At 41.4% G+C, this 116,720-nt stretch overlaps 1 protein-coding gene across 2 annotated transcripts; it reads left to right on the top strand.

Moving 5' to 3' along the window:
- The first annotated feature begins 3,796 nt into the window (after positions 1-3,796).
- On the top strand, positions 3,797-98,428 carry TRPC1 (transient receptor potential cation channel subfamily C member 1). Of its 2 annotated transcripts, XM_075861470.1 has the most exons (14): positions 3,797-4,125; positions 13,738-13,892; positions 17,197-17,271; positions 17,514-17,615; positions 18,375-18,577; positions 18,834-18,965; positions 23,581-23,776; positions 25,330-25,666; positions 45,877-46,016; positions 46,991-47,134; positions 59,806-59,981; positions 77,877-78,078; positions 88,678-88,872; positions 97,613-98,428. In XM_075861470.1, the coding sequence occupies exons 1-14, from the start codon at positions 3,999-4,001 to the stop codon at positions 97,838-97,840; spliced, it is 2,412 nt and encodes an 803-aa protein (XP_075717585.1). In that variant the 5' UTR covers positions 3,797-3,998; the 3' UTR covers positions 97,841-98,428. The 2 variants fall into 2 exon arrangements, with proteins under 2 accessions (XP_075717585.1, XP_075717586.1); XM_075861471.1 differs by lacking the exon at positions 17,197-17,271 and having other exon boundaries at positions 3,799-4,125.
- The last annotated feature ends 18,292 nt before the right edge of the window (positions 98,429-116,720 follow it).

Genomic DNA, 116,720 nt, shown 5'->3' with positions numbered 1-116,720 from the left:
TATTGCCATTTCACTGGGCTTTCCATGGTTGCTTATGCCGTGGCAGTTCCTCGCAATATGTCCCATCTGACCACATTTAAAGCATTTAACAGGACCACATTTCTTAGTACTCAAAGACTCGCAGTACTTCGCAATGTGGCCTGATCTGGCACATGCAAAACATTTAACAGTACATGCTCTGCTGGACTTAGGGCAGTCAGCAGTGCATGATCTCTTAAAGTTCTGCATGGCTAGGGACGCACTTCTGATTATTGTACGCTTACATCTGCGTAACACTTTCGTAACAATGTTACCTTCAGGTTTCTGGATGGGATCATGATTTGTGACATCTGATCCATCACTCTTACTACTCCCCCCTTTTTGCCCTGTAGAGGGCAAACTTACAGCGGAATCAGGCCTTGAAAAAGACAAGGCCGGTAACATTTTTGAGAAATCTTTTATGATGTTTTGCATACTGGCAACCAATTGTGACCTAGCAGCAAGCTCATCATTCAACTTGGCAATGATGGCATCCGTAGAGGCCGCCTTATCCTTAAACGCATTGATCACAGCATAAAACCCAGTCAGCTGTGCATCAATATCATCACCATGATTTCTCAAATCTATCACCTGCGATTCCAGCATGCAAATTTGCTGATCTCTACATTGGACATTCTCTGCCAGTTGTGTCTGCAAATCACAAACCTGCTTCACATTGTTGGCACAACACTGGCAGTGAAGATTTGGGGAATCACTCTTCATTTCTGAGTGATCAGGCTTCCACGTCTCCTCATACACACAGATTAATTTAGCGAGCATGTGGAGACGTTTGGAGGTTTTGTTAAGAACACTCCTCTTGCTAATACACAACTTATCATGTGTATAAGCCTCGTCCAGCAGAGTGGACCACAGCATTCCTGCTGACTTGTATGTCGTGGGTGTTACTGGATTAAATTTACTGTTTTTGGCGAGGTGTTTAAGTGTGGAGAAGTCCATACTCACTGTTCCAGAAGTCATCTCCGTCTGCGTTGTCCTCCTTGTCACCCGCTGTTTTGAAAAAGGTCCTTTTCTTCCGGAACGCCTTTTCCCGATCAGCTGGACTTCACCGGAAGAACACCGACGTTAAAACTTCTGCAAACACCTTTGTATAAGTTGCTCGCTCGCCCGACGATTCGTCACCGTAGAGCAGCACGCCGCAAAGCAAAATAAAAGACGTTAATACCTCAGAAAATAAACAAAAAAAACAATAGGTTCGCTGATCAATTATATCCTGTATCAAGCCTTAAATAAAATTGTGTTACTCGTCTGAACTTCAAAAAGGTCTAGGCGCACAGTATAACCCAACACTACACCGTGTACGTACGTTACCTGTCCACGCCTCGCCGCCTATCTACAGTTTACGTTTTAACACAATTTTATTGTACAAAAGACAGAAATAAATTGAAAGCAGTATGGGCTGGCTCGCCAATGTTAAAGGGGGAGGGGTAATAGCGGGATTCACTGGTTAGTGGCACCCACTATTACTACCGCCTTTATAATTAGGGTCACTAGGGTTATGCCTAGTTCCCCTACCTTTTCCTTATACTAACGTCGATCTAATTGCTTTAGCGGCTACTCAAGGGAATAAGACCGTATAGTGAATAAAGGTAATATTTATTAACATACAGTAATCACTCTCATATGTATAATACAGTAACTAATCACCGTACAGTATAAACACGGTATCAAGATATTATACCGCCACCCACTTACATAAACATACACAGAATACAGTTACGTTACAACACAATACACATAAGTTACTTGTGATTCTCACACGCTCTCTATCTCTATCCCACTCCCTCCTAATATAACTTTCCCTATACACTAAGGGTTAATACGGGATAAGGAGGAACAAGGGGAATGGGTTAAACAGACAGCAAGGGTTAACTCAGGGACTCTGGGACAGCAAGGGTTAACTCAGGGACTCTGGGACAGCAAGGGTTAACTCTGGGACTCTGGGACAGCAAGGGGTTAACTCTGGGACAGTAGTGACTCAGGAAGAGCAAGGGGTTAACTCAGGGAAGTAATCAGGGAGATCAAGGGTTAACTCAGGGAAGCAAGGGTTAACTCTGGGACAGTAGGGACTCAGGGAGCGCAAGGGGTTAACTCTGGGACAGTAGAGACTCAGGAAGAGCAAGGGGTTAACTCAGGGAAGCAAGGGTTAACTCAGGGACAGTACTCAGGGAGATCAAGGGGTTAACTCAGGGAAGCAAGGGTTACAGCAGGAGGAGACAGGGAGAGACAGGGTTAAGTGTAGCTGCTGCTACACTTGATACTTAGCGTGACTTTGTGGAGCAGCAGAGGCAGCAGCAGGAACCCAGGTCTTTGGAGGAGAGAGAGAGGTGAGCCGTCGGTGGTTTGTGAAGGAAGCTCACAGCTGATCTTCTTCAGCTTCGGCTCCTGAGCTCGGCTCCTGAGCGTACCGAAGCAGGGCTATTTAACCCTGTCGGTACGCTCGCAGCGGGGAGTGTGGCGCTTGTCCCAGGCTAGCATGGGTCGGCATGGTAATAATGTATCACCAGCCGACTCATGAGAGCCCGCACGAGACAGTCCGTGCGCGCGGGGGACTTGAAATGGAGACAGGGGATAACTATCCCTTGTCTCCATGGTTTCCTAACAAAGCAGGGACATGCTAATTGTCCTGCTTTGCTTCCAACCGTATTCATGACTAGGGCTGTTGTAGTTACAGCCCTGGCTCATGATACAGTATATGTACTATACATACACATATATATTATATATATGTGTATATATATATATACACACACACACTGTATACATACATACTATATATACATATATATATATATATATATATATATATATATATATATATATATATATATATACACATATATACAGATATATGGACACTTCCCTTTACAGTTCCCTCCGGATGGGGTGCATGTGATGGACGTTGTCCTGGACATATTCAACGTCGGGCTGCAGGACGGCTTGGAAAAGGCCTTGGCGTTGGTTAGGGGAGCGCAGCCGGCATGAGGTGTCATTCGGCTGGTTCTTGGCAGGGGGTTAGTCAGCATGGGGGGTGTGGTAGGCTGAAAAAAGGGGGAGTCTGAGTGCATGCTCACTCAGTTGTAAACTGGGTGGGGCATAAAGACCATCCCCTTTCTAGTGAAATTTTAATTTTATGTTAATTTATGTTAAATTTTGATTGATTTGGATAACAGTTATGTGATATGGCTGGCTAACGTTTTTGAGGGTATCTGTACGGATGTACAGAGAAAGGTTGTATTTAATAAATTGCCTTGACCAAAGTTTACCCAACATATGTCTCGGAGTGTTTCTTTAAGGTTTATTAATAAAGGAGCAAGTTATCCCATCCACCGGTCAATAGTATCCATATTATTCTGCCATGGGTTTTGGATAGATTTTTAAATGATTGTCCTACAGTTAATCAATAGTGGATGTGTATGCGGGTATTGGCCCTTATCAATAGGCACAATTCCCAGATGAGCCCAGTAGACTGATCAGGGGATTCTTGCTATTATTTGTCAGGTTACACATTATACAGTAAAAGAAGCATCACAGCCTTCAGTTACTAAGTGTCCCTGCAGCATGCGTGAGTGGAGCTGAAGTGGTTAATTCACGACTGTATGAGCAGATGCCCCATTAATAATATCCGGCAGCAGTGAGCATTGTCCTTTGTCAGATGATGTAAAGCAAGTCCCTGAGGGAAAGCAGTCACATCAGCGACCATTCTGCAGGAGAGACCAATGAGCGTATAAGTAAAAGCCATACAGGAGCCAATGATAAAACACTGTGCACTGGCTGATAGAGATAGAGAGCAACCAATGAGGCCCCACATTACATCTGAGCATCACAGAACCCTGTACAGCTGGAGACAGTCATAGGATCACAAATCAGAACAACACTATAACAACAAGGGATATATCCACATTGTTCGAAGCTAAAGAGAAGTACAGAGGGAAAAGGTATCCGATGGGAGTTCAGTCACAATGGCTGCTCTATATCAGAGCACTGACTCTTCCTCCCCAAATAAATTTTTGGCTCTTAAAGATGTCAGAGAAGTGAAGGAAGAGACCACTTTAGATGAAAAGCTCTTCTTGCTGGCCTGCGAAAAAGGTACGTTACCGTGTCATAGTGTTCAAGGAACTAGTCTATCTATCTATCTATCTATCTATCTATCTATCTATCTATCTATCTATCTATCTATCTATCTATCTATCTATCTATCTATCTATCTATCTATCTATCTATCTATCTATCTATCTATCTATCTATCTCTCTTTCTATCTATCCATCTCATATCTATCTATCTATCTATCTATCTATCTATCTATCTATCTATCTATCTATCTATCTATCTATCTATCTATCTATCTATCTATCTATCTATCTATCTATCTATCTATCTATCTATCTATCTATCTATCATCTATCTCTCTCTATCTATCTATCTATCTATCTATCTATCTATCTATCTATCTATCTATCTATCTATCTATCTATCTATCTATCTATCTATCTATCTATCTATCTATCTATCTATCTATCTATCTATCTATCTCCATTTACATAGCACCAACATATCTGAAACTATTGCAAAGTGAATGCTTTTATTTCTGTGTTCGCAGTATTCGCGTTGCTTACAATCTGATTTTCTTATTACACATGTACATCTACACTACCGATCAAAAGTTTGGGGTCACCCAGACAATTTTGTGTTTTCCATGAAAACTCACACTTATATTTATCAAATGAGTTGCAAAATGACTAGAAAATATAGTCAAGACATTGACAAGGTTAGAAATAATGATTTTCATTTGAAATAATAATTTTCTCCTTCAAACTTTGCTTTTGTCAAAGAATGCTCCATTTGCAGCAATTACAGCATTGCAGACCTTTGGCATTCTAGCTGTTAATTTGCTGAGGTAATCGGGAGAAATTTCACCCCATGCTTCCAGAAGCCTCTCCCACAAGTTGGATTGGCTTGATGGGCACTTCTTGCGTACCATACGGTCAAGCTGCTCCCACAACAGCTCTATGGGGTTGAGATCTGGTGACTGCGCTGGCCACTCCATTACAGATAGAATACCAGCTGCCTGCTTCTTCCCTAAATAGTTCTTGCATAATTTGGAGGTGTGCTTTGGGTCATTGTCCTGTTGTAGGATGAAATTGGCTCCAATCAAGCGCTGCCCACAGGGTATGGCATGGCGTTGCAAAATGGAGTGATAGCCTTCCTTATTCAAAATCCCTTTTACCTTGTACAAATCTCCCAATTTACCAGCACCAAAGTAACCCCAGACCATCACATTACCTCCACCATGCTTGACAGATGGTGTCAGGCACTCTTCCAGCATCTTTTCAGTTGTTCTGCGTCTCACAAATGTTCTTCTGTGTGATCCAAACACCAAAAACGTCGATTCGTCTGTCCATAACACTTTTTTCCAATCTTCCTCTGTCCAATGTCTGTGTGCTTTTGCCCATATTAATCTTTTCCTTTTATTAGCCAGTCTCAGATATGGCTTTTTCTTTGCCTCTCTGCCCTGAAGGCCAGCATCCCGGAGTCGCCTCTTCACTGTAGACATTGACACTGGCGTTTTGCGGGTACTATTTAATGAAGCTGCCAGTTGAGGACCTGTGAGGCGTCTATTTCTCAAACTATAGACTCTAATGTACTTGTCTTGTTGCTCAGTTGTGCAGCGGGGCCTCCCACTTTTCTTTCTACTGTGGTTAGAGCCTGTTTGTGCTGTCCTCTGAAGGGAGTAGTACACACCGTTGTAGGAAATCTTCAGTTTCTTGGCAATTTCTCGCATGGAATAGCCTTCATTTCCAAGAACAAGAATAGACTGTCGAGTTTCACATGAAAGCTCTCTTTTTCTAGCCATTTTGAGAGTTTAATCGAACCCACAAATGTAATGCTCCAGATTCTCAACTAGCTCAAAGGAAGGTCAGTTTTATAGCTCCTCTAAACAGCAAAACTGTTTACAGCGGTGCTAACATAATTGCACAAGGGTTTTCAAGTGTTTTCTAATCATCCATTAGCCTTCTAACACAGTTAGCAAACACAATGTACCATTAGAACACTGGAGTGATGGTTGCTGGAAATGTGCCTCTATAAACCTATGTAGATATTGCATTAAAAACCAGACGTTTGCAGCTAGAATAGTCATTTACCACATTAACAATGTATAGTGTATTTCTGATTAATTTAATGTTATCTTCATTGAAAAAAACTGTGCTTTTCTTGCAAAAATAAGGAAATTACTAAGTGACCCTAAACTTTTGAACGGTAGTGTATATATACCCTTGGGCCATTTTTATTGGAGGTCAATAAGCCTTGTAGGTTTTGAGTCCATGAAATGAAACCAGAGTGTTTAGAGGTAAGCCAGAGGAGCTCAGGGAAAACGATAATGTCTCTCTACGTGAGTCCAAATATCAAGGCATAGCATATTGCGTGGTTTACATATAGCCTATATTCCTATAGAGCTTGACATGTTTACTGGTGTTTGACAAACCCCCGGACATAAGTAGTCACATAGCTATTACACATATAGAAAACTGCTATGCAGAGAACAACAATACTCAGCAAGACAAGTGGCAAAGATTTAATACAGTGCATCAAAGGAGAAGCAGAATGTACTTCACAGGTTATACTGGGCCAATGACATAAAGGCAAAGATTGTGTGATTTGTAGGTTATACAGAACTGACTTCAAGGGCAAAGTCTAGTTCTTAATATTATCATCACAATGATGTCTTTGAATACAGATTTTGCATTGGGCCCGAGGAACTTCAGGTTACACCTCTGGTTCTGTAGCATTGTATATTAATAGCTCACCATTGTCATACACATATCTGGAAAGGCTGATGTTGTATGTACTGTAGGTCAGTCTGAGGATCCATAAGTTTCTACAAAGCAAAAGGGATAATAAATTTAGGCTACAATGACAATGTTTTCAGTTTTTATTACTATCTATCTTTTACTGTTACAAACAGAATCAATACAAATCTTAACTGATTTGTGATAGAACATTAATTAATTTGTAAGTCAGTCGTCTTTTTTATACTGGGAATTACATATCATTACACATTATACTTAATTACTTTTCTCCAGTCGATTACTCTACAAGTCATTCTTTAATTTCAAACTTCCGTACAGATGAAATACGTTGTGTGTCTTCTTTCATGATGTTGCTACATGTGTCAGTCTCATATTTAGCATTAATCAAGATAATAGTGATGAAAAAAAACAGTTAAAGACATTGGTGTAACAAGTTATCAGCCGGCAGTAGCGTATGGGTGACTGGAACTTCAATTCTCATGAATCTACTTCACCAACATGCAAAAAAGTTTATTTTAATAACTATATTCCCCATAAAATGACAATTCTCAAGCATCTTTTCTTAGAACTTTGCATTGTGCGATTTCAATGTATGAATAAATTGACAACTGGGTGTTACCATTAGGCTGGATTCACACGAGCATGTTCGGGCCGTAAAGGACAGAACGTGTTTCGGCCGCAAGTCCCGGACCGAACACACTGCAGGGAGCCGGGCTGCGGGACAACTGTCCCGTACTGTAATCATGTTTTCAGTACTGGACAGTAGTTCCACGGAGAGGCAGGGACTCCTAACATCGTACATAACTATGATGCTAGGAGCCCGGCTCCAGCCTTACTCTCAATATTTGGTCTCTTTCTTATTGTGTGCTAGCATTGACCTTAGATGAGGCAAGAGAATTCTGCAGTTTTTCTGGTGTTCTTCTCAAACTGAAATGCTTATGCTTTCTTATATGGGATCTATTTTTGTGAAACCTGGATTAGGTCTTCCAGGGTACAGACATGTCCCATTTTCAGATGCCTCCTTGCCCCCATTGATATCACTGAGGCATCTGCATTTGCTCCACAGCCTTGCTGCCTCCTCTCCTTTGGCCTCCAGTGTGCTACAGTGTATATTAGCCCCTAGGGTGTATGTAAGGCCCATGCAGCAGTAGTTGAGACTAATAAGTCCTTATGTGATTAAACAATTAGTATTTCACTAGAAAAGGCTAATGACCGGCACACTTAAACACCATAGTTGCCAACAGTCCTGAGTTTTCCGGGACTTTTCCGAATTTATATAGACAGTCCCGGCAAATTACTGTCCCAGATGTGTCCCAGCAACTGTCTTATTGAATTGTATCTGCATGAGCACACAGATACAATTGAATATTATGTCAGAGTCTAAAACTATCCGCTCCCTGCCCTGCCATTCACTCCTCCTGGAGCGGAACTGCAGACCAGAGAGTTGCCGACGCTCTGGCTGGGGATTCCACTCCTAGAGGTAGCCCCTGATATCACTGTCCTTATATTGACAGTGACATCAGGGGCTACTCCAGAAGAGGAACCCTGGCCAGAGCATCGGCAATGCTCTGGCTGGGGATTCCACTCCTTGAGAACCCCTGTCTAGGAGCAAAATCCCTGGTCAGAGCATTGCAGATGCACTGGCCGGGGATTCCTCTATTGGAGGAGTCCCTGACATCACTCTCCATATATGGACCGTGAGGTCAGGGGCTCCTCATTGACCGAAGTCCCTTGTAGATAGTGCCACACACACACCCCCTGTAGATAGTGCCACACACACCTTTGTAGAAAGGGCTGCACACACCCCTATAGATAGTGCCACCCCCCTGCAGATTGCGGCTCACACACCCCACCCTGTCGACAGCGCTACACCCCCTCCCTGTAGATAGCTCCTTTGGGGCTCCTACTAGTAGTGGAATCCCCAGCCAGAGCATTGTTGACACACTGGCAGAGGATTCCTTCCTGGAGGAGCCCTTGACGTCAATGTCCATATATGAACAGTGACGTCAGGGGTTCCTCCTGGACCGGAATCTATGACCAGAGCGTTGCATATGCTCTGGCTGGGAATTCCACTCCTAGAGGTAGCCCCTGACGTCACTATGCATATATGTACAGTGACGTCAGGGGCTCCTCTAGGACCGGAATCCTCAGCCAGAGCGGTGCCAACGTTCTGGCCTGGGAATGCTCCCCTGGAAGAGCCCCTGATGTCACTGTGACATATATGGACAGTGACATCAGGAGCTCCTACTGGACTGGAATCCCCCGGCCAGAGCATCGGCAACGCTCTGGCTTGGGATTCCGATCCTAGAGGTGGCATCTAATGTCACTGTCCATATATGGTTGTGTGTGACACTATCTACAGGGGGGTGTGGTACTATCTTCAGGGGGGTGTGTGGCACCATCTACAGGGGTGTGTGTGGCACAATCTACAAGGGGGTGTGTGTGGCACTATCTACAGGGGGTGTGTGTAGCACTATCTACACGGTGTGTGTGTGTGGTACTATCCACAGAAGGCACTATGGCATTATCTACAAAGGGCACTGTGGCATTATCTACAGAGGGCACTGTGACCTTATCTACAGAGGGCACTGTGGCATTATATACTGGGGGTGTTGCATTATCTACCAAGGACACTGTGGCATTATCTACACAGGGCACTGTGGCACTGTCTAAAAAGGGGCTGTGTGGCACCATCTATAGGGGGGCTGTGTGGCTCTATCTACAGGAGGGCTGTGTGGTATTATCTACAGGGGGGGGGGGTGCGGCACAATCTACAGAAGGCACTGTGGCATTAACTGCAGGGGGCCATGTGGCACTATCTACAGTGGACACTTCTGGGAAAGCAGCCTATAAGTAAATGGTAGACTTTTTTTTACTTCTCTCTAAAAGATGACTCATGCTCAAGCAATATCAATCCAGATGAACAATTTTAAGTAGCATTGGGTTTCAGCTGTCATACTTTATTTGATGAAAGTTGTATTAAACTAAGCAGGGCAACACCAATGATAAATGTCCCTTCTAACCGTAATAATTTATTTTAATGACAATGAGTTATAGCCACAGTATACCCTATATATAATAGTATTGTGGCACTAATGCAATGTATATGGTTTTCGGGCTGAACAGCATATTTATAAAGACGTTGTCCCACTTTTTTCAACACGAATGAATGTGTTGTAAAAAGTGGCCGGGGTTACAAATTCGTATAAAATTATCCCACGCTGCACCAGGGAAGAGACTGGCGCTGTAGACTACCAATGGACTTGGTAGACTGCCTAGCCGGTTAAAAAGCAGAAAAGAGGAATATGAAAGCCAAAAAACTAATATCTTTGCAAACGCAAACCAATGCAGATATTCTAATACAAAGATAAGTGCTCTACTGTCTAAAACGAGACATCCTACAATATGGTGGAGCAAACCATTCAAGTTCAAAGAATATGTATTTATTTTAATAGGTATCATTTAAAAAAAACACAAATGTGAAACACATTAAAAGGGAAGCCAGTCAATGACACAAATATTAAAGAAAAAGTCTGTCAACCATCACCAGGTAACAAAACAATGGCAATAATACATACTAAGGTATTGTATGAATGCAAAAAGTTATAACCATGGAGTACGTCACGTCCTATATTGGACACAAACAAATGGCATTAAGGTGCAAATGAAACCAAGATACCACCAATTCTGTAAACCATTCAATTTCCAATAATAAATAAAAAGTGCTAGTGCAAAGAAATCAAGTCAATTCAGCCAAGTTACCTGGGACTGGACTAACCACAGAACACCCCATCGCATGCTTCGTATGTAGCTTTTTCACGGTCGCCATGTACAGAGGTGCGACCGTGCTTTAAATACCTCAAAGTTCAAGGTAGGAACGGGGTTCAGAGGGTTCCGTTCTAGACATTGGTGCAGGGTCCCAGGATGGGACCTGCATCTATCGTATATTTATGCCATATCCTGTGGATATGCCATAAATGTCCAAGATGGGAAAAGTCCTTTAATTCATATAGTGACATATCAATATAATACGATTAGGCCAAAGAAAAAAATGAAGAATTACTATATTCAAATAATATTACATTTTGAATTATATATATTAAAAAATAAGTGCATGCAAAATAAATAAATAATAAACCTGTGTAAATACAAAAATTCACTAAAAGATAAAAAATACAAAATTTAAATAAAACATAAAGTGAATGGAGCAAACGTCCGCACCTCATTTAGGCCTTTTGGGGCAAAAGAAGCAATCTTCATTATCCATCTGTTTTTTTAATTGGGCAAGGGTCTTTTCAAATCCCCTCCTCGAATACTAATGCAACTCTATCAATCCCTTTAACTTTCAGTCTTCTTGCATCACTGTCATGTACCATTTTCACTCTTAGGGATGGGATTCACTCCAGACCAATCCTCAATCTCTCGTTCATTATGTCCCTCACACGTTCTCTTGTTCTATATTTTTGTTCTACACGTGATGTGTCCTTTTAAATGACGTTTTCACGTCAGCAGATATAAATGTAGTTGCTCTCTCTCTGTTGGGGAAGGCTATGCATTGTTCATGTGGGAAAAATCCCATTTGGGTCCTTATGAGCCAAAGGCGTTCTTTATAGTTTTTAGATCTGCGGTACACAAAGGATGGGTGTTAACTTAAATATTTTTTCAGCATTGGAACCATCAGTAATAATGGCCTGTATTTTTCCAAAGACCCTTTCATTTCTTCCCATCCAGAGTAAAATGTGGACATAAATCTCACTTTTGAACATTCTGCTCCTCTTTGGGTCTTTTCTGTAATAAGTCATGTCTTTTCATTGATGTTGCCTTCGTCAGTCCTTATTTGATGTACCTTCTGCTGTAACCTTTTTGTAGGAACCTTGTTTCCACTTCTTTAGCCTGTTGGTGAAATACATTTTTACTAGAGAAGATTTTTTTGATCCTCATAATTTGGCCAGTTGGTATACCCTTTAGGGTATGTTCACACGCAGAGTCAAAAACGTCTCAAAATACGGAGCTGTTTTCAAGAGAAAACGGCTCCTGATTTTGCAGATGTTTTTTTGTGCCACTCGCGATTTACGCGCGTTTTTCATGGCGTTTTTTACGCCCGTTTTTGGAGCTTTTTTCACTAGAGTATGGAAAACGGCTCCAAAAACGTCCCAAGACGTGTCCCGCACTTCTTTTTTGCGTCCATTTTTTTACGTGTAAAAAAACGCTGCGAAAAACGCTATGTCGGAACAGAACGCCGTTTTCTCATTGAAATCAATGGGCAGATGTTTGGAGGCGTTCTGCTTCCGATTTTTCAGCCGTTTTTCGGGCGTTTACGGCCCGAAAAACGGCCAAAAATAGGCCGTTTGAACATACCCTTATTCTTGCAGGGTAATGTGATGAGGATCTATGCAAGAGGGAGTCGACCAACGCTTCCTTCCTATAGACATTGGTCTCAATTACGCCATTCTGTCCCTTGTGAATCAGAGCATGTAATAACTCAATACATCTCTGACTACATTTTATGGTCAGTTTAACATTTATCTAGTTCTTGTTAAGTTCTCCCATCAATAAATCGTCCTCTGAAGCTGTAGCTACAGGGACTCCTTAAAAAAAATAAGTTGTGTGTTAAGACAAAGTCCAACAATGTTAGTAGGAGTGTACTCAAATTACTCTCTAAGATCTTCATGTTCAAGAAATACTACACAGCTTGTAGGCAATCCACATGTTTAATGCAAGTGTATAGGACCTCCACATCACATGTGACAAGCCACATGTCCTCTTCCAAGTGCATACTATCCAATTTACTAAGGATGTAAACTGTCCTTTAAATACGATGATAAGGACTCTACAATTGGTTTTAAATATTGGTCTAGAAGTTGATATACCAGTTCCCAGATGTTTCCAATTCCCAATACTATCGGTCGTCCAGGTGGCATTTTCACATTTTTGTGCACTTTTGGCAGCATATAAAAAGTTGCGACTCTGGGGTTCGATTGTAGCAGGTCATCATAAATTAGCTTTCTTTCAAAGAGGTAGAAAAAAAATCAAGGCACTCACCGACTGTAGCATTTCCTTTGTAATCATCCCCTTTTCCCGTGCTGTATTCAGAATGCACTGGAGTTGTGTCTGAAATAATGTTGAGGGGTTAAAAGTCTCGTGTCACCTACAGTAGTTGTCTGTCTGCTTTTTTTCCTGTACATTTTGATTGGCGATTCTGCTTTTTGCAGGATGTGTAATATTTTTCCTAATTAAATTCATGGAAATAGTCACTGTTACAATCCACAGGTTTTGAATGGGTTTTTCCAAACCATAAATGATCACCTATCCACAGGATAGTACTAACGTAGAAGACCACAGCACTTAGACACAGACTGTTGAATGTAAAAAAAATAAAACGTAATTGGATTCGTTTTTTCCACGTATATGTGTTACAACAATAATTTGTACTCATTTGCCATATACCACAGTGCGTAGGGTGTGCTAACGTTTCGGTCCTGCCAGGACATTTTTCAAGGCAGTGACCTGTGATATTGCATGAACGAATGTACAGAGGATGGGATGGATGGGTGGGAGATCTGGTTTGTGATCTGTACCACTCGCCCTCACTATTGGGTACAATGATAGTTAATATATTCATGCCATCGCCCACCAGTATGGTGATTGATACACAGTAGGTATTTTGCTTGTTCTTTCTTGGACTGCTGATTATTATCCATTCAATAAAGGTTCTGTATTATCTATTAGGTATAGCGATTTCACTGAGTGCTAGTAGAAGTGCTTACGTCTGACTAGATTGCCCAGTACTTCCATCTCTTTATCCAGTAATAGTAGATTTCACTTGAGTACTTCTCTAAGTGCTAATAATCAACTCATGTTATTTATCATTCTTCATTTCTTCTCTTATAGGAGACTATTATATGGTTAAAAAGCTCTTGGAGGAGAACAGTTCAGATCAATTAAATATTAATTCAGTAGATGTCTTAGGAAGAAATGCTATTACAATAGCCATTGAAAATGAGAACTTGGACATTCTACAAGTCCTTCTGGACCACGGCTGTCAGGTAGATGGAGTCTAATTGTGTATTTTGCTCCATATTTTGGATGATGTACATGTCATGTGGTCGATGCAATTTGTCTTCTTAACTTCATGCATACATCTGCTCAGCCCAACTTGCAGTCACTCCCTTTGTACCCGTGCATTAAAGTTTGTTGTCAAGACAAAATAATTCATTTTGTCATGATTGTCACCTTCCTGTTTCAAATAAGCCTGTGCATGTTTCAGCTGCTTATCATTAGACAATATTTGGAAAATTATTTGTGCCAGTTTGGTGTCGTAAAAACTTTGCAAATTATGGCGCATGTCATATTTGTGCAATAGCAAGCGTAGATTTCATTTTCCGTCTTTAGGACTGCCCGAGATCCACCAAATTTATTAAGAAGCATTCGTCTCTTAAAAATGTGGTGCATTTCACTAAAATCAACGTCACTTTAATTAAGAAATGTCCCCATTGTGTCTCTCTAATTCTATTTTAGCACTTTGTTGCTATTTTCATTGGTTCTGTTTCCTCTATGCCCCATATTTAGTGTATATACTTTAACCATTCTTCAATACGCATTCTTCTCCGTTTGCTAGGTTTCCATTTTTTTTTGCTTCCGTGCAAAAAACCGGAAACCTAGTGAACGGAGGCAAACTGAAAGTACCTGAAACACAAGAATTGCCATTGAAATCAATGGTAATTCTAACGGAAGCGATACTTTCCGTTTGGACTCTCGTTCATTTCTTCCTCCGACGGAAGACAGCTAAACGTACTATAACAGTAGTGTGAATGGAGCGATAGTTAATAAGTCATAATGTATGACTAGGTCCTATTCCCAATTGAGCAACTGGATAACTATTCAATTCATCCATTTATCCTGTTTGCCTAAAGGTGAGATAATCACTTTAATAGATCGATATAAACTACTCAAGACCAGAGGTCTAACCATTAAAAAACTATTTAATTTTGAACACCTGACAAGGTAGTGATTTGAAGAAACATTGATATCTTAGGGTGCGTTCACAGAAGCTGCCTCAATACGCCTGCTAGATGGGTACAACCGATCCATGTGTGGTGTCCGTTGTTCCCATCATCCGGGACATTAAAACGAATGACCATACAGGCCACATCAAAGGAACATACCATGTAACGCTCTTAGCAGGCAAGCCAGACAGTGTAAAAAACCTCCAGTATTATTCCTGAATATTTTGTACTTTTGTGGTAACAAAAAAGGCACAACTGATTCCCATTGAAAGCAATGGCGGAGATTTATCAATACTTTCCAAAATTTGGACAGGATAAAACTACATCAGACAGGCAGAAACGGTGCCAAATTTATCACAATTATGCACGCTGTTTGATAAATTTGGCACATTTTGCTGGATATGTTAGACACTTTTCTCTTTCTTACACCACCTTTTGGGTGGCATAATTTACATCAATATTTTCCGTCTAAAGAATGACGCACGCAATTAAAAAAAATCTGGCACATTTAGTTTAGAAAAAAGACAGCTTAGGGGCAATCTAATTACAATGTACAAATATATAAATGGACTGTATCTATGACTAGGGGACATCCTCTAAGGGCACGGCCAAACGTGGCAGAATTTCTGTGGAATTCCGCTGTGGACAGTCCGCAGTGGAATTCTCCAGCAGACGTTTTTTACATTTGTTTCAATACATTTTTAGGCAAGTTAGTTCAGACATTGCGGAAAACTCCGCTGCGGACCATAGGCTGCGGTGCGGAATTTTCCCTCCGCAGCATGCATTGTCTGTTGCGGAGAAGAAGCGGAATTTCACTGCGGATTTCAGCCTTTGCAATGCTAAAACTGAAATCTGTGGCAAGTCCGCTGTGATATCTGCAACGTCTGAATTACCTGTCAAATATGCAAATGTTGGTGCAGATTCGTTGCGTAATTGCCCCAAATCTGTACCAACATTTGCAGTGGAAAAACTCTGCCACGTCTGCCGTGCCCTAAGTCTACAAGATAGAAGGTTTCCCCATCATCACAGACGGGGATTCTTTACTGTGAGAGATATTGTGATGGTTGATTCTTTAAATAAGTTCAAGTAGGGCCTTGATGCCTTTATTGAAAAATATAATATTACAGCTTATGAGTATTAGCTTCTGGAGATGGGATGTTGATCCAGGGATTTATTCCGATTGCCGTGTTTGGAGTCGGGGAGGAATTTTTTCCCTAATAAGGCAATTGTTATTGGGTTTTTTTGTCATCCTCTGACTCAACACGGTAGGACTTGATGGACCTATTTTTTTTTCAACCTTATCAACTATGTAACATGTTATGTATGACTCCGTTACTATTTCTAGACACTTTTTCAAAATTGTCAAGGAAGGTGCAAAAAGTGTCTAAAACACATGTTAAATTTGATGCATGCCATGTTCACCACGTTTTTTTGGGCGCAATTTGGGCCAGAATTCTGGCTCATTGTGCTTACTAAATCTCCCCCAATGTATTCAGTTGTTCCTTCAGCTTTCCTCTTTTATATAAAATAAAGATGGAGGGAACTGAGCGTACTTATGGTATACAATATGGTCCAGAAGTATTTGGACAGTGACTCAATTTTCATAATTTAGCCTCTGTACACAACCGCAATAGATTTGAAACAATTAGGGTATGTTTACACGGCTTAGCACAATACGTCTGAAAATACGGAGCTGTTTTCAGGCGAAAACAGCTCCTGATTTTCAGACGTTTTTGTAGCAACTCGCGTTTTTGGCGGCGTATTTTATGGACGTTATTGGAGCTGTTTTTCAATGGAGTCAATGAAAAACGGCTCCAAGTGTTCTGCACTTCTTTTTCGTGGGCGTCTTTTTACGTGCCGTCTTTCGACAGCTACGCGTAAAATATCACCTCGTGGGAACAGAACATCGTAAAACCCATTGAAAGCAATGGGCAGATGTTTGAAGGCGTAATGGAGCCGTTTTTTCAGGCGTAATTCGAGGCGTAAAATGCCCGAATTACGTCTGAAAACAGTGCGTGTGAACATACCCTTAACTTGTGATTGAAGTGGAGACTATCAGCTTTATTTCAAGCAAAATATTTTATTTAACCAAAATATTGTATTAACCATTTAGGAAGTACTGCCATTTTTCACATGCGCAAATGCAATTGGACAAATGACAGATAAGCAGTTTCTTGGCCGGGTGTACTTATTTGAAATTTGTGAAATCCAGTTATAAACTTACATTGTGTACTGCACTTTACTGATCATTTTGACATTATGATCCCATGTTTATCCCTCTCATTTCTCATTATGTCTTCCTCTCTTTGTTCATCTTTCACCCATCTTCTCATGCCTCCTCAAGTGTCGCCATATATGGGGTAGCAGGTGGTCTCCTATTCTGAGCCCTGATGATGTCAGGGAAGTGGAGGGCTCTTTGGTAAGTTTTGGGTGGGTAGTTTTTCTACATTTTAGTGCGCCAGATGGTATTTTTCTGCTTACCTAATCGTCCTTTTTGCTTCCTATTGCCTAATATGTAATTTGGTTTAAAACTCAGTTTCAGGTTTTCTCAGTCTTAAGGCAAGTATTGCGAAAGTACAAGTACTGGTGCTAGATTAAAAAAATTATATTTTAATATCATAGTTAACTTTTATGTAAACTGCTAAATCTATTATTTTATAGTCAACAGATGCATTGCTGGTGGCAATAGACTCTGAAGTGGTAGGAGCTGTAGATATCCTACTGAATCATCGTCCAAAATGGACTACAAGGCCAACTATTGTGGTAAGTGCTGACCAATGCAATCCAGTGGGTGTATGTGATTCATATTAAATGTTTAGTCAGTAATGCTATAGTCCTCCATTGAAAACTGCCAAGTATAGAATTACCTTCTTAGGGTAAGTTCACACGTGGCAGATCTGTTGCGTAAATTTCTGCCACTGAAAATAAATTCCATACATGTTGATGTTTTTTTTCTGCAGCATGCACATGGATTTCTGCAAGCCCCATTCAGGAGAAATATCTGCAACAAATTTGCGTTGTGTGAATATACCCTAAAATGGAAAGTATTTTCCAATAATTCCCATCACAAAACCCCAAAACCAGGTGTTCTTCAGGCCTTACTCCGTGGAACAATGCTTTATATAAACTGTATGACACTGATGATGGCTAACAAGCCTGAAAGAGGAGTGGAGAGGCATGAATTATTTACATGGCCCATACTAGTAAACCGAGTAATAGTTCCCTTGTTTTCATCATTTGCAATAACAGTAATGACATTGGGATATCTTTACTGTTAAGACGATGATGCAGTACACATCACATATATACAATTACAGGTGGATTTTGTGGGGGGTCAAATCAACACTGGGTGGAAGTAGTAACTTTATTTGATGCCATTATTACATGTTTTATTGTTACAACTCACTTAAGGTGAGACATGTGAGCATGCTGTATTATTCATGATAGATAATCCCCCCCCCCCCCACAGAATATATAGATTCTTTATTTTTTTGCTTTTTTAACATCTGCTTTGCATTTTAGAAACTCATGGAGCGTATACAGAACCCAGAGTATTCCACAACCATGGACGTGGCTCCTGTTATTTTAGCTGCTCACAGAAACAACTACGAGATCCTGACAATGCTCTTGAAACAAGACGTCTCTCTTCCAAAGCCTCATGCTGTAGGCTGTGAGTGTACCCTATGTACAGCCAAGAATAAGAAGGACAGTCTGAGACACTCCAGGTTAGGACTGCCAAAGATGAATAGGAGATAGATACTATCTTATGGCACCTGCGTCTTCCAGCTTGGTGCATATGCTTCTTTGTATGTAGTTTGCTCAAGTGTGTTCAGTAGAATAATTAACATTCGGATAATTAATAATGGTTTAACGGTGACTGGTCCAATTTAAGGGATCAATCATTTGCATCATCAATTACATATTGTTGCAGAACAATCTTTTAAAATCTATAAACATGTAGTATAACATTTTTTATTGCAGATTTCGACTTGATATTTACAGATGTTTGGCAAGTCCAGCCCTTATCATGTTAACCGAAGAAGATCCTATTTTACGAGCATTCGAGCTCAGTGCAGATTTAAAGGAACTGAGTCTAGTGGAGGTAGAATTTAGGTAAGCAAGAGGAGGTTTCTCTATTTCATTTAGAATCAGTAAATGACTACTATGAAGTGTCTCTGGTAGACATAAACAGCACTGGAAGTTCTGGCAGTCCTTTACATGGTTAATAACAAATGTTATATGTACAAGAATATTTGCAGTAAGGGTATGTTCACACGGTTAACAAAATACGGCTGAAAATACGGAACTGTTTTCAAGGGAAAACAGCTCCTGATTTTCAGCTGTTTTTTTAATCAAACAAGGGTTTTTCGCTGCGTTTTTTACGGCCGTTTTTGGAGCTGTTTTTCTATTGAGTCAATGAAAAACGGCTCAAGAAGTGACATGCACTTCTTTTTACGGAGCGTCTTTTTATGCGCCGTTATTTGAAAATTAGACGTAAAAAAGCGCCCCGTCGGAACAGAACGCCATATTTCCCATTGAAATCAATCGGCAAATGTTTGTAGGCGTTCTACTTCCGATTTTTCAACCGTTTTTCGGGACGTTTACGGCCCAAAAAACGGCTGAAAATAGCCCGTGTGAAAATACCCTAACAAACCAACTGAGGGCTATAAACACATACTTCTATATAGTAATAAAAATAAACCACAGAAAATGTACTTGACCATATAATAGGTTGCACTTCTGAAGAACTTTTTAGGCATAATTTAGTTCATGCTATATCTATATGTAGTTTATACTATATAAATAACCATCAGTTTCTTGTTTGAGTTAGCCCTCATATACATATTTAAAGTGTAACTAAACGTTCGACAAACTTCTGACATGTCAAAGTCATGTCAGAAAAATGGTGGGAGTCCGAGCACTGAGACCCCCACCAATTGCGATTCTGTTCGGCCTTTTCCGGAAATCAATGTATCGGAGTACAGGCACAATAGAAAGTGTATCAGCTCGTACTCCGATGCATCTGCTTTCCCGGAAAAAGGCCGAACAGAAACGAAGCGGCCGTCCGCTCACACGAGAGCTTCTGTCGCTTCATTTTGGCGATTGGGGGGGGTGTCTCAGTGCTCGGACTCCCATCAATCAAAACTTCTGACATGTCACTATTACATGTCAGAAGTTTGTCATTTAAATTACAAATTTTCCAGTAAATTAAACTTATTTGGGCAAATTTATTAATATTGTCTTATATTTAGACAGCTTAAAACTAGACCAGGAAGTCAGAAGATGCACCAAATTTATCTCAGTGGTGCACGCTGTGTGATATATTTGGCGCATCTTGCTAGATATGCTTTTCTTTACATCACCTCTTGCCTGGCTTACTTTATACTATTATTTGTTGCAAAATGGTGGCACATTTGGCACATTTTAGGAATCCACTTAGCTGTGCTACCTTTTCTAGACACTTATCAAAACTGTCTAGTGAGGCGCAAGGGTGTGTAAAACACATAATAAATCTGGCAAACAACATGTGAGCAATATTTTTGTCACAATTCGAGCAAGAATTCTAGTTAATTTGGCTTTGTAAATCTGCCCCAATGTCTGTATAATAAAAAGTTCTGCAACTTCCTAATATACTTTGGCCCAGTGAACCCCTTTTCACATTAAGTTTTGTCCTTAGTTTAACCTGCTCCCGACCGCTGGCTGTGTATATGCGGCCGGCGGTCATGGTCCTTAAAACCGGCGCCATAGGATATTTACTGCGTGGATTTTAGCTTGCTGCCCGATCGATCGGGCAGCTGAATTTCGGGTCTCCGACAGTCAGTGACTCCCGGGGACCTTGAGGAGAAGAACAAAGCAGCTTTCGCTGCTTCTATGTTCTCTGATCTCTACTACACAGCACTCAATGAACGCTGTGTATATGAATAGAGGCTGCGCCGCTGCCTCTATTGGTCCCGGTGATCATGTCAATTGTCACATGATCGCCGGGTCCTTTTAGTGTCAGGTTGCTGCTGTGTCTAACTAGACCCAACACATCCCTATTAGTGACAATAGTCACTATAAGAGGGCTGATTTCCCCTGTAACTGGGGCTTCTGTGCAACTGGGGCTGCTGTGAAAACACATGGTGTAAAATAAGAAAGAAAAAATATAAAGTCCCCCAAAGGTCGTTTCTGACCTTTGAGGGAGGGACCATAGTAATAAAAAAATAAAAGTAAAATAAAGTGCAAACATTTTTTATAATAAATACACATAGAATACGCTCCCCAAAAAAACTTTCACCCCGCCAATCATTGTCATAACGCTAGCCTTGACCCATTTACACTAAAATAGACATGTACTTTATCAAAATTTGTGGTAGACGAGGACGATCACAATAAAATGTCTATTTTAGGGTAAAACTATGTTATTAGCAGAAAAAAATAGCTAAAACGTAAAAAAGCTTAATTTTTTACTATTATTTTCAAACTTTGAGCCTACAAATGCTAAAATAGCATAAAAAGACGTATATAAAAATGATTAAAAAAAAAGAAACCTGCATTGTCTATGGAAAAAAACATTGCAAAAATCACGTCGCTAGCCCAACAAATAAAAAAGTTATAGCTGTTTAACTAACGCGTGCTAAATATGGCTAAACGATGTCTGGTTCTGAAGGCTCAAAATAGCCCGGTCCTGAACTGGTTAATGCATATGTCATGAAAATCTCCCGGCGAATATGTTAACCGAAGGCTTGTATTGGGTGCCTAACAGTGGCATCCGTCACCTATAGGCTATAATGGTATCCAAATAACGGATATGTCATAAAGTCTTATGACCCTGTTCATCACGTATCCGTTAAACGAATACCATTATAGCCTGTGGGTGACGAATGCCACTGTTAGGCATCCATCACTGGTCTCCGTTTATTGGGTATTTTGGGAATTTCAAGTGACATAACTGTCCAAATATGGACAGTTATTACTGGAGCTTCCTGACGCAGCAGAGGCTGCCCTGCCCTCACACTTGAGGGATTCTCTCCTCCTGATTCCATAATAGCCTAGGTGTGACGGATGCCCCCACCAATCTGATATCCTACCTTTAATTTTCAAATGTTTTATGGTATAGGTTACCTTAATTTGCTTTGGAAATATATCAAATTGTTTGACCTTGGAATCAATATAATGTAAGCAGCAATACCACTTATTAAAAAGATGTTCTACAGGATTCTCCATTTGCCATAGCAATAAAACAAGCAGCACCAGAATACCCTTCCAAAGTATAAATATGTAGAAAAAACTAACACAAGTGGATTATTCTGGGATGGCAGGGTTATTTCTGTTTTGGGTTTACTGCACTTTATATATATATATATATATATATATATATATATATATATATATATATATATATATATATATATATATATATATATATATATATATATATATTTATAGCTCACACATGCTCCGATCTGGCATTCAACCTAATATGACTCTCCTACAGTGTCTATCTGTATTCCCTATGTCATTGTGATTTACCTAAAATGCTTCTCCATATAAAGTCCCTGTTAATTCTTGTCAATGTTGAAGATAACGGATTATTACTTGGATTCTACTATATTTTGCAAGATGTTTTATAAATAAATAAATTTTAGAAAAAAGAACTCAACTACCGTATTTTTTTGGACTATAAGACGCACCCAGGTTTTAGACAATAGAAAATAGGAAAAAAAACAAAACATATTTTACTACTTTTACAAAGAAAAAACTATTGGTTAAAAAAAATAATTTGTTCGGTTTTCTGAGAGCCATAACTTTTATATTTTTTAATCGTTTGAGCGGTGTAAGGGCTTATTTTTTGAAGGACGTATAGTAGTTTTTATTAGCACCATTTTTTGGTTCAAACGATTTTTTTATCACTTTTTATTTCATTCTTTTTAGCGCTATTGTGACCAAAAAACTACGATTCCGGGGTTTTCAAATTTTTGTTTTTACGCCGTTCACGTCAAATAATGCTATATTGTAATAGTTCGGACTTTTACGAACTCAGTGATATGAAATTATTATAATTTTCTTTATTTTTTACATTGTGCTTGGGGAAAAAAAATTTTTTTAATCGTAATATTTTTTACACTCCTGAAAATGTATCTAATGTTTCTTTTTTACACATTTTATTAGTTCCCCTAGGGGACTAGAACCAGCGATCATTAGATCACTGGTACAATACATGGATAAGCTATGGAAACAGCGTAACTCGCTGAGCTACGCTGTTTCCGTAACACCGATAGTAGTGAATGGCAGTTATAGAAACAGTGTAGCATACGAGCTACGCTGTTTCTGTAACTACTATTCAGTTGTTTCTATCTATCTTCGAGTCCTGATGATAACACAAGTTCAGAAAAGGAAGTGTTGTCACAGTGACACAGACACAAAAAAATCTTTTCTGGCTGAAATTTGCACAACAATAAATAATTGAAATAATCTTTTTATTTGTTTAATGCTAACGGGTCTTCAATATGAATCTTCTGGGAGTTTTTAATTTAGGTTTTAATAACTTATTCTGCACTGTTTTGAATTTTTGTGAAAATGACAGGAAAATATTTCCCAGTAATTTTTACACAAAAACGCCAAAATCACAAGTGTCTATGGTGGAAGCAACACTTAAGACACTACGTGTGAACTAAGATATGGGCGCTTGATTTAACTAATTCTAGATTTCCCACATTCATTTAATTCACATTTCTGAATCCTTCAGGAATGATTATGAAGAGCTTGCTCAGAAGTGTAAGACCTTTGCAAAAGACTTGTTGGCTCAAGCCAGGAATTCTAGGGAGCTGGAAGTGATCTTAAACCATCAGTCCAGTGATGAACCATTGGACAAGAGAGGACTTCTAGAAGAGCGGATGAACTTAAGCCGTTTAAAGCTGGCAATCAAGTACAACCAAAAAGAGGTCAGTGTATCTGAGAATAAACTACAATCAGAAAGAGATGTAAACATTCACAGCAATCTGTTTTGGGTCTATTTACACTGCGGTGTACAAATGTGTGCATAGAGTCCTGCGGGTCTGGCGAATGCCAAAATAGTGTCCTTTTGGCATCTCTTGCTGTGCCTTTTGTTTCGCTGGATAGAACAGTACTGCCTGCTGTGCTTTCCTATGCAGCCAAGTACTGCAAAGGAAACATATATATATATTTTTTACAATGGGTGACAATCTTAATGGGCATCATACTGTATGTGTTCAGAGTTGTGGACTCTTATTTAGAAATAAATAATAAATATGTAAAAAATTATAATTTCGGTAACCATAAGATTTATGTAGTGTCGGACCGGTGTTTCTTGACCCTCACACTGGACCACACCAAAGAATTGCACAGTAATGAAGGCAGACATAGTACAATTCAAAGAAACAAGACCTTTACTCCAGTTTGTGCACAAAGCGTAATGGCCACAACAGTCGCACTTAGTGTAGTGGCTACAGGCTTGTCACACAGCTTGGCGGTTAAAATCTATGAAGAGCACTTTGCCTGGTGGTTACGGTCTCTGAAGAGCACTTAGCTTGATGGTTACAGTCTCTGGTCCTTGGTCACACTTGTGGCAGGGGTGACTTGGACTTCAGACACCCTCGGTACAGGATTAATGCTGAAAGTGGTCTGCAACCACTTATTGGATACACACATAGGGACCTCGTCCTGTCACTGATCACTCTCCCCGACAGACCCAAGGTACACAGCAGCCCGGTTATGGTCAAGACGCTGCAAGCTGTTGTAATCCACTCAACAGAACACACAGGATTTGACTTTTTAGTGACGAACACTGGCACGAATTTATCCAGTTCCCTGTCACTCCATCAGTCCTGTGCATTACTTCACTTGCATCTGACATTCTCTCATTCTACGCTCTCCAATGACACTCAGGATGTTCTGACTGTGATCATGCAGTGCACCAAAACATCTCTCTTACAGTCTGGCTCCACTCTTACATGGACTCTGTGTGATGCCACATTAATGCGTCCGCATGCCAGACCAGAAATCAAGCCAGCCCGTGTCTTTATTTAATGGGCAAAGCACCCGTGAAACCCACACTTTTAATCTCATCTCCTTAATTGAAACACCTTTTGCCAATTAGCTTTAAGTCATTAACATAGAGGTTGGCTTACTTTTTTTCTCTCCACTGTGGATGTTTACTCAATGTGCTCAATAAAAGACATGAACAGTACAATTGTTTGTGTTATTAGTTTAGTTAGATTGTGTTTGTCGATAATTCGGACCACATTTTATTAGTAATTAATGCAGAAATTAAGGTAATTCCAAAGGGTTCACTTGCAACTGTAGGTTTGGCCAGCTATCTCATGTGTATGGCCAAATTCATAAAAGTATATCAAAAACTCTTTGGAAAGTGGAGGTTGCCTAATTTATTTTTTTGCATTATAAGCATACATATAAGCATATGTCACTTACACAACATGAATCACTTTCATGCTGATTTTTTTTCCTTTTATTTTAGTTTGTATCACAATCCAACTGTCAACAGTTTCTCAATACAGTGTGGTTTGGACAAATGGCAGGCTACAGAAGAAAGCACACTTGCAAGAAGATATTGATTGTCTTAACTGTGGGAATTTGCTGGCCAATCCTTTCTCTGTGCTATCTGCTAGCCCCAAAATCACAAGTTGGACGCATGATCCACACGCCTTTCATGAAATTCATCATACATGGGGCATCTTACTTTACATTCCTACTGCTTCTGAACCTATATTCCATAGTCTACAATGAAGAGAAAAAGAACACAATGGGACCAGCCTTGGAGGGAATAGACTATTTGCTCATTATATGGCTCATAGGTAAGCTACGAGATGTGCATGAATTATATTGAGGTTAATCTAGGTTTTATGCAAAGGCATTTCTATTTAATTTCTTGATAATGCATACCTCACCTGACAAGATAATTATCTGATTTACTCATTGAATAAAAAGGGTGTACACTTTGGACAACCCCTACTTGTAAGATGGGTCCCTTGACAATAAGATCACTAGGTGTCCCCCAGCTGGGACCCCAAGTGATCAGGTTTTATCTGTGGGGAAACCTGGGTGTAAGGGTTACATTTCCCTGCAGCACCACCACAGTGCCCATTCATATCAATAAGTTGTCTGTTTAATACAGGACAGGACAGATCCTCCAGAGTGACACACGTTCTTTATAACCGCTCTCTACCTTGGCCAAGAGATGGGGATGATGAACAGGGGATCCTCCTCTATTAACTCATAATTCCCTAATAGGTTATATGAAAATGGGTTTTCTAAACTATAAAACCCTTTTAATCCCTTCCCGCAGCAGCCACTTTTTGACCAAATGACAGAGCCTCATTTTTAAAATCTGACATATGTTACTATATGTTTGTTATCAGTGCATATAGGACATCTTAATGAGGCTTGGTGATTTTGTATCGCTATGGCAAATGGACTAGTAGTGTGAATCACTACACCTCTCTAGTGTTGTATTGATATAAAAGTCTACCAAACGTTACTTTTTTATCTTAGACACTTTATCAGGGATCTTTGATCTGTTTTGCCAACGCCTATACTCAGATTTTTGGGCATTAGTGCCCTATCCTTTAATATTATACCAATAAAATATTTTTAAACAATTATTTAGGCAGGACTTCATAAGACGTAGCTTTAGCTCAAAATGTTTCATTTTCTCATCAAATAAAGGAGAAAAAGCACCACAACCTTTGTAAAGCAACTTCTCCAGAGTACGGAAATACCTCATATGTGGTAATAAACTACTGTATGAATACACATCAGGGCTCAGGAGGGAAGGCGCGCCATTTGGCTTTTGAAGCACAGATTTTCTGGATTGGTTTCTTGACACCATGTCGCTTTTGCAAAGCCCCTTAGGTACCAGTACAGTGGAAACGACCAAAAAGTGACTCCATTTGGCAAACTACACCCATTGAGGAATTCATCTAGGGGTGTAGTGAGCATTTTGACCCCACAGGTGTCTCATAGATTTTATTAGAAATGGGCAGTGAAAATCAAAAATGACATTATTTTCCAAAAAGACGTAGCATTAGTTCAACATTTTTCATTTTCTCAACAAATAAAGGAGAAAAAGCACCCTAAGATTTGTAAAGCAACTTCTTCAGAATAGGAAAATACCCCATATGTGGTTACAAACGGCTGTTTGGATACACGGCAGGGAAGGAGCACCATTTGGAATTTGGAGCGCAGATTTTGCAGGATTGATTCCTGGGCGCCATGTTGCATTTACAAAGCCCCTGAGGTACCAGTACAGTAAGAACCCCTGAAATGTGACTCCATTTGGTAAACTACACCCCTAGAGGAATTCATCTAGGGGTGTAGTGAGCATTTTGACCACACAGGTTTTTGCTGAATTTATTACAATTGGGATGTGAAAATAAAACAAATGTAAAAAAAATTTGCGAAAAGATGTCGTTCTAGCCCAAAATTTAGCATTTTCACAAGGCCTATAGGAGAAAAGCACCTAAACATTTGTAAAGCATTCTCTCCGAGTAAGGCAATACCCCAGATGTGGTCATACACTGCTATTTGGACACACAGCAAGGCTCCAAATAGAAGGAGCGTCATTTAGTATTTGGAGTGGAGATTTTACAAGATTCGTTTTTTGACACCATGTTGCATTGAGCTATAGTACCACCACAGTGGAACCCAAAAAAATGACCCCATTTTGGAAGCTAGATCCCTCAAGGAATTCATCTAGTAGTGTAGTCAGCATTTTGACCACACAAGTGTTTTGCAAAAATTAGTGCACAATAGATGTTGCAGATTGAAAATTGCCATTTTCCACAGATATTCCATTTCAGTGCCCAATTTGTTGTGCCCAGCTTGTACCACCGGAGACACACACCCCATAAATTGTTAAGCGAGTTCTCCAGAGTGCAGTAATACCCCATATGTGGTCATAAATTGCTGTTTGGGCACACTGCCAGGCTCAGTTGGACCACCATTTGACTTAGCACAGATTTTTATTGGTGTTTTACTGGTATTTCAGCTTATAATGTGGGGGCATATGTAAGCTGGGCGGAGTACATCAGGGAATATGTAAATTGGGCGGAGTACATCAGGGTATATGTAAGCTGGGCGGAGTACATCAGGGTATATGTAAGCTGGGCGGAGTGCATCAGGGCATAATAGGATGATCTAATAATGGGGTGAATGAATAATCCATGGATTGCTGTGGTACGCTTTGAACCAATCCTTTATGCACAGGCCAAGTTTTTGGGTATTATACAAAATATCTGCGCTCCAGGATTGCCTAATCTTTAACTTCTTCACTAGCCCTATAAGCAGCACAAGGCCCTAAAGTTTCCTCATCTCCTCTGCATCTACGGGGTTCACGTGTGGGGTCCAGCAAATGATGATGTGGGGTTTTTAGTGAAAAACTACTGGACCTAAAAAATTTGTCTGGTCCTTCATTTTGCATCATTGCGTTTGAGTAACGTGTTATTTTTCCGTTGACAGAGCTGTGTGAGGGCTTGTTTTTTGTGTAAAAAGCTGTAATTTTTATTGGTTCAATTTTGGGGTACATGCGCTTTCTTTTTATCACCATTTATTCAATTTTTTGGGAGATGAGGAAACCAAAAAACAGCAATTCTAGCAGGGTTTTGTTTTTTATTTTTTACAGTGTTCATTGTGCAGTTTAAATAACATGTTAACTTCATTCTGTGGGTGGATACGATTACAGCGACACCAAATTTATATGTTTTTTTTACGTTTCACTACGTTCTCACAATAAAAATACTCTTTTCTAAAAAAAAATCATGTTTTAGTGTCGCCATAACTTTTTTATTTTTCAGTTGATATCGCTGTGGTAGGGCTTGTTTTATGCTTGACGAACTGTAGTTTCTATTGGAACTATACTTGCAACTTTTTGATCACTTTTTGATCACTTTTTATAAAAAATTTTTTTAGACAAGATGACCAAAAATTAAAATGCTGTCATAGTTTTTTATTTCATTTTTTACGGTGCTCACCGTGCGGTAAAAATAATGTGATATTTTTATAGTTCAGGCCGTTCCGAACGCGGCGATACCTATTATGTATAGTTTTTTTTAATGTTTACATTTGTTTTCTAATTATAAAGGACTTGATCAGGGAAGCAGGGCGATTATTGTTTTTTTTTAGTTAAAACTTTTTATTTATTTATTTTTCTTTAACATTTTTATTACTTTTTCCAAATTTTTTTTACACTTACTTGGGGACTTGAAGATCTGATCTTCGATCCCCTGTGCAATACACTGCACTACTTATGTAGTGCAGTGTATTGTAACCAGGGCCGCCATCAGTGGGGTATTAGGGGTACTGATGTGAGGGGCCCGGCCAAACCTAATGGAAAGGGGGGCCCGGCAACTGCCGCGACTTGCCTTTGGTAGAAAAAAACAGGCCCCTGCAATGGGGCCCGTTTTTTTCACCAAAAGAATGTGGTGTGCTGCGGGCCCCTCCTCTCGTCATGGGGGCCGTCAAACACTGCCCACCCGCACGCGTGACCGATCGCGTGCACCTGCAAACTCCCGCGCGTGCGCACTCGCGAGCGCCCGTGAGCGCGCACCCGCGACCGCCCGCTCACGCACCCGCGAATGCCCGGAAGCGCGCACCCGCGAACGAAGCGCGCGCAGCTGCGGACACACATGGACACAACTTACCTGGAGCCTGGCTGGAGGTGAAGGACTGGACGTCTGTACCGAAGACATCGCCTGGAAGACATAGCCTGAAGAGGACTGGAGTGGCTCAGCAGCTCTTCTGACACAGTGAGTAAAGTGTCTCAAAGTGCTGTTTAAGTATGGCCGTGTTCACACAGAGTATTTTGCAGGCAGAAAAAAATCGGCCTCAAAATTCCTTAAAGAATTTTGAGGCAGATTTTGACCTGCCCACACTATCTTGCCGCGTTTTTTTGCTGCGTTTTTTGCCCGCGGCGATTGAGGACAGCAGACAAAAAACGCAGCGAAAAATGCATTTTCTGCCTCCCATTGATTTCGATGGGAGGTCAGAGGCGGAACAGCGGCAAGAAAGGACGTGCTGCTTTTTCTTTTTTCCGCGACTGGCTCCCATTGATTTCAGATTAAATCAATGGGAGGCGGTTTTGGAAGTTGTTTGGTGCTGATTCTGACACAGTGTCCAAGTCGATATCAAGGCCCAAAAACTCTGTGAACTGGGCCTTATTGTTAGGGCTTATTCAGACGAACGTGTAATACATCCGTGCAACGCGCGTGATTTTCACGCGCCTCGCATGGACCTATGTTACTCTATGGGGCCTTTCAGACTGTCAGTGAGCCCCCTCCCTTTGTCAACCACTTCAGTGTGGCGGACGCATTGAAGGGCTTAAACAGCGGCGATCGGCGGTAACCGTCATCGCCGCCGTTGCAGTGGGATGTCAGCTGTATATTACAGCTGACTCACACTGAAGATGAAGCGCGTACAGGTGCTGTGCCCGCTTCATCTAGAGGGCGTGACTGTACGCCCTATTGCGGGAATGCACTGTAAATCAGGACGTACAGTCGCGCCCAATAACGGGAAGGGGTCAAGCTAAAGGACATCAAAATAATTACTGTTTTGAACCAATAGCATAGAAGTTGCCTGGCTCCATTACTTTTTTAAGTGGCAGATATTATAGGATAGAGATTTAGTGGTAATTTCCCATCAAGCTGAATGTGCTGTATGTAACGTTTTGACTCTTAACAACCATATTAGTTTACCCAAATTGTCCTATATTTTGCTTTTGTCTTTAGGTTTTATAAATGCATGTTTAGATTTTTCATGACAGTATGCATCCATCTTGTTGCTGGTCATCCACCCCATCCCTTTCCTTTAATTTTTCTGAGCATCATTCAGTTTTCCAATGAGCTGAGCCTTTTCATAATCATAGTTGCATAGTTACATAGTTAAAAGGTTGAAAAAAGACACAGGTCCATTTGCAGTTTAACCTATAATCCTACTATGTTGATCTAGATGAAGACAAAAAGTCCCATGAGGTTTATACCAATTGCCTCATTAGAGGAAAAATTCCTCCCTGACTCCAAATATGGCAATCAGAATAAATCTCTGGATCAACTTCCGGTCTCCAAACTTGAGCACTCATAACCTGTAATATTATATTTTTCAAGAAAGGCGTCCAGGCCCTCCTTGAACTTGCTCAATGAACCAACCATCACAACATTCTGTGGCAGAGAATTCCAAAGTGTTACTGCCCTTTCAGTAAATAATCCCCATCTATGATTATGTTAAAACCTTCTTTCCTCTAGATATAGAGGATGTCCCCTTGTCCTTGTTACAGGCCTAGGTGTAAAAACATCCATCTATGTTCTTGTAATGTGCATCTAGGCCTCTTTTGATGCATCCCATGCTCTTATTTGCTTTGGCAGCAGCTGCCTGGCACTGGTTGCTAAAGTTAAGTTTATTGTCCACTAATATCCCCAAATCTTTTTCAGTGTCAGTTTTACCCAGTGTTTTACTATTTAATGGTAATGCATACTTGGGCGCAAGTGCATAACCTTACATTTAACCACATTAAACTTAATTTGCCATTTCTCTGCCCACGCCTCCAGCTTCTCCAAATCCCTCTGTAATATTATATTATCTATCTGGTCAATTTGTAATTTAAGTGGAACAATAGGTTTGATCAGGTCAAATGGTATTCTCCCAAAAATGTTTCCTTACACAACAATTCAAAGGTGTTGACTTAAAAGTTCTTGTAGGCTTCTTTTGTGCAGATTTTTTTTAGGGTTCTCAAAAGTATATGCTGCCATGCTTTTCATAACCACAAAAAATATACATTTACACATACTTTTTTTTTTATAATGGAAGTCAATGATAGACATAACTATATACGTGAGGATGCGTTTGAAGGAAAAAGAAGGTAGGCTGTTTCCATAACTTCGATAGATTTTAATAGAGAGAGAGAAAGAGAGAGACTTCTCAGTTTAGTCTACCCTGTATGCAGCTAACATTGCCCACATTGGCATGGCCTCAGGGGACCCTCAATCTCCTGATAGGTGAGGGTCTCCTGAGGCCAAGTCAATGTGCCATCAGACATTTATAGCATTTCCTGTAAATATGCAACAAATGTCTAAAGTGGAAAAACCTCTGTTAATGTCATGTTTTTCTCCCCACCGTAATTCATACACTGAGTTGTTGATCAGTGGAGACGTTCTTCATAAGAAACTCCAGATTTTGAAAGTGTTGTTCAGGCTATCCCTTGTATAAGTAGCCAGCTTTGTTAGTTATATGGTATTCTTGACTATTCAAATCCAAGAACTGATTACATTTGGTCAGCCACCTACACAGTCTGCACTATCCACTGCCAAGTACCACATCATTTTTCTCCATCATCCCAACTTTTATAAATAATTTCTACTGTTTGCTGTACTGCAGCCAGCCTTGGAACAAGACCAACATGTTTACAAGGATCTGTGTACTAACAGTTATGTAGCTTACAAACATGACAGAAAAGAATCTTTCTAATCTCTGTTCTTCTAGTCTTCGTAAAGCGAAGCCTCATCTGTTGAAAATGTATTAAAATGAAGACATCTGATTATGGTAATGACAACCAGATAAAAGGAGGTTGTTCTGTGGCTATGTTTAGAGTAAACATAAACTAGGTATATATGTATAAGAAAATATATATTTATACGTTTCCATATGTCTTGGACTATTTACTTTTTACAATTACTATATACAATTGGTTATTGGATGAGAGTCAAATGTCTTATGTTTTCTCAACATAATCGGTATCAATCTCCTCCTCAGTCAGTCTCTGCTCAGTTAGCCACAGTATCAGAATGCTGAGCTTTTTATATGGGGTTGTACAGGATTAGAAAAACATGGCTGCTTTCTTTAACCCCTTGAGGACCAAGCTCATTTTGGCCTTCAGGACCAGACCCATTTTTTCAAATCTGACGTATGTCACTTTATGTGGTAATGACTTTGGAATGCTTTTACCTATCAAAGCGATTTTGAGATTGTTTTCTCGTGACTTATTGTACTTTATGATAGTGGAAAGATTTGGTCGATAAATTCAATATTTCTTAGTGAAAAACATCCAAATTTAGTGAAAAATTGCAAAAATTAGCATTTTTCAAAATTTAAATGTATCTGCTTGTAAGACAGGCAGTTATACCACACACACACACACACACACACACACACACACACACACACACACACACACACACACACACACACACACAATATTTTGCTAATTAACATCCCCCATATGTCTACCTTAGATTAGCATCGTTTTTGAACAACCTTTTATTTTTCTAGGATATTACAAGGCTTAGAACTTTAGCAGCGATTTCTCACATTTTCAAGAAAATTTCAAAAGGCTATTTTTACAGGGGCCAGTTCAGTTGTGAAGCGGCTTTTAGGGCCTTATATATTAGTAACCACCAATAATTCACCCCATTTTAAAAACTTCACCCCTCAAAGTATTCAAAACAGCATTTAGAACGTTTCATAACCCTTTAGACGTTTCACAGGAATTAAACCAACGTAGAGGTGACATTTTCAAATTTCACTTTTTTGTGCAACATCTAAATGTTGTGCTTTTCTCTAAGTCATTCATTTGTTAACTCGCCTGAATAAGGAGCCTGTGTGCTCTGCAAGCTTGCATATAGAACTTTTATGGTTAGCCAATAAAGGTATCATACCTACTATACTTTTGTTTTTTTTGACACAAAAGTATTTAACATTTCATTTTTTTTGGTAGAAATTCATTCTTAATCTATTATTTTTTTTAACACAGAAGGTTTTACCAGAGAAATGCAACTCAATATTTATTGCCCAGATTCTGCAGTTTTTAGAAATATCCCACATGTGGACCTAGTGTGCTAATACACTGAAGCACTGGCCTCAGAAGCAAAGGAGCACATAGTGGATTTTGGGCCTCCTTTTTATTAGAAAATATTTTAGGCACCATGTCAGGTTTGAAGGGCTCTTGCGGTGCCAAAACAGTGGAAATCCACCAAAAGTGACCCCATTTTGGAAACTGCACCCCTTGAGGAAATTATCTAGGGGTATAGTGAGCATTTTGACCCCTCAGGTTTTTTGCAGAAATTATTGAAAGTGGCCCGTGAAAAAGAAAATCTACATTCTTTCAAACAAAATGTAGGTTTAGCTAATTTTTTTCTAATTTCTACAAGGACTAAAGGAGAAAAAGCAACATTTGTAAAGCAATTTCGACACACGGCGGAGCTTAGAAGGGAAAGGCTTTTGGAGCTCAAATTTAGCAGGAATGGTTTGCGGAGGCCAGATCACATTTGCAAAGCAACTAAGAGACCAAAAACTGTGAAAACGCCAAAAAAGTGACTCCATTGAGAAAACGACACCTCTTGAGGAATCCATCTAGGGGTGAAGTGAGCATTTTGACCCTACAGGTGTTTCATAGATTTTATTAGAATTGGGCAGTGAAAATAAAAAAAATCCTTTTTCTTCAGTAAGACGTAGCTTTAGCTCGATTTTTCATTTTCTCAACAAATAAAGGAAAAAATGAACCCGAACATTTGTAAAGCAACTTCTCTGGAGTACGGCAATACCTCACACGTGGTCATAAACTGCTGTTTGGGCACACGGCAGGGCTCAGAAGGGAAGGAGCGCCATTTGCTTTTGGAGTACAGATTTTGCTGCATTTGGTTTCTGGTCGCTATGTTGCATTTGCAAAGTCCCTGTGGGACCAAAACAGTGGAAGTAAACAGCTGTTTGGGCACACTGTATGGCTCAGAAGGGGGGGGGGGGAGCGCCATTTGGCTTTTGGAGCGTGGAATTTGCTTGGTAATAGTTTTGTTTGGAGTTTTACTGGTGTCTCTGTTTATAATGTGGGGGCACATGTGAGCTAGGCAGAGTACATCAGGGGCATAGTCAGGTGGTATAATAATAAGGTAAAAATAATATAAAATAATCCATAGATGTGTGTTACGCTGTGACACAATCCTTTCTGTACAGGCCGGTGTCGCACTGATAAATGTCCTTCCTTATCCCCCTTTTGGTCCACACTCCGCACCTTTGCAGTTTGGGGAATTTTGCCAGGAAAGTGTTGTCCTGGTATAATACGGGCACCCTCGCTTCCAGCAGATATGTTTGGGCCCTCACCTTCCTAGTTCCCTAATTTTAGTGCCTTGATACATCGCCTTTGGAAACAGAAGAAATGTTCCTCTCGGGCTGCACAACTGGATATTTTTCTTTCCTGACTTATTGGAGCCTTAACTTATTTTATTTTTTCATCGACGTAGTGGTATGAGGGCTGTTTTTTTGCGGGACGAGCTGTAGTTTTTATTGGTACCATATTGGGGTACATGCGTCTTTTTGATCACTTGTTATCCTTTTTTTGGGAGGCAAGGTGACAAAAAAACAGCAATTCTGGCATAGTTTTTTAGTTTTTTTATACAGCGTTCACGATGCGTTATAAACTACATGTTACCTTTATTCTGCGGGCCAATACGATTCCGATGATACCTAATTTATAGCACTTTTTTATAACTTTTTGCACAATAAAATTACTTTTGGAAAGAGAATGTATTTTTTCTGTCGCCATGTTGTGAGAGCCATAACTTTTGAATTTTTTCGTCGATGGAGCTATATGAGAGCTTGTTTTTTGCGAGACGAGTTATAGATTTTATAGGCACCATTTTTGGATACATGCGACTTTTTGATCACTTTATATTTCAATTTTTGGAAGACAAAGTGACCAAAAAAACAGCAATTATGGCAGTGTTTTTTAGTTTTTTTTTTTACGCCATTCACTGCGCGGGATAAATAACATAATATTTTTATAGTTTAGGTCATTACTGTCGCAGCGATACCAAATATGTATGGTTTATTATTTTTTTCAATAATAAATGACTTGATAAGCGAAAAAGGGGGAGATTGTGTTTTATTTTATTACTGGAAACTTTTATTGTATTTGTTACAACTTTTATTTTAACTTTTTTTACACTTTTTTTTTTACACTTTTCTTTAGTCCCACTAGGAGACTTGAAGGTCCAACTGTTTGTTTGATGTTCTAATACATTGCACTACCTATGTAGTGCAATGTATTGGAACTGTCAGTTTTTCACTGACAGCAAGCCGATCAGGCTCCGCCTCTGGACGGACGGGGCCTAATTAGCTTCCACAATGGCAGACAGGAGGCCATTGTTAGGGCTTCTGTTGCCATAGTAGCAGTTGCCAGCCTTGCCATCGCATGGCAGGCTGCCGATTTGCTACAAACCTCTAAGATGCAGCGATCGCAATAGATCGGGGTGTCCGCTGTAACATACAGCAGACACACACTGCTGATCCGGAAGCTGAGCCGGCGCCATCTTGCCGATGGTACCGGAAGCCTTTTAGGCCCCGCCGCCGAGCGGGGCATAGGAGGCTTCCGTTGCTGGCAAGGTAAGTATTAGGCCTCCGATGGCCTTTGCAGCCACCGGCAACCCAGCGATCACGTTCCTCGGGTGCCGGTGGCTAAAAACTCCTCACATGCTGCGATCTCTATTGAACGCAGCATGTGAGGGTTTAATCGGCTGGATCGGATGCTAGCTCCGGTCCTGGCCGATACCTCAGTGTGCCAGCTGTAACATACAGCTGTCTCCCGGCAGTGATGGTGCGGGCTCAGCTCCTGAGCTAGCTTCATCTCCTTCACATACAGTAATGTGAAAAAGCGTTAAGACACCAGTTTCCATCACTGACAGCAAGCCGATCAGGCTCCGCCTCTGGACGGGGACTAATTAGCTTCCACAATTGCAGACAGGAGGCCATTGTTAGGGCTTCTGTTGCCATAGTAGCAGTCGCCAGCCTTGCCATCGCATGGCAGGCTGCCGATTTTGCTACAAACCTCTAAGATGCAGCGATCGCAATGGATTGCTGCATCGAAGGGGTTAATGCCAGGAATCGGAGCTAGCTCCGGTTCCTGCTGATAGATCGGGGTGTCCGCTGTAACATACAGCAGACACACACTGCTGATGACGCCGGCTCAGCTTCTGAGCCGGAAGCTGAGCCAGTGCCATCTTGCCGATGGTACCGGAAGCCTTTTAGGCCCCGCCGCCGAGCGGGGCATAGGAGGCTTCCGTTGCTGGCAAGGTAAGTATTAGGCCTCCGATGGCCTTTGCAGCCACCGGCAACCCAGCGATCACGTTGCTGGGGTGCCGGTGGCTAAAAACTCCTCACATGCTGCGATCTCTATTGAACGCAGCATGTGAGGGTTTAATCGGCCGGATCGGATACTAGCTCCGGTCCTGGCTGATACCTCAGTGTGCCAGCTGTAACATACAGCTGTCACCCGGCGGTGATGGTGTGGGCTCAGCTCCTGAGCTAGCTTCATCTCCTTCACATACAGTAATGTGAAAAAGCGTTAAGACACCAGTTTCCATCACGTTACTGTACGTGATTGGGCGGGAAGGGGTTAACCTGAGGCAATGTGGACAGTAGCAGTGGATTCAGGCTAAGATGAGGCTCCGATAGTAGACAGACACCCGGCGGAGTGCGACACAATAAATGCAGCGGAGGGCACAACGCGACACCAATTCTTGAAGGCACGGTAGCACGGGATACAGGGTTCAGCCAGCAGGAACGGGAAACACTGGGAACTGGAAAACACTAGGAGACCATTTGCAAGGACAAACTTAAGGTAACACAACAACACTCAGGCAAAGATCGAGAGGGCAGAGCCCCTTTTATAGTCCAGAAACATTCTGGGCTAATTGCAGTTATTCTGCAAATGTGCGGGTACTGGCCCTAAGGCCGTGCACGCGCCCTGCGGGAGACAGTGTCCGGACCAGGAAGAGAGTGCCGTGGGTCTTCCAGGTGGGAGATGCCGCTGGGAACTCGCTAGTCCATGGCCATCAGAGGGTAAGTCAGGACGACGGTCCACGGCCATAGACGTTACAATGACATGTGTCACTTTATGTGGTAATAACTTTGGAATGCTTTTACTTATCCAAGTGATTCTGAGAATGTTTTTTCATGACACATTGGACTTTATGTTAGTGATAAATTTCGTTCCATATGTTTTACGATTATTTATTAAAAAATCTAAAATTTACAGAAAATTTGACAAAATTAGAAATTTACAACATCTGAAGTTCTCTGCTTTTGAGACATATAGTCCAACCACACAAAATAGTTAATTAATTTTAACCATACATATGACTACTTTATGTTGGCATACATTTTTTGTAACATCCTCTTATTTTTTTATGACGTTAGAAGGCTTATAACTTTAGCAGCAATTTTTCTAATTTTCAAGAAAATGTCCAAAACCTTTTTTTAGGGACCAATTTAGTTCTGAAGTGACATTGACAGACCTATATAGTAGAAACCTCCATAGATGACGACATTTTAGAAACCGTACCCCTCACATTATTCAAAACTGCAGTTACAAACTTTGTTAACCCTTTAGGTGTTCTACAGAAGATAAAGCAAAATGGAGGTGAAATTTCAAAGTTTAATTTTATTTACAGATATTCCAATTTATTATATTTTTTTACTGCAACACAGCAAGACTTAACAGCAAAACAAACCTCAATATTTATTACCCTGATTCTGCAGTTTGTAGAAATATCTCATATGTGGCCCAAGTTTGCCTTTCAACTCAAACACAGTTTCTCTGAAATGAAGTAGCATATATGGATTTTAGGGCCTTGATTTTATGAGGATGTTTTTCAGGCAACATGTCGCATTTGTAGAGCCCCTAAAGTACCAGTACAATGAAACCCCCCAAAAAGTGACACTATTTTGGAATTTACACACCTCAAGTAATATATCTAGGGGTGTAGTGAGCATTTTGACTCCACTGGAGTTTTCCAGAATTTGATGTAAAACATGAAAAATTGCAAACTTTTCACAATTATGCCAATTCAGCACCAAATATGTTGTGCCCAGCTTGTATTATCGGAGCTACTTACCCCATGAATTGTTATGCAGGTTCTCCCGGGAACGGCAATACTTCACATGTGGCTACTATCTCCTGCTAGGGCACTCGGCAAAGCTCAGAAGGGAAATAACACCATGCCTACTTTGGTGATATTTACTACATTGTAACATGATTACAGAGGCTCAGAGGTTTTAAAATAATAGAAAACCCCAAGAAGTGAACCCATTTTGAAAACGACACCCCTCTGTAACTTAAATGGTTATTTTTTGTTTTCTACCAATTTTTTTTAATTCCTACAAAAATCTGAAAAGTCAAATTTCTCACGATACCCCATTGATGAATACCTTCATCTATGGGGTATCGTGAGAAATTTGACTTTTCAGATTTTTGTAGTAATTAAAAAAAATTGGTATAAAACAAGAAATAATCATTTACGTTACAGACTTGTGAGTTTGATGAAACAGTAAAAGTACCTCACAATTAAGTCAACTTTTTTTTCTGTGTTCATTTTTTCTGACCCCATATGTGACCTTTTTTTTATTGTACAGGCACACGGTGGGGCCCAGATGTGAAGGTGTACCATGAGGCTCTTCAAAGCATAGTTTTTGCTTGGGTGATTATTGGCCATCATGGTGGTAGTCATCTAAGGGTATAATGTGTTTTTTTTTGTTTTGTTTTTTTATATAGAATTAGTGCACAAGTGGGCAATTTTAAATGAAGGTGACAACTAGTAATCCAATGAAGAATCGTAAATTCTGAAACATTCTTTCATGCAAAGCCCTGTTTTGGAGGGGCAAGTGCTGCATTGATATATCATATCCTTTCGGATACCCCTCTTCGACCACACACGACATCGTTTTTGTGGATGGCTCTTTTTTACGTTGGGGGTACTTCATTTGCTGGCCAGGGGCAAGTCTATTCGCCTCACTTCCTAAAGCCCTGCTTCTGGCTCCTTCCTTTTGGTCTCTAAAAATTTATATTTGAACAACTTTTTCAAGGTCCTCCAGGTACTTAGAACGATTGCCAGCACTTCAGTACAGAATAAAATAATTGAGGAGGGCCATTTCAATTAAGTACACTGACAGTTTTTTGTACCATACTTTTGTGGTGTGTAGGAGGTAAGCGGTAGCCATATGAGGTCACTCGTGCTGGGGTCACTTGTGCTAGGCTCATTCGGATCACTAGCCCTGCTTCATTTCTGAGGGGGTTCCTCGTCATCAGTGGAGGAGGATAACAAAAACTCTTATTCATCCTCACTGGTGCTTTCAGTATCTGAACACAAAATGGCATATGCCTCCTCTACACTAAATAGACGAGACATTCTGAGTATATAACAACGCTGCACTAAGCCTCTTGTGCAGAACTAAATTCCTGAATTAGTATTATTTATTTTTTTATTTTTATGAAGTCAGAACCCTGACACGATAACTGTGACGTGCAAAAGTAGCACACAATATTACCACTAAACGAACCTAAATTCCGAAAACTTTTTTTTTTTTTTTTTTTTTTAATGAAGATAAAACAAAAAAAAACAACAACTCCCACAAAACTACTTCTCAAAAATATGAGAGTAGTGGGTGAGGTTGGACTAGTGCTGTTGGGCATTAAAGGGTGCTGGTGGAAACTATAGCGTCACTAAAAGGTGAGCAGTAAACGGTGTTGGTGGGCACTAAAGGGTGCTGGTGGACTCTATAGCATCACTAAAGGGTGGGCAGTAAAGGGTGCTAGTGGACACTATAGCGTCCCTAAAAAGTGGGTAGCAAAGGGTACAGGTGGGCACTAAAGGGTGCTGGTGGGCAATAAAGGGGGCTGGTGGGCGCTAAAAAGGGCTGGTGGGCCCTAAAGGGGGCTGATATACATACACTAATGGGCACTAAAGAAGGCAGATATATATATTGATGGGCACTATAGAGGGCTTATGGGCACTATAGAGGGCTGATGGGCACTATAGAGGGCTGATGGGCACCAAGATAGGCTATATATATGCTTTTTCTTTACTTTGTCGATATCTCTCTAAACTCCTCACAGATCTCACACAAATGAGGAGATCAGAGACAGTGACAGGAGCTTTCTCCTGTTTAAAATGTCATAGAGGGCTGTGATTAGTCAGTCTCTAAAGACTGACCAATCACAGCGATTGCCGGTATGGGGGCATGCTGATTGGTCCCCAGCTCGGCAACAGAGTCGGTCAGCTGTGACAGCTGCCATCTCTGTGTTTTCCTTATGTGATTTTACATAGTGACCGTTTATTCCTGCTCCACAATAGTACAGCGCAGGTCTGCTTCAATAAGTGGTGTTTTGTAGTATTGCGGAGCAGGTCTGCAACAGGTTAATGTATCCAGATGCTGATTATCTATAGACTATAAACATCCTGTCTGTCTGCACCTATGTCTGCAAGGACGTTTTAATATAAGAGTCCCCCCCCCCACTCCATCAGACCTCCGTGATCCCGCTGTCTCTAGACAAAAGTAAATAAGTAAATAATAAACTTTTATAGTGTTTGTATAATCTCCCTCTCCTCACAACCTTTTATAACGGGAGATTGTCCCAACACAATGCAACATATTACACTTTCCCTTTCTTTTTGCCCTCAATAATTGTTTTATCTCTATCTATCTATCTATCTATCTATCTATCTATCTATCTATCTATCTATCTATCTATCTATCTATCTATCTATCTATCTATCTATCTATCTATCTATCTATCTATCTATCTATCTATCATCTATCTATTATTTTTTTTGCACTATATAAACAAAGATTATAATCATTATCTATCTGTCGATATATGTATACAGTTTTAGGGTAAGGTCACACAAAGCAGCTAATGAACTGCGGTAATGGGGCGAAAAACTTTTTTTTTGCATATCACAGCAGTAGTTTTACCTGCAAAAGCCACGCATTTATAAACAAACATTCCAAAATTGTGCCAATTTCCAGAAGTTTTTTACATGCATTGTAAAAAACAACTAAAGAAAAATAGTAATTTTTCCTTCTATATTGTAAAAAAGGTTAAATATATCACTTATTTTATTACACAATATCAAAGATCTGAATGTTCGGAGAAAAACAAGTCCAAATACATGTCAGTTGAGAGGATTAAAACAACAATTTGCTATTAAAATGGCACATGGCTAAAACTTGAAAATGGGCCTGGTCAGGTGGAGGGGGGGGGGGGGGGGCGTCTGGTCAGAAAGCGGTATCCAGCGGTATCCAGTTGCTGACTGCCCATTGCTGACTGTTTCATTGTTGAAAACCAACTACATATTATAATTTATTCATACTTAGCATTGGAGACACACTCCATGGCCTAAAGTATGTGAACACCTTTTGTTATTAGTGGGTTTGGCTATCTCTGCCACTTTCATTGAGGTGTTATACATTCTTTATGGATAACATGGCTCATACTGAAGAGCTCTGTGGCTTTGCATGGTCACATTCTGCTAAGTCCATTTGTGAAAGGTTTGACCTGCTAGAGCTGCTGCGGTCAATTAAAAGTGTTGTGCTGTGAACTCCGACATGAAGCTGTAGACAACAAGGACCCTCACACAATACAGAGGGTTAATTTATGTAGTGTATCAAACACATTTTCCTCAGTAGCAGCATTTTCTAGAAAGTTCCGAATCATTGTCAGCATAAGAAATAGTCACAGACAAGCCGGTAATCCCTATGTGCATTGCCATATGTAAGTGGTGGTTGAAGGGGTGTTAAGCATAGCGCAATGGACTCAGTGTAGTCCTGTCTCTCCATTCTGCAGTCTGAAGGACACTTCTGTATTTCCCTTATGACTTGATATAGCCTTTAGTATACAGGGTGGGCCATTTATATGGATACACCTAAATAAAATGTGTTAACCTCTGCGACATGTCAATGGCTGTAAACAAAGAGAAGCTTGTAAATAACTCATGAAAGAATAAAGTAACGTTAAAACCAAGCACACCATTGTTTTTCTTGTGAAATTCTTGATAAGTTTGATGTGTCACATGACCCTCTTCCCATTGAAAAAACTAAAGTTGGATACAAAATGGCCGACTTCAAAATGGCCGCCATGGTCAACACCCAGCTTGAAAAGTTTCCCCCCTCCCATATACTAATTTGCTACAAACAAGAAGTTAATATCACCAACCATTCCCATTTTATTTAGGTGTATCCATATAAATGGCCCACCCTGTAGAAGCGGAAATGTTGTATGAATGAATAAACCCCCCGTTTCTTTATTTGAATTGAATACTTGCAGATTGAATACTAACATAAATTGTCTTCTTCCCTGGTACATTTTTGGTACTTTCTTGACTATCTTTTGCTTTGTCTTGTGATTCCTATATCTGTGTATCTCTTTGATGTAAATTTTTCTTCTGTTTTCTTTAAACATAATATTTGTCTAAATTGGTTGAATTTTAAGGCCAACCTGTGAATGAAAGATATTACAGAGGGTCACAGGATAATGATATTTGTAAGACAGATGTATGTTATCCATACTATATAAATGTAATTAATATTGTACTCTAAATATTCTAAAAAAAATGTTCTGACAAGTGCCAATGGAAATAAAAAATGATTGCGGCCAGTGATGGACAATATATGCTTGTATTAGTTTTCATAATTTCTGTATAGGTACGGCACGCCATCAATGCAGCAATGCAAGCAGAGACCGGTGGGGGACCACACATTTATTTCTCGCCATTAGCAGCTGTCAGAAGATTTTGTTTTTAAAGATGTAAAACCCCTTTAATACGCTTTGCTAACTAAATCCGAGTATATATATTCTGTAGGTTTGCTTCATCTATGGCCTGTAACAGATAGAGCCATGATAAAGAAGAGCTTAGTGGCACATCTGTACAACATTTCTGAACTACATCTCATTCCAGTAACATTACTATGTCATTAATGGGTTTTGCTTCTTGGTGGCCTGGCCACACATAACATTGGCACCTAAAACCGTTAGTCACACAAGCTCCACTGTATTCCAAAATGTGCAAACCTGTTTCGTCTGCCTCTAAGAGTAACTCTGAGAAGATTTTAAACTGCCGGAAAACAGCATGTGGCAAACGTAGTGTACCCTTGCCATGAAAACTCTGCGTAAACTGCATGAAATTTTGTTTGTTTACTTGCTTGTTCTTATACTTCTTTTTTATCATAAGGCTTCATGCCCACTTCAGTCTTTTCCTTCAGGTTGCTAGCCATTTTTCTGACGGCTAGCACCCTGACCCATTCCTTTCAATGGGGCCATGCACACTTCAGTTTTTTTGACGGTCCAGTTGCTCCATTCCTACAAAAGTAGAGAATGTCCTACTTTGGTCCGAGATTCCGTGTCCGTGTGGCCCATGCAACTCAATGGGGCCATCAAAAAAACTGAAGGCACACGGAAGGCATCCGTGTGCAGTCCGTGTGTGACGTATCCATTGCCTAGCAACGGCCGGGCGGGCAGAAGTACATTAAAGATATTACACTAATCGGCAACCACTTCTCTCTATCCAGCACTGATAGAGAGAAGAGGCTTCTGACAAATATAAAATAAAAAGCAGTTTATACATACCCCGGTCGTTGTCTTGGTGACGAGTCCCTCTTCTTCCTCCAGTCCGACCTTCCTGTATGATGCGGCAGTCCATGTGGCCGCTGCAGCCTGTGATTGGCTGCAGAGGCAGTCACATGGGATGAAGCGTCATCCCAGGCGGCCGGCCTTCTGACGTCATCCAGTCCGGCTTCTGTTATGACTTTTATCCCATGTGACCGCCACTACAGCCTGTGATTGGCTGTAGCAGTGACATGGGATGAAACGTCATCCCAGGAGGCCGGACAGGAGGAAAAAGCAGGGAGTTCTAAGTATGAACGGATTTTTTAACTTTTTTATTTCATTAGAATTGTATTTTGCGAGCGCCGAGCATGGTCATTCTTCAGCGCTAGTCACTGTCCAGGGTGCTGAAAGAGTTACCGCCGATCAGTGCAGCCCATTAACTCTTTCAGCACCCTGTACAGTGACTAGCGCTGAACAGCTATGCTCTTTCAGCACCCTGGACAGTACAATGCTCGGTGCTCGGAAACGGAAAAATGGAGTGCACACGGAAACCACATGGATAACAAAACGGGCACACGGATCCGTCAAAAACGGCCGATAAAACAGTGAAGGAAGTGTGCATGAGGCCTAACCTTGTGACTAGTTTGTTATCCTAATGAAAAATGAGACATAAAATGACAATAAGTTGTCTATTTACTCAGGTCCCTGAAAATTGTGCACATAGCATATTTGATATTGTAAATGGAATGTATTCCACTTTGGCTCTGTTCACACTTGGATCGTGGCTTGACGGAGCCATGACACCTATGACTGGTCTGTTTTCAAACAGATCCTAATGAATCCTGATGGAACCCATTGACATTGAATGGGGTCTGTCATGTTTTTCTTGGGGTTCTGGTCTTTTTGACGGCAAGAACAGCACTTTAGACCACAGTTGACTCATTCCATGTTAAGCCTTAATTGTGTATTTGTGGTTCTGTAGTCCACCTCAACTTTCAAGCTACAATAAATATTGAAAAGAGATTAGGATCTTCCATCCATATAATGAGTTAAAATACCTGTTTGTTAGATTTGTGGATTAGATTTGCTTTTTGTCTCAAACTTTGCTGCAATTATTTTTTGAGACAGATGGTCCAGCTTTTGAAATTGGTTACTTTGAATAGTAATGTATTCCATTTGTCCCAGAATAACAATACTTGTATTGAGCACTGATTCTCAAAGCATCCAATACTCTATAATGTGTCCTAGAAGCAGAGACAGGCATCACAATGAAACAGCCAGTGAATCAGTCTTGTATTTGTGTGGGTATATGTCTACAATGTTGTATTTAGGAACATGTCCATCACAAACAAGAACACAAGTGCGGAGACAACGTAGTAGCAAGTGATGAATAAATAACCATATTGTTATTCACGAATATCAGGCATGGGAAGGTACAGTATATCCGAAAGCATTTCTTGACATGGATGTATAAAAATATATTTATTTTTTCATTTTGGTGGTTGCTGTGTGTTCACAGGCTGATGTGTTATTAGGATGTACGTAATTGACCTTTGGAAGGACTACATCTCATATATGACAATGACAGACAACCGACAATATATTTTAATATATCAATGCCCCCCTGAAACCTTATATTTCTTTTTTCAGGGATGGTTTGGTCAGATGTAAAGCGTCTTTGGTATGATGGTCTAGAAGATTTTTTGGAAGAATCTCGGAATCAGCTCAGCTTTGTGATGAATTCATTGTATTTAGCAACCTTCGCTCTTAAAATAGTGGCTCACAGCAAGGTAAATATACATTGTACAGCATGAAACAGCAACCATTATGGGATAAAATTATGGTAACATTTGTAGCATAGTGGTCCTGAACATTTTCTTACTTCTATATATGAAGTTCTAGATGTCATATTACCATTTTTAGTATTGTTGGATGGTAATATATGGATACCTGTTGTCTTTAGCTCAAGTACTTAATTATAAGACCAAGAAACGCAATAGCTATCATTGAGAGTGCTCAGATGCAAGAGCACCTTTATTTTTTTTTTAGCGCTAGCCAAGGCCGTGACTGGCCAACCTCTTTAACATAAGATCAGGGTTGTCAACCTTCTTTTTTGTTTTTGTTTTTTTAGTCATCTTAGCCAAAAATAATTTTAGCATTTTGATACTGTTTCTCTTTAAGATTACAACATTATATGGATTGTTGGGTTAGGGTATGTTCACACGATGAGAGGCATTTACGTGTGAAAAGACAGACTGTTAACAGCTGCCTCGTTTCACACGTAAATGCTCCTCCTCGTAATTTACGAGGCGTCTGAGACGCTCTGAGACGCTCGTAAATCTTGAGCTGTGCTTCATTGAGTTCAATGAAGAACAGCTCAAATTACGTGGCAAAGAAGTGCCCTGCACTTCTTTGCCGAGGCAGTCAATTTACGCGTCGTCGTTTGACAGCTGTCAAACGACGACGCTTAAATTACAGGTCGTCTGCACAGTACGTCGGCAAACCCATTCAAATGAATGGGCAGATGTTTGCCGACGTATTGCAGCCCTATTTTCAGGCGTAAAACGAGGCATAATACGCCTCGTTTACGTCTGAAAATAGGTCGTGTGAACCCAGCCTTATAATATTATATCATCTAGTAATACAACAATTGGATTGTTATAATTTCTATTATATTGATTTTTTCATGAGTTTATCTAAACTGCTTGAAGAAATGAAGATGAGATTTGATTTCACAGATGTGTTCTTCATCCCTCTCTGACAGTTCCACAGTATTGCAGAAAGAAAGGACTGGGAAGCATTCCACCCCACACTGGTGGAAGAAGGTCTTTTCGCTTTTGGCAATGTGCTAAGCTATCTACGTCTTTTCTTCATGTACACAACCAGTTCAATTCTGGGACCATTACAGGTAAATACTCTGCTGTAATATTATACTGAACTTTTCTCTACCGATAAAATACTCAACCTTTTTGACTGGGGCCACACACATAGACATTTGTAGTGTAAAAGCTTCAGTAGCAAGTGTCAGACAAATTGCTTGTGGCTTTTCCTTTATCCAAAGTTTTGAAAGGTATATACAAATTGTATAAAAGCAGAGGCAGAGAGGTGTAGGACCCCGGGAATAACACTCATGGGCCCCTTAACCATTATAGTAATAATACAGAGCTGGATTAACACAATGGGGCTCATTGATCAAAACTGTCTAGCAGAAAAAGTTGTCTTGTTGCCCATTTCAACTATTTTTTCAAAGCAGGTTAAAAAAAATAAAGCTGAGCTCTGATTGGTCCGTATTTCTATTACTGTAGATAGTTTTGATATCGACATTGATAAATAAGGCACAATGTCTTTGGGTAACATTTACCTAATCTACTTAGTGTTTTAACAGTTTTTTAAGACTTTTTTTAAACTTTAGTGCATCTGACTTTAACCATGGGCCCCCGGGCACTGTGCATAGATGGATAGTTCCCAGCCTAAACATTCTAAAAGACTGTTACCAATATCTGGATATGATAATGAGACACATAAGTTGCTTATTTCTTATCTGCCATGGTGTTGATTATTCTGTTGCAAATTTGATTTACAAACACATGGTGTAAGTAAAGTTGTAAACATGGTCTATTCTATAAAAAGATTATAAGAGGCTTATTTTATACCATGTTCGATTTTCATTAGGTAATACTTTTCAGATTTATTTTAGGGACAAAATAAAAAAAATTGTCTTAAGGGGAAAGCTGACAAATGTATACTATTACCAAAGTTTTACCTAATTTTTTTTAAGCAAAGAAAAATTTACATAACTCATGCAGTGTTCTCATTTCCTAAAATATAATAAAACTTTAAACAATTTGCTCTTCTGGGGGCCTAAGACTGAGGGAATTGTGTGTGTGTGTGTGTGTGTGTGTCGCTTTTCTGATGCAGAACTCGAAATCACGTACATTCTCAAAGGCTTAAATGTTAAAATGATGTCCGCTTGCAGCCACCACTAAGAGGAGCTTACTAAAACGGTTTATATATTGAAATTATATACAAGAAGTTTGTGCCCTAAAAGTTCATGACCAGTTTTCACATTTAGAATATAACTTCTGGAGTATACTCTCTGATCCATACAGCACTCCTTCCTCTTAGTGTATTTCTGTCACTATATATTGCTCGGATTCTCACATTCACAGTCCACTGTTAGATCATTTACTTAGAAATTCTGCGTATTGAGCAGTTCATGGCAGTTGTCTGTGTTTTTACAAGTTTCCACACACACTATTTATACATCAGTGTAGATGTGATGGTTCATGTAGTTAAAATTGTGACATTATATCCATGGCTATTAATATCATGGGAAACTCCAGTTCTGACAACATTTAACATAACTTAAACTTAATTTGCTTTACTTGTCTGATACTAATTGAGCTACGTTATGTTTTCTCCTCTCTTTAATGACAAAGTTCATTTTCAGAAATTTGTCGTAAATGCCTGAGTAACTTTGGGACCCTCAACTATCATGAAAACACTGATCCCATAACCTTCATTTGCTGATTCAAAGCGGCCATCAGTGGATTAAAATCAATGGAGAGTTGGCTGCATTTGCATATGGTTCACTTTATTAAGTCTATAGGAGTTACGGAAAGAGAAGAGTTAGAGGTGTAATCTAGAGCTCCTGAGCCCCAATGCAAAATCTGTATTGGGCCCCCATCAACCATATGCCAATTTTAATATTATTTTTTTCTAATGTGGCCTGCTCAGGAAGCAGGGCCAGGGTGTGACTATTTTCCTATAGGTCAAGTGAAACCCAGCACTCAAGGTTGTGATATTCAAACGTATAATTATTTTATTCTTTTTTACAATCCACAGATACACGTGACGTTTTGGTCAATTCACAATCTTTTTTAAACAATCGGATTGCAGATTTTTTATCAAGCCGATAATCCTGCACTGTTTCCTGCAACGTCCGTCGCTAGATTGGGAGACGTTGCAGAAAACAGCACATAATTACTAGCCTGATTGATAAATAATATGCAATATTTATTGTTTGAGAAAGGTCGTGAATTGACCAAAACGTTTCGTGTATCTGTGGTTTGTAAAAAAAGAATAAAATAATTATAAGTTTAAATATCGCAACCTTGAGTGCCGGGTTTTACTTGATTTATGAATATGGAGTTGAATCCTACCCGAGAACCTCTAATCCGAGTGCCGTGTTTCCTTTTTAAATATGTTATCCTATAGGCACACCCCTGAGCCAAGCGCTGCTTGCTCACGTAAAACCTGTTCTCCCAATAGTTAAGGGCTTCAGAGTGGGACCCACACCTATCAGGCATTTATGTCATATACTGTGAATATTCCATGATTACCTAGACTGTTATGCCACATGTCTGTCAGTAAACTTTTGTCTTCTTCCAAGGACAACCAATAGAAATTGCAAAGAATTTTTGAATGAATCGAAAAAAAGATCAGTACTAAATATATACAGCATACTATTAGCAAAGTTATGCATTTTTGTTATGCAGACTTAAACCGTTAAAGTGCTTCCTATCCAGGTTATTAAAATGTATGGACTATCCTGAGAATATGTCATCAATATTAGATCGGTGGGAGTCCGACAGTCAGCACCCCATCAATCAGCTGTTTGAAGGGGCCGTGACGCCAAGTGAATGGGACAAATGTAACAGTGCGTGCATGTACGAATGGAGAGGAGAACCATGTAAACAATGAAGAGTCTAAGGCACTCGTACGAGTGATGCAGCCCATTCAAACAGCTGATCAGCGGGGGTGCCGACAGTCGGACCCCACTGTTTTAATATTGATGGCCTAAGGATAGGTCATCAATTTTAATAACTCGGATAACCCCTTTAAATAATTTTCTTTTCATTCAGGGTAAATTTTTATGGTAATTAAGTAGATAGAATCATGAAATCTCACAGATATCGTTGTCTGAATTTTTCCAGGGGAAGAATTATATTAAAACGGAAAAAGGGAACAATAAGCTTAATGTCATTTCTCTTGAATAAAACTATAATAGCTGTAGAACCATAAGTAGAGAGAGCTTTTTTTTGGTGAATTTTATTGTCAATATTATTGTTGTGTATTACTCTTTCAAAGTACACCTTACAATATGATGCAGACTATACAGTGTCATACCATGGAGTGTACAGATGATGTAATTGCACCTGGTCCCATATGCATAAGGGCCCACACAGTTCCCTGCAACAGAATAGAAGACCCATAGTACATGAGGATATAATTACTGTACATATTATGCCAATTTTACAATGATAAAATCATACTAGACAGAGCTGATGATATATGACAGTATGAGACTTCATTAGCACTGCCCCTGAGGAGCTTCAATCTGCATTTCTTAGCCTACAGCTGTCATAGAGGTAACACCTATGGCCGCGGCCCGTCGTTCTGACTTACCCTCCGACGGCCGCGGCCATGAACACGTGAGTTCCCTGCAGCGTCTTCCTCCTATGAGACGCCGGCACTCACTTCCTGGATCTGAGACTGTCTCCCTTAAAGGGCCGGTGCGCGCACAATTGCAAGAAGTCTGCAATCAGTCCAGAATGCTGTTGGACTATAAAAAGGGCTCTGCCCTCTTGATTTTTGCCTGAGCGTTGTTGTATACCTAAAGTTTGTCTTGCAAATGGCCTCCTAGTGTTTTCCAGTTCCCATTGTTACCTGTTCCTGCTGCCTGTACCCTGTATTCTGTGCTACCGTGTCTCTGTGCCGTCTAGAGTCGAAGTCAAGTTGTGTCTTCCGCTGCATCGACTGCGTCACACCCCCCCCGGGTGTCCGTCTACTGCTGGAGCCTTATCTTCAGCCTGAATCACAGCTACTGTCTGCATTGCCTCGGGTACCCTTTCTGGACTATAGACTTTGTACTATAGCTGTTTGGCCAGTTGCTATCCCGCTACGCGGTACGGCCCAGTGGGTCCACACCCTGCACCGTGACAGTACACTCAGGCCATAGACCCCGCTGGTCAATTCAAGGGTATGTTACCCTCCCAAGCCATGCAGGCGGACCTGCAGGATCTGCGAGCACGACGGGATCAACTTCTTGTGGCAGTAGACTCCATGGTACAGCAGCTAGGGGCGCTAGCTACTTCCTTCGCTACTCCTATTCAAGCTCCTCCGATCGACCCTCTTGCTTCACCTCCTTGCAGCTCCGGTTCGGATCCTCGGTTCTCGCTGCCATCGCCACCTCGGTTCCATGGATACGTAAGTACTGCAGGGGGTTTCAGAACCAATGCCATATTCACTCTGCACGTCTGAGCATTTCCTTCGGACGGAGCCAGGATCAACTTCATTATGTCTCTACTTGCCGGCTAGGCACTGGTGTGGGCGAACCCATTCTGGGAACGACAGGGACCCGAGACCCGAGACTTCCAAGGGTTCGTGCGGTTAGTCCGTACTGTATTCGAGGAGCCTGGACAAGTCTCGTCGGCAGCCACTGCTATCTTTAACCTTCGCCAGGAGGACGCCTCCGTGGGCAAATACACCATCCAGTTCCGGACCCTGGCAGGAGAACTGTCCTGGAACAATGAGGCCTTGGTAGCATCCTTCTGGCATGGCCTATCACCCGAGATCAAGGACGAACTTGCTGCTCGAGATCTACCACCTGCCTTGGACGACCTGATTCTACTTGCTACTCGAGTGGACATAAGGATAAGAGAGAGATCTCAAGAAGTTCAACAGGAGAGATGGCTTCCTAGACTGGCGCGCAACTTCCAGCAACCCCTCTTGCCTTCTCCTACTGCTCCACCCGATGTTCCGATGCAGGTAGATCGGCTTAAACTGTCCGTTCAAGAGAAACAGCGCAGGCACACCTCTGGACTCCGTTTATATTGTGGCCTCGCTGGCAATGTCGTGCGTCTGTGTCCTCAGAAGCCAAAAAACCCCAACGCCTGGGATTGGTTGGAGAGACAACCCTGGGCGATACTGCATTTAATAGAGAACTGTCCTCCAAACTGTTCATTCCTGTGACCATCGTCGCTAGCGAGAGGCCCCACCCGGTCTCTGCCTATCTGGACTCTGGCTCTGCAGCCAATTTCATCTGCCAAGACCTTGTGGATCTTCTTCAGTTGCCCACTGTTCTGCTGGAAAGGCCGTTGATTGTTGCCTCGGTAGATGGACTGCCATTGCCTGACCCAGTTTTGTCTGTGACCAAGCCGTTAATACTCCAAGTGGGAGTTTTTCATCTCCCTGTTTGTCCTGCCCAAGGCCGTCAAACCCGTGCTGCTGGGTTTGCCTTGGCTCCGTTTACATGCCCAAGTCCTGGATTGAAACTCTGGAGAGGTTCTCCAGTGGGGTCCCAAGTGTCTCGACTGCTGTCTGGTGCATATCCATCCGCCTTAGTCTCCTCCGCATCAGTCATTGGCAGGGTTGCCTCCTAGTTACTCTATGTTCTCAGATGTCTTCAACAAGAATGAAGCAGAGACATTGCCACCACATCGAGCATATGATTGCCCTATCGACTTGGTTTTTGATTCGTCCCCTCTTCGCGGTAGAGTATACCCTCTCTCCTTGACTGAGACCCAGTCTATGTCAGCCTACATTAAGGAGAATCTGGAGGGGGCTTCATATGTAAAAGAATTCACTGAATTATTTAATGAGTAAAAATGTTAATTTTATTTAGAAAACTCTCTAAAATAACAGGGGTACAATCACCACTGTGAGAAAAAAGCCCCACCATGTTTGTTTAAAGACGTATTAAATAATGCCTGCAATTATCAATTCATTTGCGAACTCTCCTTGAATTGCATTCAACAGATATGTCATGGATCAGCGTTTAACATTGGTGTATCAGTTACCGCTCCTAGTTAGCCCAGTGCAGAGATTGCCTCACGATACCACTATAACCTACACTATAATCCCTTAACTTCGGACCCTACGCGTTTCTGTATGTCAATTCATCAGGGGTCAATGTTTATCATAATCTAGCTAAAGTGCCAGTGATAGATAATTGTTACAGATATTCTGCTACACACACACACGGAAGCGTGCTCGCATGGATGACAGCGGCACACTTCACTAAGGACTCGGAGTTCTTATAATTAATGCTCCTCCCCCTGGGCTGGGGCAAAGCCTCGAAACCGACCAACCACCGTCACCCACGTAGACAGTGACGTGTGGCCATGTGACTCCCGGCGCGTCAACTGACGCTCCCGGAAGATCAACACTACCACACGCCTGCCGCGCAGGCGCACAGCGGGGCCGTGGAGTGCATCTCATTATCGCCTCAAGCCCTCCCATTTCAGGGACGGAGCTATACGTATTTGCCTGAGATTCAGACTGTCGTCCAACTCAAACACAACAGTCTGACAACCTTACATCCAATAGACACTCTGTGCACAAAATGATATGAATGAAACACAATAAAATGCTTTTGCCTGTGAGCAGCATTTCGTGTTTTTACCAATAGATTATTTACTATATCAGCATCTGACACTATATCGACATTGTATTACAATAAGCTAGACATAGAGATCATGTCCACCTATAATGTTACTAAATAAAGCAAGCAAAATTAGTTTGCTCATTCAAACCCTCTGGCTGTGTACATGCCAGTCTGTAGATCCACTGGGCCTCTTTCCTAAGGATTAGATTATCCCAGTCTCCTCCACATCTTGGAGGTCGTACCAATTCAATCGCCTGGAATCTCAGACATTCTGCTCTTCCCTGGTGTTTGTCATGTACATGCTTAGATATAGGAGTGTCTCTCATATTTGTCACATCCCCCACATGTTCCCTTATCCGCCGACGAAATTGCCGAATGGTTTTGCCCACATAATTTAGTGGGCATGGGCATGTGATAAGATATACCACTCCTGCTGTTTTGCAATTCACAAAATCACGTATATCAAACTCCAAACCTGTCGTTACACATTTGAATTTTCTCCCATTCTGAATAAAACTACAAGCTCTACAACTGCCACATTTGTATGTACCTGGGATCTTCCTATCCAGCCATGTCCCTTTGTGTAATATGGGATCAAAGCAACTTTGCATCACCCTGTCCCTGATGTTCTTACCCCTCCGGAACGTAACTGATGGCTGGCGAGTAATATGATCTACCAGATCTATGTCTGCGCTGAGGATACGCCAGTACTTTTTCAATATTCGCATAATTTCTGGTTGTTTGGAATCAAAGGTGCCTATAAGCCTAGTGATTTTTTCTTCTTTCTTACCCTTAGGAACTAAGAGACTAGTCCTATCCGAGTCCCTTGCCGCCTAATAGGCCTTCCGAATTACTCCCCTTGGAAAACCCCTATCCTTTAATCTCAAGGCCAAATCTTTGGACTGCAGCTCAAAATCATCCAGAGTGCTACAATTCCTACGAACTCTCATAAATTGGCCCCTAGGGATACCTCGTTTGAGGGGATAAGGGTGGCAACTATTCCACTGTAGGAAGCTATTTGAAGATGTCTCTTTTCGGTGTACCTTGGTAAAGATTGTATCATCCTTTGTCTTAGTGATCTGAAGATCTAGAAATGATAATGCCAGATCACTAATCTTGCTCGTAAATCTTAGGCCCAGATCATTTTTATTAAGGGCTGACACAAAGGCATGAAAATCCTCCACAGTAGAATTCCATAGTATGAGCACGTCATCAATATATCTTAACCAAAGACCTACTGATGAGGTCCATTCCGAAAATTTCTCACCAAAAACCACTGTCTCTTCCCACCAACCAAGATATAAATTAGCGTACGTGGGGGCTGTAGGGCTCTCCATTGCTGTACCACGTTGTTGGTGAAAAATACGATCCTCAAAAACAAAGATGTTTTTCTCTAATATAAAATGTAGCATTTGTAATATGAGCTGATTGTGAGCCATATACTGGGTACCTCGTGTTCTAAGGAAGTATTCAACTGCTTGGCAGCCAAGTTCATGTGGAATAGAGGAATATAATGCCTCTATATCCAAGCTTGCCAGCAAAGTACCTCGTTCCAGTGTAACACCATCAATCTGTTTCAAAACATCCATTGTGTCCCGCACATATGATGACAGACTCAGGACACATCTATATATGTGCTCACATTCTGGGTTAAATTATTGATGCCTGATACAATTGGCCTACCACGCAGAGGCGGATACCCTTTGTGGATTTTGGGTAGACTATAGAAGCAAGCCAGAGTAGGAAATTGGGGATATAAAAAGTTAAACTCACTGGCACTAATAAGTGCTCTACTCTTCGCATCGCGAAGCATATCTAGAAGTTCCTTTTTGAATTTGTCTGTGGGGTTATCTTTTAGAATGGTATAGCATTCAGGATTAAGCAGAATATCCTCACACATCTTTTTATAATCTTCCCTGCTCATGACTACAATATTCCCACCCTTATCGGATGCTTTCAGAACTATATTTTGTCTTTTTGTCATATGTAAATCCTCATCCCTGGCCGGAGCCGGGTTTTTCTTCGTCAAGAAGAAAGATGGATGCCTCCGACCCTGCATTAACTACCGAGGCCTCAACCAGATCACAGTGAAGAACAGGTACCCATTGCCTTTGATTTCGGAACTGTTTGATCGCATACGGGGGGCAATTTTTTTTTCTAAACTAGACCCGCGGGGGGCATACAATCTAATCCGGATTCGTCAGGGTGACAAGTGGAAGACTGCATTTAATACGCGTGATGGACACTACGAATACCTGGTCATGCCCTTCGGCCTGTGTAACGCTCCCGCGGTGTTTCAAGAATTTGTCAATGAAATTTTTCGTGATCTCCTCTATTTCTATGTTGTGGTGTATCTCGATGACATTTTGATTTTTTCCCCAGATCTTGTAACTCATCAGAGTCATGTCCGCCAGGTGTTACTTCGATTAAGGGAAAATCATCTTTATGCCAAGCTGGAGAAGTGTGTGTTTGAAAAGAAGTCTCTACCCTTCCTGGGCTATATCATCTCCGATCAGGGTCTCAAAATGGACCCTGAGAAGGTAAAGGCTGTCCTGGAATGGCCACGCCTCCAAGGCTTAAGGGCCATGCAACGCTTCCTAGGACTCGCCAACTTCTACCGGCTGTTCATTCCCAACTTCTCTTCATTGACAGCCCCCATGTCTACCCTCACTAAAAAAGGCCTTCATGTCAGCATCTATGCTTCATCACCCTGATGTAACCCTACAGTTTTCATTAGAGGTGGATGCTTCCTTTGTTGGTGCCGGTGCACTTTTGTTCCAGAGAGGTTCGAAAGGCAAGACTGTGGTATGTGGCTACTATTCTAAGCTGTTTTCTCACGCAGAGTGCAACTACTTGATTGGGGATCGGGAGTTACTGGCAATCAAGCTGGCCCTGCAGAAGTGGAGTCACCTACTGGAAGGCGCAGCTCATCCTATCCTGGTCTTCACGGATCAAAAGAACCTGACCTATCTACAGACGGCTCAATGGCTGAATCCTCGTCAAGCCAGTTGTTCATTGTTCTTTGCTCGGTTCTGGTTCGAACTCCACTACCGACCTGCCGACAAGAATGTGAAGGCCACTGCCTTGTCTAGGTCGTTTGAAACAGAGGACACTGTGGAGTCCCCACAGAATATTATTGATCCTTCCTGCATCTTCTCTGTTAACCCTCTCCAAGTTAGAGACATTCCTCTGGGAAGGACTTTTGTATGTCTGGCAGAGGAAGAATCCTTCGCTGGGGTTACAGTTCCAAGCTGGCAGGTCACGCGGGTGCCCGTAAGACCCGAGACCTAATTGCCCATCAGTTCTGGTGGCCCACGCTCACCAAAGACGTAATGGACTTTGTCTCCTGTACGGTATGCGCAGCAAACAAAGTTGCCCACTCCAGACCAGCTGGTCTGCTCCAACCACTGCCTGTGCCCGATGCCCCTTTGCAGCATGTTGCAATGGACTTTGTCACTGATCTGCCTCTCTCTGCGGTATGCAGTGTGATCTGGGTGGTGGTGGATCGATTTTCTAAAATGGCTCATTTTGTTCCCCTGACTGGCCTGCCTTCTGCTGCTCGACTGGCCTACCTCTTTGTTCAACAAATCTTTCGTCTGCTCGGCTTGCATCTGCATATTGTCTCGGATCGAGGGGTCCAGTTCACTTCAAAGTTCTGGAGAGCACTCTGCGGTCTCACCGGTGTAAAGTTGAACTTCTCCTCGGCCTATCATCCCCAGTCCAATGGTCAAGTCGAAAGGGTTAACCAGATTATGGAGAACTATCTGCGGCACTTTGTCTCCAGGCGGCATGATGACTGGGTGCAGCTGCTCCCGTGGGCTGAGTTATCCTATAATAGCCATACTAGTGAGTCCACCACCTCCAGTCCATTCTTCATCGTCTACGGCCAACATCCTCAAATACCTCTTCCTGTCTCTACTATATCCCAGGTGCCTGCAGCTGACTCTACCTTCAGGGACTTTCTGCAGATATGGCAACAGACCCAATCTTCTATTCTGCTGGCGGTGGACCGCATGAAGAGAAAGCCAGACACTAGAAGACGAGAGCCGCCTCAGTTTCTTCCAGGTAGGAAGGTCTGGCTGTCTTCTAGGAATATGCGGCTGAGGGTACCATCCTGCAAGTTTGCTCCCAGGTTCCTCGGACCCTTCGAGATCCTGCTACAGATTAACCCTGTGTTTTACAAGCTTCAGGTGCCTCCTACCCTCAAGATTCCTAACTCCTTCCATGTCTCCCTGCTGAAGCCCGTGGTCCTGAACCGCTACTCCAGGACTCCTAATTCCGCAGTGGCTCCTGGCGGCTCGTCAGGGACTTTCGAAGTAAGGGAGATCCTGGCCACCAAGAAAGTGGGAGGAAGGACATTTTATTTGGTGTATTAGAGGGGATTCGGTCCAGAAGAGAGGTCTTGGGAGCCAGAGGAGAACATCGATGCCCCTGTCCTCGTGAAGAAGTTTCTCTCCCCATCTGGCCCCAAGAAGAGGGGGCATAAGAGGGGGGATACTGTAACGTCTATGGCCGTCTATGGTCGTTCTGACTTACCCTCCAAAGGGCCGCAGCCATGGACACGTGAGTTCCCTGCAGCGTCTTCCTCCTGTGAGACGCCGGCACTCACTTCCTGGATCTGAGACTGCCTCCCGCAGGGCGCGCGCGCACAATTGCAGGAAGTCTGTAATCAGTCCAGAATGCTGCTGGACTATAAAAAGGGCTCTGCCCTCTTGATCTTTGTCTGAGCGTTGTTGTATACCTAAAGTTTGTCTTGCAAATGGTCTCCTAGTGTTTTCCAGTTCCCAGTGATACCCGTTCCTGCTGCCTGTACCCTGTATCCTGTGCTACTGTGCCTCTGTGCCGTCTAGAGTCTAAGTCAAGTTGTGTCTTTCACTGCATCGACTGAGTCACACCCCGCCGGGTGTCCGTCAACTGCCGGAGCCTTATCTTCAGCCAGAATCACCGCTACTGTCTGCATTGCGTCAGGTACCCTTTCTGGACTATAGACTTTGTACTATACCTGTTTGACCAGCTGCTATCCCGCTATGCGGTACGGCCCAGTGGGTCCACACCCCGCGCCGTGACAATAGATAAGATTAAAATGCAAAATTGTAAACCTCTGTGATACAGCCAGGGACTGCACATTAATTAAAAATCTCTGGCCAACCAAGCTGTCCCAGTAAAGGATGTTTTTGTGATACCACAATTAATAAACAGCTTACAAAGCTCACAATTTTGGCTTGTATTTGTTACATTTTATATTCATATAAATGCAAACTATAAAATACTAAAATACATATACTTGTAATTTGGGACAGTTCACTTTAGAAGACATGCTTTGGTGGATGTCATCTTTAGGTCTGTGCTTATTCTGTATGTTACTATTCTACCACATAATAGTTATATTATTAGTGTAGTTGCAGCAGCATATAGCATGGCAGTAACCTATATCACCATATATTAATACGTATTTGTACACATCAATATTGAACTAACAACTGGGAACAACAAGATATGATTTTTATGTTATTTTTTTCTATTGCTTGTAAGTCATCATAAACCTGCAATCCTCTGCATGAATTTTGTTTCTGTAACCCAGAGTTACAGTGGGCAGCAGAGCAATCTCCGCTGTATCTGGTAACCAACAGAGCAAAAAATGTCAATACAGCACATGAACTGTTATCCTCCAGCTGTAATCTGAGCTGGATATAATCATTCCTGGATTTATACTCTTTCACAACGATTTCCCTGACTGCATTTGCCAGAGAATAGACAACAACATGACTTTGCTAAACTTGGGAAGTCATGCATGTTTTCTTTTTGCTACAGGCTAATATCCCTTGGGCTTCAGATGTTAAAACATTTAATCCTATTAAAGAAGGAAATCGAAATCTAAAATCTAGTTTTTACTTTGAAGTTCTGTTTAAGTAGAAATTTCATGAGAGCAGAAAAAGTATTTATGAGATTAAAGTAAAGGTTGAAGGACCTGGCAAATTTTTTTGAAGGACATTATGTACTATGTCCAGCATTCCTCTATAGTTGATGGTCATGTTCGGTAAGAGTTTTCAATAGGAGTTCTACTTGTAATAGTAAATAAAAAATGACTTATAATTTTCTGCTTCATGAATGTGCACAGAGATGATATGAAATATTATTTAATGATTATTGATGATACATTAAACTTGTGTTATGGCAAATTGTTTTTTCAGATATCCATGGGTCAGATGTTACAAGATTTTGGAAAATTCCTTGGCATGTTCCTTCTTGTCCTATTCTCATTTACAATTGGACTGACACAATTGTATGATAAAGGATATACAGACAGTGAAGCCAAGGACTGCGTTGGAATCTTCTGTGAACGCCAGAGCAATGACACATTCCACTCGTAAGTCCATTATTCCTTTCAGTTCACTTTGATTTAAAAATTAATGAAAGTGATAAATTCTTAACAATACTGTGATTAGGTTACATTAGTCATGGCTAGTCATATAGTTTTATCTCCCGCCACCACTAAATGCCTATAGCATATACTATGGTTAGTCTAATGTTTGCATATGTTACTTTAGACCGAATTGACAACTTTGTTGAGTAGACAGTGGCTATAACAAAATAAATAAAGCAGTATTTCTTCTTCTCAATCTCAAGCTACCTGTTATCATAGCAATAGATCGGTAGGTGATAGCTCCTGTCAGAAAGCAATAAGTGTATGGCGTCGCACGCACGCTACGGTAGCTGGCAACACTCCAAGTAGCAGTGGGCAATAAGGTCGTACTCTAAGAACCTATTCAGACGAGCGATGTTCACATCTGGGTGCTGTCCAAGTGTATAACAGACAACACACGGACAGAATACTGACCCATTAAAGTCAATGGTCTCATATACATGTCTGAATTTCCGCACGGACCAGCTGTCTGTGCAGAGAAAATCATGGCATGTACTACTTTGGTCCGAAGTCAATGGGTCAAGGAAAAAATTGGACAGCACATTAACGCAATCCGAGTGCGGTCCATTTTTTTCTTGCTAGGAGAAGCTGAAAAAAAAGTAGTCAGGTTTATTTTGACGCACGTGAAAAACCGATGATTACTGAATGCTACACGGATGTGAAAAATTGACACATGGAACGCACTCTATGATCATACTGATTTAAAATCAGCGATTTTTCCCTCAAGAAACACTGAGGCGTTTTACAACACTCGTCTGAATATAGGCTTAGTGTCGTTGCAATGTGGCTGTAGAACAGGTCTTGCCGCACACTAAGGCCCCATTTACACGACAGGGTTTCCCGACCGTGTGACGGCCGTTCAAAAAACGTCCGTCGCACGGCCGCAGTAGGAATAATAGACCCCAAATGGGGCTATTCACACAACCAATTTTTTGACAGCCCAGGAAACCCGGCCGTCAAAAAATGGTACTTGACCTATTTTCTGACGTTTTCCCGGCCGCCCGGCCCCCATAGAATTCTATGGGCCCGGGTAATACACGGTCATCACTGGGATCTGTTCCGAGTGACGGCCGTGTCTTCCGTCGCTCGCTCTCTCCTCCTCCTCCTCACAGTGAAGTGCATGTGAGGAGGAGGAGGAGGGTATTTTTTTGCTTCCTGTAGGAGCGGAATCCCCAATCCCCAGCCACAGCTTCGGCAAAGCTGTGGTCGGGGACTGGGGATTCCGCTCCAGGAGAAGTCCCTGACTTCACTGTCCATATATGGACACAGTGACATCAGGGACTTCTGAAACGAAATCCCAGGCGCTGTGGCCGGTGTTTCCGCTCCAGAAGAAGTCCCTGACTTCACTGTGTCCATATATGGACACCGTGAAGTCAGGAACTTCTGAAGTGGAATCCCCGACGCTGTGGCTGATGTTTCCGCTCCAGGAGAAGTCCCTAACTTCACTGTCCATATATGTGGCCGGGGATTCCGCTCCAGGAGAAGTCCCTGACTTCACTGTGTCCATATATGGACACAGTGATGTCAGGCACTTTTGAAGGACATTGAAGTCAGGGACTTCTCCTGGAACGGTGGCTCTATCTATAGACAGGTAGGGGGGTGCCATCTAAAGGGGGGGGGGTGCTGTGTAGAACTACCTGCAGGGAGCTTTGTGGCATTACCTATGGGGGGGCTGTGTGGCATTATCTACAGGGGGCTGTGTGGCATTACCTACAGAGTGCTGTGGCATTACCTACAGGGGGCTGTGTGCCACTACCTATAGGGGGCTGTGTGCCACTACCTAGAGGGGGCTGTGTGCCACTATCTACAGAGGGCTGTGTGGCATTACCTACAGGGTGATGTGTGGCACTACCTACATGGGGGATGTGTGGCACTGCCTACAGGGGGGCTGTGGCAGTATCTACAGAAGGCAGTGTGTGGCATTATCTGCAGAGGGAAGTTTGTGGCAAAAATGTACAAATTAAATTCATCCGATTTTAAAACGGACAGGGAAAAAAACTGATGCAAAACAGGTCAAAATCGGCCGTTAAAAACGGCAACACGGCCCGGAACGGATGTAAAACGGATGCAAACCGGCCGGGAAAAGCAACCCAAAACGGCCGATTTTATCGGCCGACACTCGGACCCTGTCGTGTGATTAAGGCCTAAGCCGTGCCTCCAAGCCTGTTGCAGAACTATTTGTAAAGGGTTTGCCAGACACAGGTTCTGTGTCGACGCCCGGGGATAATCAGCCCTCATCAGCTCCAAGGTCTGCTAGAGTGACGCGATCTGTTACCACTCAGGCTTGCAGGCTGAGGAGAGGGAGAACCTATCACAGCCTGGCCTGACGGTTCTAGCTCCTGCCCTTGGTCTATTTATACCCTCACTTGCAGCATGCTCCTTGCCTGTCATTGTCTGGTTTCCTGGCTCTGCGATTCCTGCTATTCACCCGATTGACCACTGTTACTTATTGACCCTGACTTGCCTGACTATTCTCCTGCTCTGATTTTGCTCCTACGTACTCCCCTGGTTTGTTTCGGCTCGTTCACCAATGCCTGTTGCTCACGGTGTCTCCGTGGGCAACTGCCCCTACCCCCCCTTGCTTCTGTGTGCCCTTGTCTTGTGTTGTCTGTCTTGCACTTACTGAGCGTAGGGACCATCGCCCACTTGTACGCCGTCACTTAGGATGGGCCGTGCAAGTAGGCAGGGACTGAGTTGCGTGTAGATTAGGGCTCACCTGTCCGTCTCCCTACCCCGATTTATTACATAATCACAGGCCCCATACCTTTTCTTACCATGGTCCCTGACTCTACTATGGACCCCCTTGAGGCCCTGGCTCAGCAAATGCAGGGTCTCTCCCTACAGGTCCAAGACCTCGCTCAGAGGTTCAACCAGCGGGATGCTACCCAGGTAGTGCCCTTCACCTCACCTCTTGAACCCCACCTCAAGTTGCCTGACCGGTTCTCAGGGGACCGAAGGACCTTTTTCTCTCTTCGGGAGAGTTGTAGACTCTATTTTCGATTAAGACCCCACTCCTCAGGTTCTAAGATATATGGGTATAATTAGGTCCCAGCTCCAGGACGGCCCCCAGGAATGGGCCTTCTCCTTGGCTCCTGACGCCCATGAACTTTCTTCTGTTGACCTTTTTTTTCTGCTCTCGGGCTCATCTATGACGAGACTGACAAGACTGCCTTGGCCGAGAGTCAGCAGGTGACTTTACGTCAGGGTAAGAGACCCGTTGAGGAGTACTGTTCTGACTTTAGGAAGTGGTGTGTAGCTTCTCGGTGGAATGACCCTGCCTTGAGGTGCCAGTTTAGATTGGTTCTGTCGAACGCCCTGAAAGACCTGTTAGTTAGCTATCCCTCCTCAGACTCTCTGGATCAGGCTATGGCTTTAGCGGTACGTCTTGACCGACGTCTCAGGGAACGACGACTTGAACATTCTGGTGCCTTCACTTTTGGCTCCCCTATGATGGCTCCAGAGGTTCCGTTGCTTCGTTCTTCCACGGAGAACTCGGATGAACAGATGCAACTCGGGGCCTCCGTGTCTCCCCAACAACATAGAGATTTCCGCAAGAGGAATGGTCTCTGCTTCTACTGTGGGGATGACAAGCATCAATTGAACTCCTGTCCCAGGCACAAGAATAAGCAGCCGGAAAACTTCCGCTCCTAAGTGACCATCGGGGAGGTCGCTTGGGCGCACAGGTATTTCCCGTAAATATGAAGCCTAATAAAATCTTGCTTCCCTATCAGGTTTCTTTTGATGGTAGGTCTGCCACCGGGAGTGCCTTCGTGGATTCAGGGTCTGCTGCTAATATTATGTCTGTGGAATTTGCTATGTTTCTAGCTATGCCACTAATTGATTTGCCTAAACCTGTCCCGGTAGTGGGTATAGACTCCACACCGCTTGCCAATTTTTATTTTATGCAGCATTCCCCTGTTTTTGAACTCATTGTTGGCTCCATTCATTTGGAGCAGTGTTCTGTATTAGTGATGCAGGAGTTATCGTCCGATTTGATTTTAGGCCTCCCTTGGTTGCAGACGCATAATCCCACTTTTAACTGGAATACTGATGATCTTACTAAATGGGGTAATGAATGCATGACGTCATATTTTTCTATTAATTTGGTTTCTCTCGTTGAGGAGGTGATCACTCTACCTGAGTTTATTCAGGACTTCGCTGATGTCTTTTCTAAAAAGGCCTCCGAAGAGTTACATCCTCATAGAGAGTACGATTGCGCAATCGATTTGGCACCAGGAGCAAGGCTCCCTAAAGGTAGGATATTTAATCTCTCTTGTTCACTGTAAGGAACCAATATCCCCTTCCTTTGATTCCTGATCTCTTCAATCAGGTTCAGGGGGCCCAATGGTTCTCTAAGTTCGATCTTCGGCGGGCTTATAACCTCATCCGTATCAGAGAGGGGGATGAGTGGAAGACCGCGTTTAATACACCCGAAGGTCATTTCGAATATCTCGTCATGCCCTTTGGGTTGTGTAATGCTCCCGCGGTCTTCCAGAATTTCATAAATGAGATTTTAAGAGACTATCTGGGGATATTTCTTGTAGTGTACCTTGATGATATACTTGTGTTTTCCAAGGACTGGTCCTCCCACATTGAGCATGCCAGAAAGGTGCTCCAGGGACTCCAGAAAAACAAACTCTTTGCAAAAATGTGTGTTTGGGGTACAGGAGATACCATTTTTGGGTCAAATCCTCACTCCTCATGAATTCCGCATGGACCCTGCCAAGGTTCAGGCTGGGGCAGAATGGGTCCGCCCTGCCTCCCTGAAGGCCTTACAGTGTTTCCTGGGGTTTGCTAATTATTACAGGAGATTTATTGCTAACTTCTCGGTCATCGCTAAGCCTCTTACGGACCTCACTCGTAAAGGTACTGATCTCCTCCACTGGCCTCCCGAGGCGGTCCAGGCTTTTGAGATCTTTAAGAGGTGCTTTGTCTCTGCCCCAGTGCTGATTCAGCCTAACCAAATGGAGCCATTCATCGTGGAGGTTGACGCCTCCGAGGTGGGAGTGGGTGCTGTTTTGTCCCAGGGTACTAGGTCTCTCACCCATCTCCGTCCCTGTGCCTACTTCTCCTGGAGGTTCTCCTCCACCGAGAGTAATTATGACGTTGGCAACCGCAAACTCCTAGCCATTACACCACATTCCAAATTATTATGCAAATGTTATTTTTCGCTGTTTTTCCTAAATAGTCAATGCAAATGACAGTCCGTATAATCTTCGAGCCATCAACCGTTGGAGTGTAATGCAAATTTTATTGAACAAATCTCCTAATGATAACAGATTTTTTTTTAGAAGTAAAAAACTTAAAATGCACTGTTTCAAATTATTATGCACAACAGAGATCAAAACATTTTAAAGGTTGCAAAGAGAACTAAAATGGTAATTTGTTGAATTTGCAGCATTAGGAGGTCCTATTTACAGAAATCAAAATCTCTTTCAATCAAAAAAAAACTTAACAGGCCAAGTTACATGTTAACATAGGACCCCTTCTTTGATATCACCTTCACAATTCTTGCATCCACTGAATTTGTGAGTATTTGGACAGTTTCTGCTTGAATATCTTTGCAGGATGTCAGAATAGCCTCCCAGAGCTTCTGTTTTGATGTGAAGTGCCTCCCACCCTCATAGATATTTTGCTTGAGGATGCTCCAAAGGTTTTCGATAGGGTTGAGGTCAGGGGAACATGGGGGCCACACCATAAGTTTCTCTCCTTTTATTCCCATAGCAGCCAATGACACAGAGGTATTCTTTGCAGCATGAGATGGTGCATTGTCATGCATGAAGATAATTTTGCTTCAGAAGGCACGGTTCTTCTTTTTGCACCACGGAAGAAAGTGGTCAGTCATAAACTCTACGTACTTTGCAGAGGTAATTTTCACACTGTCAGGGACCCTAAAGGGGCCTACCAGCTCTCTCCCCATGATTCCCTCCCAAAACATGACTCCGCCACCTCCTTGCTGACGTCGCAGCCTTGTTGGGACATGGTGGCCATTCACCAACCATCCACTACTCCATCCATCTGGACCATCCAGGGTTGCACGGCACTCATCAGTAAACAACACGGTTTGAAAATTAGTCTTCATGTATTTCTGAGCCCACTGCAACCGTTTCTGCTTGTGAGCATTGTTTAGGGGTGGCCGAATAATAGCTTTATGCACACTTGAAAACCTCTGGAGGATCCCACACCTTGAGGTTCGCGGGACTCCAGAGGCACCAGCGGCTTCAAATACCTGTTTGCTGCTTTGCAATGGCATTTTAGCAGCTGCTCTCCTAATCCTATTAATTTGTCTGGCAGAAATCTTCCTCATTATGCCTTTATCTGAACGAACCCGTCTGTGCTCTGAATCAGCCACAAATCTTTTCACAGTACGATGATCACGCTTAAGTTTTCTTGAAATATCCAATGTTTTCATACCTTGTCCAAGGTATTGCACTATTTCACGCTTTTCGGCAGTAGAGAGATTCTTTTTCTTTGCCATATTGCTTGAAACCTGTGGCCTGCTTAATAATGTGGAACGTCCTTCTTAAGTAGTTTTCCTTTGATTGGGAACACCTGGCAAACTAATTATCACAGGTGTCTGAGATTGATTACAATGATCCAAAGAGCCCTAAGACACAATACCATCCATGAGTTTAATTGAAAAACTAATAATTAAATGTTTATGACACTTAAATCCAATGTGCATAATAATTTGGAACACGGTGTAAATTGGCATTTGAAGAGTGGCGCCACTTCCTGGAGGGGGCTAGGCACCAGGTAACGGTCCTTACTGACCACAAGACTCTGGTTTTCCTAGAATCTGCCCGGAGGTTAAACCCGAGACAAGATTCAACTTTGTGGTTACCTATAGGGCTGGGTCAAAAAATAGTAAAGCTGATGCTAGCTTCATGGCTAGCCCTCCTCCTGAGGAGGACCCCGCTTGTATTTTGCCCCCAGGTATAATCAATTTAGACTTAGTCTCCGAAATTGCGGCTGATCAAGGTTCTGCTCCCGAGAACTTTCCTGAGAACAAGCTGTTTGTTCCCCTGCAATTCCGGCTAAGGTTGCTCATGGAGAATCATGACTCCGCACTATCTGGCCATCCAGGCATCCTGGGTGCCAAGCACGTAATTTCTAGAACCTATTGGTGGCCTGGGTTGCTTAAAGACGTTAAGGCCTACGTCGCCGCCTGTGAAATTTGTGCTAGGTCTAAGACTCCCAGGTCCCGACCTGCGGGCTTACTATGTTCTTTGCCCATTCCCCAGAGACCTTGGACCCATATCTCTATGGATTTTATCACTGATCTACCTCCATCCCAAGGCAAGTCGGTGGTGTGGGTTGTAGTAGACCGCTTCAGTAAGATGTGCCACTTTGTACCCCTCAAGAAACTACCCAATGCCAAGACGTTAGCTACCTTGTTTGTCAAACACATCCTGCGTCTCCATGGGGTCCCGGTCAATGTTGTTTCTGACTGAGGAGTACAATTTGTTTCATTATTTTGGAGAGCTTTCTGTAAGAAGCTGGAGATTGATCTGTCCTTTTCCTCGGCCTCCCATCCTGAAACTAATGGCCAAACCGAGAGGACTAATCAGTCTCTAGAACAAAACTTAAGGTGTTTTATCTCAGACTGTCAAAATGATTAGGTCTCCTTCATTCCCTTCGCCAAATTTTCCCTTAATAACCGGGTCAGTAACTCGTCGGGGGTCTCCCCCTTTTTCTGTAATTTTGGGTTTAATCCACGGTTCTCCTCCATTTCACCTGGTGGTTCCAACAATCCCGAGGTAGATGTCGTTCATCGGGAACTGTGCACATTCTGGGCCCAGTTTCAGAAGAACCTTGAGGCGTCCCAGAACATCCAAAAGACTAAGGCAGATAAAAGACGTTCAACTAACCCCTTATTTGTGGTCGGGGATCTGGTGTGGCTGTCTTCTAAAAATTTGCGCCTTAAAGTTCCGTCCAAGAAATTTGCTCCCCGGTATATAGGGCCGTACAAAATCATTGAGTTCCTCAACCCTGTCTCCTTCCGGCTGGAGTTACCCCAATCTTTTCAGATACACAACGTGTTCCATGCCTCCCTCTTGAAAAGCTGCTCCCCGTCCTTGGCTTCATCGAGGAAACCTCTGGTCCCTGTTCTCACTCTGGATGGGGTAGAATTCGAGGTAGCCAAGATTGTGGACAGCAGGATGGTCCAAGGCTCCCTCCAGTACCTGGTCCATTGGAGAGGATATGGGCCTGAGGAGAGGACTTGGGTACCCGCCCGGGATGTTCACGCTGGTATATTGCTCAGGAAGTTTCATCTTCGGTTCCCCAACAAGCCAGGCCCACCTAGGAAGGGTCCAGTGGCCCCTCATAAAAGGGGGGGTACTGTAAAGGGTTTGCCAGACACAGGTTCTGTGTCGACGCCCGGGGATAATCAGCCCTCATCAGCTCCAAGGTCTGCTAGAGTGACGCGATCTGTTACCACTCAGGCTTGCAGGCTGAGGAGAGGGAGAACCTATCGCAGCCTGGTCTGACGGTTCTAGCTCCCGCCCTTGGTCTATTTATACCCTCACTCTCAGCATGCTCCTTGCCTGTGATTGTCTGGTTTCCTGGCTCTGCTATTCCTGCTATTCACCCGATTGACCGCTGTTACTTATTGACCCTGACTTGCCTGACTATTCTCCTGCTCTGATTTTGCTCCTACGTACTCCCCTGGTTTGATTCGGCTCATTCACCAATGCCTGTTGCTCACGGTGTCTCCGTGGACAACTGCCCCTACCCCCCCTTGCTTCTGTGTGCCCTTGTCTTGTGTTGTCTGTCTTGCACTTACTGAGCGTAGGGACCGTCGCCCAGTTGTACGCCATCACTTAGGACGGGCCGTGCAAGTAGGCAGGGACTGAGTTGCGGGTAGATTAGGGCTCACCTGTCCGTCTCCCTACCCCGATTCATTACACTATTTTTCTCTGTTATTTCCAAATAACGGGTAAACAGAGAATAAATTGGAAGTTACAGAAAGTGAAGAATAGTTTCTGAGACACATCAGCCGTGCATAAAATCAGTGCAAGTTACGCATACTACACAAGCCACACATCATGGCTTCTGAGGCCTCTGATGGGTCATCAATAGTGAGTGGCACAGAAGGTGCAGTAATGATGCAGACCTTGCTGTATCGATAGGAGTACCAGCGAATATGCATTATGTTGTGTGTGGAGCTGAGGGTGAAACATTGAAGGCTAACAAGGTGGCTACTGCGGATGCCCCTGCTCCCTTGATCGACGACCGTTTGAGCCATTAGTTGTATTTTTTATGTATAGGTTTATAGTTTGGACTTGATGGACCTGTGTCTTTTTTCAACCTTATCAACTATGTAACTATATCGCTACAAGTGGACTTTAATTAATAGAATTCCAGACAGATTTAAAGGCCATAGGGGAACGTACTTATGATTTGGAAATTAAAGTGACTGATTTTGTATAATTATATATAACTTTGGTAGATAAAGTAGAAATGATAAATGATGAAATGGCCAGACATACATTAACCCCTTCATGCACCATAACGTAAGTGCAAAGCCATACTCTGCGGGTGTCAGCTGTGTATTACAGCTCACCCCCGGCACTAACGGCCAGGAACATCGATCGCACTTTTCCTGGCCGTTTAACCCCTCAAATGCTGCAATCCATCACGACAGCAGCATCTGAGGCGTTATAGAGGGGGACGGCCCCCTCTGATAGGTCATCGGCGCCCCCACAACGCGATCGTGGGGTGCCGTTGGTTGTCATGGCAGCAAAGCGGCCTAATGAAGGCCCCCAGGACTGCCTTCACTCTGCCTCTGTTAAGCCCTACATGTGGCTGTTTTTTGGTCAAATTAGCAGTAAATTTTTTTAGTGAAAACTGATCAAAAAGACCTATGTACCAAAAAAATGCTATCAATAAAAACCACAGCTTGTGCCGCAAAAATTAAGCTTTCACACTACTCAAAACAAAAAAGTTATGGCTTTCAGAATATGGAAAAAAAACACATTTTTTTCTAACAAATAGTTTTTAAAGGAGTAAAACATTAAAAAACCTATATAAATTTGGTATCGCCGTAATTGTATTGACCAGGTGAAAGACTAAAAAACGAAACCCAAAAGAAAATGGAGGAATAGCAGTTTTGCCCAATTCTAGCCCACAAATTTTCAGATTCCCAGTACATTATATGGTACTTTAAATGCTGCCAATAGAAACTACAACTCCATCCGAAAAAACAAGCCTTTCCATTGATGGAAAAATAAAAAAATTATGGCTCATAGAAGGCGGGGAGTGTAAAACGAAAATCAAAAATCAAAAAATGGCTTGGACTTTAAGGGGTTAAAACTTATGGACACAGAACATCGTTCCCGCAGGAATAATGTGCGTCTGAGAGGAATCTCAGGGACCATTCCAAATGACCAACTGCATGCCTTCATAATAAAGTTATTGGCTCAATATTATCATAAACACCAGGGCTGAAATGAGAACTTGACCGAGTACATCAGCTGCCAAAAGGTAAAAATGCACCTCTAAATGCTCCGATGTAATGACTAGATTTTATTTCTACCATGTGATAGACTATGTTAATTTAAACAACCACAACACTCATCAGAGGATTGTAGAAACATCACTGTGCATTTGGACTTAACAGCAGCAGGGTTAATTAGACGGCGAGAATTTTTTACAGTAATTAAGTCTCTACGAGAGAATAATGTTCCATACAGGTGAGGTTTTCAGTGAGGCTACTAGTGGTTAAGAACGGACGCCAGTATGTTTTCACATATTTAAAGAAAATGATGGAAGCAAATAAAGAATGGAACTTTTTACCTATGGCCTCTACGCAAGTGGAAAATTGCTCATCAAACAGAAAATATAAACCGGACAGTCAGAAGATGTGCCAAATTTATCAAAGTGGTGCACGTCATATGATAAATTTGGCGCATCTTGCTATACGTGTTAGACACTTTTGTCTTTCTTATACCACCTCTTGGTTGGCTTAGTTTACACTCGTTTTTAAGTTACGCCCTCTTTGTGAGAGACCACGCCAATGTCGAGCGCAAAAAGTGTCCAAAGCAGTTACTAAATATGGCACACACACGTGCATCAGAATTCGGGCCCAATTTGTTCGTGAAAGTTAAAGAGGCTCTGTCACCTCATTATAAGTGCCCTATCTCCTACATAATCTGATCGGCACTGTGATGTAGATAACAACAGTGGTTTTTATTTTGAAAAACGATCATTTTTGAGCAAGTTATGAGCAATTTTAGATTTATGCTAATTAGTTTCTTAATAGACAACTGGGCGTGTTTTACCTTTGTACCAAGTGGGCGTTGTAATGACCAATCAGCGTCATACACTTCTCTCCATTCATGTTCATTTGTACTAAGCACAGCATGACCTCGCGAGATCATGCTGTGCTGTCACATGCACCCACATTAACTTTACTGAAGAGTCTTGAGAGTGAATAGACATTACCTCCAGCCAAGACGCGATGTCTATTCACACTCCCGACACTTCGGTAAAGTTTGTGTGGGACTTAATCACAACACAGATCTCGCGAGATCACGCTGTGAATGACAGCACTTCTCTTTACAAAGCCCAGTTGGTAAAAAGGTAAAAAACGCCCAGTTGTCTAATAAGAAACTAATTAGCATAAATCTAAAATTGCTCATAACTGTTGTTATCTAAATGACAGCGCCAGTCAGATTATGTAGGAGATAGGGCATTTATAATCTGGTGACAGAGTCTCTTTAACCCTGAATGGACTGAAATAGTCTAAGAAGAGAAAGGAAAGATAGGGAAAAAGAGAACACTCGTTCCAAATACTTTGTGCTAAGTTTATGATTTAAAGGGAACCTGTCATGAACTATATGCTTCTCTCACTGAGGGCAGCAGAATGTAGTGACATAAATGCTTATTTCAACGGTCTGTTACTTGTTTGGTAAACTGACGTCGTTTTTCAGAACTTACATGTAGAGAAAGGGCACCGCCGGCAGGGGTAGGTCTGCGTAGTCATTAACTGCCGCTCCCTTTTTCCCCCATTCCGTGATTGACAGAATTCTCCCTATGCACAGTAATAGAGAGAAGTCTCTCAATCAGCAGATTGCATGTAAGTTCTGTGCATGTAAGTTCTGTGCATGTGTAAGTTCTGAAAAATGGCATCAGTTTAGCTTTAGTTTCCACCTAGCTGCTTGGTTTATTAGGGCATGTTCAGAAGGGCAGAATTTTTCCGCTGTAAATGTTGCTGCAAATTTGTGGCAATTACGCAACAAATCTGCAGCAACATTTGTACAATTGACAGGTAATGCAGACATTGCGGACATGCCACAGATTTCAGCCCTTGCAGTGCAAAGGCTGAAATCTGCAGTGAAAATCCGCTGCTGGCCATGCAGGCTGCGGAAATAAAATTCTGCACCACAGCCTAAATTCCGCACTGTTATTTTCCACATCGTCGGAATTAAGTTACCTAAAAAGGTATAGAAAACAATGGAAAAAAACGGCTGCTGCAGCTTTCCACTGCGGACTGTCCGCAGTGGAATTCAACAGCAATTGCGCCACGTCTGAACATGCCCTTATAAAAGAAAAGCTATCTGTTCTGCTCACCCCGATAATTATTTTTTTAATGTCCTTTTTTCCCCACATGCCTTAGATTGTATGGGGCACAGGAACAGACCTTTTTACTTAAAGAGAACCTTTCACCTGAACATACATGTGCAGCTGAGTGCACCATGTAGTGGGCAGGGCTGCACAAACCCTGTCTCACTATAAAAAAAAATCCTATTCTTCTCCATTATTTAGATATCGGTGCCGTTATATTTGGCACCCGATATGTAAATAACCCCCTGATTTGTCAATGGGGCGTGTAATTGGCAAGGGGGCGGGTAACATAGCTGTGACACAGTCCAATCAGCTACGGACAGTGTCACAGCAAGAGCTGGAGAGAGGAGAGAGTGTGCGCGTGCAGCTCCGCCGCCACTACGGAACAGAAGAGGAGAAAAATAATATGAATTCTTCTTCCTCTGTTCCGGGGCGGCAGTGTCAGAGCTGTGCGCGCATGCACGCACACGCTCTTTACAGCTTTCGGCATACAAGGACAAGACTGTGTGATCTCTCACGAGAGATCACGCATTATTGTTTGTCCTTATATGCCAAGAGCTGAAGAGAGGATGCGCGCACAGCTCCGACGCCGCTGCTGACGATACTCCGGCCGCCACGGAACAGAAGAAAAATTCACATTCTTCTCCTCTTCTTTTCCGTAGCGGCGGCACAGCTGCGCGTGCATATTTTCCACTCTCCAGTTCTAACTGTGACACTGTCCATAGCTGATTGGACGGTGTCACAGAGATGTTACACTCCCGCTTGACAACTACATGCCCCATTGACAGTTTAGGAGGTTATTTACATATTGGGCGCCAAATATAATGGCACCGATATCTAAATAACGGAGGAGAATAGGATTATTTTTTTTTATAGTGAGACAGGGTTTGTGCAGACGTGCCCATTACATGCTGCACTCAGCTGCAGATGTATGGGCAGGTGAAAGGTTCTCTTTTACTCTACTATAAATATTCATAGGGATATTGCTGTTCTAGTAAAAAAAATGTGGCTGTTGTGGGGTTGGCATGGCACTTATATGGAAATCAGATCATATATATGTGGGGTGTGACTTCTGCTGGCAGTCTGTTATAAGGAATTTTCTTATGGTTTAATAATACAGGGTGGGCCATTTATATGGATACACCTAAATAAAATGGGAATGGTTGGTGATATTAACTTCCTGTTTGTGGCACATTAGTATATGGGAGGGGGGAAACTTTTCAAGCTGGGTGTTGACCATGGCGGCCATTTTGAAGTCGGATATTTTGTATCCACCTTTAGTTTTTTCAATGGGAAGAGTGGGAGAAGAGGGTTGCATTGACAATCCAACACAATGGGCAGCACATTGAACACATCTTATAAGTGGTCAGAAACTTGTAAATAACTCATAAAAGAATAAAGTAACGTTAAAACCAAGCACACCATTGTTTTTCTTGTGAAATTCTCGATAAGTTTGATGTGTCACATGACCCTCTTCCCATTGAAAAACCTAAAGTTGGATACAAAATGGCCGACTTCAAAATGGCCGCCATGGTCAATATCCAGCTTGAAAAGTTTCCCCCCTCCCATATACTAATGTGCCACAAACAAGAAGTTAATATCACCAACCATTCCCATTTTATTTAGGTGTATCCATATAAATGGCCCACCCTGTATAGTTATTAAAGTACTTTCAGTAAAGGCTAATAGATTAAATAGTCCATTTAAAAGATTTATGATGTAGAAGGAGGCACAGCAAGTGCAATGCAATATTTGATGTGTTCAGGAAACATATTTTATGAAACATAAGCTTCCGCAATGCACTAATAAATGTTATCCACTTGTTTTTATATCCTCTGGGACTTAAAAAAGGGGGAGTTTTTATTACTATAAAAGCTACGGTAGCATTTACTTTACGAAATAAATGGTAGGATCACTTGTGAAGGTTCATAGATGTTACATGTGATATTAATAAAACTCCATAAACTAATATAAACGCGTGTGCCCCTTAGGCCAAATGCATAGGATGCGTATTTCATTTGGCAAATCCGAAGCGTAATACAGTGCCAGCAAAGTAAATGAAATTTCAAGAAATCTCATCCACATGTAGCAGATTTTTTCTGCACGTATTTTCTGCGTATTTTTAAATTTACTTAGATGTGATGGATAACAGGTGGATCCTGTGTGTCAGAGACACGCAGGACCCGCTGTCACTGAACCCATCAGTCCCGCGGATGTGACGGAAGCAGGATTTAGCACTAGATACAGCTGATCTGTATAGAGAACACAAAGCAGCTGTATCTAAAAAAGTCAAACACATTTTTTAGAGCTAAGGTGACCAAAAAACAACGATTTTGGCGCTTTAAATTCTTTATTTCTTACAGCGTTCACCTTGCGCAATAAATTACGTTTTACTTTATTCTGCGGGTCGGTACGATTACGGCGATACCATATGTGTATAGTTTTTTTTTAAGTTTTGCAGCGTTTGCACAATAAAATGACGTTTCTATAAAATAATTAATTTTCTGAGACACGCTATTCTGAGCCGTAACTTTTTAATTTTTTCGTCAAAAAAGCTGTGTGAGGTCTTGTTTTTTGCAGGACGGGTTGTAGTTTTTATTGGTACTATTTTGGGGTAAATGCAACTTTTTGATCACTTTTTATTCTATATCTTGGGAGTGCTGGTGGTGACCAAAAAATAGCAATGCTAACATAGTTTTCTGTTTATTTTGTTTGTGGCGTTCACCGTGTGGAAAAATTAACATTATAGTTTCATAGTTTGGGTCATTACGAACACGGTGATACCAAATATATGTACTTTTTTTTATCGTTTTCATTTTTTCCCTATAATAAATGACTTATTATAGGAAAACAAAAACTTATTTTTACACTTTTAGAAAACATTTTTATGAACTTTTTTTTACTTTTTACACTTAATTTTTTTGTTTGTTAACTTTTCTTTTACTTTTTACACTTTATTTTTTTTACCTGCATCTCAGATCGCTGCTAGAATACATTACACTACCTTGGTAGTGTAATGTATTCCAACTGTCAGTGTGACGTCACAGTCACTCTGACAGTTGGTCTACGAGGATCAAGCAGAGGCTGATCCTCACAGGCTGACATACATGGCAGACCCTGGGGCCGTTGTCTGGCCCCCGGGTGCCATCACAAGCATCAGCAGCCCCCACGATTGCATGGGGGCTGCTGATGTGCTACAAACCCCCTACATGCGGAGATCGCAATCGAGCCCCGCATGTAACGGGTTAATTGCCGAAATCAGCGGCGACGAGCCACTGATCGGCAACACTGGAGGATCAGCTGTCGGGGACAGCTGATCTCCAAGTTCCCGATGCACACCTTGTCGCCGAGAGTGTGCATCGGGAACGACACAGTGACTTCCTGTCACCCTGACAGGAAGCCTATCAGGACCAGCCGAAGGTTGGTCCTGATGGGCTTCCGTCCATGGCAGAAACGGAAGCCATTGTTTGGCTTCCGTTTGCCATACTAACTATCGGCAAACCCCGCGATTTCGGACCGGGGTCTGCCGATATGTTAGAAACCCCCAAAATTCTGCGATTTCAACCGATCGCCGAATTTAAGGGGTTAATTCACCGAAATCAGCGGCAAAGGACTGCTGGTCGGCGAGAGTGGAGTGTCAGCTGTCGATGACAGCTGACCTCCCGGTTCCCGGTGCACACTGTCGCCGACAGTGTGCACCGGGAAAAACTCAGTAACTGTACGTCGTTGTGCGGGAAGTAACCTCCCGCAACGACGTACAGTTACTTCCTCGTGCGGATAGGGGTTAATCACCCGTGCAACGTTTCAGTCCAACAGGGCCTTTTTCAAGCATGAGAAGTAAATAAGAGCCTAAAAACCCAATAGGATTTTGAAATGAGTTAGTCTTAGCCCATATTCTTATGGTGGACTGGGAGTACCTAATTTATAGAGATATTTGATAGCAGCAGTGCTTGCGCAGTTTACCTGCAGCTGCTGGTGGCAGGACTCGGAGTCACAGGCTTCACTCTGGACGGAGCTGGAAAGATGTTTGTACAATGCAATGACCGGTTTTATTATGGGGAGCTATGTTGCGACTATTCCAAGCTAAAGATGATATGCCAACAATAGGACATGCTTAAGAGATATGGTCTGAAGCCTATCACTCATATCATATTTTTTAGCACCCAATGATGTGCTGTCATTTAAAACATGTTGAAGCTTGGATACCTGATACTACTCTCTAATTTGGACCAAAACTAGCGCTGGAACACTTTGCTGAGGGGAAAATATTTCATACATTTAAATATCTGCATTGAAAATATGAAATTCCTTCCAAGCACTTTTTTAAAAACTTGCAATTGTGACATTTATTGGCCAGACATCTGGTGCTTTCTACACCTTTGTAGATAACTATTTTTCAACGATATGTTACATTACCCAACACTTCAGTTAAGAGGCTATGAGCGGCATATAAATCACATGCTTTACCTGCCAGGGCAGAAAAATTAACATATAAGTGAGATGTGAAACTAAGCTGGGTAGGAATATTATGGTAAACGCATGGTTAAAATCTACTTTCTGTTTGAATAAAATAACGAGATGTGTTGACCACTTAGAAACCCTCAATAAAATATAGATGAGATGGTATCTTACACCAGCTTAATCTTGTATTATGAATGTTAAAATGTTTGTTCACGATCATTGCCGAGTACACAAGGCAACGAGCAGCCGATGAACGAGCAAATGCGCTTTCATTACCTCATCACATCATTTATGTAGCAAGAAATATTATTATCGTTGTCGGCAGCAGATCCCCGTGTAAACAGGGAGATGTGCTGCCGACACAATGGAAATGTATGGGGACGAGCGATCGTACTAACGATCGCTCGTCCTCATACGTAACCAGTTATAGCTTCTTGTGGAAGGAGCACACAAGCGCCGATCAACGAGCTGTCTCGTTGATCGGCGCTCGTTTTTACGGCCCATATCGGGCTGTGTAATAGGACCTTAACCCTACTCCATCTTCAGTTAGAGAGTTATCACAATGCACTGGCAAACTTATTGCGTTAAATGCCCATTCCAGCTCTGCTACATTTTTTATATTATTTTCATTGTCAGAACCTGTGGCCCTCTCTCTCACCATTATATGTTTTGTATTAAATGTGAAATATTCAGGGTTCCACTAACAATGAGCTGAGCAAAGACGTGGTGTAAGGAGGAGGATGTTCATACATAGTTGCTGTGTAGGAGCCACTTTACCTCACAGTTATTTTCTCCTGTTTTCTCCAGGTTTATTGGAACTTGTTATGCTCTTTTCTGGTATATTTTCTCGCTGGCACATGTAGCTCTCTTTGTGACCAGATTTAACGTCAATGATGAACTTCAGTCTTTTGTGGGAGCATTAATTGTCGGCACATATAATGTGGTGGTTGTGATTGTACTAACCAAGCTCCTCGTGGCCATGCTGCACAAAAGTTTCCAACTCATAGCAGTAAGTTGTCTATATATTTTTATTCATTCAGTCCCAAATTTAGTTTATTGTTTTATGATATTAAGGCAAGTTGTTAAAATAATGTTGTTGAGCCTACATGTCTATATTGTAAATATGTAGTTGTAAAGTGATAAAGTTACATGAGTCATTGTACTTTTTTATTTCTACTGTTTGTAAAGGTTTAAATGTTATTAGCAGTGACAAATAAATGTAATGTAATCTCAGTTGTAATCGGCCTCTAGGGGCAAGTTTAATAACAGCCAAATATGTGGAAAATTTACTTTATAGCATTCAGTTATTAAAGAGTAATTAAAGTAACACTACATTACATGCTATCTATATCAATAATGTATCAGGGAAAGAGATGACCCCAGGATGCACTATGGGTAGAAGGCAAGTTGGGGGGGGGGGGGGGTTGAATGATCCTTTAGGTAATGATCTGCTAGGCAACCTTGGGTTCTGGCCTTCATATGGATATTACCTTGACACGTACCACTTACCTGAACATTATTGCAGAACAAGCACACCCTAACGGTATAACCTAATGGCAGTGGCCTCTTTTAGCAGGATAATGCGCCCTGCCACACTGGGTTGCAATGGTTTGAGGAACATGACAAAGTGGTCAATGTGTTGACTTGGCCTCCAAATTCGACAGATCTCAATTCAATCGAGCATCTGTGACAGGTGCTGAAAAAACAAGTCCAATCCACGGAGGTCTTACCTCGCAACTTACAGGACTTAAAGGATCTGCTGCTAACGTCTTGTTGCCACATACCACAGGACACCTTCAGAGGTCTTGTGAAGTCTATGCCTCGATGGGTCAGGGCTGAGTGGACCTACTCAATATTAGGCAGGTGGTTTTAATGTTATGGCTTAGGGCTCGCTGGCATCTGCATTCCGGGTTCAGATGTTCTGCTCCATCATATACCATACCATGTTCGACAGATACCAACGGCGCCCGATGCAACCCATTGACTATAATGGGTTCCATCAGGTCTCCGTCATGGTTTCTGTCATTTTGCCAGACATAATAGCGCAGCATGCTTTACTATTTTTCCAGGAAAAACAACTAAATATGTGACGGAAGCACCTAATGGAGCCTCCAACATAGATGTAAACAGGGCCTAAATGGTGTATATCTGCATATTGTACTTCCGGTATTATATGTGCAATTGTTTTTTGTAAAAGGATGATACATGTATAAATATAGAATTTTATAGAAGTGCTGAGGAAATACACTCTTGCTTTTTTTCTCTTTTATAATCGATTGTTTTCTAACATTTTTTGCAATTGTGCATGCGATTAAATACATATTTTTGATAGTTTTCACATTTTTGGATGAACTTATTTGACATGATCATTTTGGGATACTATAGTTCCTAATTAGAGATGAGCGAATCGATTTTAAATGAATCATATAGGGTCTAAATTTTCCAAAAGTTTCGGATTCGGCAAAATCCTAAACTTTTGGCATGCGCCGCGCACAAACAGTTAAATTAGTGGCCAACGACAGACATTTTACAGATTTGAAAAAGGAGAGAAGGAGAAGAGAAATATAATTTTTTTTTACATGCTCATCTAGTCTCCCGTACGTGGCCTTGGCAGCCTACTGAGATGACGTCATTTTTTTCCATGTAACCGATGCGATGCATCCGTGGCAGACTCCTGAGATGAAGTTGTTTTGGCCCATGTAACCGCTGCTGCTAATCAAAGGATGCAGCGGTCACATGGGACAAAACTAAGTCCCCGCAGGAGGGCATTAGGAACGTGTTGCAGGAGCGGTCACATGGCAAAAAAATGGCGTCATCTCAGGAGCCTGGCAGGGACGTGTCTCTACGGGAGACCAGTGGAGGTAAGAAAGGGAAATCGGGACACTTGCTATTCGCGGCTAATCTATTCGGACCAAATCTAATTGGACAGCCGATTCGATAGAATCTGCCCTGAAACTAATTGCGTGAACTTCGCTCATCTCTTTTCCTAATTCTTGATTTGGACCCTTGATTTTTTTTGGTAGATAGAATATATGATGTGTAGATATACTCTTTATAGGTTAATAGTTATAAAACATTCTTGGAAAGGGAAATTCCAGAGTACAGATTTAATATATTGCATTGTAAAATGTTAGCAGTTTGCACCTCTATTGGTTGGACTAAAGCATGAACAGTTTTAAGAAAAAAATGGTCAAAGAGATTTAAGTAGAAAGACACACTATCCCTTTAAAAAAGAAAAAGAAAAAAAAGGGGTATTTGGGAATATCTACAATATGTGCCTTTCAGAAACCTGAAATGGGGAGAATTGGAATAAAGAGACACTACGTTACAGTTGACATACCCTTTTCATTTTCTCTTTGCCTTTCTCTATCATGAATATTAGTAAATGTAACATAATTATATTTTTGAAATTCTCATTATTTTAGGGCCTGTTCACATCACCATTGTCTTTCCGTTGAGGGGTTCCGTCTGAGCTTTGCATCGGGTTAACCCCTTAACAGAAACCTTAGCTTCCGTTTGCATCACCATTGATCACAACAGTGGCGGAAACTTTGCTAAGGGTTTCCGTTTGTCACTCTTGTGACAGGGTTCCGTTGTTTTTCATAGAATCAATAGCGCAGTCGACAGTGCTATTGATTCCATCAAAACAACAGAACCCTGTCACAACGGTGACAAACGGAAACCCTTAGCAATGTATCCGTCAGCATTGAGATCAATGGTGATGCAAACGGAAGCTAAGGTTTCCATTTGCCTTTCTGTTGAGGGGTTGACCGGACGGAAAGTTCCTACACAATCCCTCAACGGAAAGACAACGCTGATGTGCACACAGCTGAAGGGTATGTTCACACGCAGTGTTTTCAGACGTAATTTGGGCGTTTTACGCCTCGAATTACGTCTGAAAAACGGCTCCATTACGCCTACAAACATCTGCCTATTGCTTGCAATGGGTTTTACGGTGTTCTGTTCCCACGAGGTGTAATTTTACACGACGCTGTCAAAATATGGCTCATTGCTCCACTCCTTTAATTTACTAACAAATACTTATTACAATGTTGCTGTGAATGTAACAGCAGCATAATAATACCTTAGCAATAATTTGACTGAATTCACATATTCTTTTCCTTTCTTATAATGAATTAATTGAGTTATAAAATAAAAGTTATGATTTATTTAGGGCAGACGGAGGGTTTGTGTGCCATTTTAGAATTTGTGAATATTGATTCTCATTAAAAGGTATCCACTCCACCTCTTACTTATGGGTGAATGATTAGTTAAATGATATTTGTAATTGTATAAAAAAATATACAAAGTGTTAATATTACTTAGGGTACTCTGATTTGTAACGCTTTTACAGTACACGACAAACATTTGTACAACTAAGGCCCCATTCACACGGCCGCAAATTCGGCCGTAATTACAGCCCGTAATTACGGCCCAATTCAGTTCTATTGGCCACGGACAAAGTTCCGTATGGCTACGGATGGCTGTCCGTGCTGTAAAACTGTGCCGGGAATTATGGAGCATGTCCGTTTTTTCGCGGGAACGGGGCCTGAAACGTAATAAATTTAGCAATTTCTCTTTATAAATAAGATATATTTACGTTCCTATTTGATGTAGTGTTCCAGAAACTCTACATCAGTTACCATTGAAACATATCAATACTAAACAAGAAAATATGTTTTTCTGGCAGTGCGACATGACCACATAATAGCTTAACTCTCTAACAGAAACTTAGTCCTGATTATCCTGCAGTCCAAAGATGGTCAACATCGGTGATAGCACCTCCAGTTAAGCCACCAGTTTGCAGAAATCAGTAAATTCATGTTGTGGCTTGGAGAAATATATGAAAAAGACAAACACCTCACAAGGACAGGGCGGACCACAGAAAAGTGGCACCTCCTCTGAAAGATAACGCTAATGGCGCTAAAGAAAGACAAAGATTATACCGCTGAGACGATTTTTAACGACAGTCCAGTGAAATGTCCTCACTTTTCCCCAGCCTTTATGCAGATAGGAAAAAACTAAATCCCAAGAAGTACAAGTTCCTCCTGGCACCTGTAGCTCTACAGGGGCTGAAAATGATCTCCAAGATTAGCCTCTCCAAATAGTTCCACAGGTTTAGGATTCGATACATCTAGGGATTTAAAAACAAAGTATAGTGCCACATTTTTTGGAATATATTTTCACTCCACGCAGTTTATTTCCATACTCACAGAAAAGCAAAAGTTTCAAGCATATCAGAAAGTCTAAAAACGCGGCACGCCAAACAGTATTAGCCCGACCCTGGGTTTCGCCCTTCCGGTTTCTTCCGGGGCTTGTAAGGCGTGTACCAAAATACAAAGTTAAATAGCCGCTCGTATGCAGTCTAATTGGCATTACCACATATAATATAAAATACATTCCCACATATAATACACAAATATAAAATATATGTGACAAATATATATATATAATGATCAGCACTTTCTCTCAAATATTTAAAAATCATCTTATATATATTTTCGAAAGTTTGTTTGAAGCCCGATTTTTCATTTGTTTAAAATGGATCACGTCATCGATGCCATGCCCGTAATCACAGCCCGTAATTACGGGCCCATAGACTTCTATTGGCCATGGGTACCTTTCCGTTTGCGTACGGGAAGGTGCCCGTGCCGTTGAAAAATACGGAACATGTCCTATTTCAGGACGTAATTACGGCACGGGCAGGCCCATACAAGTCTATGCGGCACCCGTAACTACGGGTGGCTACGTGTGTGCACCCGTAATTACAGGAGCATTGTTAGACGATGTCAGGGGATAGTCACTATCCAGGGTGCTGAAAGAGTTAACTGATCGGCAGTAACTCTTTCAGCACCCGGGACAGTGACTACCGCTGGAGTTAATAGTATTAAAAGTTAACTTACCTGCTTCTTCCTCCAGTTCGGCCTCCCAGGATGACGTTTCAGCCCATGTGACCACTACAGCCAATCACAGGCTGCAGCGGTCACATGGACTGCCGCGTCATCCAAGGAGGTCGGACTGGATGTCAAAAGAGGGACGCGTCACGAAGACAACGGCCGGGGTACGTATGAACTTCTTTTAATTTACTTATTTTACTTTCAATCACTGCAGAAACTCTGCCCGAAAGGGCTGCCCCTTCTCTCTATTCAGAACTGATAGAGAGAAGGGGCTGCCAATTAGTGCAGAGAAAACGGATCCGTAAATGCGGGTGAAATACTGGCGACACCGGACCCGTATTTACGGGCCCATAAATACTGGTGGAATACGGGTCGAATACGTGTGACCAAGGACCCGTATTTACGCCAGTATTTACGGGAGGAAAAAAATACGTTCGTGAGCATGAGGCCGAAGTTGCCTTTATTCCTCGCATTCCCCTCGCTCCAAATGATGTTCCTTTCGAGTTCAAGCGTTGAGTTCAGAGTGTGATGGAGGAGGAAGTTGATGGCTGTTGGAGATGTGATAGGCAGCTCTGCGTGTGTTGTGAGCGCCAAGTAGCAGGCATAAGGAGTCTGCTTGTTGTGTGAGGAAGAGCCAGAAGTAATCCTATAGTGACTACTGAACTTAAACATAGAGAGAGAGAGCTTAGGAATCTTTCAGTAGAAAGTCCAACTGTCACCTCAAACCATCAGCAGCCACATTTGCCCTCCCTGGGTTACCTCATTGTGGCAAAGAAATAAGCACCAGGTCACATTTAGAAGATTTTGAAGAAGTAACCATTTCTGTGTTGAGCTAGTCGAAAACCGTTTTTTTTCCCAAGTAAAGCAAGCTGTAGTATATATACAGTGCATTCGGAAAGTCTTCAGACCCTTTAAATGTTTTCACATTTTGTTATGTTGAGGCCTTGTGTTAAAATCCATAATTCTGCACTCAGTACCCCATAATGACAAAGTGAAACCAAAATGTTAGTAATCTTTGCTAATTTATTGAAAAGGAAAAACTAAAATATTGCATTGACATAATGTTAGAAAACATTCATCTCTTTGAGGCTGGGTTCACACGACCTATTTTCAGGCGTAAACGAGGCGTATTATGCCTCGTTTTACGTCTGAAAATAGGGCTACAATACGTCGGCAAACATCTGCCCATTCATTTGAATGGGTTTGCCGACGTACTGTGCAGACAACCTGTCATTTACACGTCGTCGTTTGTCAAACGACGACGCGTAAAAATACAGCCTCGTCAAAAGAAGTGCAGGGCAGACGTAATTTGAGCCGTTCTTCATTGAAGTCAATGAAGCACAGCTCAAAATTTACTGTCAGAGAAGCCTCGCAAAATGCGAGGAGGAGCTTTTACATCTGAAACGAGGCAGCTGTTTTCTCCTAAAAACAGTCTGTCTTTTCAGACGTAAAAGCCTGCTACCGTGTGCACATACCCTAAGATTGTCATGACTACTAGCCTAGCTTCCGGGTGGCTCTGGTTTGAGTTGCAGAGCCAATCTCATTTCTCTGTCTTCTTCCTATCAGATTCTAGGGTGGAGTATTTAAGTCTTGTCAGTTCTTTAATTTTTGCTTGTGAATTTCTTTGTGTATGCAAGTATCTGATCAAGCTTCTGGCTACTCCCTGTATCACCTGACTATTTGGATTCTTGGAACTGGACCTCGGCTTTGTCTTTAGATTTACCCTTTTGCTCACTGATTTGGACGGTTTTAACCTCTGCAACTCCTGGTATTCTTCTGCTATCTGATTTGGACTTACAGTCTCTCCTGGTTGTGTACTCTGTTTGCTGTTTACCCTCTGTCTGTCTGGTTTCCGTTCTGGTCTTGCCTGCATTGCACCCCTTGTCCAACACTGTATTTTGTTAATGCAACCTGGGTTCTATGCAGCCAAATCCAACCTGCCTTGCGGTGGGCTCTGGTGAAGACCATAGAGTATCCTTAGACTCTGCTGATCAGAGTAGTGACGGACTTGAGGTAGCGGATTACCTGCACGCTTTATCCAGACAGTCTCCAGCTGCCTTTGGGGAATCGCTTACAGAGCAATTCCATAACTTGCAGTCTGGGGAATTGCTCAACTAGTGATTCTAATACACATAAGTATTTAGATCCTTTACTCTGTTCTTAGTTAAAGCACCTTTTGTTAGCGATAACTACCTTCAGTATTCTTGGGCACGATGTCACAGGGTTTGCACACCTAGATTTGGGGATATTCTGTCATTCTTCTCTGCAGATCATCTCAAGCTCTGTCAGGTTGGATGGGGACTGTAACGTCCACAGCTGCGGACCTTCGCTCTTACCTGCCACCCGACGGCCGTGCCCATGGGCAAGTGAGTGCTGGGCGGCATCTCCCTCCTGAGAGGGCGCGCTCGCGTCCAGCCTTAAAGGGCCAGTGTACACACATGAGTAAGATCTGCTATTAGCCCATGATCACCCTGGACTATAAAAAGGGCTCTGCCCTTTCACTCATTGCCTAAGCGTTGTTTTTTTTACCCATGTTAGTTATAGAAAATGGTTCCTTAGTGTTATCCTGTTTTCCGTTGTTCCCATTCCCTTCTACCTGTATCCTGTATCCCATGCTATATCTGTTCCTGTGCCTTAACCTGTTGGAGTCGTGTTGTGCCACCGGTCACGCCTGCTGATATACACGTCTGCTGTCTACAAATTCATCTGTGCCGAGCCTCCATTACTGTCTGGACTATTTAAGGTACTATTGTACAAGGACTGTTTTTTTGGCCAGCTGCTACTCCGCTACGGCGGTGTGGCCTAGTAGGTCCACATACCCACGGATCGTGACAGGGACCATGGAGGACAACCATTTGTAGGTTTCTCCAAAGATGTTTGATTGGGTTCAAGTCAGGGCTCTGGCTGGGCCACTCAAGGATATTCACAGAGATGTCCCTAAGCCACTCCTGTGTTGTCTTGGCTGTGTGCTTAGAGTCATTTTCTTGTTGGAAGGTGAACCTTCGGCCCAGACTGAGGTCCAGAGCACTCTGGATCAAGTTTTCATTAAGAATATCTCTGTACTTTGCTCCATTCATCTTTCCCTCAACCCTGACCAGTCTCCCTGTCCAAGCTGCTGAAAAACACCCCCACAGCATGATGCTGCCACCACCATGCTTCACTGTAGGGATGGTATTAAGCAGGTGATGAGCTGTGCCTGGTTTCTTCTAGACATGATGCTTAGAATTGAGGCTAAAAAGTTAAATCTTGGTTTCATCAGACCACAGAATCTTGTTTCTCACAGTCTGAGAGTCCTTTAGGTGCTTTTTTTGCAAACTCCAGGCGGGCTTTCATGTGTCTTTTACCGAGGAGAGGATTCTTTCTGGCTACTCTGCCATAAATCCAAGATTGGTGGAGTGCTGCAGGGATGGTTGACCTTCTGGAAGTTTCTTCCAACTTCACACAGGATCTTTTGAGCTCAACCAGAGTGACCATTAAGTTCTTGGTCACCTCTCTTACCAAGGTCCTTCTCACCTGATTACTTAGTTTGGTGGAGCAGCCAGCTTTAGGAAGAGTCCTGGTTGTTCCAAACTTCTTCAATTTAAGAATTATGGAGACTACTATGTTCTTAGGAACTTTCAGTGCAGCAGACATTTTTTTGTACCCTTCTCCAGATCTGTGCCTCCACACAATCCGGTCTCTGAGCTCTACAGGCAGTTCTTTCCTCCTCATGGCTTGGTTTTTGCTCTCATATGCATTGTCAGCAGTGAGACCTTATACAGACAAGGGTGTGTCTTTCCATATCATGTCCAATCAAATTAATTTACCACAGGTGGACTCCAATCAAGGTGTAGACACATTTCAAAGATGATCTAGAGAAATGGGAGGCCCCCAGAGCTAAATTCCATGTGTCATAGTAAAGAGTCTGAATATTTATGCCCAGAGACGATGTAAAGAACTTTTGTGCTTGAAGGGCATTATGTTCTCGGAGTTCCTTGTTGATAGTCGTCATCTCCTATTGTTAATTAATGACAATTACAACTCAAACAGCCTCTTCCTTACACACCCAGCCATACAAGATGATATCAGCTCCACTCCTAAGAATAAATGCCCAGATCCTGGTGGATTACCTTCCTTCTACTATGATACCGTCAGAGATTTCCTACCCCCCTACATGCACAAATTATATAATGTGGGGAAACGCTATCCTCTTCCATGAACAGACCTTATCAGCTCAAATCTCTAATTCCTAAAGAAGACAAAGCATCTACATACTTAATCCTCAATGTGGACTTGATGCCGAGAAGGCTTTTGACTGGCTTAATGATCATTTGTCAAGAAACATTTGTTTTCCCCAAAAAATTATCTCTGCAATATTTGCAATGTATGAAAAATCCACGACCTGTGCCCTAGTTAATGATTTTCTTTCCACTCCAGCTCTAAGTCAAGAATTGCATTTCTCACCTCTTTTATTTGTTCTCACTATGGAGATACTAATCCCAAAAATTAGGCTAGATGAAAGAATCAAAGGAATTAAATGTGGAGGTATAGAGCTGCATATACGGACAATATTATTTTACTGTTGTCACAGCTTTACTAGCGGACTTTGGAAATGTCTCTTAATATGAGTAAATCACAAATATTTATTATCACTTTTCCAACACGCATCCAAACTTTACTCGCTTCCACCGCTCCCTTTAATTGTTCCGCCTCCTTTATATGTTTTTTTGGTATTAACATGTCTTGAAATTTATCTTACCTCTATATCTACAACGTCCAACCTCTATTAGAAAATGTCTTTCAGACATGGGGAGATTTAATAAAACTGGCGTTTCATACGCCAATCTTAAACGGTTCGCTGGAATGAGATGTGACACAAATGCAAACGCCTCTTAATAAATGTGTTGCATATTTCGGCTAGTCATGCGCCACAATTGTGGTGTAACAATTTCAGTCGCAGGGAGTGCGACCACCGCCCCATCCCTCTCCCCCTCCCCAATTGGACATAAAATAAAAAAAACTGTTATACTCATTTAACCGCTCTGCTTCTCCCCACTGTGAACCACTGCTACAAGTGTGTCTGCGATTTACAGTACGAGCAGGTAAGAAATTAAGGGGAAGCAGTGCTTGTACAATTGGCGCGGCCCCTTTAAAACAGCTGATTGTCAGAGGTGCTGGAAGTCGGACCCCCATTGATCGAGATATTGATGGCTTATACTGAGAATAGGCCATCAATTTCTTACGATTGGACGTTTAATAAATGTAAACATTGGGTGTATTCATTTTTGTAACTCTGAAATAGAACAAAGTTGCCTAATTTTTTTATTTTACAGATATTAATGACATAACTTTCTATGTTGTTCTTGGGTATATGTTTAAAATAGGCTGGTCATTAAGGGGTTAATACATTGCAATTGTGTTATCCTTCCGTGAATGTTAATGGTGGTCATTTAGAAATAGAAATATATATTTATATTCTCATTTATGCAGTGTACTATATCAGAGACCTTGGAGATGTTATTTCTGTTAACACTCAGTTGAAAGTATGTGCCCTTTGTTGCTTCTAATATTATTTTTGACAAAAGAACAGTCCCTTTGTTCAACAGTCAAGAGACTTCAAGGGTTGCAAGTCAGATGATCCAAGGTCACCCATCTGAACAGATAATCTTTGGTGTACTATTTACATCCCAACTTTTTCAGTGTCTGATCTCTTTGTACCTTTCACCTACTAGAACCATGAGGATAAAGAGTGGAAGTTTGCCAGGGCCAAGCTGTGGTTGAGTTATTTTGATGACAAATGCACGCTCCCTCCACCTTTCAACATTATCCCATCTCCGAAGACTATTTGCTATTTGTTTAACAGTTTGAGTAAGTGGATCTGTTCCCATACTCCAACAGGAAGGGTCAAGCGACAGAACAGTCTCAAGGTAAGAACGGTAATCTTTTGTCAAACTACCCAGACAGCAAAATATCAATTTAATACTCTAGTCTTTGAGTTTAAGCTTACCCTCCAAGAATTCTAGAAATATGAGTCATGGTGTTACAGCAGGCATGCAGCATGGAAAAAGCTTTCTCCAGGAATATTTTATCGGGTACAATAACATTAGTTTATTAAATCATTCTTGAGTTAGACAAAATTCTTCCTTACTTGTGTTTTCTTTTACCCACTAAAATTAGCTGAAATGTTTTTTTTTGTTTGTTTTTTTACTTACAATCAGGCTCTAAGTCAAGATAATAATAGAAATGTAAAAGCTATTCCAATACTTTTGAAATCCACACAGAACAATCTATGCTATTAGGGACAACAATGCTTGTCCCCCCCCCCCCCCCCCAAGGCACTGTGTAAGGATCAGAGTTTCCATCTGTATTCAAGTCAGCAAAAAAAAAAAACACATATGATGCATCTGTGACTTTTTTTGAAGCTGCAAGAGCTTGAGCAGATTATTAAGATCATCATCATCATTTTACAGGTCACAGTAAATGCAGCTAATGTGTTCATATCTCAGCTGTAGTTACAGATTACTCATCATCTATATAATTCATTATGGTTTTCCATTGTGTCCATAAAAAATGTTGAATGACCGTCATTTTTTGATAAGTTGTACAGCAAAGGTTGGTAACCCTAGTTGGGGACAGCTGCAAATTGGTACTCAAGAGTTGTCACATTCCATAACTAAGGATCTCCCAGTCTGAGAGAAAGACCAGGAAATGCTATGAGGTGTATGAACTGAGAATATAATGAAGAGCATCATGGTGCAGAAGTCTTAAAAAAGCAGCTAAGAATTTTATTTTAAACTGGCCTCTAATGTTCCATCAATGTATATATAACTTCTGTCTAGAATTGTCCTTTACGAATTTACTCCTTTGTGCCATCAATATCATGTTGAAAAAATAAAATAAAAATTGAAGCCTTTTTTTATTATTACTACTTTATGGTTTGAAATCTCATGGTTTATTACCCAAGGTCACAGCAAGTTTCAACTGTTAAAGAACTTCAGATAAAAGTCAATACTAAATACAGCTTATAATAAAGTAGTACTCAATAACATATTTCTGGCATTCCTCTTTAGTAGTGCAGTATTATTTTTTTGTTGTAATAATAGGAAAATATTAAAATAGTGTATACATATTCAGAACGGTAAGGATTTGATTTTAGATAACCAATTTAAGCACATAATGCAGTCGCGTCACATTATTATGACCACTTCTTACTTTTAACGTCGGCAGTCAAAGCCCATAAAGGAAGTGATGTGTCATGTGCTGACTTGGTGGGTATTTAAGGTCTGCGATAGGCTGTCTGAACACATATCACTCATTGTGGCCATGGGTAAAAGGGGCGATTTATCAGAGTTGCAAAAAGGGATGATTATTGGCTTTCGGGCCAAGGGTCGCAGTATTTCTCAAACAGCGCAGTTTGTGATCTGTTCACAAGCTGCTGTGGTGAAACTGTACTATGAGCGGACAAATGGCACCATTGGGAATAACCAATGTGGAAACTGCAGAGCACCACATGCCATTGATATGAGAGGTGAATGTCTGCTACGAAGGTGCGCGAGGGCAGAACGACACGCTACAGTGGAGCAGCTCACCGTGAAAATCAACCAGGGACTACCAGACGTGTGCCTAAAACAACAGTTTAGCGATCCCTGCTAAGTATGGTACTCCAAAGTAGACGGATGGTCACTGCTCCTATGCTAACAAAGGTGCATCGGAAAAAAGGCTTCAATTTGCACGGCAGTATCGGATTTGGACCCCTGATGCTTGGAAAAGGGTTGCCTTCTCCGATGAGTCACGTATTCTGCTTCATCGAACGAATGGACGTTGGCGTGTTAGGCGAGAAACATCAGAGAACAAACACCCTGCAACCATTGCTGGAAGAACACAAGCAGGTGGCAGCAGCATTATGGTCTGGGGAATTTTTTTTATGGCATTCTCTGTGCCCACTCATCCATGTGGGAGGCACTCTGAACTGATTTGGGCATGAATCCATCATTGCAGATCACGTCCACCCATACATGCTGTTTGTCTTCCCTGGGGCAGATGGAATCTTCCAGCAAGACAATGCGAAATGTCACACGGCTAGAAATGTCCGAACGTCGTTGGAAGAGCACGACCAAGTCTTTCAAGTACTTCCCTAGCCCCCTAATTCACCAGACTCAAACCCAATTGAGCATCTGTGGGACCACCCCGATCGTCTTGTTCGCTCTATGCATCCTCCCCTACACACCCTCCAGCAAATGTGGGATGCACTGCAGTCAGCATGGCTCCAGAAACCTGAGACAACCTACCAGCACCTTATTGTGTCACTCCCAGCCCGTCTAGCTGCTGTCCGTGCTGCATACGGCGGTTACTCAGGACCCAGATACAGTTGAAACCAATGCTGGAGCAAAGAGCAATCAGCTCACTGCTCCAGCATTTACTGTGTAATGACGACCGTGAGCGGCTCGGCGCAGACAGGCGCGAAGCATTGATGTCATCGTGCCTGTTCGCACCAAGCCACTCATATTACAGATGGAAGGAGCATTGGAATCTCCTCTACTTGTCGTGGGAACAGGGATAGTTGAGTTTTTCATTTATTATTTTTTAGTATGCACTATGGGGGCATTATACTGGGTATGGGCGTCAGACATGGGGGCATTATACTGTATGGAAGGAGCTATGGGGGCATTATACTGTATGGGGAAGCTATGGAGGCATTATACTATATGGGGGAAGCTGTGGGGGCATTATACTGTATGAGAGAATGAGGGAAGCTACGAGGCCTTATTCTGTATGGGACAGCTATGGGGCATACTGTATGGGGCAGCTATGGGGGCATTATACTGTATGGGGCAGCTATGGGGCATTATACTGTATGAGGGAAGCTATGGGGCATTATAGTCTATGGGGGAAGCTATTGGGGCATTATACTGTATGAGGGCAACTATGGGGGCATTGTACTGTAGAGTTAGCTATTGGGCAATATACTTTATAGGGCATTATACTGTATGAGGGCAGCTATGGGAGAATTATACTTTATGGGAGCAGCCAATTGGAAATTATACTGTATGTGGGCAGCTATGGGGGCATTATACTGTAAGAAGGCAGCTATAGGGGAATTATACTGTATAGGAGCATCTATGGGAGCATTATACTGTATGGGGCAGCTATGGGGGCATTATACTGTATGGGGGCATTATACTGAATGAGGGAAGCTATGGGGCATTATACTTTATTGGGGCAGCTATGGGGGCAATATACCATGTGGGGTCCGCTAAGGCATCATTATACTGTGCAGGGGCCACTATGGAAGCATTATACTGTGTGGGGAGGCACAATAGGGGCATTATTCTGCATGGAGGGCACTATAGGGGCATTATACTGTGTGGGGAGGCACTATAGGTGCATTATTCTGCGTGGGGGCACTATGGGGGCATTATACTGTTTGGGGACAGCTATAGGAGCAATATACTGTGTGAGGTCCACTAAGGGGTCATTATACTGTGTAGGGGCCACTATAGAAGCATATTTTGTGGGGGGCACTATAGGGGCATTATTCTATGTGGGGGCCACTATGGCAGCATTATACTGCGTAGGGAGGCACTATAGGGGCATTATTTTGCATGGGGGCACTATCGGGGCATTATACTGTGTGGGGAGGCACTTTACTGTGAATGGAGCTTACAGAAGTAGCTTAGCAGTTACAAAAACACTGTAGCTCGCTATACTATTGTCACGTTTGGTACATGGACCCACTGGGCCATACCACCTTGACGGTATGGCAGCTGGCCAACAGGACACAGGTCACAGTTTATAGTTTGTATAGGTGTACCTGTGGTAGCTCTGACAGTAGCAAGACAGGCTCGGCTGGGACTTAGGCAGCAGGCAGGCACCAGGCGTGGTGAAGCAGGACAGGCGTGGTACTCAGCGTAGCATGACTCCAACTCAATACGGCACTTGACCAGGATAGCACAGGATCCAGGTTACAGGTAGCAGGAACGGGAAACACTGGGAACTGGAAAACACTTAGCAGACCATTTGCGTAGACAGACTAGGGTAACGACAACAAAGCTCAGGCAAGGCAGGAAGGGGCTGGGCCCTTCTTATAGTCCTGGGTGCTCTGGGAGCAATCAGCTCAATCTCACACCTGTGTGCGCTTTGGCTCCTTAAGGTTGGACTGAGCTCGCGAGCGCACCCTGGTAGTCACTGTGGAACAGGACGGCCGCGTGTGCAGACATCTCTGGAGAGAAGGGCATCGACCGGATGGAAGGAGTTCGTGGTCAGCAACCACGGACGTTACAACTATGCAGCATAGCAAACTGCACTGTCTAAATAAGCCGGACCCTGCTGGATGTGCCTCTGCAAACATGTGTTGGGGGCCCACTGGGTTCGGGCCCACTCAGATGTTTTTCGCCCTCCCCCTGTGCTAAGCCCCTAGCTACGCCTCTCGTCATAATAATGTGACTCGTCTGTGTATAAACTTGCTATTTAGTTACATTGTACATTTTTAAATTGCTCTCAAACAGAGGTGACCACCTTCATAGAAAGGATGGAAGCATCACATGTGATGCCTAAGCTAACTTACACTTCATATCTCCAAACGTTATTTAAGCTTAGGCAGAACTTAAAAAAACCAAAAACCCCAACATTTTATATACAATTTAAAGTAGACAAATTACACTACATGGGTAAAAGAATGAGGACGCCCCTCCTAATTATTTATTTCAAGTGTTACTGACATGTCCATTGCAAACAGATGTATAACATCAAGCACACAGCAATGCAATCTCCTAAAATAAACATTGGTAGTAGTATGGATCCCACTGAAGATCTCAGTGACTTTAACTGTCATATGATGACACTTTTACTACATCAGTTTGTGAAATTTCTGATCTGCTAGATCCACCCCAGTCATCTGTAAATGCTGTTATTATGAAGTGGAAGCATCAAGAAGTAACTAGATCATGCAAACGCATAGAGCAGGGCCGTTGAGTGTTAGTGTGTGGCATTACTCACTACAAAGTTCCAAACGGCCTCTGGAAGTGACATCAGCAGAAGAACAGTGTCGCGGGAGCTTCATGAAATGGGCTTCCATGGTCGAACAGCTGCAAATAAGCCTAAGTTCACCATATGCAATGTCAAGCGTCAGCTGGAGTGGTGTAAAACACACCGCCACTGGACTCTGAAGCAGCGGAAACTTGTTTTCTGAAATGACGAATCACGTTTCACTATCTGGCAGTCTGATGGATGTATATGGGTTTGGTGGATGCCTGGCTGATTCCAGGAGGACATTACCTACTGAAAAGTCTATTGAACATTTGTTGGAGGATGGATAATGAGGCTGTTTTTCAGGGTTTGGAATAGGCCCCATATTTCCAGTAAAGGGTAATGTTAATGATACAGCATACAAGGACATTTTAGACAATTCTATGCCTCCAATTTTGTGGCAACAGTTTGGGGAAGACACTTTCCTGTTTTCAGAATGACTGTTTCACTTTGCACAAAGTGAGGTCCATAAAGATATGGTGTGACAAGTTTTGCGTGGAGGAACTTGAGTGGCCTATACAGAGACCGGACTTCAATCCCAATAAACACCTTTTGGATAAATTGAACGCTGATTGTGAGTCAGACCTTCTCATCCAACATCAGTGTCTGACCTCACAAATGCTATTTTGACTGAGTGGGCACATATTCCCATAGATACACTCCAAAATTTCTGTTTCGTCAGAGATTTCCGTCAGTCAACTAAGCTATTGATTCCGTCAAAACTACAGAACCCTTGCACAACGGAGACAAACAGAAACCATTTGCACCGGATCCGTCACCATGGAACAGGAAACCTATGGTTTCCGTTGGTTTCAGTCAAGGCTCCGTTCTGATGGAAAGCTCAGACGGAACGTCGAAATGGAGCCCTGACGCAGATGTGAACGAAGCCTTACATTTAAAGCAAGTAAACCACAATATTTGATCCAGTTTCACAATTCTAACATCAGAACACAACTTCTATATTCAGTAGCACTGCCAGAGGTGAGGGATTTGTTTTTTATTATGTTACATTTATTCCAGCACCAAGAAACTTTACGGAGCACAAGCTTTTTTGAAAATCCTTATTTATATCTACAGTACATATGCACCTGTATAATGCTACTTTTTAACTTTAGAAAGTGTATTACAAGATTAAAAACAGATATAGAACCAAAACACTATGGGAGTAATTTATTATGCATCTGTTCCAGTTTTCTTGTGTCACAAAGTCTATATTTTGCAACACTTGAATTTTTAAGCTGAATAAAAAAAAAACTCCAGCTCATAGCTGCCGTAGATTTATTAGCTGCCAGAAATGTACATCTCTTAATAAATTAGGCGCATTTTACTCCAGTGCTCTTTGTATTAGGAGTTTAGGACTGTTGTTGTACATCTTAATAAATTACCCCTATGGGAGCTGTATATCTGTATGCAGTGAGCTCCCCTGGTGGTGACTACAGGTGTCGTCATGGGCCTTATTGTACTTGTGTGTGCTGCTTCTATCATAGTTGCATCACTGTTTATACCATTGATCAAAGTTTACTAATGAAAGGTCAATCATTCCAAAATTGTCAACCTGTATGATGTGTTAACAAACAACGATAAGGTCTGTTTTTATGACAGAAAAACTTTTTAAATGTTAGATTGATATAAATGAGTCTGTATTCACAGTACAAGTTGTTCTTTTTTGTATGAATTACAGTAAAATATATAATTGCAATTTAGAAGAAAAAGTATAAAAAATAATGCTGCTAATTTGACAATAACATATGAACACAGCCTTATCATGGGGGTAATTTACAATAATTTACTATTGGCAGAAAGAATCAAAATTAGTTTCCCCATTATTTTTTTTTTGTCCTTTCATGATTTTCCCTAACTTGAAGATGTTTCAAATAGTAAAGTGGTGAAAATAGAGTTGGAATAATTGGCACCCGATAGAGCTCCAAGTTAGGCAGACCACACCATGGTACATGCATTAAAATATATTTTTTTAAAAATACAGCATTTTCATTGTAAAAAGGCTATAATGTACATGAAAGTATAGGAACACAAAGAAACTTTAGAAAATTTGGGTATGAGCATCATTACCTCAGGAGTCAGCTAGTAAATCCACAACATACGCACTCTTCCACTTCCATCATATGTCCCAGATTTCCACAAATTCTGAATTCTAAGGCTGGGTTCACACAACCTATTTTCAGACGTAATGGAGGCGTTTTACGCCTCGAATTACGTCTGAAAAAACGGCTCCAATACGACGGCAAACATCTGCCCATTACTTTCAATGGGCTTTACGATGTACTATGCCGACGGACCTGTCATTTTAAGCATCGCTGTCAAAAGATGGCGCGTAAAATTACAGCCTCGTCAAAAGAAGTACAGGACACTTCTTGGGACGTTATTTGGAGCCGTATTCTCATAGACTCCAATGAAAACAGCTCCAAAAACGTCCGTAAAAAACGCAGAGAAAACGCAGCGAAAAACGCTGTGAAAAATGCGAGTTGCTCAAAAAAGTCTGAAAATCCGGGGCTGTTTTCCCTTGAAAACAGCTCCGTTTTTTGAGAAGTTTTTGACTCTGCGTGTGAACATACCCTAACCTGTACATCAGATATACTAGTTAATAACAGGATTCTACTGAGCTTTTCTTTCATAGGATCCTAGTAAACAAGAAAACTACAGACCACAGATCAGAATCAAATGCAGGAAATAAATAGGGCCATTGATATCGTTTCACATTTCACAAGAAAATAAATTATTTATAAAAAAAATTAAACTCAATTTATCAAATAAACATATTTTCTGAAAGGGAACCTGTAATGTTAAACATACATAGTTACATAGTTACATAGTTAGTACGGCTGAAAAAAGACACATGTCCATCAAGTTCAACCAAGGGACGGGAAAAGGGAAGGAAAAATTTCTACACATCGGAGCTAATATTTTTTTGTTCTAGGAAATTATCTAAGCCTTTTTTAAAGCCATCTACTGTCCCTGCTGTGACCAGCTCCTGCGGTAGACTATTCCATAGATTCACCGTTCTCACAGTAAAGAAGCCTTGTCGCCTCTGCAGCTTGAACCTTTTTTTCTCCAGACGGAGGGAGTGCCCCCTTGTTTTTTGAGGGGGTTTTACAAGGAACAGGATTTCACCATATTTTTTGTATGTGCCATTAATATATTTATATAAGTTAATCATGTCCCCCCTTAGTCGTCTTTTTTCAAGGCTAAATAGGTTTAATTCTTTCAATCTTTCCTCATAACTTAAATTCTCCATGCCCCTTTCTGATCTACAAGGAACATGTTATAGTGAAGGAGATCCTGTGGGCAGTCTTACTAAATAATTAAAGCCGTCGCTCTTTGAGTGTGCACATAGCTATCAGTCACTGAGTAGGAAACCCAGAAACAGTGCCACTCTAGTCCAGAGGCTAGTTGTGGTATTGTAGCTTAGTCTCATGTGAATAGGTCTGAGTTGCAATACCAGACATAGCCTATGGATAAGAGTGGAGGTATTTCTGGAAGAAAGCAACCAGTTTCTCCAATTTCATACAGCCACTTTAACTTAAGAGATTGACTTTCTTCTGTTACTACCTATTTGAGGGTTTAAATTAAGCTGATTCATTTTGCTTAGACTTGTTCATGCTAATGGTTTCTTGGAAATTATAGGAATGGAAGAGTCTCAGGCAAAAGAGAGATGAAAACTACCAGAAGGTCATGTGTTGCCTTGTACATCGATACTTGACTTCATCGAGGCAGAAGATGCAAAGTACTGACAAAGCAACAGTGGAAAACCTAAATGAGCTCCGCCAGGACCTTTCTAAATTCCGGAATGAGATGAGAGACCTCCTTGGCTTCAGAACCTCGAAATATGCAATGTTCTACCCTAGGAATTAAGACTCTCATTATAGACCTGAACCTTTTTTGCCCACAATGCTGTTTGTGATGGTATTTACTGCATTTGTTTGCACCAGTATTTTATAGTCTCACCCTTAAAGTGTACATCTCATTATAGATTTATCTGTATTTTTTTCAAGAAAGCAGCAGGACAAATTTTTTGGGGCATTTTGTGAATGTTCTTTTTCTGTAATAGGTGTCCTGACTCTTCATAATGGAGTACCGATCCTTCACTACCCTCCACACCTTGTACAGATATGATCAATTGGAGCTATATACAAGTGTACACGGATTGAACTGCCAAGTGGCAGCAGCGGACTGTAGAATTTTTGTGTGCATAGCAGAAGAACATTGGTTGTTTAACCCCTTAATGACCAGGCCAATTTTTGTTTTTCCATTTTTGTTTTTTCCTCCCCACCCTCCAAAAGCCATAACTTTTTAATTTTTCCATCTACACAGCCATATGAGGGCTTGCTTTTTGCTGTAGTTTTTCATGGCACCATTAAATTTACTATATAATGTACTGGGAAACTGAAATACATTTCTATGTGCAGTGGAATGAGAAATAAAACAGTGACTCCTCTTTTTCTTCATGTTTATTTGGGTTTTGTTTTTACGGCACTCACCATGTGATAAAAACGACATGTTATCTTTATTCTATAGGTTGATAGAATTACGATGATGAGAATTTATATTGTTTTTTTGTGTTTTACCACTTTTACACAGAAAAACTATTTGTTAAAAAAAAATAAGTTTTGTGTCACTACATTCTGAAAGCTCTAACTTTTTTATATTTTTGTCAATTAAGTGGTATAAGGGCTTATTTTTTTGCAGAGTGAGCTGTAGTTGTTGTTGGTACCATTTTGGGATACATGTGAGTTTTTGATAAATTGTATTACATTTTTTTGGGGAGCTAAGGTGACCAAAAAACAACAATTCTGGCGGTTTTCATTTTTTCTTTTGTTTACAGCGGTTACCGTGCGGGTTAAGTAACGTTAAATTGTAATAGTTTGGACTTTTACAGATATGGCGATACCAGTTATGTTAATTTTTATTTTTCAACATGAATTTAGAAAAAACTTGGATATTCGTTTTTTTTTAACTTTTCCAATTTTTTGGGGATATTAGAAAAAAACAACATTATTTCTACTTATATTTTAATCTTTTTTCCAACTCCCCCTAGAAAACTTAAAACAGCGATCAGTTGATTCGATTGCACTATATATTGCAATACTAATGTATTGCAGTATATCGTGATTCTGACAAGTTTCCATTAAGGCCTGCCTTTGCCATGACAATCATCCGCACCCCATGTTCACGAGGGGGGGGGCAATGAGCTGTCGGAGGGGGCCGCCCCCTCTTTCTAAAGTCTTCGATTCTACCATTACTATTAACGGCCGACAACCGCTGAGTAAGTAGCGCCCTTAGCCCATGAGAGCGCTCCATACTTCCCTTTAACACTTGACACGTACATGTACGTGTGAAGAATGCACTCCAACAGACACCCAAAATCATACCCACCACCCCATTACCGAGCCCACATTAAAGCAGGTTATATGTATTTCCTCCATGTAACCTATAATTTGCTTTGTAGAAGAAAGTAATCAGCTTCTGTATACCATATTGTTAATATAAATCACTGTCTCTAGTCAGTAGCTTTCTAACCATGTCCCATTGAGGCCTTGCTGATTCATCACAATAGTGGTTGACCAGATCTCTTCTATCAGAAGCTATAGTTATATAAATCATTGCAGGATGCTGGAGAGCCACCGATGCAGGTCTGTCATAGGAGAGGTTGCACAGTGTGCCCTATGCAGCAGCAGCATGGTACTAAAAGTGTGCATACTACAGCCCATGGCATGTTGGGGCAGAGTTGGCAAAATATTTACATCATCAACACAAAGCAGCCTGGATAAGTTTCAGTGACACGAGCAGAATACACAGGGCTAGACAGATTTACGCCCCATACACACGGCCATAAAAATTCTCAGTAATTGCGGACCGTAATGTGGTCCGCAATTACAGACCTATTCAGTTCTATTGGCCGCGGACACTTTTCCGTACAGATGGGTGTCCGTGCTGTAGAAATGTTCCAAAAAATGATGGAACATGTCTGTTCTTTTGCATTTTATGGGTCATGCTCCCATACTTTGTATGGGAGCGCGGCCCGAAAATGCGGGTGGCCGTGATTACGGGCACGGCCGTGTGCATGGAGCCTTATAGTTGTCATCCAGTTCATTCTTGGATTATTGCCAATCAATAGGCAAGACACATTCTGCCTGACACTATGGTTTTCACTGAAGATTCTCTTATAGTATTTTAACAAAAGGCTCCAAATGTTTTTTCCTGCTGCTTCATGGGAGGTACACTTTAATTATTCCGTTACATATAAATCAATATTGTTTATTAGGGCAATAATTTATTTAGCTGAACAAAATATCAAATAATTGATGCTGTTTTTTCCTTTTGGTCACAGTAATTTCATGGTTTTACAGAGCAGAACCTTTTCTTTTCATATTGTTTCTTTATGGCAAATCACTATAAAAAGATAATAATATTTTCAAAAATGTCTCTGGCTTTAATAACATTTATTTGGGAAAAATAAGGGATTTTTCTTTACAAAATAACATAAGCAAGTATTAATTTTTAATTCTAAAGCTATGTTCCTAAAGTCGTCAGAGGCTTCTATCAGTAATCATGACATATGTCATTGGAAGAATAGAGCTGCATGTAGTTCTATTCTTCCCGCCAAAAAGTCTGGAACCATAGCGGAATCCGGTGGACCCCATACTAAGTCAATGATGTCAGTCGGATCCGGCTATGTATTGTGGTTTGCATTATAAACAAAAACAACATTGCAAGTGTGAACAGAGTCTTATACAGACAGAAACACTAAACATACCTGATAAACTGTATTATGCCCAGTGCAGGGCCTGAGGGGTGGTGCATGACACAAGGTTTTTTTCTTTGGTTTTCTTTGAATTCCTGTCATACACCTCTCCCTCTGATCCTGCACTAGGCATAACATAGTGTATCAAGTTTATTGGCTAAAATGGTTTCTAGTATTGGCCTTATTGACACAGTTTTTTTTAGAAACTTTTGGCTGTATTACACATTGTGCTTCATTGCAGGTGTGCAATACAATTTTATGAACTGCAAAAACACAAAGGCCAGGACATAATTGAATGTTGATGATATTTGATAAAATCTCATACACATTCTGCATATTGATTATGTGATTTTGTTTTTGTTAGGTTTGCTGTTGCTTTACTCCATATTACATTTTACCCAAATAACTTGAAATCCAATGAAGGCAGATTTCCTTAGAAGCAGTTTATGAGCATTACCTAGTACGATTTCATTAAGCCCTTCCCGCATTTAGATGTAACTTTATGGTCATTTTGTGTACAGTTACGTCCATTTGATGGCGCAGACAGAGGAACTGTGCCCGCACCATCAGCAGTGGGTGCCGGCTGTAATAAATAGTCGAGATCCCGCTGCAACGGCTGAGATCGGAGTTACCTCCTATCCCTGTTTAACCCCTTAGAAGCCACTGTCAATAGGGGGCTCTCTCTGTAACCTATCAGCGCTCACTATACGATCGGGGGTGCCAATGGCAGCCAGGGCTTAGCAAAGCCCCCCAGTTTGTTACTGAAAGGCAATAATGCCTTGGTATTCTACGTTTACCAAAGCATTATATCAGAAAACAAATAATTGCATTGTTAAGTCTCCTAGTGGGACTAAAAATTTTTTTTATAAACTTTTATAAAAAATAAATTAAAAAAAATGGTTTTATTTTTAAAAAGTGCAAGAACAATAAAAATACACATGTGTGGTATAGTTGGAATCAGAACGACCGGTACAATAAAGTTATCACATTATTTAAACCGTACGGTAAACGGCATAAAAAGAACGCAAAAATCTATGGCAGAATTGCTTTTCTTTCTATTTTTCCCCAAAAATATAATAATAAAAATTATTCTATTGAAAAATATGACTCCTTCCACAAAAAACAAGCCCTCATCTGGCTACATCGACTAAAAAAATAAAACAGTTATGAATCTTGGAATGTGGTGAAATAAAAATAAAAATGATTTCATGAAATGTGCATTTAATGTGCAAAAGCAGTAAACCCCCCCCCCCTAACAAAAAAAACTATATATATTTGGTATCGCCATAATCCTACTGACCATAGAATAAAGGTAACAATTTGTTTATCCCACACGGTGAATGGCGCAAAATTTATAACATAAATACAATAGCGGAATTGCAGAGTTAATAAATGTTAATCAATAAGTTATATGCATCCCAAAATGGTGGCATTAAAAAATACAACTTGTACTGCAAAAAAAAGCCCTCAAACTTTGATGTAAAAACAAAAAGTTACACTGTGTATGGCTGAACGGCTGGTTCAGTCTGGCATGTTATTTTTGGGATTGTTTGTATAAGTAATGGGAATAATAATATCCAGTTGTCAATTTATTCATACATTTCCAGGAAGAACAGCACAATGTAGAGTTCTTCCCCAGAGCCCACCGCAAGGCAGGTTAGATTTGGCTGCATAGAACCCAGATTTCTTTTACAGAATACGGTGCTGGACAGTAGGTGCAACTGCAGGCAATACCAGAACGGATAAATAGACAAGCCAGAGGGGTAATTAGCAAATAGAGTACAAAACCAGGAGATACTAAAAGTACAAATCACAAAACAGAAGAATACCAGGAGTAGCAGAAGTCAAAACCAGCCAAAAGCAGAATGTCCAAATCAGTGAGCAGAGGGTAAATTCAAAGACAAAGCCGAAGTCCAGTTCAAAGAGTCCAAACAGTCAAGATGATACAGGGTGTAACCAGGACCTTGATCAGACACATGCATACACAAGAAATCGCAAGAAACCATGAGAAAACTGAACAGATTCAAATACTCCACCTTTGGCTCTGATAGGTGCAGAATGAGAAATAGGAGTGGCTCTGCAACACAACCAGGGCCACCCAGAAGCTTGACAACCTAAAAGTGACAGACATTTCCTAACCGTTATCTTCTCTCCACTAGTGATGAATACGAAATACTCAATCCGCAGGACATAGCAGAGGAGTTCAATCGATTTTACCATAGTTTGTATAACCTGAACGATCCAGGCACTCCTTCTCATCACCTGCCCACATTAATATTTTTTTTAGCATCTTTGTATCTCCAAACAGTCTCCAATTCTCAATTTACAGATTGTATTCCTCTTTTACTTAATTGGAAATTACTCAGGCAATCCTGTCACACTTGCCAAATTTTGTCCTAAATCTTCATTAAACACAGATAACAAGTTATTTGCAAAAAATATTGCCCAATTCTGATCAGGTGGGATTCACAAAAGGCAGACAGGCCCCTGACAAGCCTGATCAATCTCATAGTGTGAATTGGGTCCTCTTGAATTGCCTTCTCTAATCCTTTCTCTGGACATGGAGAAGACATTTGAAAGGATACGTTGGGGATTTGCATTTTGCTGCTTTGTCTTAATAACTGGGGCCCTTTACTCGACCCCTTCTGATATAGTCCTAGATAATGACCTTTTCTCTAAGCCTTTTCCTCACACTCCCCCTTGTAGATAGTGCCACACAGCCCCCTGTAGATAGTGCCACACCCTCTTGTAGATCATGTCACACACACCCTTGTAAATAGTGCTGTACCCCTTGTAGATAATGTCAAACACTCCCCCATTGTAGAGAGTGCCACACACTACCCCTTGTAGATAGTGCTAACCAGCACCCTGTATATAGTGCCACACCCCCATTGTAGATAGTGTCACACCCCCTTTGTAGACAGTGCCACACTCTCCTCTTGTAGATAGTGCCACACTCCCCCTTGTAGATAGTGCCACACAGCCCCCCTTGTAGATAGTGCAGCACACTCCCCCCATGTAGATAGTGCCACAAACTCCCCCTTTGTGTATAGTGCCACACCCCCTTGTAGATAGTAGAACACCCTCCTTGTAGATAGTGCCACACACAGCCCCCTGTAGATAGTGCCACACTCCTCTTGTAGATAGTGCCATACACAGTCCCCTGTAGATAGTGAGACACACTCCCCCCTTGTAGAGAGTGACACACACTCCCACCTTGTAGATAGTGCCACACAGACTCCTGTAGATAGTGCCACACCACTCTTGTAGACAGTTTCAAACAACCCTCTTGTAGATAGTGCCACACACCCTTTTAGATAATGACAAACACTCCTCCATTGTGATAAAAATAGGAAGCTTCTTCCAAGTTTTATTTTCACAAATTTAAAAGCAGTGCAAAAAATAATGAAAAGCGGGTATAGTCCAAAGTACAGAGGATGGTTTAGATGACAGGCTATCATCTAAACCATCCTCTGTACTTTGGACTATACCCGCTTTTCATAATTTTTTGCACTGCTTTTAAATTTATGAAAGTAAAACTTGGAAGAAGCTTCCTATTTTTATCATTTGCACTGATCCTCAGCGCTGGATTAAATCCCCCTTTTTTTCTTTGTCTATGCAAGTACGTGTGCCGACACGTGGATCCGTGCGCTAACCACTATACCTATGATAAGGTGAGCTGGAGGAATCCTCCCTTTTTTCTACTCCTCCATTGTAGATAGTGCCACACTCCCCCCTTGTAGGTAGTGTCAAACCCTCTTGTAGATAGTGCGACACACAACCCCCTGTAGATAGTGCCAAACACTCCCCATTGTAGATATTGCCAAATAGTCCCCTGTAGATAGTGCCACACCCCCTGTGAACAGTGCCACTCTGCCCCTTGTAGATTGTGCCACATACCCCCTTGTAGATAGTGTCCCACTCCCCCTTGTAGATAGTGCCACACTCCCCCCTTGTACATTGTGCCACTCCTAGCCCCCTGTAGATTAGTGCCACGCCCCCCTTGTAGATGGTGCCACACTCACCCCTTGTTGATAGTGCCACGCTCCCCCTTTTAGATAGAGTCACATTCTTCCCTTTTAAATAGTGGCACACACAGCCCCTTGTAGATTAGTGCCACACACCTTCTTGTAGATAAAGCCAAACACTCCACCCTTGTAGGTAGTGCTGCACACTCCCCTTGTAAATAGTGCTACATACTACTCCATGTAGATAGGGCCACACCCCCCTTGTAGATAATGTCACACTCCCCTCTTGTAGATAGTACCACACCTCCCCCTTTTAGATAATGTTAAACATGCCATGTAGATAGTGCCACACAGCCCCGTGTAGATAGTGTCACACACTCACTTGTAGATAGTGCCCAGCAGCCCCCTGTAGATAGTGCCACACACACCCTTGTAGATAGTGCACACTCCCCCTTGTAGATTGTGCCACACTCCCGTTTTAGATTGTGCCACACTCCCTTGTAGATAGTGCCACACTCCCCCCTTGTACATTGTGCCACACTCCCCCCTTCAAGATAGAGCCATGCGTATTGATACCCGGAAATACCGGCGCATTAACCAGCATGGTGGATGAAAGGGGATTCATGGAAGGGTGAGCCGGATTTATGCTTAATTGAAGTATGCTTTTTAATATATTTTGATATTATACACCTGCACTGGCTCTATTGGCACTTTGCCAATTAGACTGTATTTTAAAAGTTTATACAGTACAGGCGATATGCCCTATTATCTATTGCACGCATTTCATTGAATAAACGATATCTTCACATGGTGGCCTTTGCACCACACTGTTTTTAGAATATAACTAAGTTTTTAGACTTGATTGAAAGCTGATTGCATTATCACAATGATGTTGTAACCCATGTATTTATATGTGCACCTCACACTGAAATGTATTGCTTGAGAAAGGCCCCATTGAGAAGGCTGAAACGTTGCATGTATTGATTAAAAAGATCCACTTTTTTCACTGAACTTGGAGTGCTGACCTGTATATTGGATTTTGCTGTGTATTGGACGCTGGTCGTGTGTCTGAACAGGTACCTGTGCACCCTACACTGGAGGAACGGTGCTGCTTTTATTTTTGCTTTTTCTATCATTGACCTGTAAAGCTCTGCACGTTCACAATAATGTCTACTAATAAGGATCATCATCAAGATTCTAAACAACCGGATGTCTTTTCATACACCCAAGCTGATATGGAGAGGATACTGCAAGGCGCAGTGGGAGATGCTACCTTTCTATCGATTCCCTCAAGTCGAGAGTCTAAAAAGAAATACGAATATGAAAAGAAAAGAACCATTACGATGGGTCTACATTTATCTACTCTGACAGAATACTACAGAGCACATAGGATTCCGAGAGGTATGCATTCCCAAATGAGACCTAATCTTTTTTTGCAGAATAATGATTTCTGTACTAGATATATGCAAATTTCTAATAAATATGCATTGGATATCCTACTACTAAATATCGAATACCTACAAAAAGATTTACGATCTACTGAGGACAAAATGCATACTGCTGAGCTATCACTGAAAACATTGCTGACTACAGAAGAATTCGATGATTATATGGCTAAATTCAACAGCCACTTGGAGAAATTCCGCTCTGGATTAGAGGAGACCAAGCGACAGAAATGGCAGAGAGATGCTGACGATTATGCCAATGGAAATATATATAATTGGCAAATAGAACAAAGAAATTTCCGCCGATATGTTGGAATTGATAAATCCCAGAATAGACGTACACAGTACGACGAAAGGAGAGACGAGAATTTCACTACGGATCACAAACAACGTGTCCAGTTTAGACGCACACGTGACGATGGAAGGAGAGATGAGAATCTCGCTGCGGGACACATTCAACAAGATTTTTTAGGACGTACGATGGACGAAGGTCGTCCAAACATGGCCAAAGGAGGACTCGATGCGGTGGAAGAAAATACTCCAGACAACGGAAATCCCACACTACCCAGATCACCCAGGTCAGTGAGGACACGGACACAGTCCGTACGCAAGATGGACTTTCCACGGAAACATTAGTGGTAAATATTTCATCTATTTTGCTTACTAATGCCCAGTGCACCGTTTTAAATAAAGGTTTATCGTTTTGCCCTACATCTAAAACCAATTGGTTTGAGCTAGAACTAGATTTGCATAGATTTTATCGTAAAATCAAACTGAAAACCTGGTTTGCAGAACGGAGTTATATCTCCACTGATGTCAAAGTTGAGGAATTGAAACTACGTGATTTTGACCTTTGTTTAAAAAGTGATTTTGTCCCATGTTGCAATTTACCGGCTATTGAAACTTTCATCACAGCCGTTAAGTTGGATATTGGAACATTGAAAGATAAATGTAACAATCAGAGATTTAAACATCCTAACATGACTAGAGAGGAGATTGAGGCTATATCTGAACTTAAAAATAATACTAAAATTACTATTAAACAAGCAGACAAAGGGGGAGCGATAGTGGTGATGGATACCAAGGATTATGTGGAGGAAATTTTGAGACAATTACAAGATAGACAGATCTATGGAGAATTAACATCTGATCCTAAATTTAACATACAAAGACTTTTAGAGAGAATTATTGAGAAAGCAATAAAGAATAAAACTATTGACAATGATTTAAAACAATTTCTTTTGGTCAAACACCCAGTTACACCAATTATATATACACTCCCCAAGATACATAAATCTCTTGTCAAACCCCCGGGTAGACCCATAGTATCTAGCATGGGTTCTATCCTTGGTAATGTCTCTATATTTCTAGATAAGACATTGAGACAATATGCAATTGAGGTACCATCCTACATACGAGACACCTCTGATTTTCTATTGAAAATCAGGGAGATACAGATCCCCGACACTGCCCTGCTATGCTCATTCGACGTGGTGAGTTTATACACGTCTATTGATCATGGGAGAGGCACTTCTTCTGTCTATAAAACTTTACGCAATAGCGAGTATTCACCAGCCTGTATTGAATTCATACTTGCCCTACTAGATCTTGTATTGAGATATAATTATTTTCTGTTCCAAGATCAATTCTTTATCCAACTAAGAGGTACAGCCATGGGCACTAATGTGGCACCTACTTATGCCAATATCTTTATGGCTGCACTGGAGAGGGAGTTCGTCTATGTATCCCACCACTTTAGGCATGTACTGAAGTGGTGGAGATACATAGATGATATCTTCTTCATTTGGTTAGGGTCTGATGTGGAATTGGATTTGTTCCACGAATATATAAATCACGTAGATCCAGACATCAAATTTACATTGGTTAAGTCCAGTCATTCAATTGAATTTCTGGATACCACCATAACCAAATCAGATTCTAAACTATCATCGGACATTTTTACTAAAGTTACTGATAGGAATAACCTTCTACGGTTTGAAAGTAACCATCCTAGGGGTCTTATCAAAGCGCTCCCATATAGCCAACTACTGAGGGTTAAAAGAATTGTAGACACCGATGAGACAAGTAAGACGAGGCTGAAAGAAATGGGTGGAAAGTTCATTTTACGTGGCTACCCCAAAAAATTGGTTCAACAACATCGAGATAGAGTATCATCAATAGATAGAGAGACACTATTATCCACAGAAACGTCCACACAATTAGCGAAAAATAATAAAAGTAATATGGCTAATAGGATACCTTTTGTGTCCACATACAATGAAACTAGCTACGATATTGCCAAGATTCTATACAAACATTGGTCCATATTGGGCAGCAATCTAAAACATGTTCCTGAATTTTCAGCACCCCCATTGATGTCCTATAAACGTCAGAGAAATCTAAGGGATAATCTGGTAAAAGCTGATATAGGTTCGAATAGAAAAGTGACACAAACTTTCCTAGATAAGAGAAAATTGGGCTGTTTCCCTTGTCTGAACTGCGTTAACTGCAGATACATGATCAAAGGTGACTCGTTTGTTCACCCTATAACAAGTATGGAATACAAAATTAAACAATACCTCACCTGTACATCAGATTATGTTATCTATTTGTTGCAATGTCCATGTGATCTCCTCTATGTAGGAGAGACAACATTAGACTGTAAGACACGTATAAACAACCATAGATTTAGTATACGTTCCAAAAGACTTGATTTACCAGTGTCAAAACATTTTGTGGAGGCCAATCACACAGAGAAAGATCTACGATTTAGAATAATAGATCACATCACTAAACCGAGACGAGGCGGCGACAGAACATCTTTTTTGAAAAAACGGGAGCTAGAATGGATCTATAGGTTAAACACATTACGTCCTTATGGACTAAACGTCGACTTCAAATTGAGTGGTATGGGTTAGGAGGTGGTTTGCCCATGACTTTGCTTTTTACTCTACATATTAGGGATTATGATTAGACAGTGTGTACATATTACTATACTAATACAAAAATATTTTTTTCTGTCTATTTCAGATTTTCTTCTGTTTATTTCAGATAATACATGAAGACTCACCTATAATGGATCCCCTCATCCTGTTTCCATGCTATTATATATAAAAAATTAAATTGTTGTCATTTTTTCGAAATTTGGATTTTGGCGCAAACTAAACGCAATATGCTCGTATGTTAATTTACATGTTATTACTAAATCAATATGGCTTTACATTCACTTTTTTCACCTTTTTCATTTTTTCACAATTTATTGTGGAGAAATGTGTTCTATATTGAACGGACTGAATGCTAAAATATGTCACAAAACTGGGAAAACGCACCCAAAGTTGTGGGAATCCCCTTTTGAATCATCTAAAATATACGAATCAATAGTGAAAATTGAATGTATTGCTTTTCTGAAGATCTCTAACATAGTAACGAACGGAGCATGCGCGAGATGCGTGCCATTAGAGCGAGTGCGTTCCACGACTCACTCTTAGCTTCTAACTACCTTATGCGAAACATGCGATGTGGCGCATGCGCATTGATATCCGGAAATACCGGCGCATTAACCAGCATGGTGGATGAAAGGGGATTCATGGAAGGGTGAGCCGGATTTATGCTTAATTGAAGTATGCTTTTTAATATATTTTGATATTATACACCTGCACTGGCTCTATTGGCACTTTGCCAATTAGACTGTATTTTAAAAGTTTTATACAGTACGGGCGATATGCCCTATTATCTATTGCACGCATTTCATTGAATAAACGATATCTTCACATGGTGGCCTTTGCACCACACTGTTTTTAGAATATAACTAAGTTTTTAGACTTGATTGAAAGCTGATTGCATTATCACAATGATGTTGTAACCCATGTTGTAACCTCACACTGAAATGTATTGCTTGAGAAAGGCCCCATTGCGAAGGCTGAAACGTTGCATGTATTGATTAAAAAGATCCACTTGTTTCACTGAACTTGGAGTGCTGACCTGTATATTGGATTTTGCTATATATATATATATATATATATATATATGTATATATATATATATATATATATACACAGTATATATATATATATATATATATATATATATATATATACACATATACACACACACAGTACTGTGCAAACGTTTTAGGCAGTTGTGGAAAAATGATGCAAAGTAGGAATTCTATTAAAAACAGAAGTGTTCATTTTTTTATCGATTAGCAAAATACAAAGTGAATGAACAAAAGGGAAATCTAAATTTAAGCAATATTTGATGTGACCACCCTTTGCCTTCAAAACAGCATCAGTTCTTCTAGGTACACTTGCACAAAGTCATGGATTTTGTAGCATTATAGTCAGGTGTATGATTAACCTATATACCAAACAGGGGATAATGATCATTATTTTCATATGTAGGTTGAAACACAGTCATTAACTGTAACAGAAACAGCTGTGTAGGAGGCTTAAAACAGGATGAAGAACAGCCAAACTTTGCTACATTCGTGAGATTGTGGAAGACTGTTTCATGTCACAGGTCCACCATGGCAAGACTGAACACAGCAACCAGACAAAAGGTAGTTACACTGCATCAGCAAGGTCTCTCCCAGGCAAAGATTTCAAAGCAGACTGGGGTTTCAAGATGTGCTGTTCGAGCTCTTTTGTAGAAGCACAAAGAAAGGGGCTACATTGAGGAACGTAGATGCAGTGGTTGACCAAGGAAACTTAGTGAAGCAAATCAAAGACACGTCATGCTTACATCCCTTGGAAATTGGAAGATATCCAGTAGTGCCATCACGTCAGAACTGGCAAAAAACAGTAGGACCCAGGTACACCCATCTACTTGGCTCTGTGGCTTGAAAAAACAAGTGGGTTGTAGATCAAGTGGAGTTCCAAAAACCGTAGTTGAAAAGAGGAGTTAAGGCCCAAGTAAGTGCTCTTCTACTTCTTTTTCTTTTTGATTAACACCTGTTCGCTGTTTTTTTTGTAACTTGGATAATGGATAGCAAGATTGGAGATTTTCTTCAGTGCACAGTTTGCCATATGTATGCACGACTGGAGCCGGAGTTCCAGGGTGAATATCTCTGTGGCAGATGTGAGCATGTTGGTCACCTGGAAGCTCGTATTAGAGATCTGGAGGAGCAGAATGCAACACTGAGGAGGATAGACAATCTTGAGCTGAGCTTGCTGCTCACGGAGCATGCAGTTAGTGGGTTACAACTGGAGGGTGAAGACATGGGTGAGCAGGATCAGGTAAGTAGCTGGGTTAATGTAGTTAGGGGCAGTAGAAAGGGGTCAAAGAAAAGGAAGGCCGATCCGGTTTCTGACATTACAGGCAAAATTGCCAAGTTGGGTGATGATGCGAGGGTGTCAGTCTCAGAAATGGCAGCCCTAGTGGATACTGATCTCCCTAACAGCCGGGAGAACAGCCCATCTAGTAGTCGGCGGGATGGTAATGCAGGTAAGCCAAGACAATTGATAGTCGTAGGGGATTCTATAATCAGGAAGACGGATAGAATAATTTGTCGCCAAGACCACCTCAACCGAATGGTTTGCTGTCTCCCTGGTGCCAGGGTTCGGAATGTGGTGGAACGGGTGGACAAATTGCTGGGAGGGGCTGGTGATGATCCAGCTGTCGTGGTCCATGTTGGTACCAACGACAGAATAAATGGTAGGTGGAGGAGCCTTAAGAATAATTTTAAAGAACTAGGCTACAAGCTGAAGGGAAGGACCTCCAAAGTAGTATTCTCAGGAATACTGCCTGTGCCATGCGCATCACAGGAAAGACAGCGGGAGCTCAGGGAGTTAAATGCATGGCTGAAGTCTTGGTGTAGAGAAGAAGGATTTGGGTTCCTAGAGCACTGGGCTGACTTTTCATTGGGGTACAAACTGTATTCTGCAGATGATTTGCACCTAAATGGAAGGGGGTCCGCTGTGCTGGGGGAGAGAATTCTAGCTGGGGTGGCAGAGTATTTAAACTAGGGCTGAGGAGGGAGGTCAATGTAGAAAAAAAAGGGGTAGCCAGGTTAGAGAGGGGTCAGACTATATTGGTGGGGGGAGAAACAGAATGTGGGGAGAGGACTAGACAACAAGATAAGGAGATCCTTTCGTTACAAAACATCAGTGTAAATAAAAAGGCCCGATTAATGTCAAATCACATTTCTGATAATAAAAGTGAAAAACTGACAGGCAAATTAAAGTGTATGTTCACAAATGCCAGAAGTCTAGCAAGCAAAATGGGGGAGCTGGAGGCCTTGATACTGGAAGAAAATATAGATATAGTTGGTGTTGCTGAAACATGGCTGGACTCTTCACATGACTGGGCTGTAAATCTACAGGGTTTTACACTTTTTCGGAAAGACAGGACAAATAGGAAAGGTGGTGGTGTATGTCTGTATGTGAGAAATGATATGAAGGTGAGTGTGAAAGACACAATAGTGGGTGAATACTGTGAGGAGGTTGAAACCTTGTGGGTGGAACTAGAAAGGGAGGTAAACACTGAAAAAATTACTTTTGGTGTAATCTATAGACCCCCCCAATATAACTGAGGAGATGGATGTTCAGCTATATAAACAGATGGAGCGGGCTGCACAGGCGGGTACTGTAGTGATAATGGGAGATTTTAATTTCCGGGATATTAATTGGTGTCATGGTTCAGCTTCAACTGCAAAGGGGAGACATTTCCTCAACCTGTTGCAGGAAAATTTTATGGGCCAGTTTGTGGAAGACCCGACTAGAGGTGAAGCTCTGTTGGATCTGGTCATTTCTAATAATGCAGATCTTGTTGGGAATGTCAATGTTCGTGAAAACCTCGGTAACAGTGATCATAATATAGTTACATTTTACCTATACTGTAAAAAACAAACGCAGGCCGGGAGGGCAAAAACATTTAATTTTAAGAAAGCCAATTTCCCCAGGATGAGGGCTGCAATTCAGGATATGGACTGGGAAGAACTAATGTCAAATAATGGGACAAATGATAAATGGGAGATTTTCAAATCTACTTTGAGTTATTATAGTGCAAAATTTATTCCTATAGGTAACAAGTATAAACGACTCAAATTAAACCCCACATGGCTTACACCTTCTGTGAAAGGGGCAATACATGACAAAAAAAGGGCATTTAAAAAATACAAATCTGAGGGTACAGCTGTAGCCTTTGTAAAATATAAAGAGCTTAATAAAATCTGTAAAAATGTAATAAAATTAGCAAAAATACAAAATGAAAGGCAGGTGGCCAAGGATAGTAAAACAAATCCCAAAAAATTCTTCAAGTATATAAATGCTAAAAAGCCAAGGTCTGAACATGTAGGACCCCTAGATAATGGTAATCACAGGGGATCAAGAGAAGGCAGAGTTACTAAATGGGTTCTTTAGCTCTGTATATACAACTGAAGAAAGAGCAGCTGATGTAGCCGATGCCAGTGCTGTTAATATATCAGTTGATATACTGAATTGGATGAATGTAGAGATGGTCCAAGCTAAATTAAATAAAATAAATGTGCACAAGGCCCCGGGACCAGATGGGTTACACCCTAGAATTCTTAAAGAGCTTAGTTCAGTTATTTCTGTCCCCCTTTTCATAATATTCAGAGAATCTCTAGTGACTGGTATAGTGCCAAGGGACTGGCGCAGCGCAAATGTGGTGCCTATTTTCAAAAAGGGCTCTAGGTCTTCCCCAGGTAATTATAGACCAGTAAGCTTAACATCCATCGTGGGGAAAATGTTTGAGGGGCTATTGAGGGACTATATACAGGATTATGTGACAATAAATAGCATTATAAGTGACAGCCAGCACGGTTTTACTAAGGACAGAAGTTGTCAAACTAACCTAATCTGTTTTTATGAAGAGGTGAGCAGAAGTCTAGACAGAGGGGCCGCTGTGGATTTAGTGTTTTTGGACTTTGCAAAGGCATTTGACACTGTCCCCCATAGACGCCTAATGGGTAAATTAAGGACTATAGGTTTAGAAAACATAGTTTGTAATTGGATTGAGAATTGGCTCAAGGACCGTATCCAGAGAGTTGTGGTCAATGATTCCTTCTCTGAATGGTCACCGGTTATAAGTGGTGTACCCCAGGGTTCAGTGCTGGGACCACTATTATTCAACTTATTTATTAATGATATAGAGGATGGGATTAATAGCACTATTTCTATTTTTGCAGATGACACCAAGCTATGTAATATAGTTCAGTCTATGGAAGATGTTCATGAATTGCAGGCAGATTTAAACAAACTAAGTGTTTGGGCGTCCACTTGGCAGATGAAGTTTAATGTAGATAAATGTAAAGTTATGCATCTGGGTACCAACAACCTGCATGCATCATATGTCCTAGGGGGAGCTACACTGGCGGATTCACTTGTTGAGAAGGATCTGGGTGTACTTGTAAATCATAAACTCAATAACAGCATGCAGTGTCAATCAGCTGCTTCAAAGGCCAGCAGGATATTGTCGTGTATTAAAAGAGGCATGGACTCGCGGGGTAGGGATGTAATATTACCACTTTACAAAGCATTAGTGAGGCCTCATCTAGAATTTGCAGTTCAGTTCTGGGCTCCAGTTCATAGAAAGGATGCCCTGGAGTTGAAAAAAATACAAAGAAGAGCAACGAAGCTAATTAGGGGCATGGAGAATTTAAGTTATGAGGAAAGATTGAAAGAATTACACCTATTTAGCCTTGAAAAAAGACGACTAAGGGGGGACATGATTAACTTATATAAATATATTAATGGCACATACAAAAAATATGGTGAAATCCTGTTCCTTGTAAAACCCCCTCAAAAAACAAGGGGGCACTCCCTCCGTCTGGAGAAAAAAAGATTCAAGCTGCAGAGGCGATAAGCCTTCGTTACAGTGAGAACTGTGAATCTATGGAATAGCCTACCGCAGGAGCTGGTCACAGCAGGGACAGTAGATGGCTTTAAAAAAGGGTTAGATAATTTCCTAGAACAAAAAAATATTAGCTCCTATGTGTAAAAATTCTTCCTTCCCTTTTCCCTTCCCTTGGTTGAACTTGATGGACATGTGTCTTTTTTCAGCCGTACTAACTATGTAACTATGTAACTATGTAACTCTTCGGAAACCTCTGGCCAGAAGTGGTCTTCATGGAAGAATTACGGCCAAAAAGCCATACCTTCAACGTGAAAACAAGGCCAAGTGACTCAACTATGCATGAAAACATAGGAATTGGGGTGCAGGTGCTCTAGACTGATGAATCTAAATGTAAAATATTTGGCTGTAACAGAAGGCAGTTTGTATGCCGAAGGGCTGGAGAGCGGTACAATAATGAGTATCTGAAGGCAACAGTGAAGCATGGTGGTGGTTCATTGCAAGTTTTGGCCTGCATTTCAGCAGACGGAATTGGGGATTTGGTCAGGATTTCCTCAATACTGAGAAATACAGGCAGATACGTATCCATCATGCAATATCAACAGGGAGGCATCTGATTGGCTCCAAATTTATTCTGGAGCGGGACGACCCCAAACATACAGCCAATGTCATTAAGAAGAACAAGGAGCCCTGGAAGTGATTATATGGGCCCCACAGAGCACTGATCTCAACATCATTGTGTCTGGAATTACATGAAGAGACAGAAGGATTTGACGAAGCCTACATTCACAGAAGATCTGTGGTTAGTTCTCCAAGATGTTTGGAATAATCTCCTTGCCAAGTTCCTTCAAAAACTGTGTGCAAGTGTACCTAGAAGAATTGATGCTATTTTGAAGGCAAAGGGTGGTCACATCAAATATTGATTTGATTTAGATTTTTTCTTCTGTTCATTCAGTTTCTACTTTGTTAATTGATAAAAACAAAACTAATAACACTTCTATTTTTAAAGAATTTTTACTTTGCAGCATTTTTCCACAACTTCTTAAATTTTTGCACAGTACTGTATATATATTCCATATTTTAACCCTATTGTAATCAGAGTATAACACTTTCACAATGCTGACTATTTAAATATCTTTGAATATTATACCTTTGTCAAACGTTGTCTTTGTTGTAGCATATTGCTTACCTAAGACATGTAAAACTGTTTTACTCCATGACTCTACTACAATGTATATTTTTGTTACAAAAACGGAAAAATCTTTTCAATAAAAACTATTGATGAGAAAATGTTAATAAAAAACTGAGAATTATGTAATTAATCTTGTGTTAATATATGAATATGAGAACTGCATAAATTTTCATCTATGAATTCAAGTAATCCAAATGTATTTAATCGCCTTATAGAGGATTCTGGTTATTGTAAAATTGATTAAACAGTTGTGTTATAAAACCTGGAAATGAAGAGTTTTGATTTTATGTTTTTAATACTGCAAATTTTCTGGGAAATTGTGGAATGTTATGAGCTGAAATTTGATTTTTAGACTGAACAATGAAACATTATGAAAGTGGTAAACCAATTTAACTCTATGTGGGAAAAACAATGTACTGCAAAGTAAGGAAAGTAGTGTAGAACAAGGTAAAATAGTAACTCTGCAAACAAATATTTTTAGTTATATTTCGCTCTAATATTATTTTCTTTTTTTAAAAAAAAAAGAAAAACTAAATACAATATTTTTCTTATATCAGTATCTGCTTATCTGACA

This window comes from Rhinoderma darwinii, chromosome 4, assembly GCF_050947455.1.
Source record: "Rhinoderma darwinii isolate aRhiDar2 chromosome 4, aRhiDar2.hap1, whole genome shotgun sequence".
Lineage (NCBI taxonomy): Eukaryota > Metazoa > Chordata > Amphibia > Anura > Rhinodermatidae > Rhinoderma > Rhinoderma darwinii.
This window is presented reverse-complemented; position numbering and strand designations above follow the sequence as displayed.

Excerpts from the sequence above, each read along its gene's own strand:
- TRPC1 (XM_075861470.1), top strand. The coding sequence starts at position 3,999 with ATGGCTGCTCTATATCAGAGCACTGACTCTTCCTCCCCAAATAAATTT. Across the intron at positions 4,126-13,737 it reads CTTGCTGGCCTGCGAAAAAG|GAGACTATTATATGGTTAAA; the intron begins GTACGTTACCGT and ends CTTCTCTTATAG. Across the intron at positions 25,667-45,876 it reads GCTCATTATATGGCTCATAG|GGATGGTTTGGTCAGATGTA; the intron begins GTAAGCTACGAG and ends TTCTTTTTTCAG.